This window comes from Aethalodelphis obliquidens, unplaced genomic scaffold (genome assembly GCF_003676395.1).
Source record: "Aethalodelphis obliquidens isolate GAN/ISIS:26980383/991018 unplaced genomic scaffold, ASM367639v1 scaffold43, whole genome shotgun sequence".
Taxonomy (NCBI): domain Eukaryota; kingdom Metazoa; phylum Chordata; class Mammalia; order Artiodactyla; family Delphinidae; genus Aethalodelphis; species Aethalodelphis obliquidens.
In genome coordinates, this window is record NW_020837987.1 from 5,667,000 (window position 1) to 5,803,578 (window position 136,579).

Here is a 136,579-nt window from a genome sequence, read left to right on the forward strand (position 1 = left end):
ACCGCCAGGTTGTGAGCAGGGGCCGCTGGGATTTCAGCTGCATTTTCCAGTGTGACCTCTTGGAGCCAGGAAAATGGCACAACTTTGTGGACAGAGCCCGGTCACACTGTGGAGGCAGATAGCCTTGGGTAGCTACAAGCAGGGCATCTCCCACCTGAGCCTCAGTGTCCTCCTCTGTAAGTGGGGTGCCCTTGTCTTTGGCACATAGGGTTGTTGGGGGGAAGGGGGGCTCAGTAAGGTTCTGAGAGCCTCTGAAGAGCCCAGCACAGGAAGAGGATTGCATCCACCTGTGGACACTTTAGGGGGCGGGGGAAGGACACGGCCAGGTGGGCTAGCTCTGACCCGAATCTTCCTCCTCCTTGACCTGGTGGCCTCAGGCATGAGTTTGACAGTGAGAGGATCCCTGAACTGTCTGGCCCCGCCTTCCTGCAGGACATCCACAGCGTGTCCTCCCTCTGCAAGCTCTACTTCCGAGAGCTGCCGAACCCCTTGCTCACATACCAGCTCTACGGGAAGTTCAGCGTGAGTGAGGGCGCTGGCAAGGTTGGAGGGTGCTGGGGGGCGTGCGGCCCCCCTCATTCATGCTCACACAATCTCAGGAAGCCATGTCAGTGCCTGGGGAGGAGGAACGCCTGGTGCGGGTCCACGACGTCATCCAGCAGCTGCCCCCGCCGCACTACAGGTAAACCAGGAGGGGCAGGGAAGGGCTGTGGTGGGCTCCCAAGGGAGTTGAGGCTCAGGCGTCCCCCTCCGCTTCCACCCCCAGGACCCTGGAGTACCTGCTGAGGCACTTGGCCCGCATGGCGAGACACAGTGCCAACACCAGCATGCATGCCCGCAACCTGGCCATTGTTTGGGCACCCAACCTGCTACGGTAAGCTGGCAGCTCACCAGCCTGCCCCCCAGCTCCCTCCCACAGGCTGGGCCTTGAGTCTCCCCCTCCCCCTCCCCCACCCCAGGAACCCACCCAGCTTTTGCTCTCTTGTTCATTTCGCGTATTTCTTAAGTGTTGGATGCCAGTATGCCAGCCCCTGTTCTCAGCACCGGGGACACAGTAGTGAGCAGGAACCTGTGCTCTGGGCTCACATTCTCATGCGGGAGATGACAGTGAACCATTACAAGAAAAACACAGAGCGCTGTCTGATGGTGATGAGTGGCAAGGAGAAAGGTTACAAAGTGGGGAAGGGAGATCTGCAGGGCCATGGCATTTGAAATGTTTAGACTGGCAGTGAAGGCTTCAGGAAAAAGTCTTCCATGGCCAGCAGCAGAGTAAGCCCCAGAGGATTTGATGGTGACCAAGACAGGCAAGTTCTCTGTTCTGGAGGAGTTCAGTTCTTCTTGGGAAACAGATAAGTAAATAAATAAAATAGATGGTACATGGTAGGTATAAGAACTACAGGAGAAAAAATAAAGACAGACCTGGAATATAGAGGTTTACAATTTTAAATGAAGTGGGTGGGGAAGACTCCATTGAGAAGGTAACATTTGAGTTCATACCTGCAGAAGGTGAGGGAAGGACCCATGTGGATATCTGAGGAAGAGCAAACTAGGCAGAGGGAATAGCAAGTGCAAAGGTCCTGGGGCTGGGTCAGGGCCTAGTGTTTTGGAGGAGCAGCAGAGGGGCCAGTGTGACTGGAGCTGAGTGAGTGAGGGAGGGGTTGAGGGGGAGGAGATGGTAAGGTCAGAGAGGTGATGGACCAGGTAGGGGAGGGACTTATGGGTTGTGGGTCATAGTGAGGACTTTGGCTTTTACCAGGAGTGAAATGCAGCCAGAAGAGGGCTCTGAGCCAGGAGGGCCCTGATCTGACTCAGGGGTTCACAGGCTCCCTCTGGCTGTGTGTGGGGAGCAGACTGTAGGGGCGGGATGGGAGCAGGGAGACCAGGGAGGAGGTTGTGTGATGGTCCAGGAGGGAGAGCGTGGAGGCTGGGCCAGGGTGGGGGTAGTGGAGGAGCAGAGTTTAGATTCTGGATAGACTTTGTGAGTGGAGCCAACAGGGTCTGCCGAGACTGGATGTGGGTGTGAGGGAAAGACGGGCCAAGGACAATTCTAGGGTGTTTGGCCTGAACCACTAGAAGAAGTACACTGACTGAAATGGGATAGGCAGGGAGGGAGCAGGTTTGGGGAAGGGTTGAGAATGCAGTTTTAGTTTGACAGGGTCAGAGACATTGAATGATAGGCATTGCTTCCAAGGCTCCCTACCTCGCCTGGCCAGAACCCACCAGCTGGGCTCGAGGCACCGGGCCACCCTCCCCGTCCTCCCATCCAGGTCCATGGAGCTGGAGTCAGTGGGGCTGGGGGGGGCAGCAGCCTTCCGGGAGGTGCGGGTGCAGTCGGTGGTGGTGGAATTCCTGCTCACCCACGTGGACGTCCTGTTCAGCGACACTTTCACCTCTGCTGGCCTTGACCCTGCAGGTATGCCCATCCACCCCCGATGTCCTGACTACTGCCCCCTCATTGTCCGGGCTGCAGCGGGAGGGCAGGTGGGCTCCCAGCCCCATCCCTATCCCACTGAAGCTGGACCTCCCTTCTGGCTCCTTGAGGACCCCGCCCCGGCCTCTCCCTCCCCTCCCCCCCCTTCTCATTTCAGCTCCTACGCTCAGGATCCCCACTTCTTGGCCCGGACATCGTTCTTCCTTCACCCCTTGTAGCTCCTGGGGGCGCTCGGGGCCTTGGGTCCACCTGGGAGGAGGTGGGAGGTCCCCAGACTTGACCCCGCCCCAGCCCCACCCAGACTCCCCGCCCTGCCCCGGACCCCAGCCCAGTCAGGATTCAGCACGTCGGAGGGCCCTCTGGCTCGAGGTAACTGAAGCCAGAGCCGCTGTCCTCGCTGGCTGCTGGGAGCTGCCTCCTCATCAGCTCGTTCTGCCTCACGCCTCCTCCTCACCTGCCTGCTGCCCACCCGTTCCCGCCTGATCCGCCCTGGCCCCCTGCCTTGCCAGCCCGGGTGGGCACGCTGCTGGGCCGGGGCTTGGGCTGTAGCGCTTGGCTTTGCCTGTGGCCTTGAATGGTCCCAGAGCTGACGGCTGCCCCCTTTCCCGACTTCCCAGGCCGCTGCCTCCTCCCCAGGCCCAAGTCCCTTGCGGGCAGCGGCCCCTCCACTCGCCTGCTGACGCTGGAGGAAGCCCAGGCTCGCACCCAGGGCCGGCTGGGGACGCCCACCGAGCCCACAACTTCCAAGGCCCCAGCTTCACCTGTGGAAAGGTGAGTGGGAGGCCTGGAAGGGGAGGGGCTCGCCGGGGGGCCCCAGCTCTCAGCCTGCCTCCTGTGTCTCACCCAAACTCCAGGAGGAAGGGGGAGAGAGGCGAGAAACAGCGGAAGCCTGGGGGTAGCAGCTGGAAGACCTTCTTTGCCCTGGGCCGGGGCCCCAGCATCCCCCGAAAGAAGCCTCTTCCCTGGCTAGGGGGCACCCGTGCCCGACCGCCACCTTCAGGTCAGAGGCCGGGCAGCTGGCGTGGTGGTCAGAGAGGCACTGTGTAGTGCCCCCCGTGACCCTTCTTCCTCTCCCTGCAGGCAGCCGACCTGACACTGTCACGCTGAGATCTACCAAGAGTGAGGAGTCTCTGTCATCGCAGGCCAGCGGGGCTGGTGAGCACAGGGCAGCGCTGCCTATGCCCAGGTGGAGCTGGGAGGGACTGGGGCCCTGAGCTGGCCTCCAAGTGGTGTTTTCAGATTTGGGGGTCTTGGGTTTTTTTCGTTTTTAATCTGGACCATAGGTACAATGAGTTGGATAAAGCTTCACCCTTGTTTCCTGATGCACTATGATCACTGGTCCATGCAGCGTCCTTTCAAAGTCTTCTATTCATCCCTTTTGAAAAAAAAATTAAATAGTGTAATGAACACCCATGAACCCACTGGCCAGAACTGAAAGAGCGCCACTATGTTACCTGCGAACTCTTCCCCCTCCCACCTGCTGCCTCCCCACCACAGGCATCCTCTAAATTTGATAGTCTTCATCCCTTTGCATTTACAGTTTTATCACATACAGGTGCAGGCGTCAATAACATACTGGGAAGTTCTAGTTGTTTTGAAACTTTAATTAAAGGGTACCATTAAAAGCGGTATCGCGCTATATGTGGATTCACTCACCACTACATTATAGGCTGCCGTCCGCGCTGCTGAGTAGAGCTCAGCCTCCTTCCTCTCCGTCACTCTCTAGTGTTCCATGTGGGTGTCCCCTTGGGAGTTGCTTGTCCATCCTCCTCCTGATGGATCTGGGGGCTCTGATGAGCTCGCCCAGGAGTGGAGGTGCATACTGTACGGTATGCTCACGTCCAACTGTACAAGACAAGGCCCAAGTATTTCCCAGACGTGGTCGCCCCACGCTGTACTCCCAGCCACTGTGTATGAGATCTTGCTGGTCTCATGCTCACAGCCAGTGGGGTCGTTAGACTTCATTCTTGCCTTTGGGTCTGGAAGGATTCTCTTCATGGACTTGCCATTTATTTCCTTCATCACCCATGAGTCTGAACAGCTCTCCCTGGATTCCCAGCCATTGTGACCCTGTCCAGGGACGTGCCTCTTCATGTTATTTCCCCAACTTACTGGGTGGTGTGTCCTGTTCTCACTGATGTATATGGGTATGTAAAGTTCTGATCCCTGACCCCTAACTGCGCCCCCCATACTGCCCTTCCAGGCCTCCAGAGGCTGCACAGGCTACGGCGACCCCACTCCAGCAGTGATGCTTTTCCTGTGGGCCCAGCACCTGCTGGCTCCTGCGAGAGCCTATCATCCTCCGAGTCCTCCGAGACCTCCGAGTCCTCCGAGACCTCCGAGTCCTCCGCAGCTGGGCTGGGGGCGCTCTCCGGTTCCCCCTCACACCGAGCCTCAGCCTGGCTAGATGATGGGGACGAGCTGGACTTCAGCCCACCCCGCTGCCTGGAGGGGCTCCGGGGGCTTGACTTTGATCCCCTTACCTTTCGATGCAGCAGCCCCACCCCAGGGGACCCTGCACCTCCCGCCAGCCCGGCACCCCCGGCCCCCGCCTCTGCCTTTCCACCCAGGGTGACCTCCCAGGCCCTCTCGCCCCGTGGACCCACCGGCCCTGCCTCACCCATTGCCCTGGACATCTCAGAGCCCCTGGCTGTATCGGTGCCACCCGCTGTCCTGGAGCTGCTGGGGGCTGGAGGAACACCTGCCTCGGCCACCCCAGCGCCAGCCCTCAGCCCCAGCCCAGGCCTGCGCCCCCATCTCATCCCCCTGCTGCTGCGTGGAGCTGAGGCCCAGCTGAGCGACACCTGCCAACAGGAGATCTGCAGCAAGCTGGCACTGCCTGGTCCCCGGGGAGCCCAAGGCCAGCATGGTGAGTACTGTCTAGCCCCCCTGATCCCGCACCCTCACAGCCCTGAGGCTGCGCCCAAGACCCTGCCGACTCCTCTTCCCACTCCTCTCCTAGGTGCTGGTATGGATTCACCGCTGCTGCCCCCACCCCTGTCCCTCCTTCGTCCTGGGGGGGCCCCGCCCCCGCCTCCCAAAAACCCAGCGCGCCTCATGGCCCTGGCCCTGGCTGAGCGGGCTCAGCAGGTGGCTCAGAGACAGAGTCAGCAGGAGCAGGGCAGCACCCCGTCTGCTCCCCACTCCCCTTTCCACGGCTCGCTGTCCCTGGAGGTGGGCAGTGAGCCCCCAGGGACCTCAGGGAGTGGGCCACCCCCCCCGCTCCCTAGCCCACCCAGGTGCCTGGGCTCCGGGACCCTCACCCTCCCTACCAAGACAACAAAGCGATGGGAGCCTGGTGAGGAGCCAGCGGCCCACGGGGACCTCAAGGAGGGGACCCAGGGGCCCTTCCCAGGTCAGTGCCCAGCTCAGGACAGGTGGGAGGTACAGGGATGTGCCAGAGATGGCAGCCCACTTCCTGTGTTCTGTCCCCCCACAGGTTCCTACCCCTGGCTTCTTCTCCTCAGCCCCCCGGGAGTGCCTACCATCCTTCCTCGGGGTCCCCAGGCCAGGCTTGTACCCCCTTGGCTCCCCATCCTTCCAGCCCAGCTCCCCAGCCCCAGTCTGGAGGAGCCCCCTGGGTCCCCCTGCACCACTGGACAGAGGAGAGAACCTGTACTATGAGATCGAGGCAGGCGAGGGGTCCCCTTACTCTGGTCCCACCCGGTCCTGGAGTCCCTTGCGTTCCATGCCCCCAGATAGGCTCAATGCCTCGTATGGCATGCTTGGCCAATCACCACCACTCCATAGGTCCCCCGACTTCCTGCTCAGTTACCCACCACCCCCCTCCTGCTTTCCCCACGACCACCTTGGCTACTCAGCCCCTCAGCACCCTGCCCGGCGCCCCACCCGACCTGAGCCCCTCTATGTCAACCTAGCCCTAGGGCCCAGGGGTCCCTCACCCGCCTCTTCCAGCTCCTCCTCCCCTCCGGCCCACCCCAGAAGCCGCTCTGATCCTGGTCCCCCAGCCCCCCGCCTCCCCCAGAAACAGCGGGCCCCCTGGGGCCACCATACCCCTCACAGGGTGCCTGGGCCCTGGGGCCCTCCAGACCCGCTCCCCTACAGGGCAGCCCCACCAGCCTATGGAAGGGGGGGCGAGCACCACCGAGGGTCCTTGTACAGGAATGGGGGGCAAGGAAGGGAGGGGGCTGGTCCCCCACCCCCCTACCCCACTCCCAGCTGGTCCTTCCACTCTGAGGGCCAGACCCGAAGCTACTGTTGAGCCAGAGCTGGGAGAGACCTTCCTCCTTTCTCTTCTCCCTCACTGATCTTGGTCCAACCTAATCCCTTGTTTTGTATTTTCTTGAGCTCCTGACCCCTACCCCAGGTTTCTAACTTTGTAACTTGCCTCTGATGTGGGTCCCTAACCTGTTATCATAGCTTACCTACCCTGGGCTGAAGGGCATGCCCATCACCCCACCACCCTCCATCCTGGGGGCTCTTGCACAAATCTGAGAGGGTTAGGCTGACTCCCTGTCCTCCCTTTCTCTCCAGGAGTTCCCAGCATGTCCTGTCCTGTGCACAGGGGGTGGGGGGACAGCTCCTGCCATCTCCCCCCACATACCCCACTAAACCATCTGACAAAATTAATGAATAAAAATGGTGAAAATGTGGCTGCTAGTGTCATGCTGGGACCAGGCTCAGTGAATAAAGAGGCAGTAACAGATGGGTTGCTTTCTCATTTTATCATTTCAGCAGGTGCTAAGTGGCGAGTCACTCCTGGGAGACTCTGAGGGGCAATATCTGCAGAGAAGGGGCCATGGGTGCCCTAACAGTTTGTGTCAGGAGTGGGATTGAGCCTGGGCCTGTCTTCAAGTTGGCATCCACCTTGTAGCTCTGCTATGATCTCCAGCAGATCCATCCTGGGGATGGGGGGCGGGGTTGGTGGCGGGCAGGTGAGGGTTATCTCAGGGATGAGGAAGGGGCCTGTGGCCTCCCACCAGTGCCCCATTTCTCACTTCTGCAGGCTGGAGAAGAGACTTCCTCCGATCAGCTCAGGGCTGGGCGCCTGCAGGAGTAAAAGACTAGAGCTGCCACCCGGTGGCCACGGAGCTCAGGATGGCCCTGGGAGGGTGGGGTGGGGCAGGGGCTGGGCTCAGGGTCCTCTGCTTCACCCGCCCTCGTGGCCTTCCCTGCCAGCAGTCTCCAGGGTGTGGGAAGCCTCCCTGTGGGTCAGTAGGCAGGGGGTGGGCTCACAGGGCTGGGGGTCAGCAGGGCAGCCCTGTGTGTGTGCCACCACGGCCCCTGCAGGGCTTGGATCTTGGCTGAGAACTTCCTCTCAAACTGCTCCTCAGAGCTCTGAGTCCCCAGCAGGGAGGCTGAGTCCTGAAGGCTGGAGTACAGGGCAGGGCCCTGGGGGAAGCAGGGTTGGTTGGGGGTCACAGGTCATCGAGTGGACAGTTGGGGGTCCCAGCGGGTCCCTGGTCAGAGGAGAGGCAGCCAGGGAAATTGGGGTTGGTGACAACTGGAGGGAGGGGTCACAGGTGAGCAAGTGGTTGGTGGCACAGGGCTCAGGGTATCCATACTGTTGATCTGGGCTCCAGGCAGCGGTCCAGGCTGACGCTGGCTGTGGGGCTGTGCCCTGGGCAGAGGCTAGGGCTGGGACTCGAGCTGCTGCCTAGAGTCAAGCTGCTGCCCGAGTCCCAGGCTGCACCCCTCTGGACTTTGCTGTGGCCCATGACCTGCAGAGAGCGACGGCAGAGAGCTGGCATGGTTGCCCAGGTGCCCCACAGCTCCCTTGGTCCTCCACATGCCTGTCCTGGCTCCTACCTGGGATGGGGAGGGGCCTGGGGACATCACAGGGGGCACAGGCCTGAGTGCAGTCTTGGCTCTGGGGGAACAGACCAGTTGGTTGGAATGGGGTGGGGTCACAGCTGACCTGTGCTTAGCACCTGCTACCATCCCCTCCTTGCCCTCTAACCTGGTGGAGACCCCTGGGGTGAAGGGCACAGTGTGGTCCAATCCATTGGGGAGCTCACCTCAGAGGCTGAGTCCTGTGGAGAGGAGGCTGGGTGTGGGACACGGGCCCTGCCTGAGGTTCCAGGGCTACCACCCACCCTGGCCGACCTGCCCTATACCTGAGCCATGGCCTTCCTCAGCAGGTATTGTGTACTCTGCAGGCTGCCCCAGTGGTCAGCAGGCCCTAGACCCAGCCCAGCCCGAACCAGGGCCTGGTAGGGGGCTGGCACCAGGGGGTCCAGAGCTGAGCTCTCACCGGCCTCCAGTTCAGCCTTCACCGGCCTCCAGTTCAGGCCCTTCTCTTCCAGCCCAGGGAAGCTCTCTTGTGAGGAAGCATGATTGGGGGACCCAAACGGGTGGGGGCCTCACTGGGGCAGGGAGCGGGGTCACTCGCTGACCAGTGAAGACCTCCTGGGCCAGGATGCAGAAGCTGTAGAGGTCTGAGGTGGCGGCAGGCGTGTTACCGCAGATGAGCTCAAGTGGCAACCACGGGTACAGTTCGGGAGGTGGGGGCAGCCCTGGGCCTGGGCCTGGGCCTCCCCACGGGTAGACCTGCTGTGGCCTGTGGAGGCCAAGGAACCTGGTGAGCCAGTGGCCGCCGGACAGGGATGCAGGAGCAGGCAAGTGAGGCAGGCGCTCACCTGGGCCGCAGCCAGAGTTGGTGCAGCGGGTGCCCGTGCTCCAGGCTGCCCACCTTGGCCAGGCCTGGCCGCATCAGCTGCACAGCATGGGAGCTGAGGCCTCCAGGAGCACGCCAGCGGGCCTGCAGGAACAGCAGGGCCTCCAGCACCTGCAGCGGCAGGTGGCCAGGCAGCAGGCCGGCACAGGGCAGGGGCCCCCTCTCTTGGTCCCAGCCACACGGGTTCGAAGGGAAGGCACAGCCCCGACGGGTCGGCTGAGGGGCTCAGTGCCGTCAGCAGCAACAGGCTGGGGTGGTGCAGGGCTCTGGGCAGGCAGAGAGCAGGCCACTCGTGAGGAGGCCCCAACCCACACGGGGCAGGGGGCTGCCCTCGGGCACAGATCACCACGCACCAGGGGCTGACGATCTGCCTCAGCCACCAGACGGAGGGGAAACCGAGACCCCGGGTCACACAGCCTGGCAGTGGTAGAACCAGCACCCTGTCTGTGGTATCCCTCCCTACGCCCGCCTCCTCTCAGAGCCCTACAAGACAGTGCACAGAACTGGGTACCCACTTGCCCGTGGGGAGGGGTCACACCAGTAGGAGGGCTTCATGCCAAGCGCTGGCCCAGAGGTGAAGACTGTAACCGCGGCCACTGCCACACTCCCTGCGCTTCTGTTTCCGAAACACTTGAGTCGGGAGGGCAGGCAGGAGACTGCTCTGCAGGACTGGGCTGGCCTGGCGGGAAGGCTGGGGTGACGTACCTGCAGTGCTGAAGGTCAGGCAACAGCACGTCAGGCTGGGCTCCAGGTGCCTTCAGCTGCCACACGGTCACGGTCACGGTCATGGTCACGGGGTGGCCCCTCCACAGGAGGCTGGAGAAACGGGGAGGGGGAGAGAGTGTGGGTCTGAGACAAGGGGGCTTTCCCTGTAAGGGGAGAGGAGAGCTGGGCTCTTCCCCGAGCTCTGCTGCACAGCCAGGCAGGCGTGTGGGAGGGGTCTCTCTCTCACTTGGCCATGAGGGTGTGGGAGCTGCTCTCATAGGTGCGGTCGGGCTCGCCCCGGGCTGGCAGCCGCTCCTCGGGGTCCACCTGTTACCAGCCCCAGTGGCCACAAGCTGCTCCGCTGGGGGTGGGGAGCGGGACCATGAGGCAGGAGGAGGACGGAGTGGTCCCCACTCCCTCCAACATCTCCCGCTTACCTGGCCGAACCCTACGGCTGGGATTTGGAGGCTTCTCCTGATCTGCTCCGGCCTCCGTGCCCTGGGGTAAAGGGCCGTCTGAGAGTAAGTCCAGGGTAGCTGGGAGCGGTGGGTGGGCAGGCTTCGGGATGTGGGCTGTTACCTGTCGGCCTGCATCAGCCGCACATCACCACACAGGCTCTGTCCAGAGCTGGCCTGCAACTGGCCCAGGGGTGCAGTGGGTGCCAACTCACTGCCATGCACCAGTGCTGATGTGTGGGCACGGCAGAGCTGTAACGGCTCCAGCACCCGGACAGGGGGTGGCCCGTGAAGTGAGGCAGGGTGGGGCGCCCGCCCTGACGCCCTCACCCCACCCCGGCCACGGCTCACCTCCCAGCTCTGCTTGGCACCGCCTTCTTCTGCCCACTCCCGAGGGGTGCGACCCTGCTGGTCATGCAGACACAGGTCACCCCCCGCCTGCAGCACGTGCAGCATCACCAGGCTGCGGCCCGAGAAGGCGCCCACATGCACAGGTGTGCTGCCATGCAGGCAGCGGCTGCAGCAGAACGATGAGAACAGTAATGGGTTAGGAAAGGGACGGAACAGGGACAGGAGGTGGCAGGGTGGGAGGACTGAGGGATAAAGGGGTCACTACGATCATGGGAGGTGGCTATCAAGATGGGGGGCTCACTTGGGAACACAGTGGAGTCTGAGAGGGTGAGAGGATAGCGGTGAGCATGGGAGGCAGTGGGAGAACGGGAATAGTCACTGGAGGATAAGAAGGGGTGAACTGAGAGAACAAGGTGGGGGCTGGTCACTGGGGATGGGAGGGTCATCAGGGGATGGAAGGGGGTCTGAGGGAGAGAGGCCTCTGGGGAAGACAGCCCTGGCTCTCAGGCTCCCTGGGACTCAGACTCAGGGCGCTGGGAGTGCGGGGCATCACCACCTGTCCACTCACTGGTTGGGGCTGGCACCAAAGGCCAGCAGGAGCTGCACGGCAGAGCTGTGGCCCAGCAGCGCCGCGAGGAAGAGCGCTGTCTGCCCAGCAGAGTTCTCACCATCTACCTGGACGACGGAGGGGCAGCAAGGTTGAGGATTACCCCTGCCCTTTACTCCGGGGGCAGAGGTCCTCTCCCAGTTCCCTGCCCCCACAGTCCCTCCTAGACTGGGTGATCCTTGACTCCAGGTTCCGTCTCTGTGTCCTGGAACACCCACCTTCCAGCTGCTGGGGACTCTGCCTCAGAATCCATCTCAACACAGTCCTCACCATTAAGTCCACAGAACTGGAACAAGGTGACATCTACCTGCTATGCCAATACCCATCCCCCATCCCAGAGGTGTCAAAATCACACCAAGGTACCCAGGGGCCAGGAGGAAGTGGACTTCATGGGCACTTGGGCTTATAGGAGCCTCGTGCACTGTCTAGGGCAGGCAGGCTCCACCCAGCTCTACTTCACTGTATGAATACGGGTCCCATGTGGTCAGCACCAAATTCAAGAAAAGCAAACTCTGGATTTTATCAGGAAATCTCTCAAGTTTATTTTTGAACACTGCATTTAAGAGCTGAATCCAGGTAGTAACCTCCTCTGGATTCATCCTCCATGCCCTTGCCAATCCCCTACTCACTGTCATCCTGCTCAGAGCCCCCCCCCAACCCTTCATCTCCACACCCATCATGTCCCAAGCCCTGTTTCTCTGCATCCATCATCCCTGAGTGCCTCTTCCTCCAGACTCTATCCCGTATACCCATGGTGTCTCTGTCCTTGCATTCCTATGTAACTGGCAGACACAGCTAATTAATCATGTACTTGGTCCAACCTAGCTTGGTCTCTGCCGCAAAGTCCCTCCAAATGTGGTCCTTCAGGAACCTCTGAATATCACATTTACTGCATCCTATTTTACTCAGTAGCCTACCATCTTTTGCAATGGCATCCTAACTGGTTTTCTGCATTTGTTTTGCCCTGCAGAGGGATCATCTTAAAACACAAATCATTTCACAATATAATCATTACGATAATCACTTCATTTCATGTATAACCTTATACAAGTTGTTCCAAAACAGAAAAATAGAAAAAGAGGGCAAGGCTCATTTTTATGAGGCTAGTACGACCTTAACTCCAAAACCAGATGAGAGTTTCCAGAATCAGAAATGAAGCTATATATCAATTCAACTTATGATCATATACGCAAAGTCCCTAAATAAAGTAAAAAGGGTAACCCAATCGATTTATTCCCAGAAAGCAAGGATGATTCAACAAAAGAAAATCTATCAACGTAACAAAACACATTCATGAACTAAAAGACAAAAATCACGTATAACTGCATCAGTAGAAAAAAGCACTTGATAAAATTCAATACCTACTTATGATTAGGGAGAAAAAAACCCACCGCAGAAAACTAAGAATAGATGGGAACTTCCTTACTTGATAAAAATTACAAACCAAAACCCAAACAGCAAGCATGGTACCTAGTGCAGAAACATAGGCTCTTCTCTTTAATATCAAGAACAAGGAAAGAGATGTCCATTGACAGCAAGGTTTGGGGGTTCTGGCCAGTACCTTATGACAGGAAAAAGAGATTGGAGTTTAAAGATGAAATAGCTGAGACCAAACTGTCACCGTCTGCAGATAACAAAAAAGGAAAAGAATCAACACACAATTACAACTATTAAGCAAGTTCAGAAAGTGGCTGGATACACAATCAACTTACAAAAATCAATGAAAAACAGAAACTAAATTTGATAGTGTTAATTTCCTGCCTGCAACTCCGATGGTTTCCAATCACACACAGAACAAAATCCAACAAAATTCACACCCCTCTTAAGGCCCTTTCCTGTCTGTACCTGCTGCCCCCTCAGCTTCAGTTCTCTCCCTGAGTCCCCTTGCTCCTTGCTGCTACTTACACCTACCCAGTGTGTTTTGACTTCAGGGCCTTTTCACTGGCTATTCCATCTTTCTGAAGTGCTCTTCCCCCAGCTGTCTGCATGACTGACTCGTACTGTGGGACCCAAGTATCACCCTATCCAAAAGGCCATCCCCTTTACCTCTCCTTTCCACGTCATTCTCATCACTCTCTTAAATTCTCATATTAGATTTCATTCACAATGGCCCAGGAGGTCACGTTTACCCATAAATCCCCATCTCAGACAACAGAGCCTTGGCACACGATAGGTGCCTGCTACACAATTGTTGACTGGCCAACTGAAGTTGCACCCTCCATTCTGCCCCTTGATCTTGTCCCCCCCAGGCAGTTCCAGCAGGAGCCAGGTGAGGCCCCAGCCTGGGCCCCTGGCCATAGCCAGGCGATGCAGACGGCCCACCTGGCCTCCTGGATCCCGGACAGAGCCCAGCTCCACGGGGAAGCGAGAACGCAGTGAGGTCATCTGTGGGCTCTGGACTCAGCTCCTGGCCAGGGATCAGCTAGCGGGTCTCATGAGGGCATGAGGAAGTGAAGGACTAGACCTCTGGGGGGCAATAAAGACAGAGCTGGCTGGGAGTCCAGGGGGGCAGACTGAGAAAAAAAGGCAATTCAGGAGGGGTCTGCTTTGGAGAGAGGCATTAGAATGAGAAGAGGGGTGGGCTCTGGGACAGCTACGGAACAGGTCAGGGGTCCAAGGGAGTCTGGGAGTGAAGAGGATCTATGGAAATCTGAGGGCTGGGCACTCCGTCTGGGAGAGAGGGTGTAAGGGCTACGGGGATAGGATTGGGGCCAGGGAAAGGAGTCTGGGGGCTTGGGAAGAGGGTCTGAAGACTACCTAGGGGCTGGAGGAAGAGGGGTCTGAGGGTTAGGACCTGAGAGGGGCTGGGGTCTACAGGCTGTGAGAGGGAGGCGTCCAAGGGAGGAGGACAGTCTGAGGGCAGGGTCTGCAGGCTTGAGGAGGGGTCTGAGGGTAGTGGCTGGGGTCTGTCACCTGGGAGGGGGTCTGTCACCTGGGAGAGGGTCTGAGGGTTGGGGGGCATGGGCTGAGGTTTAGGGAAGCGTCTGTGTGCTAGGATGGGGTCTATGGATTATGAGAAGGGACGGAGGGAAGGAAGGGGTCTGAGGACTGCATCTGTGCGCTGAGGGAAGGGAGTGCGTAATGAAGACAGGGTCTGATAAAGGGGTGGGTCTGAGGGCGCAGGAGGGGTGGGAAGGACGGGAGGAGTGTGAGGGAGGGGGACGTCTGAGGGCGGGGGTCTGTGGGCTGGCGAAGGGGCCTGGTGGACAGCTGAGGGCCCAGTCGCTGCAGCTTTGTACCTACCGTTGGGCTCCGAGAGCGATCCCCGTGTGGCTGCCACGTGACCCCGTGCACTAGTTCTGGCGATCTGAGCGGGAATCCTAGGCTCGTGCGCACCAGCTGTCTCTGGCCACCTGTGCGCTTGCGCAGTAGCCTCCGTCCCCTGAGAGCTGCTCCTGAGGCCCTGAGGTGCCCCGGTAGGAGAGACAGCAATGGCCACCCCAGAGCTACTGACTGCCCCCTAATGTTACCGCCTTCTTGTTTGGGCTGGCGGGCCCTTTATGATCCCTGCCCTTGGCTGTCTTTCCATGCTTTTCACCCACACCCATGGGCGGTTTCCTCCATCTCAGCCCCAGCCTCTCTTCTTTGCCCCACAATATCCTGATACTCTGCCTCTCTCTGGACGTCCCCTGGGGCCCTCACACCCACTGGGTCCCACGCTGGCCTCAGTATCTCCCCCAAACTGCATCTCCTCCCAGATCCCCATCTCAGAGTTGGACCCACTGTCCCCTCTTTAAGCCAGAGCCCCGGGCCTGGCCCTGAATGTCTCCCTCAAATCCAGCCTATCAGCTCCACGGCCCTTCCGCTCAGCCTCCTGATTGCTCTTTCCACCAGCCCCCTCCTCCCTTCCCCACACCCTGCCCTGCTCTACCCACCTGCCAGGATTCCCTACCCCAGCTTCCCCTGGGCTCTCAGGCGGAAAGCTCGAGGTCCACGCGCCGTGCTGCAGCCCAGGGACTCTCACTAAAGCCCAACCTGACTCTGTCCCTCCCCTGCTTCAAAGCCTCCTTACTCCCCAGTGCCCTTGGGACAGAGTCGATACCCTGCAGTGTGGCACCAAAGACTGCATCTTCTGGCCCCCCAGCCTCCATCCTTGTCCCCCGACTCCGCAGTCTGTTTATGCACATGCCCTTGTCCTGGAATGCCCTTCTCAGTATTTACTTGGTTATTCTCATGAATTCTCTGGGACGCCCTCTTGATCACCAGGTGTGTCTCCTCTGGCCTCCTACAGCCTCCAGGCTTTTCCCAACGTTGCCCTGATACTCTGCTTGGGCTCCCCTCATCACAGCCCTGACCACCCTGGGCTGTCGCTGTCTGAAGGTGGGTCTGTCTACCCCTACTGGACTAAGAGCTCTGTGAGGCCAGGCCTGGGGTTGTGTTTGGTCACTGTTGTGTCCCTAACACTGTTCACCTGGAAGCCTAGCTCAGAAGGAGATTCAGTAAATGCTTATTAAATGAGAGAGTGGCTTGCTTCTTCTCTCTGTCCCTCCGTGTACCTGTGGCCTTAGCCCAGCCTCTAGATTTCAGTGCCTCCGTGTCTGCTCTTCATCTGTGCTCCTCACCTGTGCGTCCACTGGAGTAAAGAAAATTCCCGCGTGAGCCACTAGCTGGCTGAGTAGAGCTGACCCCAGGCCCATCGCAGGATCGTCTGCCTCAGGGTTGGTGGGGGGGCTCGTTAGTCTTTGATCAATGCCCTTGCTGTGCTCTAGGGTCATCTAAGGATCTCTCTTGAGCGACAGAGCCCCCTGAGCTTGGGCTGGCTGAGGCCGAGATGAGCCCTTCCCCAAGGAGGCGGCTTCCGTACACGGCAGCAGCTCAGGACCTTTATTGACCATATGAGCCCTGGGGGTGCTAATGGGGTACCCTCAGGCCCCGCCCCAGCAGCCTCCGCCGAAGTTCTTGACTGAGCAGTTCCTGTTCCCTGCGGGCACCCCGCAGTACGCTTTGGTTCTCCTGGGCCCTCCGGATCAGGTAGGGGATCACTTCCTCCAGGGAGCCATAGGGGATGGACTTGTACACAGCATAGCCCGCCTGCCCTGGAGGGAGAGTAGTTGCAGGGTGTGGGCTGGTGTTTGGGGGAGAGGCTCCCCCAGGCCCCATCTGGAACAGAGATTTCCATTTCTGAGAACATGGCAGACTAGGTGGGTTGGACAAAATCTCCCACTGAAAAAACTAAAAATCCTGGGGTAAACATTAAAAAAAAAATCTTCTCAAAGTTATGAAAATGCTTAATCCAAGAATTAAGAGAAAGTGAGAATCCAGAGAAGGAAGGGTTACACAAGAAGCATTTCTATCCTGAAGGCAAAATTGGGCTGCTACTTAATGACTTCAAAGCTCAGGGGGTACAGAAATGGAGGCCCAAAGCCTGACCACGGTAAGAGTTATAAAGGAGAACTTCCCCAGATTAAGTTGGAATCCAAAAATCTAGACCCTCAAAGTAAGAGATAACAAGAAGTCAAACCTCCCACCCTCCCTCACTCCCGGGGAATGGCCTTGACCATGAGCAGAGCAAGGAAAAAACTAGAGAAATCCATCTCTGATAGGTTGTGGCCATGGGTTAGTCCCCTAAAATATTTGCAGCCTCAATTTGCATCCCTGGGATATCTCAAAAAAAACCCCTCAAGCTGTGAAGTTAGGGTACACTGACTTTGTACCCCTCAGCACCTGGCAGAAGAAAACATAAATCTTCTGGTCTCAGGCCCTGGTGAACAACACAGTAAAGAAAACAAAGCACACAGGTGACAAGATACCACGATGAAGAACCAACAGACCGCAGACACAGAGACACAGGCCCGCAAGGCCTTCAGCTATGGGACAGATCTATCTGGAAGGGTCTGGCGCTCGGACCGGCTGCAGGCTCTGGATGGGAGCCTGGCCAGGCATTGTCTGGGAATGGAAGATGGGATCTGTTTGGGAGGGAATGAGGCCTGGGGCTGACTGGGTGGGATGTGGGAGTGGGGCTGGGAGGGACAGATCATTCACGTACCCAGTGCCAGGGAGACATGGTCACACATCCCCAGAAGTTGTCCAAAACAGACAGGCCCATCCAGAGGAATGCCCAGCTCCCACATGCTACAGAAAAGGCCACATCATCAATCCAGACAGTGGCTGGATCCAGAGCTGAAAGTCAGCCATGATGCGCTCACATGGCTGTGCTAGTTATTCAAATGTTGAAGTACTTCCAAACTCACTGATAAATAACCACTGCCCTGGGCCCCCTGAAGGATCCCCAGTGAGTCCCCACTTCTTCCCTGGAGCCCTGGGACCTCCCCATGCCCCAGCAAATAAGGGGCAATGCCTTGTTCAGCTGGGGCCTATGGGACCTGCAGGTGTAGCAGGAGTTAAATATTTTGCATATCCTCCCCAGATCCCCTTTGAACCTACTGGCCCACACTGTCCCTCCCCTTGTTCCACATCCACCACCCTTTGGGTACCTATTTCCCAGTCCCCTACTTCATACCGCTTGGTTGCCTGGTGAACAGAGTCCTCATTGTGGGAAGCCACCATGAGGGGGCACATGGGGCCACGATGGGACACCTGGGTCAGCATCAGCTCCAGACAGCGGCTGTAACTGAAGGGAGATAAAGGCCTGGCATATGACACCTGGTAAGTGAGAGTTAGGCCCCAGGGACTGGGGATTTCTGTCCTTGGGAGGTGGGGTGCCTAAGGGCAAGGACCCTGAAGTCGGGAAGTACCTGCATCCCACCTGCCTCCCCTGCGAAAGACATCCCCTCTCTGAGGCTTTTTCCTCTTTAACAACCCACGTTCACCTAACAGTGTTGTTGTGAGGATGGAGTGAGATGAGGGTGGACATAAAGCCTCTGGCACAATGGCACTCTCACAGCAAAGGGCCACATCACACAAGATGACATTTATCCAAGGTCATTCACTGCAGCAGTGTCTACAGAGCAGGGTTAGTAACAACCCAAATGTCTGTAAGTGGGGGACCGGCTAAATGAACACCCAGAGGAGAGTGGAGTGCCCCTGCGGGGGCAGGGAGACCCCGTGATTACATGGTGATGGGAGCGGATGTGAGCTGTGTCGGTGTGTTCATTTTCATATCATTTTGATTTTTGAATCATGTGAATGTATTATTTATTCAAAATCTCTATTAAAACATTAACGGTACTGTGCTGGAGAAGATGTGGAGAAATTGGAACCCTCCCACCGTGCTGGTGTGAGTCTAAAATGCTGCAGCCACTTTGGAAAACCATCTGGTAGTTCCTCAAAAAGTTAAACATGGAGTGACCATATGACCCAGCGATTCCAGTCCTAGAGAACTCAACTTTTTTTTTTTTTTTTTTTTGCGGTACGCGGGCCTCTCACTATTGTAGCCTCTCCGGTTGCGGAGCTCAGGCTCAGCGGCCATGGCTCACAGGCCCAGCCGCTCCGCGGCATGTGGGATCTTCCCAGACTGGGGCACGAACCCGTGTCCCCTGCATCGGCAGGCGGACTCCCAACCACTGCGCCACCAGGGAAGCCCTGGGGTTTCTCTTTGAGGTGATGAAAACGTTCTGGAATTAGATAGTGGTGATGGCTGCACAATCTTATGAACATACTAAAGGCCACTGAATTGTGCACTTTAAAATAGCAAATTTTACGATATGTGAATTATATCTCAGTAAAAAAAACCAAAAATGGTGCCAAATGATTAAGCCTATGGGACACAAATGTGCCTAGGAAGCTTCATGAGCTTGGATGCAAGCTTAGCCTTCGTGGCTTGGCAACTTGCTCTGGAAGCTTGGTGAGTACTTGCAATTCTACAGACCTCTCCTTAGTCCACTGTGAAATGGAATTGGGCTTTGAAAACTCCATGAAGACAGGGCCTGGTGGCCACCTTGGTTGCCACTGCAACCAGGGTGCAACACAGTTCCTGATCTAAATCAGGTGGTCAGGGGCTTCCCTGTTGGCACAGTGGTTAAGAATCTGCCTGCCGGTGCGGGGGACAGGGGTTCGAGCCCTGGTCCGGGAAGATCCCACATGCCGTGGAGCAACTAAGCCCATGCACCACAACTACTGAGCCTGAGTTCTAGGGCCCATGAGCCACAACTACTGAGCCTGCGTGCCATAACTACTGAAGCCCGTGCGCCTAGAGCCCGTGCTCCACAACAAGAGAAGCCACCGCAATGAGAAGCCCACACACAGCAACGAAGAGTAGCCCCCACTTGCTGCAACTAGAGAAAGCCTGAGCACAGCAACAAAGACCCAACACAGCCAAAAATAAATAAATAAATAAATAAATTTAAAAGAAAAATAAAGTGGTCAGCAAGTATGTATTGAAAGATAAATTCTGTTTTTTTTTTTTTTTTTGGCTGCGGCCTCTCGGCTCACATGATCTTAGTTCCCCAACCAGGGATTGAACCTGGGCCCCTAACAGTGAAAGCCCAGAATCCTAACCACTGGACTGCCAGGGAATTCCCTGAAAGAATAAATTCTTTCTTCCCAGGGTCATGGGATGGTGACCCAAGGAACTCACAATGATTTGAGGTGAGTAAAAATGTGGGTTCCAGAGCCAGTCTGCCAAAAATCTTGGCCCTGTCACTCACTAGCTGTGCGACCGTGGGTAAGTGATTCCATTTCTCTGTGCCTCGATTTCATCCTCTGTGAAATGGGGATGATAATAATAGTATCTACCGCTTGGGTTGTTTATTCATTCTTTCAACAGATCTGTACCAAGCACCCACCACATAGCAGGCGCAATTTTAAGCACTGGGGGTTCAGCAGTGAACACATCAGAATGCCCTGCCCTCCTGGGCCCACGCTCCCGTGGGTGAGACGAATAATGAGCAACCGAATGTGAAACCTCAACTGCTGATAAGTGCCGGAAGAAAAATAAATCGAAGAAGTGAGTGGGTGCGGAAAGTTCTAGTTTTTGATAGGAAGGTCCCCTGAGAAGGTGCCAACAAATAAAGATCTAAGGAGGTGAGGGATTGAGCCACACCACTGTCTGGAGGGAGAAGGTTCTGGGCAGCGGGAACAGGAAGTGCAAAGGCCCTGGGGGTCATCAAGGAGGCCAGTGTGGCTGGAGTGAAGTGAGCGAGGGGACAGGATTGCAGGCCGCTGCAAGGATCTGGGGTTATCAAGGGTACACTGGGTGCCATGGGGGGATTTTGAACTGAGGAGGGACAAGATTTGAGGCAGTTTCCCTCTGGCTGCACGTGGGGACCGAATGGGGAGGGGGGATAGAGAAGGGAGCAGGAAGCCCAAGGAGGAGGCTGCTCTTCAGGTGGGAAGTGACGGTGTCCTGGACTGGGGAGAGGGAGTGTTGTGTGGACCCACACAGGACACTCAGCACCCTGGGGAGTGAGCGCTAATGAAAGGTTAGATACTAATATTATTTGTCTCAGAGGCCAGCCTGCCCCAGTCCCACCTCTGACTGGTAGCCTTGTAGTCAGGCTGAGTGGGATCTTCGGTACCCTGGAGCCGGGCCACCTCTCTCTCCTTGTCCAGATATGCCCCTCGTACCAGCTTCACCCCGAAGGCCAGGCCAGCCCTGTCTGCGGCCTCAGCATCCCGCCTCAGCTGCTCGTAGGTGTCCTGGCAGAGCACAGGGGCAGCTTCGGGTCAAGGTGCTGGGACCCCGGCCTGCGGTCCCCTCCCCCGGGCCCCCCCCCCGCCCGCCCCAAGTGCACCACACACCTTCAGATAGGCCTGGTAAGTGTTCCACACCCAGGGCCCGCCTTCCCTGGGGCCGTTCCAGCGAGTGGCCAGAGCGGCCACCAGCAGAGAGAGAGCAGGGTTCAGGGAGGTGTACTCAGCGTCCACCAGGAGCCTCACATGCTGGGCCCGGGCGTGCTGAGGGCGAGAGAGACTGTGGTCGGGCCCCCAGGAGTGACCAGCAAGCAGGTGCAGTGGAGCCAGACCGCGGCCGCAGGTGTTACCTGTACCACCCGGTGCAAACGGCTCAAGGAGGCCTGGAGATGCCGGGTTTGCTCGACATTGAGGCAGGAGACCTGGAGGTCCTGTGGGGGGTGGGGGGTGGCAAGAGCAGTTCAGGGCTACTGGACCCTTCCAGAGCCTAAGTCTTCTCTCCCCCACCAGCAGGAAGGGAAAAACAGTTTAGAAATTGTTCGAAATCTGAAAAGTAGCTGGATCACATTGATATTATTTATTGAGGGATAATACAATGGTTGAGAGCTCAGAATCTGAGTTTGAATCCTGGCTCCGCCACTTACTGTGTGGCCTTGAACAAATCATATAACCTCTGTGGGCCTCAATGTTCTCCTCTGTAAAATGGGGGTGATAATAATAACTACCTCATGGAGTCGCTGTGTGGATAAAAATGGGTTAATATATGAGCTGTGCCTGGACATAAACAGGACAGGACAGTGCCAGAATATGATGAGCGCTCAATACCTGTTATGATAATAGGTGGCTTCAGACGCCAGCTTATGTATTTAATCTTTACAATGATCCTAGCAGGCAGATGTTATTCCAAGCTCCATTTTCCAGTGGGAGAGTGACGTGACTTGGAATTAGCATCTAGAAAGTGCTTGGAACAGTAGCTAGCTCAGAATAAGAGCCATAAGTGTTACCTCGCATTCGTCTCTTGGGACCTCAGTTTCCTCATCGAACTTTGAAGGCCTCATTGCAGCTCACAAGTCTCGCCTGGTCTGACCCCTCTGCTCTCACCTCCTCCCACCCTCCTCCTGGCTTACTGCCTTCCAGCCTCACGGGCCTCCCTGCTAGTCTTTGAACATGCCAGGTACCTTCCCACCTCAGAGCCTTTGCTCTGGCTGTTCCTTCCGCCTGGAACACTTTTCGCCCAGATGTCCACTTACTTCACTCCAACCTCTCCGCAGGGTCTTTATTTCAACGCCACCTTCTCTATGAGGTTTTCTCTGGTTTGAACTCCCTTCCTGGGGCTTTCCCTTCCCCTTCCTCAGCCTTATTTTTCCCTACAATGGCTGTCTATACTTGTAACATATCGGCTTTGTTTTTTGTTTTAGTATAATTAAACATTTATTACATTTTTTCACACACTTATGGATAGAGTGAAGAGAGGGCAGTGTTTCTCTGTGTCTGTCTCTGCGCCACACTCCCCATCTCAATCCAAGATCATTTGATTGTAAGGGAACAATAAACAGAAACCTTTCAAAAGAGCTCAAGTGAAAAGGCGGTTTACTAATATGGGGAAGCTCTCAGAGCCCAACTTCTTTTTTTTTTTTTTTGCGGTATGTGGGCTTCTCACTGTTGTGGCCTCTCCCGTTGCGGAGCACAGGCTCCAGACACGCAGGCTCAGCGGCCATGGCTCACGGGCCCAGCCGCTCCACGGCATGTGGGATCTTCCTGGACCGGGGCGCGAACCCGTGTCGCCTGCATCGGCAGGAGGACTCTCAACCACTGCACCACCAGGGAAGCCCTCGGAGCCCAATTTCAAAAGCACCTACTTTATCTGCATTCATAAATTTGATCCCCTAAAACAATTAAGTAAATATTATTCCCAATTTCCAGATTAGGAAACTGAGACCCCGAGGGGTACTAGAACCTAAACTTGAAAAAGAATGATTTTCCTGGCTCGGTGCGCTTCCCACCCCCCCACCACCACCCCCACTCCCCCCGCCTCGGCACGAGGCCCTGCAAGCCCCAACTTGGCTTTGGTTTTAACAATTGAGAGTCTCTTGCGCCTCCCAGACTAGCAAGTAATTACCTCGAGGGCAGAGATTTTGTTTATCTTGGTCATCATCCCCACCCCTGGCACAGCACCTGGAATGTGGTAGATGTTCAACAAACGTTTAGGGAATTGTTACATTTGTAATGTGGAAATAATAACTATCCCTAGTTCAGGGTCCTCTTATGGGGATTCGAGGGTGAATGTGACCTGCTGGTGACTCAGGGAGTCCAGCTGGGTTCAAAGAAACTGGGAAGTTAAAGGAAGAGGAACAGGTGGAATTTAGGGCTCCAGTATGGTCAACAGGATGGGTATGGATACCATCCTGGGGGAGAAGACTCTCCAGGAGAAAGGAAGGGTGAGGGGCACCTGCGGAGCTCTTCTCCCCAGTCAGAGAATTGTCTCCCAATGGGGCATCCTCCCAGGAGAGTTCTGGGGTGTGAGCAGCTGGTGGAGCCGCCGCCCTCACAGAGGGCCGACAGGGCGCCACATGCAATTTCAGGTCCTCATTTACCCTTCACCACCCTCTGAAGTAGGGACTATTGTCATCCCCATTTTACAGAGGGGGAAACAGAGGTGAAGGCATAGAGAGTTGAAGTCATTCGTCTAAAATCACACAGCTTGGGACTTCCAAGCTGTGTCTGGTGGAGAATGGTTAAGAATCCGCCTTCCAATGCAGGGGACACGGGTCCAAGCCCTGGTCCGGGAAGATCCCACATGCCACGGAGCAACTAAGCCCATGCGCCACAACTACTGAGTCTGCACTCTAGAGCCTGTGAGCCACAACTACCGAGCCCGTGTGCCACAACTACTGAAGCCTGCATGCCTAGAGCCTGTGCTCCGTAACAAGAGAAGCCACAGCAATAAGAAGCCCACGCACCTCAACGAAGAGTAGCCCCCGCTTGCCGCAACTAGAGAAAGCCCGCACGCAGCAACGAAGACCCAACGCAGCCAAAAATATAAATAAATAAATAAACTTATAAAATCACACAGCTTGACCTGGGATTTAAACCTCAGCATCTTCAGGCAGAGAGTAAATGCTTCCCTTGAACACATATAAACCACTTAGGACAGTGCACGTTGTGAGTGGTAAGTTCTCCACCATTAATTTTCTGTTTCAGACTCACTTGCTCCATTCATTTACTCATTTATTTAACATATGTTTATCACATCTTGTCTAGGTGCCATGGCCTGGGATATGGCCGTGAACAGGACAGTTATGAATCGTGCTGTGGAGCCAGTGGCTGTGAAGACCAAGGATGGGTGGGGCCTGGGATCGGGATGGGGGTGGTAGGACTGCTCTGAGATGGGGACAGGAGGAAGGGGCAGGTTTGGGGAGACACAGGCCAGTGTGGGACCCAGTTGGTGTGAGGGGTCTGGGGGATGTCCAGGCGGAGGTTCCAGAGGGACTCAGAGGAAAGGCTGGGGCTGGAGACAGAAGGCAGCCATCATGAGCGCAGAGCAGGGAAACAGGCTGTAGGGGTGGGTGCGAAGGCCCCTTGGAGGGGAATAAGGACTGAGAGGGGAGTGAGCCGGGACCTCGCCCTGGGGAACCTCCATATTTAAGAGTCAGGCAGGGTAAAACCCAACGAAGATTGAGAATGACCTGGCAGAGGTGGAAAGGGAACACCAGGTCTGATGGTGTTGGGGAAGCCAAGGGAAGCTAGTGACACAGAGGGATGAGGGCCCCTCTGTCATCGTGCAGATGCCAGCCTGGCAGGGGCTTTAGTCTTTAAAAACACCCTGGGAAGAAATTACTATCACTGCCCTCACATGAGTAAACTAAGTTCATGAAGAGGTGAAATTCGGTACACTCCAGAGCTGATCCTTTGAAGCACTAAGTCCTGCTTCTATGTGTTCTGTGACACATATTAAAAATTATGAATTAAAAAGAGAAACCTCAGCAGGTCCCAGACAGCATGATTTGGGGTGATGGAGCCTCAGAAACCACCCGGGTGTCCATCCCAGGAGAGGTAAACCATGCGGCCAGAAGCAGCCATTAAAAACAATGGATTAGGGACTTCCCTGGTGGTCCAGTGGTTGGGACTCCACACTCCCAGTGCAGGGGGCCCAGGTTCGATCCTTGGTCAGGGAACTAGATCCCACATGCTGTAACTAAGAGTCCACATGCTACAACTAAAAGATCTCGCACGCGGCAACGAGGATCCCGCGTGCCACAACTAGGACCCAGAGCAGCCAAACAAATAAATACATATTTTAAAAAATGGATCAGATGTACACAGAGATGCTTGGAGGGATCTTAAAATCAGAGTGCTCAGTGAAAAAAGTAAGAAACAGAATGCCATAGATAACATAATGTTACTTGTGTGCGTTTAAAACTATACCCTCCACCCCCCACCCAGCCCCACTGATGGAGAAGGGCACAAGGGAACTTCCTGCAGTGATGGAAAGGTTCTATACCTTGATAGGGATTTGAATTGCTCAGGTGTGTATCTGTCAAAGCTCATCATCAAAGGGTACATTTACAATGTGTGCATTTCATTGTATGTAAATTTTACCTGAAAAGAAATAAATACAGAACTCTAATTAGTGATGTGCGTTCTGAAGCATTTGGGGGAGAAGTGTGCTGATGTCTGCAACTTACTTTGAAATGCATCAAAAAAAATGTGGATTGATGGATGGATAGAGGAATGGATAGAAGGATAGATACGATTTAAAGCAAGTATAAGCCCAGTGGCATGGACATACATACACGACCAAGTGTAAAACCGATAGCTAGTGGGAAGCAGCCGCATAGCACAGGGAGATCAGCTCGGTGCTCTGTGACCACCTAGAGGGGTGGGATAGGGAGGGTGGGAGGGAGGGAGACGCAAGAGGGAGGAGATATGGGGATATATGTATATGTATAGCTGATTCACTTTGTTATAAAGCAGAAACTAACACTCCATTGTAAAGCAATTATACTCCAATAAAGATGTTTAAAAATAAATAAAGCAAATATAGTTCAATGTTAACGGCAGCAGGGATATGGGTGTTCACTGTAAAATTCTTTCAACTTTTCTGTATGTTTGAAAATTTTCATAATAAAATGTTGGAAAAATATGCCCCCAAAGAGCATATACTTGGCAAAACAAAATCACAGTAACAAAGAGATACATGCTGCTGATGGCAGGGAAGGTAGAAATAAGATATGGAAATAAAGAATAAATGAAAGAGGGACTTCCCTGGTGGCGCAGTGGTTAAGACTCTGTGCTCCCAACGCAGGGGGCCCAGGTTCGATCCCTGCTCAGGGAACTAGATCCCACATGCATGCCGCAACTAAGGGGCCTGCCGGCTACAATTAAGAGCACACGTGCCACAACTAAGGAGCCCACCTGACACGACTAAAACCCGGCGCAACCAAATAAGTAAATGAATAAAGTAAATATTTTTCAAAAGTTACAGTTAATTAAAAAAAAAGAATAAGTGAAAGAACAAATGAGTGAATGAATGAACCAAAACCCATCGGTCTAATCATAGCTTCCAGCTAGTTAGCACACACTAGCATAGCTGAGTCGATTGATAAAATATTGATTACTTTCTTCTAGTTGGTAAAGAGCTGCTGTCTCAGTGTCTCCTCTGAGAGCTCCCAGCCCCCAGGCCCCTCCCCTAGAGTCCCCAGGTGACCCCTATTCCATTTATTCCAGCCATGCCCCAGGTCTGTAGCCACACTTATTCTGACCATTCTAAGCCTGGCAAGTAGAGGTCGTTAAACATTTCGAACCTGCCTCTGGCGGGTGCCTGCTCCCTCCAAGTCCAGGGGGCTCTGCTTCCCCCACATTCCCCACCAACCATTCAATCTCCCCCAGCCTGAGCTCCTTACCCGCCCAGAGTCCATGGCTTCAGCCAGTCTTTCAGGGCTCAGCTCCAAGGACCCCCCTGGCCTTCGGACGCGTGAGGTTAGCTCCTTCTGGAATGGGGTGGTAGATGGGGTAGCGAGGGGGACCTGGGGGGCGCCCACCCTCTCCCCTCCCACCCTGCCAGTCCCTTACACAGAGCCGAGTGCTCATCAGCGCCGTAATCTTCAGCTGCATGAGGATGTTTCCAGTCGGGCCGGGGCTCTCCAGGAGGCCTCGTGACAGGTCCACACATCGAAGCATAGCGCTGAGGTTCCCCTCATACCAGGCCTCGCTGCCCAGCCAGCAGGCGTCAGGGTTTGGAGCCCACTAACCCCCTTCTTGCAAGCCTCCCGGCCACCCTGGTCCCAGGCCCCCTACTCACCCAGTCTTGACAGCTGAGTCTGGCTCCTCCTCAGTGGGCACCGCCAGCAGGGGCCGGAGGCCTAGGCTCTGCAGCTGTTGGACACAGGCCCTCACCTCCTCTGTGGTCTCACCAGCCACAAACTGCCCGTAGATGGATGCTCGGAGAAGCGCGCCCGAGAGCTGGGACCCCAGGAGTCGCTGAGACCAGGCTTGGAGCTGGGGTGACAGGGAGCAAGGGCTCAGAGCCTGGCCCTGGGGAGCCCCTGGGCCAGTCCCCACGGTCACTGCTCACCGCCAGGCCGTGGGTGACCAGAGGGGGCCAGGCACACAGCCGTAGCACCAGCAAAGCCCGGGTCAGTTCTCCTGTGCCCTTGAGGTGGAAGGCCCCACCATCAAAGCGCAGGGGCTTCCAGCCCCCAGCGGAGGGCCCCGCTTGGGAGCAGAGCACACGACAGGTCCAGAGCATCAGGAATCCTTCGCCACTTCCACACCAGGTCAGGGGGCTTTGGAGGCCGCTGGTCCACCTAGTGCCCCTTGCCCGGCCAGGGGCAGTGACTGATTAACCAGACAGTAACCAGGGAAAGGTAAATCTTTAGGATCACAGGCTCCTTGAGGGGCAGTTAATTATTAACTTACGGGGACATAGTTCAGAATAATGGGGACAGGAAAGGAAACCCCCCAAAACAGCCCCCAACGACCCTCAGAATAACAGCTCACAATTATTAGGTGCCCATCACATGCCAGTGGGTGTTAAGTGAGAATGTGGGCTCTGGGAGCAAGGCAGTGTGGCTTTGTGGCCTTGGGAAAGTCCATTAACCTCTCTTGTTGCAATTGCTTCATCTTAAAATGGGAGAGAGGGTAGTGCTACTGAATAAATTTGAAAATGCACATAACCTTTTACCTATCTGTTCCATATTAAGTATGTATCTTAGAGAACTTGAACATGGGCATCAGGAAACATGTACAGGAAGAAATGTTCCCAGCAGCATTGTTTGTAATAGTCCCAAATGGGAATTTCCATCAACAGGAGAATGGATAAATACATTGTGGTATAGTCATACAACAGAATACTACAGAGCAGTGAAAAGAGCATAAACTACTGATACGCACAACCACATGGATAAATCTCACACACGTGGTGTGTGAAAGACACCAGACACCAAACAGCCAGACAGGACATGCTGTCTTATTCTATTCAAAAAACTCAAAAGCAGGGATAATGAAATGGCAATATAGTATGGGGGATACATACATGGGTGGTCAAACTACAAAGAAACGCAAGCAAGGAAATTATTATCACAAAAGTCAGAAAGGTGGTTACCTCAAGGGATTAGAGGAGTTGTAACTGGGTAGGGGCTCATGGGGACTTCTATGTCCTTTTTATCTTAACCTGATGAGGATTCACAGTTGTTCACATTATACGTATTTTTTAAAGCTATACATTTATATTTTACACTCCTGAATGTACAGTACATTTCACAATAAAATAAACATAAGAAATGAATCATAGTGTCAGCCTCACGGAGTTGTTACGAGGATCCAGTGAGCTCGTGGACGCACACAGCCTGGTGTACAGTATGTGCTCAATACATACTGGCTGTGATCATTAAGTTTTGTGTACGTACAACCCCATTGGTGTCTATGCCCCTGAAGAGGTATATGACATTAATCACCCCTGTGTTTAGGGATCCCCAAAACCGCCTCAGGCTCACCGATTCGCTGGAGGGACTCAACTCAGAAAAACTGGTTTACTCGTGGTTACGATTTATTACAGTGAAAGGATACAGATTAAAAATACCAAAGGGAAGAAGCTATGGGACATAGGAGACATACGACCTGGAGATACCAAGACAAGACATAGGTCCTGGAGACACCAAAGCAAGCTTCTCATTGTCCTTTCCCAGCGGAGCCCAGGGAATGGTGCTCAATTCTCCCAGCAACAAAACACGAAAACACACATGGAGTGCCACAGCCAGGGACATTCACATGAGCCATGGTGTCCAGACTTTTTATTGGGGGTCAGTCACATGGGCATGGCCTACCTCCCACATGACTGACCTTAGTCTCCAGCCCCTCCAGGGGTCAAGTTTATACTGCACAGCCCAAGGACCCCAGGTAAACAAAGATACTCCTAACAAGCAGGATATTCTAAGGGATTAGAGGTTACCTCTCAGGAGTTGGACAAAATTAATCCTTTAATGCACAACCTCCCATTCACAGATAGTAAAAGTGGAGCTCAGAGAGGTAAAGATGTCTGAAGTCACACAGCCAGTGGCCAAGTGTGGATTTAATGTCCTTGTCCCCTAAACCCCAGGAATAATCTCATCAGTAGTTAACTTTGAGGTCTGTCCTAAAAGAGAAGATAAATCACTCTAAAATAATGATGTTCCAGCCTGGTAATATATATAAAAAAAAATCACCAAGTACACAAGAAAGTAAGCCACCGTGAGTGAGGTTTAGCAGAAGCAACTGCTCCAGTTAACAACTGTTGCAAAATAAACTACCCCTAATATTGGTAGCTTTTAAAAATAGCGATAATTTATTTTGCTTACAATTTCTCAATTTGGGCAGGGCTCAGTTCCGTTGTTTGTTTCTGTTCCATGTAGTATGAGCAGGGTTGGCTCAACTTGGGGCTGGAGGATGCACTTTCAAGATACTGTACTCACGTGCCTGACAACTTGGTGCTGGCTGTTGGCTGGAGATTCGGTCAGGTCTGTGGGCTGGGGGCCTCAGTTCCTCTCCACAGGATGCTTCGATTTCTTTGCAGCATGGTGGTGGAGTTCTTAGAGTGAGCATCCTAAAGGAATCAGGGAGGAGTTGTACTGCCTTTTATGACCTAGCTTTGGAAATCACAATGTCACTTCTGCCATAGTCATAAACTTGCCCTGTGTCAAGTCATATTGTAAAGAGCAAATCTTGTTTTGGCCATCTTTGGAAAAATACAATATAACACAACAACAAACAAAAGATTCAGACCTGCAAGAATTTCAGATATTGGAATTGTCAAAATCAGACTACAGACTAGCCCTTTGTAAAATTTTTGAAGAAATAAAATATACAATCACAAATGTAAGCAAGCAACAAGAGAGTATCAGGAATGAAAAAAGTGGATTTGAAAAATAAAAGATGAAACTTTTAGAGATTAAAAATATAACAAATATAATTCCCACAATAAAAATTAAAACAGTGGATTAGACATAGTTGAAGACAGAACTTTTGAACTGAAAGATTTATCAGAGGAAATTACATAGCACAAAGAGACAAAGAGATGGATATATGAAAGAGAGATTAAGATACATCAAATATCTAATAAAAGACAAAAAGCAGAAAATAGAACGGAGGAACAGCAATCTTTGAAGAAATGATGGCTGAGAATTTTTCCAGAACTGATGAAAAACATGAATCCACAGTTCCAAGAAGCAAGTATATCCTAAACAAGATAAATAAAAATAAATTCATGCCTAAATACATCAAAGCGAAATTGCACAACATTGAAGACAACCATTCTTATTGAATAGAATGGGTGGGCATACCAGGTCGAGATCACAGACGATTTAAAGACAAGGAGGTAAAGCATTTCTTCTTAACTACCTGAAACACAGAACTAGGATTGGTAGAAAGTGAAGTTGAAAATGACAGTGCGGTGGGGGGCAGAGGCTAGGTGGGGAACCTTGAGCTCCTGGCAGAACTGGCAGAACACAGCAAGCTGCTCAACTGTAGCTAGGGAAGGTTCTTGAATGAAGTTCCCAGATGGTCCTTCTGTGGGTGACCACCCACTTCCTGCTGAGCGTAAAAGGGGCTTTAATATTAGCTCAGAGGCAGGGCAGTGTTCTAAGGGGGAGAACAACTGCGGGGGTCAGAGTCCTCTCGTTGGTTCTGACTGGGTCACCTGATGACCCGTAAGCCAATCACTGGGCTTTAGAAAATAAGACACTCTGGTTGGTCAGTTCCCAGGGCTATCCCTATTCGTGGAGCCCCAGGTAGAGTGGGCTACATACGAAGCACAAAGCATATCTGAAGTAGGAGACCAGGCAACGATGCTTCCCAAGAGGAGACTGCAGGTCACCAGGAAAAGGGTGAATGAACTCTGGATGACAGAACAACTGAGCTCATGAGTAATTCTGATGGTTCCGGAAGAGAATACATAACAAGAACTTAGAAAAGGGGTTGGCGTGTGGAAACAGCTAATAAATGCTGTCTGTCCGTTGTTGCATTTCAGCTATTCAGTGGCTTCGTATCACCCATAGGATAAAGTACGAACGCCATAAGATGACCTTCGTGATATATCTTTGCCCATCTCGCCAGCCTCAATTCCTACCTCTCCCTGCCTTGACAGTTATTCTCCAGCGACAATTTTAAGAAAATCCCTCCGCACGCTGTGCTCCTGCGGTCTCCTATGTCTTGATGCCCTGCACAGCTACTTAGCCTTTAATATTGGGGCTCAGTGACCACTTAACATGCAAAAGACACTCCCACCACCACCACCAAGTTATTATCTCCAGCACAGACCCGTCCCCTGAGCTCCCAATACACAACAAATCTGGTAGATTGGTTCTTCCCAAAAGGGGCGGTACCGCCCCCTGGTGGGAGTTTTGGAAATTTGCGCAAACGTTTTTGGTTGCCGCGTTGACGGAGGGCGCTACAGACATTTTTTTTTTTAACATCTTTATGGGAGTATAATTGCTTTACAATGGTGTGTTAGTTTCTGCTTTATAACAAAGTGAATCAGTTATACATATACATATGTTTCCATATCTCTTCCCTCTTGCGTCTCCCTCCCTCCCACCCTCCAGACATTTAAGAGGCCAGCGTCAAGGCATGCTGCTGGATATTGCGTCCGCGTCCTGAACGACTTGAAAACATCGTTAAAGGCATTCATATGGGTAAAAAGATAAGTTTATAATTATCTTAAATTAATATAAATACGCATGCATGAAAAATTTTGGTATCGTTTAAAATATACGAACTTTTTTTCTGAAATGAAACTATACAGTAAATAGAGTGACAATTATAATTTATTTGTTCAGAACGGTACCAAGCGTTATTAACCATATCAGAAAATTATAATTCCAACCATAATGCCAGCTATGAGATATAATGTAAAAAATTTAATGATATATAACACACACAAAGAAATGTACCCATATCACAAGTATTGTGTGATAAATTTTCAAAAAATGACAACACCTGTGTAACTAGCACCCAGGTCAAGGAGCAACATTATCAGTCTCGTAAAAACCCTCCTTGTGTCCCTTTCCAATCACTGTCTCCCTCTCCCCCAAAGGTAACCACTCTTGCCACAAATCAGTTTTGACTGTTTTTAACTTTAAAGAGATGAAATCATACAGTATGTTCTCTTTGGGGTCCGACTTTTAATTCAACACTGTCCATGTTGTTGCTCTAGATAGTCTTCATTTCCCTTATGATCTCCTTTTCTTAACCCAGCTTGAGCCAATCCGATTTGATCTGTCTGAAATTTGGAATAAAGACACTACATTTCAGAGTCAGGCAAGGGTGTGGTGCTCTAGAACTGGGGCAGTCAATTCCTGGACAAGCAATAATTATGGACAAAGAGGGAAGCTAGGTATCTACAAGGAGAGAATGGAGGAAATCTGCTGAGGGATGTAGACAAAAGATGATGGGACCAATGAAAGATAAAAAGAACTGGATAGGGCTTCCCTGGTGGCGCAGTGGTTGGGAGTCCGCCTGCCAATGCAGGGGACACGGGTTCGTGCCCCGGTCCGGGAGGATCCCACATGCCGCGGAGCGGCTGGGCCCGTGAGCCATGGCCGCTGGGCCTGCGCGTCCGGAGCCTGCGCGTCCGGAGCCTGTGCTCCGCAGCGGGAGAGGCCTCAGCGGTGAGAGGCCCGCATACCACAAAAAAAAAAAAAAAAAGAACTGGATAGATTTGCACAACCCATGAGACCCAGTTGTACTTCCGATTCTTTTCTTCTATGACATTGTCATGCACCTTTACAATGCACTTTTTAAAATCAACTTTTATTTTGATGTGATATCAGGCCTCCAGAAAAATTCTAAGAAGGATACAAAGCATTTCAATACAGTTCACCCTCATTCCCCAAATGTCAACATTTTACCTTTGTTTTATCCTTTTCTATCTCTCTGTATAAACACACATTATTTTTCTCAGTTGTTTGAGAGTAAATTGAAGACACGATAACCTTTTACCCTAAACGATTAAGTGCACGTTTCCTAAGAACAAGGCATTCTCTTACCCAACCATAGTGTAATAGAATTAACATTGACACAATATTGTTATCTAATCTACAATTCTTACTCAGTTTTGTCAGTTGTCCCCATAATACCCTTTATGGAAAATATGTGTTGCCCTCAGTTGCCATGTCTCTTTAGTCTCCTTTAAGCTGGAACAATTCAGTCTTCTTTTGTGTTGTATGACCCTGACATATATGAAGATTACAGGACAGCTGTTTTGTGGAATATCCTTCAATTTCAATATGTCTCCCTCATGATTAGATTCAGGTTATGCACTTTAGTCAGGAATACCATTGACATACTGTTGTACCTTCAATATTTCATATCAGCAGGCCCATGATGTCAATTTCTTACATGCCTGGTAATGTTAACTTTGATCATTTGGTAATTACTATTTTTCCCTTAGTAAGTAATAAAGTAAATGCCTTTTAGCTCTACTAATTTGAGTGAGTTTCTTCCCCTTGGAAATTATTCATTTCTGTATCAGTTTACTAAAGACCCCATTCAAACTGGCTTAAGGGAGAGGGTAATTTATGGTTGCAACTAACTAACTGAAGACGCCATTCAGATTTACCTAAGGGAAAAGGGGAATGTATAGTCCAGGAATGGCTCTGACTTTGGGTATAGCTGGATCCAGGGGCTTAGCATAATTAGGAACTTGTCTTATTCAATGATATCTATATAAATTAAGAGGGACTCGATTCTGGGCAGACAGAAGCAATAGATGTCTGTTACATTGATTCAGACAGTAGCAAAGAGGAAGTAAAAAGTGCGTGAAGAGACCCAACCACAGCCTGGGGGTTCCTTTGGTGAGCCTTACCCAAGTGGTTTATGTGGTTCTGAGCAACCCAGGACCTGGATTATCCACATATTTTGTTCCCTGGCCATAATGATTGGTTCAGGGATGGACGTAAGACCCAAGCTGGGCTGACGAAAGACAGCCCCAAGAGCTTCCAGAACTATTGGCAAAAGATGTACTCTGGCTCCTGAGCTTCTGGAATGCCAGCCTAGAATGGCAAGTGCTCATCTTTGTCCCCAAATGAAGGCTCTACCTGAGAATGAAGTCAACACAGAGAACAGCAAAGCCAAGAGATACAGAGAGATAGACCCCTCATAGTTTTGTTTCAATAAATTCACCTTTTCTCCTTAGCCAAAGTGGAAACAGAATGTTGTACGTTTCTCCTCCTTCTCCTCCTCCTCTTCCTCCTTCTTCTCCTCCTTCTCCTCCTCCTCCTCCTCCTTCTTCTTCTCCTCCTCCTCCTCATTCTCCTCCTCCTCCTCCTTCTCCTCCTCCTCCTCCTCCTCCTCCTCCTTCTCCTTCTTCTCCTCCTTCTCCACCTCCTCCTCCTCCTCCTCCTTCTTCTTCTCCTCTCTCTTTTTTTTTGGGGTGGGTGGGTGGGTGTGGGCCACCCGGCTTGGCTTGTGGGATCTTAGTTCTCTGACTAGGGATTGAACCTGCGCCCTCAGCAGTGAAAGCGCAGAGTCCTAACCACTGGGCAGCCAGGGAATACCCTGTAGTTTTCTTCTTTGAACAGGAAAAATATACAATTAGAAAAAGTCTATTCTTAGGAATGGAGTATTTTTTTAATTAAAGGGAAATCAGTTGGACTCCAATGTATTTGTGTATTCAAGTGCTGTGGTATAAAAACTTATTTTAGCCTATGCTGATAAAAAATAATATGTGGACAAACATTTGTGGGTTTTTAAAAAATATTTATTTATTTGGCTGTGCCAGGTCTTAGTTGCGGCACGTGGGATCTTCGTTGCGGCATGCGAACTCTTAGTTGTGGCCTGTGGGATCTAGTTCCCTGACCAGGGATCGAACCCAGGCCCCCTGCATTGGGAGCACAGAGTCTTAGCCACTGGACCACCAGGGAAGTCCCTGGACAAACATTTGAACTAAACAGTTTTGACAATATGATTAATAAAATAGAACTGGGGGCCTAAAGAAAGATTATTCCTAACTATACTCTGTTCTCCATGGAAATAGACAGCTTCTCAGTTATCTTTTCCTGCTTTTCAATACAAAAAAAATAAGACTAATAAGAACCTGCTGTATAAAAAAATAAATAAAATTAAAAAATATAAGAATTCTCTTGCTGGGCTGCTTTATTATAGTGCCTTTTTAAAATAAATTTATTTGTTTTATTATTTATTTATTATTTTTGGTTGTGTTGGGTCTTTGTTGCTGCGTGCGGGCTTCTCATTGCGGTGGCTTCTCTTGTTGTGGAGCACGGGCTCTAGGTGTGTGGGCTTCAGTAGTTGTGGCTCGCGGGCTCTAGAGCGCAGGCTCAGTAGTTGTGGCACACGGGCTTAGTTGCTCCGCGGCATGTGGGATCTTCCTGGACCAGGACTTGAACCCATGTCTCCTGCACTGGGGGGCGGATTCTCAACCACTGCGCCACCAGGGAAGCCCCTATGGTGCCTGTTTTTAAAGTCACTTTTGTTGAGGTGTAATTTATGTACCGTAAAATGCAACCATCTTAAGTGTAGAGTTCAGTGAGTTTTGACAAATCTATACATTCATATAACTACCACCACAATCATCATAAAGAACATTTCTATCACCCCCTCAAAAATTTCCTCATACTCTTTTTTAGTCAGTTCCTTCCCATGGCCCCAGGCAACCACTAATCTGGCTCTGTCACTGTAGATTAGCTTTGCCTGTTCTAGAATTTCTATAAGCGAAATCACATAGCATGTATAATTTTGTGTCCAGCTTGTCTCAATAAAGGCTGTTTATTTTCTATAGAGTCTATTTATGTTTACATGTGTGTCATAGTTTATACATTGTGTTGTAGATAACTATGGAAAAGCATAAATCAAGCTATTTCAGATGTAGTTGAACTCAAAATGAACTGAGTTTTTAACATGTCTTTTCCCACTTCTGAAATGTTTACTTTAAAAAGCATAAAGACCCTCAGACTACCTTTTCATTATTGAGATGTCTTTTACAATTCACTGTGTCCCTATGGAGAACTCTAAATCCAACCCCAGGAGGAGGCTTGTTTATACTTTGACACCAGCTTGAACCATCTTCTGTCACTTACACACACCCCTCCACTTCCCTTTCTGAAAAAGTCCAGTCCCTTTGTGTCCAATGGAGATCACTTAACAAGCTCAGCCTAGGCTGGAATAAAAAGGACAGTTGGGATATTATGTCTTGCAGGTGTAGGAAAAGGGTGTTGAGAAGTCTCTCACACCAGCTGTCCCCTCAGCTCAAAGGGTAGAGCATCAGGTTCCATAGGGTCCAAATCTCCTGCCACCTGATCATAGATTCCTCTGGTATCTTCATACCTGTCTTCAGGCCAGTAGAGGTCACAGGAGCCCTGACAAGCAAAGGTGAAGTTAGAACCATAGAGAGATGCTCTGTGTGTCATCATTGCAGCTCTGGGGGATACAACCTCCTGCTCTACTTCATAGAAAAAAATGTTTTAGCTTCTAATTATGGGGGAAATTCCAACATAAACAAAGAGGAGAGTGATTATTATGTACCCCCGTGAGCCCATCACTTAGTTTCAACAATATCAACCTTTGGTCAATCTTTATTTATCTATATCTCTATCTTCTCATCCCCCACCCCACCCCCGACTGGATTATTTTTAAGCAAGTCCAAGATATCTTGTGATTTACTGTCAAAAAAGTAATTTAAATGTCAGACATGTGAAACTTTTAGTTAGCCCACGATATCAGATATGGGAATTGTGGAATGTGAGTCTTGATTCTGTCAGTCTTATGAAGGTCCAAGACATTCCCTCATCAAAATAGAAGAGATAAAAGACGATGTAGGGTGGTCGCTACTGGAGTTGTGCTGTCCCTAGATTTGGGAGAAAATGGTTCTTTTTGATCAGCAAACTTTAGAGCAGACTTGCCCACGGGCCAAATATGGCCCACTGTATTTTTTCATTGCCTAAGAATAGTTTTACATTTTTTAATTGCTGGGAAAATATCAAAAAAAGAATGATACTTGTGACATGTGAAAATTACATTAATTTCAGTGCCCCAAAATGAAGTTTTATTGGAACTTAGCCACAATTGTTTGTTTATCTATTGTCTGTTGCTGTTTTTATGGCAGAGTGAGTCGTTTCTAGAAAGACACTATATCCTGCAAAGCCCCAAATATTTACTATCTGGCCCTTTTCAGAAAGTGTGCAGACTGCATCTGTGCTTCGGAGGGCTCGTGTGGTTCAGCACCATGGACAGCATCGCGCACTTTATTTCCACCTTTGTGGGGAGAACAGTTCCCCGTCTGGACAAAGTTGCAGAGGGAAATCTTTGGCCCACTGTAGCCAGAGCATTCGTCAAGGCCACACAGAAAGTAGGGGTTCTGCCCCACCTCCCTTACTGTGAGGCAGTAGGTGGGGCTTAGTTTGTGGCCAAGGTCCCTGTCGGCTGCTTTTGCCTGCCCAGCCACAACCTTCATTTCCCTCTGTGCTCTCCATCCCTCTTCCACTCTCAGCCCAGTGGATTGAATGGGGCTGGCCCCTACTCCCTGATGCCATGGGTGGGCACTGATTCAGACTTGTCCAATTAGCATATTCTACTCCCCACTTCAGTGGTTCAGCAATGAGTATGAGCAAAACTAAACCGATAAGCGTCTGCGTTGGGGCTTTGGAGCTACCGAAAAAGAGGCATTCCCTTTATTTGAAGGTTTCCAATCTAATAGGATACAAACCTGAATTTGTTAGGGACATCTTTAGAGAGGAAATTCTGGGTGGGCCTGAAGACATTTCTATCCCTTGACTTTTCCATTGAGTAGGCCAAAAACTTATTTCTCTATATCTCTCTGCTTAACCAGTATAGTGGAGATGGCTAATTAGCCAACCAAATACATACCTTCCTCCTTCCACAGTAACAGAATTGTAGTAGGGGATATAGCTGCCAGATAGGCTGCATTTCTCGGACTCCTTTGCAGCTAGGTGTGACCATGTCCATATTCTCACCAGTGGAATGAAAGCAGAATGCTTTTATGGGCCTGTATAATGGTCCTTTTATGGGCCTGTAAAATGCTTTTATGGGCCCGTTTCTGGGCCTGTACCATGAGTCAGGGTTGTGCCTCTCCCATGCTCTCTTTTTCCCTTTCCCACCAGTTGAAACCCACAGGGAACTGTCCCATCCATGTAAACTTGGTCAACTTACTAGAGGACAGCAGAGGAACACAAAAGAAAGAACTTGGGTTCCAGAATAATTACATGCAGCAGGGCCACTCACCTCTGACTGCTATGTGAGAAAGAAATAGACTATCTCGTTTAGGCCACTGGATTATGGCCAAGGCCTCTTTGCTACAGCAGCTGGCTTACCCTAATTAATACAAGCAGTAGGAGGTGGGTTTCTAGCACTGGCCAAGAAATATTTCTGCTGATACAAATCTCCTCACCATTGGTACTTCATCATAGAGGGGTCCCCAGGCCCCAGACGGGGCGTACAGTCTTTCCAGCTCATCATACACGTGCCCAGGAAAAGCCATATTCTCCTCCTTAAGACCTGTGACATCTGGAAGGGAGAGATGATCAGGACACCAGGTCCAGATGTCAGGGTTACTTATTGGTGGGGGGGTTCCACTGTGTTCACCACTCACCTCGGGGATAAGACACCTCCTCCAGCGTGGGGGGAAGCTGGGGGCTGAAGTCCCTCATGGAGTGGTAATATGGCTCTACATCTGTTGTGCTAACCTGTCAATGCCCCCCGCAAAAAAAAAACAGATAAAGTCTTTTCCATCCTTTGACTCCATCATTCCTGGAAAGGGCAATGATTAACGTGAAGCTAACAGTGGAATTTTAGTCACTGTCAATTCCCTGTCAGGGGAGTGTCAGGACCACCCCCACTCACCATGGAGCTTCGAGTGTCACGGTCTCCAGTCCACTGGCTCTCCTCGTATTCATTCCTGACTCGGTCTTCCTCCGACCTTCCAGGATGGAGGCATGGGGGCAGCTGGGTGTTGACCCTCTGACAGCTGTCTCCCTCAAACCTCCTCCCCAGAGGCTTCCTTACAGAAAAATATACCCACTTACCCTGCCTCTGTCTTCTCTGAGATGCCTGAGGGAAGTAGGGGAAAAAAGGGTCAGAAACATGCTCCTTGAGCCCACTTGGCCCTGGGATACCTTCAATATGCAGCCAACCCAGGGCTCCCATCACCCTTGGGCCTCCGTCCCGGCAGGGGAAAGGTCCCTCCTCACCCTCAGCAAGACGCTTCAGTCTCCGCTGCCAGAGGAATCCCCCGACACAGGAGGCATTAGAAAGCAGCAGAAGACCCCCAACAGCAAACAGCACAGGCAGCAGGGGCAGCTTTGAGGGTCCTGTGAGGACAATTGGTTTTAGACTTCAATTGGGGTTCTCTGGAAAAGCCTGTCCCTGACCAAGCAAAGTCCTCCTCCTAGGTCAGGAAAGCAGATGGGCAGGGGTTTCCACGTCCACTCCTTTTGCCACCCCAGGGAAGGTGGCTCCTTTCTCAAATCAGGCCATTAGCAGTGGGTCCTACCTTTGCCCAAGCCACTTGTATGGACTCAAGCAGGAACTTCAGCTCTTTAGCTGGGCATTCAAGACCTTCTATGATCTGGCCTCTTTCCATGTCCCCACTCTTGTTCACCAACTACTGACCCTCCAGCCACACAAAACTAACAGCTGGCTGTTTCCAGAATCACTGAGACAAACCCACACTTCTAAGCTTTCGAATAGTCAAGTGTCTGTCTTTAAATGTCCTTTCATCTCAAGCAAACTTCTCTTCTCCCTTCAAACTCCATCTTGAATGACTTCCTCTTTGCACAAACTTCCATCCCAGACAATATCAGAATCCTCTGCTATATCCCTGAGGACAGGACTAAGTCCCTCTCAGCAGACATCTGCTTAGCACTCATTTCCCCAACTTCTGCTAACAGGACTCATTTTCCTTTGACGGTGGTTCTCCCTGCTCTCCTCAGTCTGGATGGCTCCCCAGGACTCCGTGGAGGACACGTGGCCTGACCTGGCCAATAAGAGCACCCATCCCTCTTCCCACGGTGATCAGTTCAGAGACTGGCATTTAACCTAAGGTGGATTTTTGCAAGAACATCTAGGACACTCTTCTGCTAGCTGCTAAGAAGTGAAATAAAAGCTGAAGGTGTGGGAGGATTTCTTTGCCTTCTTAAGAGACGAATCTGAGAAGGAAGTCATCCGAGTTGAAGGCAAAGTTGAGAGAGTGAGGAACTGATCCTTGGTGAAAATTTTGAGCACCTGAATCCAGGCACACTAAGAGGTTTCAACTTCATGAGCCAAGCCATTCTTTCTATTGTCAACGACAGCTGAATTTCTGTCACTTGCAACCTTCTCAGACTCTAAAGGGGATTATTTGCAAAATGATCATAATGGTCTCCCTATATGCGTACCCTTGAGATTTTCCCTTCCACACTGACTCTGGATTGAGCCATGTCACTTGCTTCAGCCCATGAGACAGAATCAGAAGCTTGAAGAGTGCCTGTAAGTTGGAACTTGCCCTCTCCTGCTGCTCTTGGGATTCCAGTGACCACCTCCATGGGAACAAGGCAAGGAGATGCATGCGGCCCACTTACCTCCATTGTCCCAACCAAGAGCCAGATCGTCAGACGTGCGAGGAGGGGCCCCTCTAGACCAACCAGTCCCAGCAGAGCTGCTACATGACTACAGCCCAGACCAGAACTGTTCAGCCACTCATAGAGTCACAAGAAATAATGTTTGTTGCTGTAAGTGTGCATATTTGGAGTGGTTTGTTACGCGGCAAAAGCCAGCTGACACAGGCTCTGCACAGGGCATGGAATCAGCTAGTTTTTCATTTTGCTTTGTTTTTCAGAATTAAACTGAATTAGGAAGAGAGAAAATTTATCACATCCAGGTAAGAGGAAGAGCTAAGGATATGAGTGAGGGCCTACAGGGCAGAGCTAAGTCTTAAAGGGCTGTGGCCACAAGGAAGAGGAGGTGGGGTTAGAGACCAGAACGTTTTTTCCGGGAGAGAGAGGGTGTTTGGGGATTGAAGACTTGCCTGCGGGCTGCTCTGTGGGCCGCTGGTAGTCAGGTTCTCCAGAAGGTTGGTCTAGACCTGGGAGGTGAATATAGAGAGTGCAAATTAACACCATTAATCTGAGACTAGCCTTAAATATTTCTCAGCCTCCTATTAAGCTTTGCAACCCATTTTGAGACTCATGGGAACTAATTTATGACTTCTTAGGAATATTTCAAAGAGAACTGGAAACTGCTGATGATAATGACAATACTATTAATAGCCATTCTAACGCTAATGCTAATAATAGTAATGCTAATAATAAAAATAATAATAATAAATTATTGATGAGTGCTTTATGGTGTGGAAGGTTCTTTTAACCTGAATTGTCAATTTTGGGGGTTAATCAAAAAAGATGCTGGGTTCTCAGGATGCCTTAATAGAGGTATAAGTTCTAGAGCAAGGGAGGTAAGTATAGTACTACTTTATGCTTTAGTGCTTAAAGGGAAAACTGGAATGGAGGTGGGGGGAAGGGGAGGGAAGATTGTAGGGATGGGAAAGAGTCCTTACTTCCATGAGGAAAAAGGCTGCTCTGTCAGGAAGGGAAAGACAGAGAAAGGGAGCTTTCATGGGGCAAAGTAAACAGAAGGTGAGCAGGGGGCATTTCGTGAAATTAGCATCTACACAGCACTTACTTTGTACAGGGGCCTGTTCTAAGAGTTTTAGATGTATTTTATTTAATCCTCACAACTGTCTAAGATAGACCTTATTTTCAGAAGCTGAGATACAGAGGCTGGAGATACACCTTATCTTTAGAGCCTGAGGCTCAAAGATTATACTGAGTCTTAAGTGACTTGCCTAAGGTCTCACATCTAAGAAGTTGCAGAGCTGGGACTTGAACCCAGGTTTGTCTGAACCAGGCTCTGTGTGATTAGCCACTACACTGTAGTGTCTACCAGAGTCAAAATGTTCTCAGTCATATAAGAATTTATCCGTGTCATCAAGTTGCTGAGTTTATTGACATAAAACTCTTTGTAATACTTCCTAATGTCCTTTAATGTCTGTAGGGTCAGTGGTAATGTCCCCCTTTTCATTCCTGATCCTGGGTAAGTGGTGTCTTCTCTCTTTTTTGCCTTGATTAGCTTTATAAACATCATTGATCTTTTCAACAAATCAGCTTTTGGTTTCATTGATTTTTCTTTATTGTCTTTTGATTTTCTAGTTCGTCAGTTTCTGCTCTTTATTATTTCCTTCCTTCTGTCTACTTTGGATTTGGATTTAATTTGTCTTTGTTTTTCTAGTTTCTTAAGATGGAAACTTAGAGAGACAGTTTGAAGTCTTTTTAAAAACAATCTAATATGAGCACTTAATGCTATAAATTTCTTGCTAAGCACTGCTTTAGCTGCACCCCACAATTTTCATGTTTTCATTTTAATTCGATTCAAATTCTCTTATAATTTCCCTTGTGTCATCAATCACATTCCAACAGCAGAGTCTAGTGGCAAAAACTAGTCTTTGGAGTTCATCTGCCTGAGTTTAAATCTGAGTTGAACTACTTCTCTGTAGTTCCTTTCACCTGTGTGAACTTTGACAGTCTGTTTAACCTCTCTGGGTCTCAGTTTCTCCATCTGCAAAAAGGGAATAATAGTACTGACTTCACTATACCACCCTATAAGTTCTCTGAGGAATTTTGCAACCTGCCCAAGAATGTCCCTTCCCACCTGGAGTGGTGACTGAGATCTGGGACCCTTTGTCAGCTATTCCACTGTCGCCCAGGGCATTGCTGGCCAGCAACCAGAGCCTGTATCGTGTAGAAGGCTGCAGCCCAGTCAGTGTGAAGGTGGTGGCCTGGGGTGGTAGGACATTCATGTAGAGGAACCCTGGAGTCCCCAGAGCCTCATACCTGCATGAAAGGGAGGGCAGTCATTCAGGGAGGTGCCCCAGTCCTATTGGCTACCACCCCTTCCTGCCATGACAGGGACCCACCTGACTTGGAAACTTTGTGGCAAGCCCCCATCAAAGCCAGGCTTCCACTCCAGCCCCACCGAGTATGGGGTCATGCTCACGACCTTCAATCCCAATGGCGGATCAGGGCGGCCTTTGAGGTGAGGGATGGGGGACATAGTCAGAGGATACAGAAGGATTCTGAAAGATTCCTTCCAGATTCCTTAAGCATGATTTTAAATATACAGTTGATTCTCATTATTCATGGTGGTCTTGTTCTCTAAAATCACTGTGAACCCTCAGCGAGCAAATACCAAACCATTGCTTCTAGGGGAAATGCAGGCTTAGATTCCCACGAGCCTCTAGTCACATTTTCATCAACCAATTAATACATGATCTTGTATTATGCATGTTTCTGCTTAAAGACATCTTATTTAATATATCTTGTTGATTCATTACCATTGAACTCACAGCCAGTGGTGCTATAACTCACACCTGAACGAAGCTTATCCAACACAAGTATTTTCTCCAAATGGCACACCACAGACTTCTTGAGCTTAGGAACACCAGACAGCACTTTAGTGCTGTGCTTGGGGGCCATTTTATTTAGCAAAATCACTAACAAAAAGGACGAAGGTGCAAACTATGAGAGCTGTGAGAAAGCAGAGTGTTGTCTTGCTCCACCGCAGCTGAGAATGTACTCATTGGGTGACTCAAAGTTTTCACCCGCTCTGTACAGTCCCCTGAATGTCTGAGAGAGCAGCATGAGTATTGATTTGAGGGTTTTGAATAAATTTTAGCAGGCAGACGTGCAAATACAGCCTCCACAAATAAGGAGGATTGACTGTATAATATATGTTTCTTGTAGTGGATTTTTGTGCCTATCTCATATCCATTCGCCTCATTTCTTCTGGTTACAGAACCCTGAATATCCATTGGAGAACCACTCGCCCACGCTCTCAGGCCACGTGCTTCTGATGGAAGTGACTCCACTCCTTGTAGGATGGACATGTGACTAGGTCTAGCCAACAGGAGCAACAATCAGATCAGCTTGTCTTCCCCTCACCACCTGATTGGATCAGGGATGGGCTGGGAGCCAAGCGGAACCAATGGATCTTAATTCTAGTACTTTCACACCACTGTTAGGAAGGCTTACTTTACTGTAAAGCTTCTCATAGTGGTTGTTAGATGTCTAACAGACATCTCACAATAAGGCCAACACAGAGATAAGCGGTCCTGAGAGGTGGGGAGTTCTTGATGACGGCTGAACCTAGATCCAGCAACTCCCGAAAATCTACTTTTCAGTTACTTGGGCCAATAAGAACACCCCTCCATTTTTTCCTTTGTTGTGGGTTTCCCTAAAAATCCAGTCTCCATTGGGATTTCGGGGCAGGCAAAAACTCCATCCTCGTTCCTAAACACTTCTCAGGTTTCAGGAACACTGCCATTCTGAGAGCAACCAGAGACTTGGGGATTGACCTAGGGGAGCACCCTCCCAACACCCTCAGAGCCCCCTCCCACCATACTGATGCTGACGAGTTGAATATCGGTGTGGTCCGAGCCGAGGGGGTTGGTGGCTGTGCACGTGAAGAGGGCATAATCCTGGGCTGCGGACACGTTGGCAATGGTCAGGAGGCTGCTGTGGACACCACTCTGGTGGTATGTGTGCTCTGTGTACCTGGAGAGGAGGTGTGGCAGGGACTCAGGGAGGGTGATTGGGGCTGGGGGATCACAGTTAGGGCTGGACTGTTACCTGGCTGGGCCTGGGCTCACCTGGGATCCTGGAGATCCAGAGGGACCCCATTTTTGGTCCAAGTGAAGACGATATTGGGGACACCTCGGGCACGACAGTGGAGGGTGGCAGAACTAGTGCTGTCTCCAGCTGCAGCCACTTTAGTTAGAGGAGAGGGATGCTCCACGTGGGGGGCAACTAGAGGGGTTGGAGGTCAACATGAGGTGTATGGAAGGACATGATATGTGGACTTAGTGGCAGGCGTTGAAGTTAGGGCTTTGGTTGTTACTCACATCTAACAACAAGACGGACCAGCCCTCTGGCTGGAGGTGCCACCCCATTGTCCACAATGCACTGGTAAGCACCAGCCTGGGTCAACTTGGCATGGTGAATCCGAAGACGCCCTGTGGACCCCTTTGATATCTTCTCCATGTCATCCAGGCTCTGGTCCTCCTCCTCTTCTCCCTGGAGGCACAAGACTCAGGAGATGGTCCCCAAGTCTGGCCCCAGCTCCATTATCCTCCAAACTGGGTCCCCTCTGTAGCCTCATTCTCCCAGCCACAATCACCCTTTCCAGCAAAGAAAAAATTTCTGCTGTCATCCACCCATGCACCCATCCATCCATTTATCCAACCATTCATGCATGGATCCATCCATTCATCCATCAATCCATCCAACCACTCACCCAACCATTTATTCAACCATTCATGCTTGGAAACATCTACCCACCCATCCATCCATCCATGTATTTAACCATCCTATCCATCAACCTCCCATTCCATCCATTCATCCATTCACCCATTCATTCATCCAACCATCTGTCTTCCTTCTACCTGTCCATTCACCCTTCCATCTCTCAACCCATCCCCCCCATCTATTTCCTCATAGACACACACACCAATAAATACATGCATCTCTTCATCAATGCATCTAGCTACCTATTTATCTATCTCTCCATCTCTCCATTGACTTGTGCGCTCACCCATCCGTCCATCCATCCATTTACCCATTATCCTTCCACAGACATCTTTTCCACTGATGGTGTATCTATCCATCCATCTACTCTCTAGTCTAATCTACTCATTTCTCTCATTCAATCATCTAGCTGCCCATTTATTGATCCATTTATCCAGTCATTCACTTGTTCATTTGTCCATCTGTTCTTCCATCCAGTCATTCATCCATCCACCTATTCATCCACCCATCTACCTATCCATCCATATATCCACCCACCTGCCCACCCACTCACCTGGTTATCTATTTACTCATCCACCCATCCATCTGCCATTCAACAGTTATTTCTTGGAGCATGCCCAGACAAGTACATAGTTATAGAAGGTCATGTAGACGTGACCCCTCCTCCCAAGGAACTCACAGTCAAGAAATCACATCCCCCCAGGCCCCTCCATTTACCAAAGGTTTGATCCTCACCAGCCTCTCCCAGTTGAACATCTCAGGAAGGATGGGATTGGCATCAACAGTGCAGACTATGTCCACAGAGCCCCCAATATTCACTTCAGTGGGATCTTGGAGAGCTCGGATGATGGGAGCATCTAGGGAAGGGAGGAGCTTGGGGAAGGCACTTGGGCCCAGACAGGCCATGGTGGAAGAGGGCCCCAGGTGGGTGAGGCGTCTTAGAGGTGCCCGAGAAAGTCATGGGTGGGATAAAGTCTGCCTTTAGAGTAAAGTTCTCAAGGTTAACGAGGTTGTCCCCACCCTCTACTATACGACCGTAGTGACAAGAGTAGGTGTGGTGGACTTCCAGAATTGTGTGGCAGTGGGGCTTCCACAGTGGGCTTGGCTTCCTGATGGGAGTAGGTGGGCAGAGATTCTACATAGGGTCTCCCTAGTGGGCAGATTTCCCGAAGTGGACGTGGCTCCATCACAGTGGGGGCTCCCAGAGTGGGAGGCTTCCAGGATGGGTGAAAATCCCTGGGTGGGTGGGGCTTCCACAATGAGGAGACTCCACAGTGGGCAAGATTCCCTGGGTGGGTGTGGTTTCCATGGTGGGCGGGGCTCCCAAAGCTCCCTAGTTGCCTAGGGTGACGAGGGGGCTCACAGTGTACGTCCAGCCTCACGAGAGCTTCAGCGGTGCCCTCTGAGTTCTGGCAGTGCAGCTGGTAGAGGCCATCGTCAGCGCGGGTCACGTTCCATAGCTGCAGAGCTCCACCAGACAGGATACGATGCCGGGGGCCGCCAGCTGGGGGAAGTAAAGGTTGAGGGGCTTGCCAGACCCTCCCGTCCCGGAGTCCCGGAGACCTGCGCTCCTCTTCATTCCCCTTCCCTGTACCTGGGCTGAGGCGGTAGCCGCGGAAGGTCCAGTTGAAGGCCTCCGGGGCGGGGTTGGCAGACACGGACACGGGTAGCAGTGCCTCGCCCTGCTCCACCGCGGTCACCATAAGCACCTGCTCACCCAGGAACTCTGGAGGGTCTGCGGAGGAGGCGCCGCTGGGAGTCAAGATTGTTAAGGTTCGGATCCGGGGAGGATTTGAGATCAGGTGCAGGCATGAAATGTTAAAGTCGAGATCATGACTAGATTTTAAGGTTGTGGACAAGGTAGCAATTAAGTTCAGAGCTGAGATGGGGGTTAGGTTCAGGAGAAGCCAGAGTCAGCTTTAAGGATGGAAAGAGCGTTCGGGATGGGGGTGATGGTCAGGGGTAAGGATAGAGGACAAAAGGCAGGATGGGGGTTGGGCAGGATAGGAGCTGGTGCAGGGTCGGGTGTGAGGATAAAGGTCAGGAAAGTTTCAAAGTTTAGGATGGAAGTCAAAGACAGTATCAAGATGAAGACCCACGTAGTATAGGGTCAGGAGGGAATCAAGAGGGATGCCACGCCTGCGTACATACACAGCACGTTGAGGCGGTAGAACGCGCTCACGGTTTCCCGTAGCTCGGTGCTGTGGGCACGGCAGGTCACGCGGTGACCGTGGTCGCGGGATGACATTCTCAGAAGGACGCTCCTAGCGGCAGCGGAGCCTTTGAATGGAGCACTCCGGGGCGTGGCGGCCACACCCTCCAGCCTGTGGACCGGGCAGGGAGTAGGACCAGAGCCAGAGTCTGGGTACTGCGCAGGGTACTGGACAGAACGGCAAGTAGGGCGGGGGCGGGATTCTGACTGTCAAGGAGCGTGGCCAGAACCAGGGAGCGATGGGGCCACTCGCACTCTCACCTCTCCCCCTCCTTGTCCCACGACAAGTTGACCGGAGGGTTGCTGCTAACGCTGACGCACGTCAAGTTTAAGGCATCCCCGGGGCGCAGCGCCGACGCGTTGGCCAGGATCGTCATGTTAGTTGGGGGGACTTCGAGAACCGGTGGGAGGAGCGAGGCTCAGAGGTGAGGAGGGGGCCCGGCCTGCTTCCGCCCGGCAGTGACCCTGGCCCCGCCCAGCCCCGAGCGCGCCGGGGCTCTGCGGCATCCACCCCTCCCCCAGCCGCCCCCCATCCCCAAGCCACCAGCCACGGCTCCGGCTCAGTTCCCCGCCGCGGCCCAGCCCTCGCCCCCAGCCCGGCCGTGCGCCCCCTCACACTGCACCACAAGCTGCGTGGACGCGCTGAGCTGGCCGGCTTTGCACGTGAACTTGGCCTGGTTGTCCGACGGACCGGTGATCAGTACCAGTTCTCGGGAGAAGGTGCTCCCGGACTTCTCCAGACTTCCCAGCTGCACCCGCCGTGGCTCCTGCGGTGGCCGCGGCTCGGTCACTGTGCGCGAGTCCTGAGGGCCGAGAATGACTGGGGGACCGCGGGTAGCCCTGCCATTCCCCGCGAGACGCCCCACTGGGTTGGCTGCCAGCCCAGATAAAGCTTTTGTGTGATGAGGAAAAGGCGCCCCCTTCCGTGGGCACCAGCTAGGGTAGAGGAATGGGGACTGGAACTGAGCACATCCTACCGGAATCTCTCCCGCCGACTGGGCCCCCGGAGCCCCGAGATTTTGCTGTCTGATTCCGCCTCCAGTCCCACGCCTCACCACCCCCGCCCCCCCACCTCTGCTCTCTGGATGCCCTCGGCCGACCCTCAGCCCCACTCCTCAAAATTCATTCCAGCTATGTTTACCAGACACCCTACACCAGGAAACTCCCTTGGAATTCCCAAACCTTTCCCAGAATTCCTTCACTTTTGCCTATCCTTAGTTCTTTTGCTTAAACTCCCCACCTTCCTCAAAGATTTCCTTTGATCTTTCCCTTAATTCCATTGGCTGGTTGCAAATTTCTGAATCCTTCCCCAATATTCTCTTATTATCCTAATCTTCTACTAGAATCCTTTGTATTGTCCCAATTCGTGGTATTTCTCCAAAACTCCATCCAATTAAATGGAATTCAATTTCGTTCCTATAATGCCTAGTCTTTCCCCCAGAATTTCCACTAGATTCCTAATTTCCCAAGAGTCTCCCAGAATTCTGCCAGAATTTTAAAATTTTAATGGAATTTCATTTTATTACCCCCAAGTCCCAAGAATTCAATTTAATATTAATGGATTTTTCAAATGTGCTGGAGAATTACTAGTCTTTCTCCCCAAATGTCTAGGCTTTGCCCACCATTGTCTTTGTTTCTGGAATTCTTAGTCGTTCCCTAAAATTCCTGCCATTTCACCTGAATTCCAAGATTTCACCAGAATTTCCTTTAATTTTAATGAAATTAATTGCCTTTTCTCTAGAATTCCCAATCTGGATCCAGAATTCTTTCTTTTATTCTAGAATTCTCACTGTTTTCCCAGAATTTCCTCACTTTTTCTAAGGTCGCATTTAATTCTCATGGCGTTTGTCTTTTCCAATTCCCTGCCGAAACTCAAAATCTCCAGTATTTTTCAAGAAATTCAGGTTTCCCAAGATTTCCCAAGAGGAGGAGAGAAGGGGCTTCATCTTTCCCCCACATTCCCGGCCACCCCACAACCCTTGCTTGGCACCAACCTTGTACCAGGTGAGGGAAGGGTCTGGATTGCCTCCAATGGCCAAACATACCAGCCTCACCCGGGTCCCAGCCCGGAGACGCTGCCCCTCTGGGGGGCCCTCAATCCATAGCTTCTGGGCAGGATCTGTGGGGAGAGCCAGGAAGAGTGGATTTTCTCTCCCGGCTGGGGCCTGAGGGTGGGGGTCGCTAAGGCATGGGGCACCCCCGGGTGACGGTGGAGCCTCACATTTCACATTCAGGGCGAGTGACTTCTTGAAGGTCTCCTTGGTGAAGGCCTCACTAAAGGCCTCACATGTGAGGGTCAGACCATTGTCCTCCCGTCGCGCCAGGAATGTCAGGTTAGACATGGAGATGTGGCCACCATGCAGGCCCTGGCAGGGAGCAAGCTTCAGACTGGGGGAGTAGGGCACCCCCATCCATGGTACCAGTGACTTGGGTCCACCCCAGACCCCAGCAGGGACACATGAATCATCTCCACCCTCTCCTCTGTTAGACCCAGGAGGCCCTGGGCCCCAGTCCATGCTTGCTCCCCAGGCACCAAAGCATCCAAGCTGCCAGACCCCTCCTCTCCCAGATCCAGGAGTTGTGTCCTCTGCTCCCTCCTCCCTCAGACCCAGGAGCCCGGCCCCCGCCTCACATCCATGACCGTCTCCTCTGTGGACAGCAGCTGCCGCCAGCCCAGCCACCATCGCAGTAGGACCCTTGGGCGACTGGACTTGGTGATGCAGGAGAGTGTCACGTTCTTGTTCTCAGACTGGGATGCAGATCCCAGGATGGTAATGGCACTGGGGGGAACTGCAGGGATGACGGACAGAGAGACACTGAGCTGGGCTGCACGGCTCACAGATGAGCCCAGACAGAGAGGAGACTGGGGACAGACGATGAGGTTTTTGGCATCAGACAGGCATGATCTGGGGGCACAGACAGATGGTTCTCTGGGGCACAGACTGACAGATGGGCAGCTGGCACCAGGACTCACAGGTGACCTGCAGCGTGACCCCGCGTTCCTGGATCCCTGTAGATACGCTGTTGTAGGCCTCGCAGCTGAGCCTTGCCCCATGGTCTTCCGGCCGCACGATCATCACTAACATACTGCGGGCCACTGCCTGAGTGTGCTCTGTGCCCCAGGCTGTGGACACTGGCTGGCCGTTCTGGAGACAGGGACAGGCCTGGCCAGCTCAGGGCCGGCTCCTGGCCCTCGCCCCTTCCCCCATCTCCAGACCTGCCTCTGCCCTCACCTTCAGCCACTGCAGTGTGGCTAGCGGATTTCCCCCTCGGGCCATGCACAGCAGCTCCAAGTTCTGCCCTGCCCTCGCGTGCCCCTCGTCCAGGCCTGGCCACTCAATGACAGGGGGTCCTGGGGGGACTGGGGAACAGCAGTCACGGGTCTGGGGACCCCATGCATTCCTTCCAGGCCCCACAACCTGCCTCTGAACCCCTATGTTTCCCCCTTGAGAGTCTGAGCCTTCCATAATCCCTGTGCTCCCCGGGCCCCCCAATTCCAGCTCCCCATTCTTAGTGCCAACAGTTGACTCAGTTCCCCACTTACACAGAACATTCATGGTGATCGAAGCCTTGATAGGGGTGTCCAAAGCTGGGCTGGACCCCTCACAGACCAGTAACTGCCCGTTATCTGAGCTCTGGGGTGTCACCCTGGGGTGGGAAGTTGGGGTTCTAAAGTCAGAGTCATCATCTGAAATTTGGGCAGTCAAGGTGAAGAGGTGGGCATGCCAGCTCCCCACACCTGGCCTAAATCTCTATGATGATTTCCTTTAGGATTTAGATAGAGTTCCATGAAAGAGATTTCAGGGTCAACAGCGAGAACTGGGGTCGCAGAGGCCCACACCTGGCCAAAACCTTTGTACTTGATCCTCTGGAACTGGGATTCCATGAAGAAGTTTTAGAGTGTCAGGGTGAAGAATTGGGTCCCGGATGTTCCTACCTGACCCAAGTTTCCACGCTTGAATCCCTAGGATATGGGGTTTTCATGGAGAAATTTGGGGATCCATCTGCAGGGAGGGCACCCCAATTTCCATACCTGGCTGTGGCCTCTGTGGTGAAGAGTTTCTCCTGGGATCCCTCATTCACATTAGCAGAGATGTCAGAAATTGTTTGTCCACCTTAGGGTAACAAGAAGGCTGAAGGGGTACCAGGTTTCCCCCAAGGTAGATCCTGGGGAGCATGGCCTGGAATTCCTCAGGGTGGACATACAACCCCTCCCTCCTGGTTCCGGAGGAAAAACACTATATCCATTCCCTCCACACATTCTAGCCTCCCTGAATCCTGGAGTCCTCACTCAGGGCTGAGTCCTGGCCTGGGCCTCTCCCCTCCTCTCCTTTTTTTTTTTTTGGCTACGCCACCTGGCTTGCAGGGACCTTAGTTCCCTAACCAGAGATCAAAGCCGTGCCCCCTGCAGTGGAAGTGCGGAGTCCTAACCACTGGACCGCCAGGGAAGGCCCTCTCCCCTCCCCTCCTTGCTGGGTTGTATTACCCACCCCCATCACCTCAGCTTCTCGTTACTGCACCAGAAGGACACCCGTATCTCTATCTGGAGCCTCGGCCTCTCCCCTGAGTCCCGGCCTAGCAGTCCTGTGAACTCCTTGGTACCTTTCCTGGATGTCCCCTCCCATCCACTGGGTCCCACAGTGGCCTCAGCATCTCCCCAGGCCTGTTCCTGCATCCCATCTCAGGAGAACCCTGGGCAGGGACACATCCCCTCCCCACTCCAGGGGCTTCCCGCTGCCCCCATCAGTTCACCCACACTCACTCAGGAGGAAGGTGATGTCAGGTGCTGGCTTTGCATCCCCAGACACACAGCTGACCAAGTACTCCTGCCCAGCTACCCACGTGACCGTGCTCCCTGCCTCGGGGGTCAGCTGAAGCACTTTGGGGGGCACTGGTGAGAAAGGGTCTGGGATAAGCCAGAGGATATGAGGATTTGGGCTTCGTGTCTCATTGCTCAGGAAATGAGTTCTGCACCCTGGGTCTAAGGAAGGGGGTGGTGGGGAACTGGGGTCTTGGACTCCTGGACCCTGGAGCTGGCAAGGGTGGAAGTCCAGACTCATGGGTCCTGGAGGTCTCTCACCCGTACCCAGGATGGAGAGGATCACTCTGGGCGACACGAGCTCAGGACCTGTTTCTGAGCGGCTGACCTGGCACTCATACCCTGCGTCGTCGCTGAGGTCACATGCTTCAATGTGCAGGTGGAATTCACCTGCAGGGAGGACCCCAGATCAGGGCCGCGGTTAGCCTCTGCTGGTGGCTCAGAATCTCAGGCTCTTGTCTCTTACCTTTCGTAGGGTCCCCTTGCAGGCGATACCGCGGGAAACTGGGGATCCTAGGATCAGGGCCTAGGAGCAGCCCATCTTTGGCCCATTGGACTGTGCTGCCAGGGGCGCTGACCCCACACCACAGCTCAGCGGCAGCCCCCTCCACCACCGTCAAGTTTTCAGGCAGAGCCCAGAAGCCTCGCGGGGCTGAGGCAGGGACTGGCACCTGGGCCAGACCTGGGGACACAGAGGTATCAGTAGGAGAGGGCGGAGGGTCTGCCTGGAGAATGTGGGTGGAAAATAAGGGCCACCTGGCTCTGGTCACCGGCCAGGATCCCACTCACCTGTCATCAGCAGCCCCAAGAGGAGCAGCGGTGTCCAGATGGGGAGCCTCAGAGCCAGCCCAGGTCCTCTGCCTGTGGCTCCCACAGGGACCACTGCCCGCCTCCTGCGTCTGCCTCTGTCTTTCTCTGGGTTTTCCATGTCTCCGTCTCTTACTTTTCTCTTTGTTTCTCTTTTTCTTCTTCTGCTTCTCTGTTTTTCTCTCCTCCCAGGAGTCAGTCTCCCCTCCCCCACACTGTCTTTCTCTCTCCCTCTTCCTGCCCTAAGTCCCCTCTGATCTCCTTCCTGTATTCTCTCTATCGTGCTCTCCTGGTCTAAAGTTTCCTCTCTTTCTCTCTCTCTCTCTCTCTCAGTCTCTATCTCCTTCCCCGAAGTCAGTGTCTATTTCTCTTTCTTCTCCTGTGCCACTCCCACCCCTGGTCTCCTCTCACCACTCATAGCCCCTCAGGGAGGACCCACTGCTGAGTCGCGCAGGCCCTGGGAGCCCAGGAGAGCGAGGATGCGGTCAATGGCAGAGCTGGGTCCAGTTCTCAGTCGAATCTCGTCCTCACACTGTTACCTCCCCCAGGCACCCTCCTGCGTCTCCAGCTTCAGGCCTCTGCCCAAGAAGCTCCTTCCGGCACAGCTGGAGCAAGAAATCCCCTGTCAGCACATGCCAGGCACATTCCTCGGTGCCTCCCCAGCCCCCATGACCCCAAGGGCCTGGCTTGGGCCAGGGGTAAAGGAGGAGCAGTTCAGACCCAGGAGGTCCCAGCTCAGTATGGGGAGCTGAGAGCTGGACCCAGCGTGGGGGTAAGACTCTTCGGCTCTTCCTACCCTGGTACCTGACCTTCAAATCCCTTCCTTCTTTGAGTAGACATCCCCCTCTCAGTGACGTCAGGGGTCTCTGCTGAGGAGTGTGCAACAGTGTGTGAGAGGGACTGGGAGAGTGCCGATATCTGTGTGCACACATATGTGTGAAGTGCTTGTGAGTGTGTGAGCATGCGTGTGAGCCTGGGGAAGGTGAGAGTGAGCTGTGATCTGTGGAAGTTTGTGCAGTGTGTGAGTGTGTAAATGTCTAAGGTGTTAGGTATGCCTGGCAATCTGAGTGGGTAGGAGTGACAGGTAGGGTCCGAGGCCACAAGCACTGAGCCCAGTGTGGGAACACTTTGGCAAGGGCCTTGTGAGTTCTAGTTCACGTAGCTTCCCTCTATCTCTTTCTGTCTCTTCTTGCCTTCTGGGTGTCTGTCTCTCTCCCTCCCTCAAGCCACGTCGATTTATTTTCCTATCTTTCTCCATCGCTTTGAGACTCTCCCTCTCTGACTCAGTGTCTTTCTCCCCCTCTCTCTCTCCATTAGGTGGTTACACGTCAGCCAGTCTTTAACTCTGTCACTGTCTGTGCCTGTATGTTTCTCTGTTTTTCGCTTTCTGTCTCTGTTCTCATCTCTATCTCTCCCCCACCCCATACTCTGTCTCTCACGCACACCAGGAGCTCAATAAATATTTGTTCTCAGTCAGCCTTTGACTGTGTGTCTTTCTCTCATTTGTTTCTTCATCTCTGAGTCCTCCTGATGGTTCACATCTTTGGATTTTATAACCATATGCTGCTTGGCCTGCCCTCCCCACTCCAGTGTGTGCATACACACCCACATGGGATAAGCTGCTTCTGCCTGCTTATCTCCTGCAGGAATTGGAACTGCTCGTTTTCTCTCTCTCTCCCCCACTATGACCCCCATCTGGTCCTCATCCAGAAACAAGATGAGGCATCTGGCCTAAGTCCCCACATCTCCATCCTTGATGCTCCCTCTAATCTCTCTTCGTGCCTCCCATTCCTGACTCCTTGCCCTCCTCCCACATTCCCTCTCCCGACGCCCCCACGCCTCCTGGGGAATGGGCTGGATGCAGCGCCGTCACCAGATGGTGTCCCTCGGGGCCAGGGCATAGAGCTGTCCATTGCTGGGACCTTTAATTAGCACAAACCTTCCACCCTCCACCTTGGATGTTTTCCTTCTCTGGATATTCCTGGGACCTCAGGCTCTCCATCTTTCCATGCTTGTGGCCCCAGAGAGCCAGGAAGGGGAAGTGATGTCAGGTGTCTGGAAAAACAGCCTTACTACCTGACTTCCACCCCAAGACTCAGGAGTCCTGGACCCAAGCCCATCCTGTTTCAAAATCCAGGGGCTGGATCCCCAAAACAAAAGCCAAGAGTTCTAGAAGTCTGGGCCCCCAGGATCTACCCTCTCAGACTCAGGAGTCGAGGCCCCTTCTTCCCAAGGACCTGGGAGTTCAGGCCTCCAATCCTTCCCACCCCCACCCCCCATGCACACACAGGACTTAGGGCAGATGTTCACTGTCTGTTGATTTTCAAATCCTTCTGGTCCTGAGTGGGGGTGGGAGAGAGATTGGTGGTTAAATCCACTGACTCTAAGATTTAAGGCCAGATTTTCTGACCCCAGGTCATCCTTTCCCAACTACACTCTGCTGCAGGCAGGGGACCTAGTTGAGTCCCCAACTCCTCAGAAACTTGGCGTTCAGGACATTAGCTTCTCAGTCCTCAGAGGTCTGAACCCCTAGTCTTAGAATCCTGGGGATCCATGCCCCTGCTATTCAGGGACACAAGAATCTGAGCTCAGGAACAACGGAGTGTGGAGCCCCAGTCCCTACAGGCTCAAGAATGTCAGACCCCCAGTCCCCGCTCTGTCGGCTCAGGGTCCCTCCCACCTGCTCGGCCAGCTGCGCAGCGCACCGCGGGCCGGCAGCGTGGGAACGCCCCAGCTGGGCGGCATGTAGCCGTCAGGACAAGCTGCGTGGTTCCCAGCCTCCCCGCCTGAGTCAGCCCGGACACCGCCGCCTCCCAGCCGTCGCCCGGCAACCACGGCCGAGTGGGGCGAGGGGGTGGTCCCGGACCGCAGGGTTCTGGGAAAGGAGGGGCTGGGGGCCTGGATTCCTGGATCTTAGGACGTGCTATGGTTTGCAGCGGTAGCAAGGCAGGCAGAGGGATATTTTGAGAAGGGGTTTTGAGGTGGGGAGAGCTGAACCTCTCCTTCTCGGAGGGTCCCAGCTGCCCCCCAGGCAAACACGGTGCCCTCTTCCTGACCCACCAGGCCAGAGGAGCCCCGGGCCCCGCTTCTCCGGGGCGCGGAAACTAGCGAGTCCCCAGGGGTTCCCATTTATAGCTCCGTTTCCACTCAGCGCGGTCCCTCCAGGACCGGGCTGAGCAAGTTTCTTCCACTCCCTCCCCTCCCTCCTCCTCACCCCCAGCCATCCCCCAACCCCGGCAGGGTGCAGGTGTCCAACCCAGCCGGTACCCCCTCCTTCAACCCAGGTGTTCCAGCTCCCAGACTGAAAGGGCGCTGGGGTGTCCTCCCGCTGGGGGAACCCGGCCCTGCATGCCCCCATTCATCCGCTTCTGGGCCGCGGGAGTTTCTCAGCGGGAAGAGGGCGGGTCTCCCAGAAGGCGGGCCGGGGCGGGGCGAGGGGGATCAGGCCCTCCAGGGTCTCTCCGAGACCGAGCGCGCGGAACTGGCCTGCGTTTCAGAGCCGCGGAGCCTGCGGCGGAGCAGGCTAGGAGAGCTCCGGGCCAGAGACAGGGGGTGCTGCTAGCCTGGAGAGAAGAGTTGGGAGCGAAGGGGACTCCAGGCTAGAGTGGTGGGAGGTGTGCTGCCGAGGAAGGAGCTGACAGGGAAGCCAGTGCAACAGCAAGTCTGCTGGATCTTGGGGGACACACACTCAGGATGCTGGTCCCCGCACTCCTTGTCCTTCTCTTCTGCCTCAGAGGGCGTGCAGGTACCGCGAGGGGCAGGGGCAGATAAATACAAGAGAGGGTTGTTTGCCAGTTGTCGCTTTACTGTGGTAAGTGCAGCTGAGGGTTCAGACTCCTAGATCTGAGGGACCCTGGGCTTCTGGATCTGAGGGCAGAGGGGATTGGGGACTGAACTCCCTCCTGAGTGAGGGAACTCTTGAATGTGCTAAGCTCTGCTCCTCTGCCCCATTCTCCTAGGTCTGTCACCCCACTTCCTGCAACAGCCAGAAGACCTGGTAGTACTGCTGGGGGACGAGGCCCGTCTGCCCTGTGCCCTGGGCGCATACTGGGGGCTGGTTCAGTGGACTAAGGATGGGCTGGCTCTAGGGGGCGAAAGAGACCTGCCAGGTGAGGCTGTTCTATCTATTCAGGGAGGAGCTGACTCCAGGGTGAGGGTGTTGGGCTTGGGCTATGACTGAAGTTTCTATTTTGACGTTTTCAAGTTTGGGAGATGAATGGGCTCAAGGAAACATTTGGGAGTTCAGAATTTTCAGCTCCTTCTTTGGAGGTGACCCATAGGGTTTGGGAATTTTAATTTTTATTGTAAAATATTGCATAAGTGCAGAAAGGCTCATAAAACATAAATGGAAGATTTGCCAAATAATTCTAAAATAGACAGCCATGTAACGACTACCCAGGTCCATTGCCAGCTCCCCAGAAGCCCTCCTTGTTCCCTTCCCCTGTCATAGCCCACTCCCTCCCCACCCAGGAGGTAGTATCTCATCTGACTTTTATGACAATTGTTTTCTTGCTTTTTTTTTTTCTGAATTTGTCACACACACACACACCCCACCCCCACCCCCCGCAAGTTTGCAGCGACTCTGGATTGGGAGAGGATTAGTGTCTCTCTGGCCCAGCACCCACTTTTGGTAGTGTCTTTCTGGTGTGGGATGTCTGGGGATGGAGGCCTGGGGCCAAGAACTCAGAACCATGGTGTGACTGCCTTTTCCCTGACTCCAGGGTGGTCCCGGTACTGGATATCAGGGAATGCAGCCAGTGGCCAGCACGACCTCCACATTAGGCCCGTAGAGATAGAGGATCAAGCATCCTACGAATGTCAAGCTACACAAGCAGGCCTCCGCTCTCGACGAGCCCAACTGCATGTGCTGGGTGAGGACCCAGCCCACTTGTCCCTGGGGAGCCCAGGGGGACGGCCAGTGCTAGCTGGGAATATGAGAGTCCGGGGAGAACGGAGGAGTGGTCGGTCGGAGCTGGGAAGATCAGGGTCTCTGGGCCCAGGATCCAGCTCTGACCTCAGATCCACCCTACAGTGCCTCCGGAACCCCCCCAGGTGCTGGGTGGCCCCTTTGTGTCTCTGGTTGCTGGGGTTCCTGCGAATGTGACCTGTCGGAGCCGCGGGGATGCCCGCCCCACCCCTGAGCTGCTGTGGTTCCGAGATGGGGTCCGGCTAGATGGGGCCACCTTCCGCCAGGTCAGGTCCTAGTCTCTGTGCTTCCCTTGCTCATTCAGGGAAATTTGGGGGTCCACTCAGACCACAGGCTCTTCCAGAGGAGGCATGGGAGGGCAGGGATTCAAGGCTTGGGATCCTTGGTACGTACTTAAGTATAAGGGCTCTAGGGCTAGACTACCTAGGTTCAGATCCTGGCTCAGCCACTCGTTAGTTGATCTTCACCTTTCCATTCCTCAGTTTACTTATCTGTACAACGGAGTTAATAGTAGTATGCACCTCTAGGATAGCTGTGAGGATTAAATAAATATTTATAAATGCCTAGAAGAGCGCCTGACCTAAAGTAAGTACTACCTAAGGGTAGATGAAATCATCATTATTATTCATACTCTACAGACCCTGTTGAAGGAAGGAACCACTGGGTCAGTGGAGAGCATCTTATCTTTGACCCCTTCCAGCCACGATGATGGAGCCATCTTGGTTTGCCGGGCTCGGAGCCAGGCCCTGCCTGCGGGGAAGGACACAGCTATCACACTGAGCCTGCAGTGTGAGTGCAGTTGGACACTGGGCCTTGAGCCTGAGGTCCTTGGGGAAAGAGGCAGCTGGGGCCTGGACTTCAGGGTATGAGAAAGGAGAGGGCTGTGGACCTCAGGTCCCTGGAGGAATTGGGTACTGGAAGCCTAGACTCCTAGCTGAAAGGGAAGAGGGGACTGGGGACTCAGATTCCTGGGGTGGAGGACCTGAGAATTGGACCACTAGGTCATCAATGGAGGTGTTGCATGTCCTTGCCCACCACTGACCATTGACTCACTTCTACAGACCCCCCAGTGGTGACTCTGTCTGCAGAACAACAGACAGTGCAGGAGGGAGAGAAGGTCACTTTCCTATGCCAGGCCACAGCCCAGCCTCCTGTCACTGGCTATAGGTGAGGACACAGATCATTTCTCCCCAGCCGGGAGAACAGTCTTGGGGAGGGCTGGGGCTAGGACGTGAGTAGGTGTGCTTCGGGAGCAAGGACAACACAGCCCACCACCTTCGCAGGTGGGCAAAGGGGGGCTCCCCTGTGCTTGGGGCCCGCGGGCCAATGTTGGAGGTAGTGGCGGACGCTTCGTTCCTGACTGCACCGGTGTCCTGCGAGGTCAGCAACGCAGTGGGTAGCGCCAACCGCAGCACAGCGCTGGATGTGCGATGTGAGCAGGGGCGGGGCCATGGGTGTGGCCAAAGTGGGGTGAGAGAAATGGGACTGGGGCTACGGTGAGGCGCGGCTCTGACGGACTGCGGGAGGTGGTGGGGCCCGAAGTAGGATTTAGGCGGGATTTGGCTGTGCTGGATCAGTACCAAAGTGGAGTAGGGGCGGGGCGCGAGCGGGGCTGGGGCTTGTGAGCCGGACGTACGAGCTGATTTGTGAACCGGGGGCTTAAACCCAATGGCCCTTGGGAGTGTCGTTTCGGAGTGGCTAATCCCAAGTCAGAAGTTGCATCCCTCCCTGGTCATGTGACCCCTCCTCTGTCTCCTCCAGTCGGGCCGATTCTGCAGGCAAAGCCGAAACCCTTATCCGTGGACGTAGGGGAAGACGCCTCCTTCAGCTGTGTCTGGCGCGGGAATCCTCTTCCACGGGTAACCTGGACCCGCCGCGGGGACGCGCAGGTGAGGCCAGACCTGGGGCTTGTGGCCATGGCTAGCAGTAGATGGGGCTTTCTCCCATGGTCATGTCCCTGACGCCCCTTCCCTATCCCAGGTGCTGGCCTCCGGGCCCACGCTGCGTCTTCTCGCGGTGGGGCCGGAGGATGCAGGCGACTACGTGTGCAGAGCCGGGCCGGGGCTCTCGGGCCTGCGGGGTGGCGCTGCGGAAGCTAGGTTGACTGTGAACGGTGAGAAAGCGGTGCTTCCTAGTGGACCTGGCATGTCCTGGGATAAGAAGTGGGCAGAGGGGGCGAGGGCTAATGGGAGTGGGCGTGGCCTCGAGAAGGGGAGCTTAACTGACGGCTGGGGCCCTTGGATTGAAGCGGGACCTAGGGAAGGCAAGCCTCAGAGGGGTTCGAAGTTTGTTAAGAGGCTTGGCCTAGTTGGTCGGGGTTAGTGGGGAGTGCCCAGGCCTGGCCTCGCCTGCTTGAGAACGGGACTTGGGTGGGCGGGGCCTCTCCTCTGATTGGTCCACAATCTCCAAACCAGCTCCCCCAGTGGTGACCGCCCTGCACTCTGCGCCCGCCTTCCTGAGGGGCCCCGCCCGCCTCCAGTGTCTAGTCTTCGCCTCCCCCGCCCCAGAAGCCGTGGTAAGGAAAGTTCCCACTCTCGTGACCCTTCCAGCGGTGATCCCAGACCTCCTAGCCGGACCCCCAAAACTGCTGGGATGATCTGTGACTTTCCCGACGCCTTGACCTCCTCTTCCCGCCCTCCTTCGTCTCCTCAGTGACCCTCCTCTTCTGTGCCCCCAGGTCTGGTCTTGGGATGAGGGCTTCCTGACGGCGGGGTCGAGGGGTCGGTTCCTGGTGGAGACATTCCCAGCCCCAGAGGGCCGCGGGGGACAGGGTCCAGGCCTGATCTCTGTGCTGCACATTTCGGGGACCCAGGAGTCCGACTTTAGCCGGGGCTTCAACTGCACTGCCCGGAACCGGTTGGGCGAAGGAGGCACCCAGGTCAGCCTGGGACGTAGAGGTGAGACCCTGGGCCCGAAGACCCCAAATCTGAATATTTCAAGCCCCCAAAATGCCACAACCCCCAAACAGAGGACCCTCAAGTGCAGAGACCCCCAAACCTTGGGAGCCTCAAAACTATGAGTCCATTGAATCCTGAGATCCCCAAACAATAATTTCCCTCAAATACGGAATCCTAAACTAAGAGACCCCTCACACTTAGGGGCTCCAAAGAAGGCAACCTCCAAATATAGGCAAAGTAAAAATACCCTCAAAGTCTAAGACTCTCTAAAGCCAGGGAGTTTAAACTTGTGAAACCTCAAGTTCATGAGTCCTTAAACCCAAGGGACTCCAAGCTAGGGGACTGCAAAACTTGGAATCCCCAAACTTGGTGACCTTTGAACCCAGAGATTCCCTACAAAAGCCCCAAGCCCTGTTCCCCAGTTCCTGCTCAGCATCCTCAGGAACCCCCTCTTCTTCCCACAGACTTGCTGCCCGCTGTGCGGATTGTGGCTGGAGTGGCCGCTGTGGCCATGACTCTCCTTATGGCCGGCACTGGGGTGGCCCTCTGCTGCTGGTGCCACGGCAAGGGTCAGTACCTGAGCCCCACCGCAGGCCCATATACAGGCCCTGCCCACTGACTGGCCTGGCCTTGGGACCTGGTCCCAGTCCTGCCTCTCTAGACCCTCACTGGCCTTGGCTTACATCCAGGACCTGATTCCCTGCTCAAGCTCTAACTCCGTCTCCTCAGGGTCACACACCCCTTACTCTCCTAGGCCAGAGTTCTCTCCCAGTCTCCCGACCTGATTTGCCCCAGTCCTCTCTCTTCCTGCGCACTGGTCTCCACAGACCGTGATCCAGCCCCATCGTTTACCTCTGCCCCCACCCCCAATGTCCCTGGCCTCAGCCTCTTTCTCCAAGCAAAAGAATCTGGTGCGAATCCCAGGGAGCAGCAACGGCTCCAGTTCGAGGGGTCCCGAGGAGGAGACAGGCAGCAGCAAGGACCAGGTAGGATGCCAGGGTCCCCAGACCTGATGGTACCTCAAGACCCAAATAGTAACCCAGTCCCAGTTGTGATCCCAGTCGCAACTGGGCGCCCCAAACTCAAAAAGAGCCGTAGTCCCAACAGGGATCCCCAGATCCAAATATCCCCCAAATCCAAATACACCCCTGACCCAACTATTCCCTAGACTCAATATGTCCCTAAGGCTCCTTGTTGTCCTGAGCCCAGACCCCAGCTCTCAGGTGCCCTTGGTCCCTCCTGCCTGGCCTCAGATGTTCAGCTGAGGGTCTCTGGGGTCTGGCACTGGGGCCAGAGGATCCTCTACACTCCCTTTCACTAAGCACCCTACCCCAGGGCCCCATCGTGCACACAGACCACAGCGACCTGGCTCTGGATGAGGAGGGAGCTCTGGAGACCAAGGTGAGTGTTGGGAAAAGAGGGGCTCCCTTCACTGTATCTCCAACTCTCTCTCCACTTCTTTCTTTTTATTTTTTTATTTTTGGCTGTGTTGGGTCTTCGTTGTTGCGCGCGGGCTTCCTCTAGTTGTGGCGAGTAGGGGCTACTCTTCCTCGCGGCACGTGGGCTTCTCATTGCAGTGACTTCTCTTGTTGCAGAGCATGGGCTCTAGGCGTGCTGGCTTCAGTAGTTGTGGCATGCGGGCTCAGTAGTTGTGGCTCTAGAGCACAGGATCAGTAGTTGTGGCACACGGGCTTAGTTGCTCCGTGGTATGTGGGATCTTCCCAGAACAGGGCTCGAACCCATGTCCGCTGCATTGGCAGGTGGATTCTTAACCACTGCACCACCAGAGAAGTCCCTCTCTCCAATCCTGTTCCCTCCTTTTTCATTCTGTTGCCCCCAGAGCTGGCACCTAACCCCCTCCACCCACTTCTTGCTGCCTCCTGGGCTGTCTCACCCAACTCCAGTCTCAGTTTGTTTATCTGCTGACTATGCCCACATATCAGCCCCAGCCTTGGCCTCCATCTTGAGCCCCAGATCAAGGTTCAGTCTGCTTGTGCTTTCCCCAACACAGTCATGTTTCAGGCCTCCTAGATGCCTCTCCCTGGTTGCTTCACCCAGGCCCCTTCTACCTACCAGGTTCCACACTGGCCTCACATTTCCCCAAACTTGTACATCCTTTAGGGTCCCATCTCTATTAGGCCCCACTGACCCCAGTCCCCAATCCAGAGCCCTTCTCTCTCTTCTCTGTACCTAGTACATGCTATTCTCTTGGCCCGAAACACTCCTACCTTTCTTCACATACCTACCTAATTCTCTCCATCATTCCTCTGGTCTCAACTCAAACATTTCTGGTTCCAGAAAGCTCATGCTTCCCTCCTCGTAGCCCTGATCATTCTGTCTGTGTTTCACCTGTCATAGCCATGACTACTGTGAGCTAGGCTTCCCCATCTCAGTCTGAAGATCCCCCCATAGCTGTCCCAGTCACTCCCTGAACTTCCTCCATCACAACCCTGACCTTCCTGGCTCTATCTAGTGATTCCTCATTTCTCCTTTGGCCTGGATCTCCATGAGGACAGGGCTAGGTCTATCCTAGTGAGAGATGTCTAGGCATGCAGCACAGGGCATGACTCAGAATCAAAGCCTCAAGGCTGTTGGGCAAATGAATGAATGAATGTCTTGATCTCCATTTCTCTCTCTTGTTCCCTCTGCATCTCCTTCCACACCGCCACCGCTCAGCAGGCCTATATCCTTCTGTCTCTGTCTTTCTCTGCCCATCTCCTCTGTCCCTTCATCTCTTGTCACTGTTTTTCTGTGTCGCTTTGTTCTTCTACCAGTCCATATGTCTCTGGGTCTCTGACTGCTCCTGTTTCTATCTTTTCGTCGCCCCCTAGGTCTGGCTCTATCTCAGTGTGTCTCTCCATCAGTGACCCTCACCCCGCTGTACCCTTACATACCTTACCAAGTCCCATTTTGTCCCCTCAGGACCCAACCAATGGTTACTACAAGGTCCGAGGAGTCAGTGTGAGCCTGAGCCTTGGAGAAGCCCCTGGAGGAGGTCTCTTCCTACCACCCTCCTCCCCTCTTGGACCTCCAGGGACCCCTACCTTCTATGATTTCAAAACACATGTGGGCATTGTCCCCCCCTGCAGGTTATACAGAGCCAAGGCAGGTTATCTCACCACACCCCATCCTCGAGCTTTTACCAGCTACATCAAACCCACATCCTTTGGACCCCCAGATCTGGCCCCCAGCACTCCCCCCTTCCCATATGCTGCCTTCCCCACCCCCAGCCACCCACGTCTCCAGACTCATGTGTGACATCTCTCCAACTGAAGAGTCCTGGGATCTTCAACTTGCCATAATGGATTGTCCTGATTTCTGAGGAACCAGAACAAGTTGGCGACCTTACTCTTCCAACATTGAACATTGAGGGGAGGGAAAGATCGTTACAATTGTCTGGGTCATTGATATACAGTCAGCTCAGCCAAAGGGGATGCCCCAAGTGGGAGCAAGAAGGCCACTGTGCCTACCTCTTCCCCTGTGTAAAAGAGATGCAAGATGGCACATGGACCCTTTGCAGAGGGATGGGGGGGGGCAGGGGGTGATGGGAGTTAGGGGCAGAGAAGGAAGTTGTTTCCCAACACTGAAAGAAGATATTTCAAGATGACCACCTGCATTGAGAAGAAAGGCAACATAAGGCAGATTAAGATGGAGGACCTGTCCTGGCTCTCCCCAAGGGGCACTTTGCTTCACCCATGGAATTGCAGCCAGAATGGCCATTCACCCCCTGGGAATCCAAGATGGTCACTATCTTGATTTTTTCTACCTTCCTTAAAGGCCCTGGAAGAACTGGACCCAAGGAGTAAGGATAGGGTGAGAGCTGTTGTGGGGTTGGGGGGGGTGAGGGGGTGGTGTTGGAATCTGAGAATGAGCATATTTATGTTTAATAAAAAAAGTTGCGAAGTGAATATCTTAGAGATTCTCCTGGCATTATTACTGTCTATCAAAGAAGGGGTCCATCGAAGCTGCCCCAAGGCCCTTCTTCTTACCCTAGACTATGAAGTGGCTGTAGAAAAAACCGTGAGCCACCCCCCAGCCCTTTGCTACCCATTGAGCACTCTAGGCTCTTTTAAGATACATCTACACAAACATACATGCACAGATGCACACATATGACAGGACTGCCCCAGTCAGCTTGGGGAAGACAATTCACTGCATTTTGAGGAGACAAAGAAGTGAGCCCTGAAGGGGAGGGGGCGAAGGAGAGGCTAGGGGTGGGAAAATAGAAATGCCCTGATCCTTACAGCAAGGATGGGGGTCAACTCTTATCTTGAGGTGCTGGCTACCTGACTCAGCTCATCCTTAAAGAAAGGGTCTGGGGGCTTTGGTTCATGAATCCTTGATCTAGGAGTTAAAGGTCTTGATGACTGGGGTTCCTGGGAAGCAGAGCAGAAGGCCTGGACTCGTGCATCTTAGGGAGAAAGGGCTGAGGGCTTGGTCTCTAGTCCTGAGAGAGAAGGTACCTGGGACCCAGACTCCTGGATCTGAGGGAGAAGGGGACTGGGTCTCAAGTGCTGTGTTCTTTTTTTTTTTGCGGTACGCGGGCCTCTCACTGTTGTGGCCTCTCCCACGGCTCACGGGCCCAGCCGCTTCGCAGCATGTGGGATCTTGCCGGACCGGGGCACGAACCCGTGTCCCCTGCAACGGCAGGCGGACTCTCAACCACTGCGCCACCAGGGAAGCCCAAGTGCTATGTTCTTGATTGGGGAAACTCTGGAGCCCTGTATTCCTGGGACCTCAAGAGACGATTTGGGGGTGGGGGCCGCTCTCCAATGCTTGCGTCCCTAGAGGAGAAGCGAGATGATTTGTGACTATCTGGATCCGAGGGAGGGAAACACTGGTGGTGAGAGTCTTGAGGGAGAACTCAAAATCCCCAACCAGGAAACCCGTGACCCAGACTCCTGGCTAGGCGCTTGCATGGGGTGGGACGCCTAGAATCTCAAGGCGGCGGGGGCCTGGCGCAGGTTCCCACCCGGGGTTTCCAAGCTTCTCCGCTGTGCGCAGAGCTGCCACGCTATTGTCCTGGCCAGGAAGGCGGGGCCAGCGCGGGGCGGGGCTGGCGGCGCCGGCGCAGCCTGGGGGCGGCGGGAAGAGGAGGCGGCGGCGGCCGTGGCGCTGGGAGCTCCTGTCACCGCTGGGGCCGGGCCGGGCCGGGCGGAAGTGCTGGGGACGTGAGGGCGCGAGGGCCGGGACATGGGACCCGCCATCCCCGCCGCTCGCGGTCTGGGCCCGCTGCCGCTGTTGCTGCCACTATTGCTGCTGCTTCTGCGCGCGCAGCTCGCCGTCGGGAGCCTGGCCGGTGGGAGTCCCAGCGCTGCTGAGGTGAGGCCCGGCCGGGTCCAAGGGGATGGGGGAAGGGGCGGGACCGGGCCTCTGGACCCCGATGCGGGCAGGTCCAGAGCAGAAAGCGCAGTCTTTCCAGCTAGGTGGCCGGGCCCCCCGGCGCCGCTAACTGCACTAGGCATTCAGAAAACCGTAAGTCCAGGCCCCATCTCCTTCATCATCTGTCGTCCCAGTCCCCTCCAGCCCTCAGCGTAGGAAATGGCTTTTCCAGAGCCCCTGGTCCCAGAAGTCCAGCCCCCCCAGACCCTCTCGACCTAGGTGACTCAGCCCCAGACCCTTCCCACCTGAACAGGACCCACCAGGCAGCAAGGCACCTACAGCCAGGAATCTCGGCCCCCTGCATCCTCTGGACCTATATGAGGCCTCCCGCAAGGCTCCTAGGACCCAGAAGTCTAGGCCTCCAGCCACCGCCCCCCAACCCAGGATGTAGCTCTCCATCCCTCAAGGACTTGGTGTCCAGGCCTGCAGGGCCCTGAAACCAGGCCTTGTGGTCTTTGCACCCGAGAATGCGAGCATGAGCTAGGGATGGAGGGAGGAGGGGCCAGAACGCCTGGGTTCTGACCTCCTCCCCCGCCATTCACGTTTAACCCTTTCAGCTCTAGTGCGGCTGAGCTGGGGTGAGGGCGGAGCCTGTCTCCGCGGCAACAAGGCCGCGAGAATCCCGGGGGACCCGGGTCGCCATAGCAACGGCAGAGCTGGGGCGCCCCCGCCCTGTGGGAGCTGTTTCCCGGGGAACCGACCGTCTATGGAGGCGGTGCGCGGTGCTTGGTGGAGGGGGCTGGTGCTGGGGGTGTGAATATCTGGGTTCTAGGGAGCAAAGGACCAGGGGAGTCACATGCCCGCGTCCCCCGTGCCCTCGCTGACCCCTCCGTCCCCGCCCCCAGGCCCCAGGGTCTGCTCAGGTGGCTGGACTATGCGGGCGCCCAACCCTTCACCGGGACCTGCGTACCGGCCGCTGGGAACCAGACCCACAGCTCTCACGACGCTGTCTCCGGGACCCGCAACGCGTGCTGGAGTACTGCAGACAGGTAGGCGGGACCTACTGAGAGGGGCGTGGCCAGCAAGAAAGGGGATCCAGCTTGGGGCCGGGTCGCGCGTGAGAAGCTAGTCGTGCAAAGACAAGGTCCAGGGAGATGAGGGATCCAAGAAGGCATGGGAAACTAGGGGACGTGGCCAACAAAGAGGCGAAGTTAGGATAGGACAGGACCTGTTTCTGAGAAACTAGGTCAGGAAAGGGGAAGAACCGTGCAAAGACGGCCCGCTGAGGAAAGTGTCCAGTGAAGAGACAGAGTTTAGCAATAATGTGGTGGACTCCTTAAAGAGCAGGTGTAGGTGGACGTGACCAAAGGAGACGCGGGGCTAAGACAAAAAGACCTTTGGACCGGCGTGCCTGGGAACGGGGTGGAACCCAATGGGAGAGTGGAAAGCTAGGAGGCGTGGCTATGAAAGCAGGTCTAACACAAAGAAAGGATACTTTACTGAGAGGCCAGAGAGAGAGCCGAGGCTTAACGAAGGGAGGAATCTATGGGGAGATAAACCTGATAGGGGGAAGGGGCAGAGGCGACTACAAGAGAGGTGGGCTTAGAGGGATTGAGTTTTTGGGCAATGGAGGGACCTTCGTAAAGAAACTGGACAGGCAAAGGGGCGGAGCCTAAGGATGGCGTGGCTTAAGGGAGAGGTACTAGGGGGCGTGGCCAACGGGCTTGAGGGGCTTAGATATCTAAGACCTGTTCTACAGAGAAGCGGGGCCTAGGGAGGAGAGGTCCTTATGAATACTAGAGAATTGAAAAGGGACATGGCCAGTGCAGAAGCGCAGGCGGGGCCGTGGGTTGATCACCCCCACCCGGTGCCCCCAGATGTACCCGGAGCTGCAGATTGCACGTGTGGAACAGGCGACACAGGCCATCCCCATGGAACAATGGTGCGGGGATGCCCGAAGTGGCCGCTGTGCCCACCCCCACCACCAGGTTGTGCCTTTCCGCTGCCTGGGTGAGTCACAGGCTGGGGGAGGGGAACGGAAGGAGGCGGGGTGGGGGTGGGGGTGGTGGAGGGGCGTCTCCGAGGGGTGAGATTCTGGCCCTGGTTTCAGGTTCACATTAGGGAGATGGATGCCTGGGTCCAGAGTGGGACAGAAAAGCCTATGAGGATAAGACATCTGGATTCTGAGGAGGGTAGGGCTAGTGGCTGCGGCAGTGTCTCACATCGATGACTCCCATTTGCCAGAGGGTGAATTTGTGAGTGAGGCCCTGCTGGTGCCTGAAGGCTGCCGGTTCCTGCACCAGGAGCGCATGGACCAGTGCGAGAGTTCAACCCGGAGGCGTCAGGAGGCACAGGAGGTCAGGACCCAGCCCACTCATTCTCACCGCCCCCCAGAACCCAGGGATCCAGTCCTCTAACACCCTCCTCCTCCAGAACCCAAGAGTCTGGGCCTCAGCCTTCTCTTCCCAATGGGACAGAACCAGGAATCCAGGCTCCCAGCCCCATCAGCCCCCAAGACCCAGGCATCCAGGCTACCCCCTACCTTCTGTTACCCCACAGTCCTGGCATCTGGGCCCACTCTTCCCACAGGCCTGCAGCTCCCAGGGCCTCATCCTGCATGGCTCGGGCATGCTTTTGCCCTGTGGCGCGGATCGGTTCCGAGGTGTGGAGTATGTGTGCTGCCCCCCTCCAGTGACCCCCAACCCGTCTGGGACAGCAGTTGGGTGAGTGGGAGGGAAGCCTCCATGCCCAACCCAAGGCTCCTGAGGCAGGAGATGGAAGCCTGGGGGCCTGGGCCCAGGTTCTCATTGCCTTGGGTCTTCTGCTCCCTCAGGGATCCTTCCACTCGGTCATGGCCCCCCGGGGGCAGAGTTGAGGGGGGTGAGGATGAGGAAGAGGAGGAATCCTTCCTACAGCCAGTAGATGATTACTTTGTGGAGCCCCCACGGGCTGAGGAGGAAGAAGAGGAGGAAAGAGTCCCACCCTCAAGCTCCCATCCCCCTGCAGGGGTCAGCAAAGGTGAGGCAGGCTCGGAATCCCCAGTCCCCTCCACCCTTGGGGGAGGATGATTTAAGGGAGCCTTGGTATAGGGGCCTCTTTGGGAGGGACCTGTGGGGGAGAAGCCCTGTTGGGGGAAATGGGAGGGATGGGAATGGCTTTGAATAAAGTAGAGCTGGAAGGGGCAGCCTGTGAGGGATGCAAAGGGGGAGGGTGGTTTGGGGGTGCCCAGAAGTGGAGGAGTCATTTGGCAGGTCTGAAGGATTATTGGGGGGAAAGCTTAGAGGATAGTGTAATGGATTCCTAAGCTTTACAAGAACAGGCCCAGTTCAGAACCACATTTCGCACGAGGCCAGGCAGCAGCTATGGCTGAAGTGAACACATGAGGGTCTCCAGTGCGCTCTAGGAAATGCAGTTCTCTGGGAAGGGAAGGAGACCTGGAGCTGGGCTTCTGGCTGACTCCCTGGTTCCTGGCCTTGCAGTGACTCCCACCCCGAGGCCCACGGATGGTGTGGACGTGTACTTTGGCATGCCTGGAGAAATCAGCGAGCACGAGGGGTTCCTGCGGGCCAAGATGGATCTGGAAGAGCGCAGGATGCGTCAGATTAACGAGGTGATGGTGCCGGGGGCCCCAGGACCCCCCATAACGCAGAGCTCCCTAAATACCAGGAAATTCCACAGGGACACATTCAGACTATCTCTAAAGAGTCCCCAAGTCCCCATTAACCCCCAGTCCTCAACACCACCCCTAAGATGACCAGGGATCTCTGACCCACCTAGAATCCCACTGAGATGCCACCAGATTCTATGGAAACTCTGATGCATGGTACTCTTCCACTTTAAATTCTTTCTGAATCCTCTCGGGAATCCAAGAGGCAGAGGGACTTAAGGGATCTGTAGACTCTGAAGAAGGATGGGGGTGGGGGAGATGCAGTGGGTAGAGCAGGGTGGATTCTAGGATCCTGAAGCGCCCCTTGTCCCCAGGTGATGCGTGAATGGGCCATGGCGGACAACCAGTCCAAGAACCTGCCTAAAGCCGACAGACAGGCCCTGAATGAGGTAGGACAGCCTCCAGGGTGTCCTGCTCAGGCCTGTCCACTCCCTGGGGCACACTGGCTTTGTCTGGCCTCATCCAGTTTCACCCCTTCCTACTTGCGCGGGCCTCTCCGGGCCCCACCCTTACACTCGGCTCAGCCCCTCTTGGCCTACATCCAACCTGACTTTGCTTCCCTCCTCTTCCCACTGGCCGTGTTTTGCCCTGTCTTAACTTGATCCTAGCCTCTGAGGGCTGGCTCTGGAGGCCTCTCCCAAGCTGGGCCCCTGCAGACACAGCCCGGTCCTTCTCAGCCTCTCTGTGATGCTCGGCCCTGCTCCCTGACTCTGATCCTGCCCCTGTAATCTCCCTTTTACTCAATCCCTCTGCAGTAGTCCCAGCCTCATGACTCTCTGACCCGCCTCTCTCAGCCTCACTTTAGTACAGCCCTACCCTGTGTAGACCCCACTTTGGCTGTGCCCCATTACTTGACTCTTGCTCCTACCCAGCTCAGTCTTATTTAGTTACAGCCTGTCTCCAGTGGGTCCTGCCCAGGCCTGAGCCCTACCTTTCCTACAATACTTGGCTCCTTTCATCTCGACACAGGCCAGCTCTGTGCCTAGATTGTTCCCACCCATGTAGTGAACACCTTCAGCGGGGCTCCCAGCAGGCCTAGCCCTGCCCCCACTCCACCTGGCCCTGAAGCCCCAGCTCCACCAGTCAGTCTCCTGTCATCTAGTCCCACCCCAGGTTGACTCTGCCCAGGCCTAGATCCACTGCACGCCTCCCTCTCCCCCGCCACTTGACCCTATAGCCCTACCCTTCCAGACTGCATTTGACCCGGGTTTCACCCCACTACACCTCTCCTGGCCCTGTGCCCACCCCCTCGCCAGCACTTCCAGTCCATTCTGCAGACCCTGGAAGAGCAGGTGTCTGGTGAGCGACAGCGCCTGGTGGAGACCCATGCCACCCGAGTCACTGCCCTTATCAACGACCAGCGCCGGGCTGCCTTGGAAGGTTTCCTGGCGGCACTGCAGGAGGATCCGCCTCAGGTGCGGGAGCCGTGGGGGCAGAGGGCAGGGGGTGGAAAGGGCTGGGGCAGGCCTGGGCAGCCTTCATCGCTTCCACAGCCAGAGCGCGTCCTGCTGGCCCTGCGGCGCTACCTGCGAGCAGAACGGAAGGAGCAAAGGCACACGCTGAGGCACTACCAGCACGTGGCTGCCGTGGACCCCGAGAAGGCCCAGCAGACGCGCCTCCAGGTGCTCAGGTTCTTCCAGCTCCCAAATTCTCAGCTAGCCCTCAGACCCCGGCCTCTGGGACCCCATCCCTCTAACTCTTCTCTTGCCCCTCATACCCTCTTTCTATCCCTTGGACCTCCTTCCTATCCCTGGAACCTCCCCCTTCTGTGCTTGGGACCCACTCCAGTCCCTCAGATCCTTACTTCTTGACCCTGGAATGCTGCCTCCCCGACCCCTGTGCCTTTGATCCCTTTCTTGAACTCCCACTCTCTGTCCCTCGACCCCACTTCTTGTCCCTTGGATTCTTCCTTTCCTAGAATCCCCCTCCTGTGCCTTGAACCCTGTTCCTGCCCCTCAACTCTCCTTTTTCCCTAACCCAACTTGTTCTCCCTGGAACCCTTGCTCTGTGCCCTCAGATCCTAATTCCTGTTTCTTGGATGTCCTCTTCCTGTCCCAGAATACTCCATTCTATGCTCTTGAACTCCAAGTCTTGCCCTTGAACCACATCATTTCTATATGACCTTCCAATTCTTCCTTCTTCAGAACCTCCTCAAGCCTCACTTCCTATTCCTCAGACCCTACTCTCTGCCCCTCCTACCCACTTACCATCTTCTATACCATATTCCTTGTACCCTATACTTACCTTGTCTCCTGTGCCCCACCTTTCCTAGCAGCTACTCCTTTTCCTTCTTCCTTACTTTCTTTCCCAAGACTCTCACAGCCTGTCTTCTGTACATCTTTTCCTTTTCATTGTATTCCACTTCTCCTTCTCCAGTTTCCTTCCTCCCATGGCCAAGTTCCTGTCCTTGTACCCTACTTCCTGTCCATTGTATGTGCTAATTTTGCTTGGACCCTCTTGACCTTCCTCCTTCACCCTGCCTCCGTTTCCCCATCTCTAGCCTGCCCTGCTCAGTTCATCCCTCGTACTCACTCCCCCACAGGTGCAGACTCACCTTCAAGTAATCGAGGAAAGGATGAATCAGAGCCTGGGGCTGCTTGACCAGAACCCCCGCCTGGCTCAGGAGCTGCGGCCCCAGATCCGTGAGTGCCCAGTCCCGACCCCCAGCCTTTGACTCCCCTGCCATTTCAGCTATCTATTCCTGTGGAACAAACTGCAAAACTTAGTGGCTTAAATCAACCACTTTCTTTTCTTTTCTTTCTTTCTTTCTTTCTTTTTTTTTTTTTGAGTTTGGAAAACCAAGGTTTATTCCAGTCTTTCTTTAAATTTAAATGGTCCACAGTCCTTCAAGGACCTTCATTAGCATCACTTGAAAAGTTTGTTAAAAATGCAAGTTTAGGGACCTCACTCCACACCTATTGAATCAGAATCTTTTGAGACATGGATGGAAAATTTGCATTTAACAACTTCTTTGAGTAATTCAAATGCACACTGAGGACAGGAAATCTTCATCTTCTGGTCATAGGACAGCATGTACCAGGTATCACAGCTGTATTAAATCGACCATTGTCATTGCTCATGATTCTGCCGTCTGCTCTGGGCTCTGCTGGGTGCTTCTTCTGCCGGTCTTGTCAGTGGTCAAGCATGTCACTACATTTGGCTAGCAGGTCAGCTAAGGGCTGGGACTCTGGCACAAATGAGCCTCTCTCCCCCTCTGTGTAGGCTCAGGGCCTCTCTTCTCCATGGAGCCCCTCCACGTGGTCTGTCCAACAAGGGAGCTGGACTTCCTACATGGTGGTTCAGGCTCCCCATACCGTGCAAGTGGAAACTGCCAGGTCTTCTTAAGACTCGGGCCCACCTTCTGTAGGTTAAAGCAAGTCACAAACCCAGTCCAGATTCAAGCTGCAGGGCCTTCACAAGAGCATGAATACCAGAAAGTGTAACCCCCAGATCTACTGCGACTTCCTCCTGGATGTCCCATGCCAAACGCTAATTCTCCTGCTCTTTAAGGAGGCTGTTCTCTTGAACTTCAACCTCCATCCTCCAACACTCAGCTCCACTTCCCCAGGTCACACGTATGGCTCCCCGCTCCGATCGCTCTATCGTTAGGATGCCATCCATTCACCCGTTTTTGTTTTGTGGATCCCTGTGCTCACAACCTCACCACCTTTCTGCATGTTCCCCTCAGAGGAGCTCCTCCACTCTGAGCACCTGGGCCCCAGTGAATTGGAAGTCCCTGCCCCGGGGGGCAGCAGTGAGGACAAGGGTGGGCTGCAGCCCCTGGATTCCAAGGATGGTGAGTTAACCCAAATCTACATAATCCCAGACTTTGGGGTACAGGTCCCCAACCTCAATTCTAATCCCCTAAAATCTGGGGGTGTCTTAGCCACCACAGTGAGTGGAAGAGGGTGGGAAGGAATGTCTGAGGTTGTAGAGGCCTCTGTAGGATCCTCGGCCCCTGGGAGGGGGCTTCCCCGCACCATCTTTGGTGATGCTCTCCTCTCTTCACTGTTGCACCTGTCTTGCCTCCTCTGACTGCCAGCAGACACCCCCGTGGCCCTTCCAAAAGGTGAGTATCTCACAGAGTAGCCCCCAGCCACCAAATCCCTCTGAGTCCTTGAGCCCAGAATGGAAGAGGGCCCGTACACGGGGAACCCCAGGCCTCCTGGGGTGGAGTCTGGTGCCCCTTCTGACCCCCTCTTCAGGCGGGGGTAGCACCATTCTGGACTCTCAGGAATGAGATAGGATTTGGGGGGTAGGGTCCACAGAACAAGATGTGGCATCCTCTGAGAAAGAGAAGATGTCCCCCCTGGAGCAGTATGAACGAAAGGTAAGTTGGTCGGACCCACGGGCATCGGAGGGAGGATGGGCCAGGGGGCCTGGACTCCTAGGTCTGAAGGAGGAGGGTGCTAGGGGTTTGGGTTCCTTGGCCTCAGAGGAAAGAAGGGACTGAGGACATGGACTTCAGGGTCCTAGGGAAGAAGAGGGCTGGGGGATGCCCTCTCGGGGCCCAGGGGAGGGGGAGGCAGGGGCCCAGACTTCTGGGTCCCTGACACCTCCTGCTCCCCCAGGTGAATGTGTCTGTTCCAAGGGGTTTTCCTTTCCACTCATCGGAGATTCAGAGAGATGAGCTGGTAAGAGGAGGAATATTGTGGGTACTTAGGGGAAGAGGTCAGAGGTCAGTGGCTAGGCTGTGACTCCCAAAGCCACACAGGGCCCTGGTGAGCCTCCAAGATGACCCCGGCCCCATCTCCTCTCCCTGCAGGCACCAGCTGGAACAGGCATGTCCCGAGAGGCTGTGTCTGGTCTGCTGATCATGGGAGCGGGTGGTGGCTCCCTGATCATCCTCTCCATGCTGCTCTTGCGCAGGAAGAAACCCTACGGGGCTATCAGCCATGGAGTGGTGGAGGTGAGAGGCAAAGAGACCTGGAATGGGGAGGACTTCCAGAGCCTGGGAGTAGAGTGGCTGTGAGGTCTGCGGTCAGGCCCCTGTGGCCCACTCTGCCTCCCCTGCCCCTGTTGCAGGTGGACCCCATGCTGACCCTGGAGGAGCAGCAGCTGCGTGAACTGCAGCGTCACGGCTATGAGAACCCCACCTACCGCTTCCTGGAGGAACGACCCTGAACCAGCCCCCTTCACCCCTTTGGCTGAGCCCAGACCTTCCCTCTTCCTGGAGCCCCAGAACCCCAGCTCCCAGCCTGGGAGAGGGGTCTTGAAAAAGTTCATTTCACACCCTTTGTGAGGGGGCTGGAAATTCTTATTTCCCCTGTCCAATTCCAAATTTAATCCCTAAGAAATCCCCAGGTATTCCCAGCTGCCTCCCTGCTTGGGACCTCCTCACTTTAATTTATTTTGTACATTTATGTATTGTTCCTTAGGGTGGCCACCAGTTGGTCCCACTGTCTGTTGTTCCCTGGAATTCACCCTCCCACGTGTCCCCCACTAATATCCCAATAAAGTCCTCTTCCCCACCAGGCCATCCTCCGTCTCTGTGGGGGAATCAGGGTGTAATCAGCTCTGGACATTGGTGTGCAAGCCCGCCCAGACCTCCTTCACCTCTTTAAACTGTTGGAGAGATCTTTAAATCTGGGCGGGGCCTTGGGAAGGGGCGGGGTCCAGAGATCTAGGCTAGGCTCCCACCCAGGAGCTTTCCGTGGTACTGAATGGGCAGCCACTTCTAAGCCTGTATCAGCTGGGTTCCAGGGTGGACTCCAAGGAGGCTGGGCTCTAGCAAGTTTCCCCTGCCTCCCGCTCACCCTCATACACAGTCACATACAACATCCACCCCCAACCTATGAACTTGATGAGGGACAGGGAATCTTGAACTGCTCTTCCTATTCTTTTTTTTTTTTTTTTTTTTTGCGGTATGCGGGCCTCTCACTGTTGTGGCCTCTCCCATTGCGGAGCACAGGCTCCGGACGCGCAGGCCCAGCAGCCATGGCTCATGGGCCCAGCTGCTCCAGGGCATGTGGAATCTTCCCGGATCGGGCCACGAACCCGTGTCCCCTGCATCAGCAGGCGGACTCTCAACCACTGCGCCACCAGGGAAGCCCATTCTTGAATCTTAAGCCCTTCTGGGGGAGGTGATAAGAATCCCCTTGGAGTGTGGAAATCCAACCATGTGTCCCAGAGAGGGTTATGTGATGTCTGCAAGTGCATCGCATTTTGTGGCATGTCAGAGTTGTCCCTCTACATATACTGTTACCTGTCTCAAGAGGGTTGTTATGAGGATTAAAAGGAGTGCTATTTGTTGGGACATTAGAATTGTGCCTGGCATTTCGCAAGTACTTGTTGAATAAATTCTAAAATGACATGGCAGCAAACATTCATACGGCCCCCTGTGCCAGGAACTGCTCCAAGGCTTTCACGCACTGGCACACTTAATCGTTATTTCTACCCCATGAAGTAGGTACTATGCCTATTCTCATTTATAGATTAGGAAATGGAGGCAAAGAGAAGTTATGTCACATTCCCAAGGTCACCATCCAGGAAGGGATGAAGCTAGGAATCCAACCCAGGAAACCTGGCTCCAGTGCCCATACTCTAGGCCGTTTTGCTACCCTCCTGCCTAATAATTCATGGCTGTCCCATATGGCGTTTGGGTTGCTCACTGCAAAATTTTAAGTGATACCATTCATCTCCTAGACATTGTAGATTTGCATTTTTACCACAACTTCCCAGCAGATAGCAGTAGTGTGCCATGTTCTAATATCAGGAGAGCACAATTTTCTGACAGATGGCTAAGGGAGGGAGCACGTATTTTTAAATCTTCCAACGGACCGATGAGCTCACAGTGATGAGCTCTACATAATATATACATGAATTACAGGTCATGTATATTAAATACAGACGTGGTAGGTATTGGGAGGAAGATGCCTACATGATGCAAGTTGGATACAATGCCACAGCTTTATTAAGAACCCAGTTTGCAACATCATTCTGATACCGGCTTTACCATCAGGTATACTCAGACCATTCTAGTAGAAATCTATAACTAGCACCACAAGCAGGGGAAGAACTGCCTTTGTATTTTCACAGCCAAGGGTGGTTAACAGGCTAACAATAGGTAAGGAGCTCCAAGCAGGTGGGATAGGAAATGAAAGGCCATTTTGCTCAATACGCTCAGTGCATGATTCCCTAATAATATTTGCATTTTAATGGCAATACTTAGAGTAATTAGTTCAAAAACACTGTTTTTATTGAAATTCCAGCAGGAAAAATAACTTTACTATTGCTCATTTGATGCTCTTGTGCCCCTAAACCACTCTTCTTTTCCCACTGAATACGATTTAATTCTTCTTTTAGTAAAGCAAAGTTTCCTAGAGACTTGTTATCACGTTAGTGGTGTGTGTGTGTGTGTGTGTGCGCGCGCTGATACATGTCGGGAAACACATCTTATATGTCAACAGAATCTAAGATGCCATCAAAAATAAGAAATACCGGGCTTCCCTGGTGGCACAGTGGTTGAGAGTCCACCTGCCGATGCAGGGAACACGGGTTCATGCCCCGGTCCAGGAAGATCCCACATGCCGCGGAGCGGCTGGGCTCGTGAACCATGGCCGGTGAGCCTGCGCATCCGGAGCCTGTGCTCCGCAACGGGAGAGGCCACAGCAGTGAGAGGCCCGCGTACCGCAAAAAAAAAAAAAAAGAAGAAGAAATACCATTATTTTATGTACCACAAGGAAAACTACGCAGACATTAAACTATGCCACCTGATTGTAAGATGAATTCCAATTAAGTTCTTCCTAGAATTAATGAAATACAACATACTATTATGAATTTTCCGTGGGTCAGCTGCCCCTATGTGAGTACACACAGAAGAGCACACTCATGCTGGTCCGAGGCAGCTGACGTGGGAGACTTGTGCTGGCACCACCAGTAACTCCACCTCCCAATATTCTTGTTCTAGTGCAGTACCTTCCTCCCCACTGATTCTGGGCTTGGCCACATGGCTGACTTTGACCAATGGGGTATCAGCAGGCACGATGCAAGCAGGGGCTTTTTCTCTTGGAATATTCCCTCTTGGAGCTCCTGCGTGAGGAGATCCTCCTACCCTCCTGGAGGGACCACAGGGAGAGGGATGCTCGGCTCACTCTAGAAGTTCCAGCCATCTCAGCTGAGCTATCAGACACGTGAGTGCTGTTGTCTAGGCCAATCGGGCCTCCAGCTGACTGCAGCCACGTGTGAGACCAAAGCAAGATAGCAGAACTGCCCAGCTCAGCCCAGCCCAGATCGCAGAATCATGAACAAAATAAGTGGTGCTGGACTTCCCTGGTGGTGCAGTGGTTAAGAATCCGCCTGCCAATGCAGGGGACACGGGTTTGAGCCCTGGTCCAGGAAGATCCCACAGGCCGCGAAGCAACTAAGCCCATGCGCCACAACTACTGAGCTTGCGCTCTAGAGCCCACGAGCCACAACTACTGAAGCCCGGGTGCCACAACTACGAAAGCTTGCATGCCTAGAGCCTGTGCTCCGCAACAAAGAGAAGCCACCGCAAAGAAGCCCGCGCACCACAATGAAGAGTAGCCCCCACTCGCCACAACTAGAGAAGGACTGCGCTCAGCAACGAAGACCCTATGCAGCCAAAGATAAACAAAATAAATTTAGCAAAAAACAAAAGTGGTGGTTGTTTTAAGCCTTAAGTTTTGGGGTAGAGACACTGGCCTATGCCCTGAAGTGTGCTTGGTTTGTTGTCCGTGAGAGGCTCCAAGCAGTGGGGGCTACCGTGCGTCAGAGGGCTTTCTGGAGTGACGAGACTGGGACGGAGGACAGAGCAGAGGCTGTGGGACAGAGGTACAAGGGGGCATTGTGGAGGTCTTCCGTCTTTCGTTTGGGTTTCTCCGGAAGCAGAGGCTTAGGCAAGGATTTGAGGACAGGATTACCTGCAAGGAGTGGAGAACCTTGATAGGGGAGCAGGAAGGGACCCAGAAAAGGGGAAGCTGCCGAGAGAGGGTACGTTCTCAAGCCAGAGCCATGGTGGAGAGCCGGAGTTTCGTTCCACTGGGAGCTTGGAGAGCCCGTGCGGAACACACACTTCCCAGTTATCCCCACGGAGGCAGGGGACCTGGAGTATTTACATACCGTCTCCCTTCAGCCAGTCACTGGTTGAGAGCTGCTGGGGTGGGAAGAGGCACGATCCTCCTGGCATGGAAGTCTTGCCACACTCATATCCAGGGCAAAGCGGGCACCAGTGGTCTGAGAATGCCCACAGGCAGAGTCACGTGCCGGCCCTGGCAGTTAGACCACCAGGTGTGGACAGGGTGAGGGGGACAGGATATGGACTTGGCACCCGCCATGTCTGCTACAACCCCCCACCCAGACACATCCACCCAAACACGGCTCCTCAGCCGCTTCCCTGCACAATGATTAGAGATTAGACAGTAACGGTTCTAGCCCAAACTGAGTTTAATCAAGAGTTTCAGATAGGGGAGGGATTCACTAGAAATACTGAGGTCTGGGTCAGGGGCCTGGTTGTGTTCTGACTTAAAGCAGTAGGACCTAGGGGACTATGATCGAGAGTCCTTCCTATGTCTCAGGGTTAAGGACCTGAAGGGGGTGGGTCCTGGGGAGGTCAGGGGTCATCTTAGGAGCTCTACTAGGATGGTACTGGAAGCTCTTTTGGCGTACCCCAAGTACCATATAGGGGAGTTACATCTGGACCCCAAAAGATCCTGGTGGGGAAAGGGTTGGGGGTCCAGTGTGTTTCACAGAAACAATCAAGGGGCCTCGATTTCACAGAAATCATCAAGGGGGCTCCTTGTGGGTGGAGGAAGGGTATCACACCACCCCAAATATTGGGGACTGTTTACCCACCAACAGCCATTTTGGGGTTTTAATGTAAGACCCCAATGGCAGGACATTATGCACATACATTATCACGGATTTGCAACATTAGCATACGCTGGCTGTCCCACAGGACGGTGGGGACTGGAAAATCAGTCCAGGTTCTGGGTTTGAGTCCTAAGAGGACAGGCCTGGGGGTGCCACACGGCTCCTCTTCAGTAGCTGCCGGAGCTGTGGACAAGACAAGACGGGGGAGAAGCTCGAGAGGTTGCAAGGAGAACAGGCACACCCTGTTGGGGTGTGAAGTTGGGGGTCAGAGAGAAGTGAGTAGGGTCAGTTGGGTTTGAAGGTCAGAGGTTCTGAGTCAAGATGCGGGGCTGGGGGTGAAGGCTCGTTCACACAATGAATCAAGGCTCCTGAGCAAAGGTGTTGCTGGCTGGGCGTTCCCACCTTGGGATTAGCATTGAGGACTGGGAGTCAAAGGGGGAGAAGCAAGGGGCCAGAGTCACATTTGGGGGTCAGAAGTCCCACTCTGAGGTCAGGACTAAAAGTCAGGGGGCTGGAGGTCATGCTTGGGGATCAGAGGTCACACCTTGAGGTCAGGATACAGGGTTGAAAGTAGAGGTCAGGAGGAGTCACCATTATCAGGCAAGGGAGCAAACACTGAGGTCCAGTGTCTTTTTTTTTTTTTTTTTTTGGCCGTGCCACATGGCATGTGAGATCTTAAGTTCCCCAACCGGGGATGGAACCCATGCCCACCACAGTGGAAGCGTGGAGTCTTAACCGCTGGACCGCCAGGGAAGTCCCTCAAGGTCACATTTTGAAGTCAGGGTTGGATAAGGGTCAAGGTCACCTTCTGAGATTACAAGTCACCCTCTACAGTCAGGAATGTTGGGGTCAGGGGTGCACCCTGCAGTCAGGGCGGGCTCAGTGCTCACCCCCTCAGGGCCCAGCCCGGGCCGTAGCAGGTGGACAGGCTGCTCGTTCTCCAGGTTGCGCAATGTTGGATCCGCCCCAGCTGCCAGCAGGCGCCGCACAATGGCCTCCTGGGCCGGCCCAGGGGGCAGGGCGGCCGCCATGTGGAGGGCTGTGTTCCCATGGGCCTGGGGACGGTGAGGGGGGGCCTGCTGAAGACGCAGGCTCAGCTGGCCTGGGCCCTCGACGGCGCACTTCATATTCCGTCACACCCAGGTCCCACATGTCCCTCCTCACATCCCCCAGAAGCCCCCTCCAGGGCCACATTCCACACACCCCTCTAGGCCCTACATGTGCCCCGTCCACGTCCCACACAGCAGCCCCTCCCCAGACACAGCCCATGGGACTCCCAACATCCCACTGCCCGCTCTCTGCCACGTCTCACCCAATCTGCACATTCCAGCCTAGGCCCCTACCTTCATGTTGACAAAGGCCCGCAGGTCTCCCCGTGGCAGCGCCAGCAGCAGCTGAACCAGGGTCGGGTTGGCAGCCTGCACAGCCAAGTGCAGAACTGTCTTGTTGCTCTTGATCTCCTGTGAGGAGGGGAACGACAGAGGTCAGGCCAGTCCTCACACCCAAGCCTCCACCCATGGAACCCAAGAGCCTTTAGACACCCTGTCTCTCTTTTTCAAGCACCCAGGAGTGCGTTATACAGTTGTACGTGCTGTGCACTCTACAGGAATACCAGATTTAAGGGGGTGCCGTTCAGATCACACACATCACCGAACGGTACATTTATTAAGACAATTTTCCAGCCCAAGTATCTTTGAGAAAAAGATTTCTTTTCTATTCCTCCAAAGGAGCTCTCTGGACTAGCAGCTGCCCTGGCCAGCCCACATTCTATTAAACACAGTAAAATGCGCCCACATCCCACATGGACTGTATTTTATCTATAAAGATGGGAACTGAGCAGCATTAATCAGTGGCCTATCTAAGCCTGTACCTACTTCCATACTGAACTGTTCTCTCTTTTCTTTTTTTTTTTTTTTTTTTTTTGCGGTACATGGGCCTCTCACTGTTGTGGCCTCTCCCGTTGCGGGGCACAGGCTCCGGACACGCAGGCTCAGCGGCCATGGCTCACAGGCCCAGCCGCTCCGCGGCACATGGGATCCTCCCGGACCGGGGCACGAACCCATGTCCCCTGCATCGGCAGGCGGACCCTCAACCACTGCGCCACCAGGGAAGCCCCTCTCTTCATATTTTGAAGCAAGTAAGGACATTTTCCACAATGAAACTTTACTATGTGCCTTTAAAGAATTTGTAATGATAATAAACATTAAAAATTGTGTGTTTAGACATAGAAAATAAACTTATGGTTACCAAAGGGGAAAGGGATGGGGGAGGATAAATTAGGAGTTTGGGATTAGCAGATACAAACTACTACATGTAAAACAGATAAACAACAAGGTCTTACTGTATAGCACAGGGAACTAGATTCAATATCCTGTAATAATCCATAATGGAAAAGAATATGAAAAAGAATATGTGTATATGTGTACAACTGAATCACTCTGCTGTACACCAGAAACTAACACAACACTGTAAATCAACTATTCTGCAATTTTAAAAAGAATTCTGGGTTTATATAGGGCAAAACAACCTAGCTGGCTCTATCAAAAAAATTATGAAGAGAAAACTCTAAAGGAGGGGAACCTCTAAATTAAGAGCTTAAAAGGACGTATCACTGCAATGTGTGGGCTTTATTTGAATCCTAGTTTTTTTTCGTTTTTTTTTTTAAATGAAAAAAATAAATGTATGTCACTTTAGAGCCAAATAAAAATTTGAACACAGGATATTGATATTATGAGACTGTTAATTTTTTTAAAGGTGGAATAAAGGTACTGAGGTTAACAAGAGTTCTTGTCTTCTAAAGACAAATATTTATGGGTAAAACTATAAGCTTGGATTTGCTTAAAAATAATACAGGAGAAGTGGATGGGAAAGGACTGGCTATGAGTTGCTGGTTATTTATGTTGGCTACATGGAGTTCATTATACTATTTTCTGTACTTTATCTATGTTCAAAGTTCTTGAACTAAAATGTAAAAATCCAAAACAATGAGTAGATGTTTAATTCTCTCAGCCAGCCTTTGAAGGAGCCACTGTCAGGAAGGAGGAGACTATACGTATTCACAGCTGGATTCTGGGGTCAGGCCACCTAGGCTCAAATCCCCTCTCTGACACTCACAAGGCAAAGTCCTTGAGCCTCAGTTTCCTTATCAGTGAAAGAGAGAAAGTAATAATAGTATACACATCAAAGTGCGTTTGTGAGGATTCAATTAGCTAATCCATGAAACAGTGTTTGATGAATAGTAAGTGCTTGGTAAATACAAGTTAAGATCAGTAATATTATTCCCAGTTGACAACTGGCGCACAGAGAAGTGAAGTCACGTGTTCAAGGTCACACAGCTGGGAAGAGGCAAGTCAGAATTTGTTTCGAGCCCCTGGATATCCAGGCGCCCCCATCCCGTGTGCCCTCCTGGAGGCCAGCTGCCCACTGCCCAGCTCACCTGGCTGGTATGATCAGCACCCATGTGCAGCAACATCTTGACGCAAGCCAGCCTGTCTTGGGCCTGGGTACTCAGTACTGGGGGATATAGGTCGGGGGGGTGCATAGCAACGTTGAGGGCCAGGATGGCTGTGTGGAGAGGGGTGAGGCCTGCAGAGTAGAGACAGTGAAGACTCTACATCTGGAGCACCGACCCCACCCAGCCCCACCAGCCCCACCCACCCTGCCCACCACCCAACTTACCCTCGAAGTCTCTGGCTTCGATGTCAACTCGAACCCCTGAGTTAATCACAGCCTGGGAGGAGGAGGAGGTAGAGAGCTGGATTAGGGTCTCCCCAGGCCTCCTAGCCCTGAAAGCCAGGATCTAGGCAATCAGTCCATCCCATTCATCCCACCTGCCAGGTGAACATACCGAGAGAACTCTTGGGAGCCCATATGTAGCGGCCACGTGTAAGACAGAGCGCCCTTGATGGTCAGTGGCGTTGGGTTCCGCTCCCAGGTTCAGTAGATCCTCCACAATCAGGGGCTGGTTGGCAGCAGCAGCCACCAGAAGAGGGGTCTGCAGGAGTCAGGAAAGGTCAGTCTGGGCCCCCAGCCCCCTCCCCTCTGAAAACCAGGAATCCAGGCCTCCAGACCCTCTGCCCTCAGATCCAGGAGTCCAGGCCCTCAGCCCTCACCTTGCCCTTATGCTCACGAATGTCCAGATGTCTGTACGCTTGGAGCATCTCAGCTGCGGCGTATGCGGCCCAGCGCAACCCTCGAGCCGCAAACAGGTGCAGGAGCCTGAGGATAGGTGGAAGGAAGCAATGAGCACAGCACCCCAGCTGAGCAGGAGAGCCTGCAGACTCCATTCCCCTATACTCACGTGTCTCCCTCCTCATCCTGGGCCAGCAGCTTTTGTGGCCCCAAAGCCAGCATGTGAGCACGGGCAGCGTCCAGGGATGGTCCGTTGACCACAGGAGGCAACTGTGGGGGTCCTGAAGGGAGTCCAGAACCTCTCCAGGATCCTGCCTGTGGCAGGGGAGGTTCTGCATAGGGTCGAGTATCCAGGGGGTCCTGAAGGGTACAGGTGATGGGGAGAGCCAGTCAGCTGAGAATTCCCTCTTTCTACCACACACACATACACATACAGAGTGCCAGGCAGAGTGGCTGGGCGTCCCATCTGCGCCAAGTGACCTTGGACCTTTGGGCCTCAGTTTTGCCCATCTGAGGAATGGGATCCTAATCCAACCCCAGACATCTCAGAATGCTGCATAAGGGCAACTGGGAATCTTAGGAGCCCTTCAGCACCCACTTCCCATTCTGTATCTCACCTCCATCCCCAGGGGAAATGAACACGGCCGCCCTGGGTCCGAGTGTGAGTAGAAGTCAGGAGTCAGGAAACCTTCAGCAGCAGAAGCAGGGTAAGAGTAGGGCCTGTCCGTGTAGGCAGCATGCGTGTTGGGGTCCCAGTCTGGAAAGCCCATGGGGGGCGCCAGGCTGCCAAGTCCAGAACCCACAGTCTCCTGGTGTGCTGGGAAGTGAGTATGGCCTGCATGTGAGAGGAGGAGCAGAGGCAGGCCCGGTTACCAGAGTTAGGGAAGTCACAGCCCAGACAGGACCTGTGTGAGGGCCTGGAGTCCCCAAGGTACTGAAAGCTAGTACTTCTGGGGCACCAAGGGGCTGGAAGCTTGGACTTATGGGACCTAAATGCCTGGGACACTGAGGGGTTGAGGGCCTAGATTCCAGGCTGGGAGCCTGGGCCCCTGAAGGACTATGTGCATAGACTACTGGGCTCCAGAGAATCTGGCTCTACTCTGCGGGTCTCAGCAAGAATGAGGGTCTAACTCCTAAGTTCCTGAAAGTTCTAAGAGTTGGGATGTTTGAGTCCCTGAGGAAAGCTGGGGCTAGGAGCTGAGGGAACCAGGTGAGTTTCCAGACTTACCAGCTTCACCCTCATTCACAGGTGGGGTCAGGGGCTGGGCCAGGGGAGCCAGGAACTGTCCCTGTAGAGGCATAAGCAAAGAGAAACAAGGGTGAATTTACCTGGCAGATTCCTCAGCATCCATTCCCCACCCACAGGGCATCTAAGTCAGGACTACGTCTCTCATCAGCCCCGAGGGCCCAGCAAGGCAGCAAGTCCTTGCCCAACAGGACATGGCCTCGCGGGAGTTGTAGTTTACAGCGCTTCCTGGGCCTCACCTGTAGCCCACCAGCGTCAGGCTGCTGCTGGCGGCGCCTTTGTTCTTCTAGGAGCTTCTTCACCGTCTGTGATGGGCAGTGGCTGCGCTCATTCCGGCTCACTGCGGGGTGAGGAGGGAGGGAAGTTATCAGGGGTCCTTACGTCACCCAAGTGCGCCGGGGAGTGGATCTGAGCGCCCTCTTCGCCCTCCCGCGCGGAAAAACTGGCACACTGATGCCGCCTGAGAACTCCAAAGCCAATCTAAGATTTCGGGTGCGGCGCCGCCTCCGCGGTTTCCTTCCTTTTGCTCCGCACTTTCCCCTCTGACCCAACTTTCCACCAGCGTCGTGGAAACTGAGGAAGGAGGTGGAGGGCGCCCTCTGCAGCCCCCCTCCCTCTGCCTAACACTTCCGTGAAAAATCCCACCCCACCCCCAGATCTCCCAGTTCTGAGGGATTCGGGGCGTCGCCGGGCATCACTCCCCAGAGACGCACATCCAGGTTCCCAATATCTCTCTGCCCTAGAAGCTGCCCTGATACTTTTTCCTCGGGATACCAGGCATCCGAGTCCCCAGCCCCTCTCCCTGAGGAGCCACGAAGTCACTAGCCCCCTAGCTCATTAGGAATCCAAAGGTTCAGACCTCGCCCCCCTCTTCAGACCCAGAAGTCCAAGCCCCACCTCACGGGAGTCTGGGAGACTCGCATACCCTTCCTTAGGACCCAGGAGTCCGGGCCCTCAGCCTACTCCCCTCTAGGACCTGGTAATCCCAGTTTCCAGACTCCTTGTTCGCACGACGCAAGAAGGCCGGGCCCTCAGCCCTCACCCTTCCGAGCCCCGCTCGAGCATAGGAAGGGTTAAGCGCCGGAGGGCGGACTCGGAAACCGCCCAGACGCGACGCACTGACGTCACGTCGCTCACGCAAGGGAATCTTCCATCTCCTTCTTCCTCTCCGCCCGGCGACCCAGGTGTCCCGCTCCGAGACGCGATGCGTGGCCAAGCGTGGCGCTCGTGGAATCCCCGCACAAGGGAAATTCCTGCTCAGCCCGGGGACCCGGGCCGGTTGGCGACTCGGGAAATCCCAGGGTGGGGCAGGGTCACGGCCAGAGTGCATTCCTGCGGCCAAGCTCCGGACCTTGCCCACCCAGACCTTGGCTGATTTCAAACAACGCCCCCAAGGACTCGATCCAGCCTCTTTTAATACAGCATGGAGTCCGGGTCCCCAGTCCCCTCCTCCCAGGACCCAGGCAGGAGTCGGGGCTCCCAGCGCTTTCACCCCCGGGACCTAGGATTCAGGATCAACAGTCCTTTACTCCACCCCACGCTCCCACCGCCCCGGGACTCAAGAGTCCAGAATCCCAGCCGCTCCGGGATCACGACCCAGGAGTCTGGACCCTCCGCCCCCTCCAAACACCGGGTACCCTCACTCTCAGCTTGAGGCTTCACCCCTCACTCTTTTTTTTTTTTTTTTTTTTTTGCGGTACGCGGGCCTCTCACTGTTGTGGCCTCTCCCGTTGCGGAGCACAGGCTCCGGACGCGCAGGCTCAGCGGCCATGGCTCACGGGCCCAGCCGCTCCGCGGCATGTGGGATCTTCCCGTACCGGGAAGAATCCGTGTCCCCTGCATCGGCAGGCGGACTCTCAATCACTGCGCCACCAGGGAAGCCCACACCCCTCACTCTTGATGCTCCAGCTCCGTCCCTCAGAGCCTCAAGAGTCCGTCCCCCAGCCCCTCTCTTAGGGGCCGAGCGTGCCTCACCTTCCCGCCCCTCCATTACCTCGGGGATTCCGTTGTGCGGATTGTGGGGCCCCAGGGCCCCGGCCTCGGCGCTGCGCCAGCCTCGCTGTTTCCCCGCGGAGCCGCCGCCGGGTCCCCGATCTTGGGTCGGGTCCCCCCGCGACTTTTTAAACTGAGGTTCTGGCACCGCCCAGTCGTGGGGCGGGCCCCGCCCACAAGCCCGGGAGTCCCCGCGTTGCGCTCGAGCAAACTTGGTGTCTAAATGGGCGGGGCTGACTTTAAGAGCCCGATTCCTAAGTCTCCCCGGAAACAGTGATTGGGAACCCCGTGTTTGGTCTGAGGGAGAAGGGGCCTGAGGTAGCGGACCCCTGAAAGAGGAGGGAACTGGGGACCTGGACTTTTGTCCAGTGGGGTGTTGGAGGCCTTGACTCCCAGGCCCTGGGCTGGCCGAGGGGCGGGGGGACGCTGCCAGTATTATTGGGTCCTGAGAGAGAAGGGGGCTGGGGTTCTGAACTCCCTGGTCTCGAGGGAAGAAAGGTCTGTAGGTAAGAGTGATATAGGTGAACTCAAATTTACCCCCTTCCACACATCACCTTTCTCAGAGGCCAGTTCTCATTATTCATTCATCAGTAAAAATAATTACTGCAAGGGAGGTACTTTGCTGGGTGCTGTGGTATAGCTGTGAACTAAGCAGGCAGGAATTCCCAACCCTCAAGCCAACTGACATTCCAGTGGGAGGCTCATTCTCAGTTCCCATCTTGGTGACCATGTAAATCATATTTCTCCCCTGCCCTCAAGACTCTATGCTCTCCTGGTTCTCCTCCCTCACTTGCTGCTCCTTCCGTTTTACTGGCTGTTTCCTCCTCTTCACCCATTCTTCGTGTTGGGAGGAGGTGTTGCTCCTCTGTCTGTACTCACTTCCTTGATGATCTCATCCAGTCTCATGGCTTTAAATACCATCCATAAGCCAGCAATCCCCAAATTTACATCTCCAGACCAGACTTACCGCCTGAACTCAAAGAGGCAGCTGTGGTCATTCAGCTTCTCCACAGGGTGATCTATCAGGCATTTCCAACCCAGTTTGCCCAAACCTTGGCACTCTCCCCCCTAAGCCTGCTTCCCCTCTTTCTCCATCCTGTCAAAGGATGCTCTGTCTTCTCAGTTGCTTAGGCCAGAAGCTTTGGTCATCCTGGACCCCTCTCTCTCATGCACACTCATATCCACTCCATCAGCAAGTTTTGTTGGCTCTATCTTCAAAATCTTTCCAGGATCTCCCCAGTGCCCACACCCTGGTCCACCTGTCATGTCCCACCTGTACGATCACAGCAGCCTCCCTGATCTCTCTGACCCTCCCCCTAGTTTGTCCCTAAAGGCTGTCAGAGAGATCCATCACCTCTCCCCCTCCCACACACACACAGGAAGCAGGTGGCCTTGCCACCAGCAGAGTGACATCCGCTATTGCTGCCTCTCTACTCCCCATTGTTCCTCAGGACTTCTCTGGACCAAAGCCCTTTGACAGACCTCTTCCAGCCCCCAGCCCACCATGGTTCCTGCAGGCAACATCCCGTTCCTGCTTTTGCTCCCAGGTGAAGCCAGTGGTTATGGGGGGTGTTAGGCAGAGCTTTGTGAAAGGAGTGGCTTGGGGTGGCATCAGAAGGGAGGGTTGCTGAGGATGGGTCCTTCTCCCAGTGCCCTTGCCCTTCCAGAGAGAGACTTCTGGGCCTGGTTCTTTGGGGAGGGAAGCTGAGTTTGGATGGCTGCTGTTCGTCCCCTTCTCACCGCTGGGTGAGATTTCCCGTGAGGTGAGATTTCTGACTTCCTGTCTCCCTCCGTGTCTCTGGGTGCTTCCCTCCCATTTGGCCCCTCTTTCTTATTTGACCTCTCCCGAGTGGAGGCTACTTCTCAGGACATCACCTTTCCCTGCACCCTGTTTTGAGAACCACCTCTCCCCACTGATCTACCTTCCCTCTCCTTCCTCAGTGGCTGCAGCTCAGACGACCCCAGGTGAGAAATCAACACCCTGTCCCCTTTGCAGCACCGCTTCAGGTCCTACTTCCATCCCTAAAGTGTGGCCTGTGGGTCCTGGATCTCACCTCACATCCCCGAATCAGAGCCCCCCAGAGGATCTGCAGCCCTCTCTACGTCCCCATCTCACCATCCTCATCACCAAACTGAAGGCCCAGGGACTCGGCCGTCCGCCAGCCTGTCTTCAGGAGTACTTACTATGCCCAGAGTACAGTCCTGGGAGCCCTGGGACACCCCCCAGCCTCTCTCTGGATCTCCCTCTCCCCTTTCATTCCCCAGGGAATCTGGGACACCCACCTCCAAAGGGACTTCCTCTGACCCATATGCCCAAAGCCCAGGCCCAAGTGTCTGGAACCCCCCTCAGCTGCCTTCTATCTTGGCTCCCACCCCTTCAGGTTCCTGTTCTGGATGTGGGCCCCTCTCCCTGCCACTCCTGGCAGGCCTCGTGGCTGCAGATGCGGTCGTGTCACTGCTAATCGTGGTGGTGTTGTTTGTGTGTGTGCGCCCACGCAGCAGGCCCACCCAAGGTGAGGGCAGGGACAGAGCTGGGCCTGAAGAGGCATGGTGTCCCTAGGGAGGGGGTCCCCAGGGCGGGTGCCCCCGGGCAAGCCCTTGAGGTTCTGGGGAAACCCTGGGGGCGGTGCTTAGGGGAACTCCTGAGGAAACCCCTGAGGCAGGGGGTCCCCAAGGAAGTGGAGATGTGGGTGGAAGGTGGGTGGTCAGGCCTCGTGCTTTCTCTCCCCCACCCCCAGAAGATGGCAAAATCTGCATCAACATGCCTGGCAGGGGCTGACTCCCCAGTAACTGCGACATAGGACTTCTGACCCTGTCATCCTGGATTGTGTGTGGCGGCACAGGAAATCCAGCCCTCTTCTGGGCTGGAATAAAGCAATTGAAATACTTCTTGTTCTAATTCTTTCTCAGACAACCCAGGTTCCCCAAAGGCTCCCTCTCATTTAGCTGTTTCTGGGTCCTTGGTCCACCTAGAACCCCGCATATCCCCATCCCGTCAGCCCAGGGATCTGGAATAACTCAACATTGTTTGCGTGCTCCATGTTTATTTGGGGGCAGTAGTGGGGAGAGGTCTGATGTCTCATTGTGGACACTCTGTGGATCCGTATCTTGGTGGGAGTAGGACTAGAGTGCTGGGCAGGCATCAGGAATGACTGGATCCAGGCATCAGGTTGCTGACTGCCCTGGTCTGGGCTCATTTTTAATACGGCCTCTGTGTGTTGAGGCTGCTGTAGACATCTGTCCTCTGGCCTTGGAGCTCCTAAAGGGATGGACAGGGTGTGGACCATCAGTGAAGGGGGTCCACCAAATAAACTGAAAATAAAATCGAGCCTTCTCCCAGTGGCCTGCAAGGCCCCTGGCAGCTTCTTCAACCTTGTAGCCATGAAAGAGATCTGGACTTTATTCAAGTGCCTTCAATGTTCCCCCTTCTCCTCTGCCTCATTGTTATGCCCTAGCCGAGGGGCCTTTGTGTGTGCTGTTCACTCTGCCTGAAACATTGGTCCCCTAGATATTCCCATGGGTAGTTCCTTCTCACCCTTCAAGTCTCAGCTCACGTCACTTTTTCATAGAAGCATTTCTTGATTTCCCCATCTATAGTTTCTTCCTCACACACTCGAGTCACTGTCACATCAATCTACTTTATTTCCTTCACGTTGCCTCCCCAAATGATCTTATTTGTTAATCTGCTTCAAGTCTGTCTCCCCAGGACTTCCCTGGTGGCGCAGTGGTTAGGAATCCGCCTGCCAATGCAGGGGACATGGGTTCGAGCCCTGGTCCAGGAAGATACCACATGCCACGGAGCAACTAAGCCCATGAGCCACAACTACTGAGTCTGTGCTCTAGAGCCCGCGAGCCACAACTACTGAGCCCACGTGCCACAACTACTGAAGCCTGCACGCCTAGAGCCCGTGCTCTGCAACAAGAGAAGCCACCGCAATGAGAAATCCGCGCACCGCAAAAAAGAGTAGCCCCCGCTCGCCGCAACTAGAGAAAGCCTGCGCGCAGCAACAAAGACCCAACGCAGCCAAAGATAAAAATTAATTAATTAATTAAAAAAAAAAAGTCTGTCTCCCCAACTAGGATGTAAGCTCTGCTGCTGTGTCTCCAGCATCTAGCATATATCGGCCCTCAACAAATTCCACCAAAGGAATGAATAAACTGGGGCTTTGCCCTAAAATTTCACTGTCCCCCACCTCCCCCAGTAACTGGAAAGCCCCTTCAGTCCTCTGGACCTCACAGAGCCAAACTTGAGATTCTTATACTTTACAAAGAGACTTTTTATCCACAAGTGAGGCAAAGCAAAGTTGGATGCAGACAAGTAAAACAGATTTCACAGAGCAGGGTTCACGATGGGGATGGGGTGAGGTTCTATGGCCCCAAGGTGCAGGCCTCAGATAGAATCCCTGAAATCATACACAAATGCCCAGTCTGGAGTTCATCTTTCTGGAGAGGGTCTGTTTGGCTTCCATTAGATTCTCAGAGGAGGTCATGACCCCCTAAAGGGTTAAGAATGGCATGGACAGGAGGTGGGAGATGGAAAGATGACATTTGCATTATGGTTCTTAAGGGTTTCAAGGATACTTGCACTGCCTCTAGATTATATGCACAATTTTGCATCTTTTGTGTGGATTTTTCTGAAGAGTCTCTGGCTTTCGTCAGTTTCTCAAAGGCTGCAGGGTCCCTCCCCCACAAATTCAGAGCTCCTCTCTTAAGAGTTACCAAACTAGGGTTGAATTATATCCTCTGCCCTTATGAGGACTTCTCTGAGAAATCAGCCTGTCCTGGGCTGGGCTTTTGGAGAACGATTGAGAGCCTGCCTTCTGGCTGAGACAAACTACCCCTGTATTTCCCCTGCACGCATTTTAAGCTGAGCAGAAGGTGGTGATGGATCATTGAAAGCAGTTTTGGATGTTTTGTCTTCAAGCGTTTGAGGAGCTGCTGAGAAAGTGGGCTTTAGGGCCTAGGTTCTGCAGGGGCTGGGGGAGGGGTATTTGGGACAAGACACCCTCAGGGCAGGAGTGAGGTGTGAGAAAGAAAAGCTGGTTTCCTCACCTGATAAGGCGACTCTGTCTCAGTGATGTGCTGTTTCCGGGTCACTGCTTGGGGGTGGGGAACAGCAGAGTTCAGAGACAGACGGGGTGAGAATCGGGACCATTTGGTTGCAAAAGCCGCCCCTCCATCACCTCCTTTTGGGTGGACGTGACTTGGGAGCTCACCCCTCCCTGCCAGGGAAGTCCTCAGAGGGTCCCAGGCCATCCCCGGCCAGCTCCACTCACCCTCCGTGGGCCCTCGCCCCCGAGGGACCAGCCGACCCAGGGAGTACACGGCCAGGGCGATGAGGAGGGTGAGCACCAGGTCCCCCAGCACGATCCCCGCCAGCATGCCGGGGCTCACCGAGGAGCAGCTGCAGTCTGGGAACGTAAGTGGCACAGGAGTCAGAGACCAGTGGGAGCTGGGAATTGGGAGGTGGTGTCAGTCATCAGGGGGTGGTGTGGAGAGACTGGGGAAGGGACAGAGGTTGGGTGGTCTTTGGGAGGTAGGGAGGGGGATCGCAAGGTCTAGGCCTACCTGCGTGGGCCTGAACGAGGCTGAGACCTGAGGAGAGAAAAAGAAGGTAAACTGAGACACATGACTATGACTGGGGGTTGGGCAGAGAAGCTGCGTAGGGTGGGTCCTAACAGGCAGCAGGCACGGGTGGAGAGCCACGTCTGATGGGACCTGCGGGCCGGCATCACGGCCACCGGACTGTGTTACTTCTACATCGACGTGTCCTGTTGCAACACCCTCAGAATCCCCTCCCTCTGCTTCTCCCAGAGGCCAGATCTTGTGGGGCACAGGGTCTGGGAGAGACCCATAGGGTTTTGGGCCCCAGGGATCTGCTCCGGTATCATCCCCCACCCTTTGGTTCTCTCTTTCCGCCCTGTTCCCTTTCCTGCCCAGAACTGAGCCCAGGAGCTGCCGAAGCCCCCAACTCACCACCCACAGTCAGGAGAGACAGGAGCCTGTTGGAAGGTCCAAGGCCCCCCATGATGCAGGCGACGCTGCTGGACACCACAGTCCAAGGCGGGTGGGATGTGACGTAGTGTCCAACCAAGGAAAGGAGGAAGTCTGAGGTGGGTGGTGGCAGGAGGGAGGAGGGGACGATGGGGGAGGAGGAACGGAGACGGATACCACCAGAGAGTCAGGCCCAGACACCCCAGAGGGCCATGCTGCAGTCCCCAGTGGCTGGAACGAAGGGCAAAAGATACATGTGTCAACTCGACCTCCATCCCTAGGCAGGGGTCAGACATCATTATAACAGGAGGGTCTGTGGCTGACTGTGCTTGAAGCTATCTCTGCCTCTTCCTGGCTGGACAATCTTGAACAAGTCACTCAACCTCTCTGGGCCTCAGTTTCCTCATCTGTAAAATGAGGAGTAAAATAGTACCTACTTTATACTATTGTTGTGGGGAATCAAATGAATTAATATTTCTAGAACAGGGTCTGACCCTTGTCAGCTTTTTATAAGAACCAGTTATAATTACTTGACAATCAGAACCGTGTGATGTTCATAGGATATTAAAAGAGAGCCATCAGGATACGGGTACTAACGACGTGCAGGCACCCCGTCCCAAGTGTTCATGCATTTAACCCCCAAGAACACTCTTCTGAGGGAGATGCTCTGATCCCCATTTTACAGAAAGATAAAGACACTTGCCCAAGGTGACACAGAACATAAAGGCAGAAATGGAACCCAGGACCCAAAGACAAATATTTGACCCTTAGAAAGAAAAAAGAACCAAGATGGAGGATAGGGAAGGAGAAAGTAGCGGGAAGGCAGAGAAAGAGGGAGAGGAATAGGCAGTGACACAGATGCACACAGCACAGATGCAGGACTGGGGCTTTGGGGTGAGGCAGGTGGGGGAAATGTGGTAACACTGGGCCAGGTTAGGCTGCTCCCACCAAATGAGGAAGTGGCTGGAAGCGAGCACTGAGGGAGGCCACCCAGGAGGTGACAAGGACTTCTAGCCCCAGCAAGAGATGAGCTGGGGCTGGGGAAGGAGGAACCTGAGGTTAGGGCCAGCAGCAGGAAGCCCCCCTCCCCTGTCCAGGCGGAACACCCACAGCTCCCCAGGGGGCCGGGCTCAGGAGAAAAAAGGGGAAACTGGATGCTGGTCATGGGACAGACGCTGAGTGGCCTGTTGCGGGGGCGTAGTATTCGAGTCTGGAAGAGGGCCAGGGCCGAGTCCCAGGCAGCACTGGCTGCTAACATCGCCGCTGCCCAGGCCTGGCCGAGTTCCGCCGCAGAAGAATCAACACCCCACCATCACCACCACCACCACCAGGTCTGGAGGGAGTAGGTCCTGCAGGCCCTACTGGCACACCAGGCATCTCAAGGTGGCTGAAGCCCAGCAAGCCGGGGGGCGGGGGGGGGGGGGGGGGGGGGGCAGTCAGAGACCAGAGGAAGCTCTGAGCCGGGAGGGCTTTGATATGACTCGGGTGTTCCCAGGGCTCCCTCTGGCTGGGGGTGGGGAGCAGACTGTGGGGGGCAGGGGCAGGAGCTGGGGGCCAGGCTGCTGCAATGATCCAGTTTCTCGTGAGGATTTTGTGAGGTCTGTTAGAATCAGGCTTCCTGGCACCCTGTATATGCTCGATGAATGTTAATCTTTATCAACATCATTGCTGATACTGTTATTAGTACTTCAAGTCTTCAGTTCTGGGCTCGCCTTGAGAAAAATCCTCCCTCTGCCTCTCAGCCTCAGCCTCCTGATCTGATTCTTCCAACTGCAGCCAGGCCCAGGCTGTCCCCAGTCTACCAGCCCCACACCCAGGCAGCGCCTAGTCAGAACAGATGTGGCCACAGGGCTGGATCAGAGTCCTGGGGCTCCCCTTTGGTGATGAGATGTGGGGAAGTCGGAGGTGTCCCAAGGGAGCCAACTGGGGTGGTGGTAGATATTTGTGGGACGTGGGATAGAGGCTCTTTACCAACCCAAAGTGAAGTATTTCAATATTTTAGCGACAGGTACAACTTTACTGGTGCAGACCCCAATACGCCGGCCTGGGCTGGTCTCCACTCCCTGGTCTCCATTCCACCGGGAAAAGGAACGGGCTGAGATGGAGGGCAGCATCCTCCTCCCAGAGCCAGACTCCAGGAAGCAGAGTTGCCCCCCTGGCCACCAGATCTGTAAGTGTCTCAGTCTCTCCTGGCAGCAGCGCAAAAGTTGGGGAAGGTCAAAGCTGACTTTCCCAGAAGGCAGGCTGTGTGCTGAGTCTGTGACAAGCTTGCCTCTGTGGGAGCTACAGTCCCTCCCCACTCTCCCTGCTTCCACTTTTGCCCCCTACAGTCCATCTTCCCCACACCAGCCAGAGGAAGCTTTCTGAAAAGTGAGACAAATAACCCACTTTTTTAAATGGCCGAAAGATTGGAACAGACACGTCACAAAACAAGAGATGTGACTGGCCGAATAACATGTGAAAAAACACTCAACATCATGTCATTAGGGAGATACAAACTAAAACCACAATGAAATACACACCTACTAAAATGACAAAAAAAAATTTTTTTAAGTATTTATTTGACTTCACCCGGTCTCAGCTGTGGCATGCAGGATCTAGGTCCCTGATCAGGGATCAAACCTGGGCCGCCTGCCTTGGGAGTGTGGAGTCCCAAACACTGGACCACCAGGGAAGTCCCTAGAATGACAATAATTAAAAACACGGACCCTACCAAGTGTCAGCAAAGACGTGGAGCAATTGGAAATGTAAAATAGAACCTTGGAAAAGAGTTTGATAGTTTCTTATAAATTTAAATAGTCACCTACGCATAGATCCAGCAATTCTGCAAAAGAAGGCATTTACCCGAGAGAAATAAAAACATATGTTCATATAAAGACCTGCCCATCTCTGTGTCCTCCCCTCGGGCCTCTTTTCACCTCACTTCCCCTACTCAAGTTACACTGGTCTTCTTGCTGTTTCTTGAATAAGTCAAGCTCATTCTCACCTCAGGGCCTTTGTACCTGCTGTTCCCCCTGTCTGTGATGCTTTTCCTGAAGTCTTTGAATAATTGACCCTTTCTCATCCTCCAGGTGTCAACCCAAATGCTACACCCTCACAGAGGCCTCTCCTGGTCACTACTGCTCAAGTCACCTCCTACCAATTTCATTTTCTTCCTGTATTTGTCATGCCTGAAATTCTCTGACTTACGTATTCCTATTTCTACGGTCCGCCACTTCCTCTAGAATGGAAACTCCATAAGAAGAGAAATCTTTCTGTCTTGTTCACCGTTGTGTCGCCAGCACACATAGCAGATGCTCAATAAATATTCTTTGGCTCTTGGCCCTAATGACCACCAGTGGTAACAGGTTGCATTAAACATGGCTCCTCGGGCTTCCCTGGTGGCACAGTGGTTGAGAGTCCGCCTGCCAATGCAGGGGACACAGGTTCGTGCCCCGGTCCGGGAGGATCCCACATGCCGCGGAGTGGCTGGGCCCGTGAGCCATGGCCACTGGGCCTGCGTGTCCGGAGCCTGTGCTCCGCAACGGGAGAGGCCACAACAGTGAGAGGCCCACGTACCGCAAAAAAAAAAGACTGGGCCTTCCCTGGTAGCCCAGTGGGTAGGACTCCGTGCCATGCTCCCAGTGCAGGGTCCCGGGTTCGATCCCTGGTCAGCGAACTAGATCCCACATGCATGCTGCAACTAAGAAGTCCACGTGCTGCAACTAAGACCCAGCACAGCCAACATAAATAAATAAATATTAAAAAAACCAAAAAAGATCAAAAACCCAACTACCACTTCTGAGGTGTCAGGAGCAAAAGCAGGATACTGCACGTGGTCCCTGCACACAGCACCACCAAGTGGGTTGGCCAACCGCCTAAGCCAACCCTCCGGCCCGGACCCATGAACCGACCCCTACCCTCACCCAATTTAAGTTACCAGCTCACTCCCCTTCAGGAAGCAAGCAAGGGGAACTGTTACTTGTTTTTGCTCCTTCGTGCTGCAGCACGAGTCCCAGTAGAGCCTTGAATTTCTCATCTGCCTGAATTTCTCATCTGGCCTCTTATCAATTTCTATTGATTAAGGAGTCCAAGAACCCTGGTTGGTTAGATAGATAGATAGATAGATAGATAGGGATATATAATATAGATATAGATATATATCCTGGGAAAGGGCAAAGATTGGCTCAACACAAATAATCTGCCCACCTCAAAACTGGGGTGAGGGGCGAAATCTGTAAGAAAATGGCAGGATACATGAGGACACTGAAATGGAGCAGGAGGGAGGAACAGTCCCTAGAAGCAGCGTGGAGGGGATGCTGTTGGTGTCTCACCCATATTCCCTCAGCATTTACCATTTCCAAGCACACAACCTGGCTTCTGAGTGCCTGCACTGTGGCTATCTTCTTGAGGGCTCTTTCTGGCTGTTGCAACCCACTCCGCCCAAGCTGGAAAGGGCCAGGGAGTTAACGCTCCTGGGAGCAGCTCTCTACCAATAACTGACGGGAGTTGGTAGATAAATACCCCAGCTCCCTCAAGACTTGGATGAACAACTCTAGACTGTCCTACAGTCTTCCAGGATTCCCCAGCAAGATTAAGCTCCAATTGCTCTAGATAACACACCCTTCATTGGCTCATCCTTCCCTGTCTCCCTTCCCCACTCCCTGTTGGTGTTCTCTGAACTTCAGGTAAATGGCTTGCACTTGAATCCTCTTTCAGCGTCAGCTTCTGGGGGAACCTACACTAAGACAAAGGGAGTTTAATTTCCAGAAGGAAAGAGGGGCACCGGGTCATCAGTACAATGGATGCCCATGACATCTCTTATCCCTACCCCTTTCTCAAAAGACTTGCTGCTTCCACATTTGAAAGTAGGAATTATCCATGCCCACCCCCTGGCACCAGTTATTAAACCAACGTTACACTTGACCCAAACATAGCAGTCAGGGTTCTTCGTTACATACCATAGAAACCAAGGCAACAGAAAAGGAGGTGTGTTCAATGATGTTAAGGAAACCGCTGAATCTCTAGGAGGGCCAGAGAAGCACTCCCGGGGCTACACAAATCCTAATGCCCACACAGAATTTTCTGCTAAGACTTCTGATGTTCACATCAGAATCGATTTTACAGGTTGCCTCCTTCTCACTCTCTTTCAAATCGAATCATGATGTGAGTACCAAAATACTTGCAGATGAAATATGATGTTTGGGATTTGCTACATAACAAGACAGAAGAGGGGAATGAGTGGTAAAGGATGGGCCATGGTTGGCCGGTTGTTGGGAGTAGATAGATTATTGAGGACTCCTCATACTTTTCTGTCTACTTTTCTGTCTTTTCAAAATTTTCCAAATTAAAAAAACAATTTTCAAACATGGGTGCATTTGGTTGGCAGAGTATGGAAAACATGCCCACACCACAGCTGCAAGAAAGGGTGGGAAAGTGGTCTCTGATTTCTAGACTGGGGAGGCCAAATTCATAAGGTAGGAAATTCCCAAAATGTAGAGCTGATGTTCAGAAAGCCCTGGACCTCTGGATAGAAAGCATGAGAATTGTCCAAAATACCAGGGGAACCAATCCATCTGGCCTGCCTTACCCTTCCTAGATAAGATAATAGTTTGATTCTTTGGTCAAAATAAAATGGAAAACCACAATGAGATACCACTACACATCTATTAGAATGGCAAACAACAACAACAACACTGACAATATCTAGAGCTGCCAAAGAGGTGAACAACTAGAACTCTCATACACTGCCGATGGGAGTGCAAAATAGTACAGACCCTTTAGAAAACAGTTCGGCTGTTTCTTAGAAGGTTAAACATATTCTTACCATATGACCCAACAATCTCATTCCTAGGTGGTTTTTTGTTTTGTTTTGTTATGTTTGTGGCTGCACTGGGTCTTCTTGCTGTGCGCGGGCTTTCTCTAGTTGTGGTGAATGGGGGCTACTCTTTGTTGCAGTGCGCTGGCTTCTCATTGCGGTGGTTTCTCTTGTTACAGAGCATGGGCTCTAGGTGCGCGGGCTTCAGTAGCTGTAGCAAGTAGGCTCAGTAGTTGTGGCTCACGGGCTCTAGAGTGCAGGCTCAGCTCAGCGCACGGGCTTAGTTGCTCCATGGCATGTGGGATCTTCCCGGACCAGGGCTCGAACCCGTGTCCCCTGCGTTGGCAGGCAGATTCTTAACCACTGCACTACCAGGGAAGCCCTCATTCCTAGGTTTTTACCCCAGAGAACTGAAAACTTAAGTGCACATAAAAACCAGTATGCTATATGAATAGTGGCTTTCGTCATAATTGCCCAAAACTAGAAACAACCCAAGTGTTCGTCAACAGATGAATGGATAAACAAACTGTGATACTTCCATACAACGGAATACTATTCGGCAATTAAAGGGAATAAGCTACTAATACACACAACAGCACAGACAAATCTGAAATGCATCATGTTAAGTGAAAGAAGCCGGACTCAAAAGTCTACATACACGATTCCATTCATATGACATTCTGGAAAAGGTAAACTATAGGGACAGAAATCAGATCAGTGCCTGCCAAGGGCTGGAAGTAGAGGGAGAGGTTGACCACAAAGGGAAATCCGGGAGTGATAGAATTCTATATTTTCATCGTGGTGACAATTACATGGCTGTATGCATTCTTCAAACCCATAGAAAAATACACTAAAAAGGGTGATTTTTACTCTATGTAAATTCTAGCTGAATAAAAAAAATTGTTTTTGTTTTTAATGAAATGACAGCTGTAAGCACCAAAGAAACTGGTAAAGAGGTTTCACAATCTCTTTATTTCCTATCAGTTATTTCCTATCAGTGGATGACTACCCAGATGTTTCCCACTCTGGCGTAAGGGAAAGTGCCAGCAAGCACTGTTTGGCTAGAAGGTGAGTGAGCCTGAATTCTAGTGATCAGCAAACATTGTTTTCTCCCCTTCTTCTATTGAAATAGCATTTGGAATTGGGCATCTGGTCCCCTGGCCAAGACTATGTTTCTCAGTCTCTTTGGAGCCAGGTGAGGCCTTGTAACTGTCTTCTGGCCCATGGAATGTGGGAAGAAACAAAATGGGCAACTTCTGTCTTTTTGTTTGTTTGTTTTGTTTTCAGTTTGTTTTTTGGCCACGTTGTGTGGCATTCGAGATCTTAGTTCTCCAACCAGGAATTGAACCCGTGCCCCTTGCATTGGGAGCACGGAATCTTAACCACTGGACCGCCAGGGAAGTGGCCCGGTTGTGTTTCTGAAGGCAAAAGTGTGCCCTGCCCGTCTCTGCCCTTCCTCTTGGCTGGAGTGTGGCCCTGACACTGGCAGTGGGCACCCATCTTAGACCACAATGGCCAAGTTTTATTCATAAAATGAAGGCCTTTTAAATATAATTAAAGCAATACTTGATAGATTTATCAACTGTGTTTTACCTGTATCATAAACGCAGTCATTACCAATGAATTAGAACTCTGCAAGCTGATCTGAAGGGATTTTAACTGAGAAAAGCAAGATGCAGAGAACTGAATCTAGTGCGATTCCAAACAATGACCAAAAAGAATCCCTTATAAATATATGTATACATGTTTGCATATTTGAGTGATGGTGGAGTAAACTATGTAAGGATACACCTGGGCCGCTAACGCTGGTAATACCAGTGACCTGAATCAGGATAGGAGATGGGGGAGGGTAATCACAAAACAGGGTTGAAAGGAAAGGAACTGGGACATCCCTCGTGACCCAGAGGTTAAGACTTCGCCTTCCAACGCAGTGGGTGCGCGTTCGATCCCTCATCAGGGAGCTAAGATCTCACATGCCTCGTGGCCAAAAAACCAAAACATAAAACAGAAGCAATATTGTAACAAATTTAATAAAGACTTTAAAAATGGTCCACATCAAAAAAAAATCTAAAAAAAAAGTGAAGGAACTGTATGAGAACAATGTGGGTATAACATGATGCCATTTACATAAAATGATATAAGTAAAATTGTGTATATCTGCATAGAAAGAAGTATGAATGTGTAGTCAAATGAATGCCAACTGTGGTATCTCTGGGCAGTGGGATTTAGATTATTTATTTTTTAAAATTAATTTATTTGTTTTTATTTTTGGCTGTGTTGGGTCTTTGTTGCTGTGCATGGGCTTTCTCTAGTTGCGGCGAGTGGGGGCTACTCTTTGTTGCAGTGCGCGGGCTTCTTATTGCTGTGGCTTCTCTTGTTGTGGAGTGTGGGCTCTAGGCATGCGGGCTCGGTAGTTGTGGCTCACAGGTTCTAGAACGCAGAATCAGTAGTTGTGGCGCACGGGCTTAGTTGCTCTGCGGCATGTGGGATCTTCCCGAACCAGGGCTCGAACCCATGTCCCCTGCATTGGTAGGTGGATTCTTAACCACTGCGCCACCAGGGAAGCCCTATATTTTCTTACTTTTAAAAATTTGATTTTTTTTATGGGGAGTATTTTTAATCTATGTAATTGGGGGAAAAAGATATTTCAATATCAGAAAACACAACAAACAAATAAATTAGATTTTGCAGAAGAAAAAAATACAGGACTTCTTCTGCCAGGAGTGGTGTTCTAAAGAAATCAGAAACCACCCTCCATTGGAGAACAGATAAAAATGCAGGATGAAGTCTATGGGAAAAAAATTTACTAAAAGCAGCAAAGCACTAGTAAGAGGCTAAGGAAACAGTACTGAAAACTCAGAATAAAACAAGAGAGGAGTTCAAAACTCAAATGCCTTTGGGCCAAATGCCTTCATTTGTCCCAAAGGCATTTTCCAACTCAGAAGACAGTCTGAGAGTAGAGGAGCAAAAGTAAAGGCCCGGATCCACCCAGACTGGAGAGTCTGAACCTCAGCTCTTCATTTTAAGCTGAGACCTGAAGGCCATCACACTCAAGGTAAGAATGAGCCCGGAGTCACCTAACTTTCATGTGAACTTACAGTTTATCCTTATACCCCCTTCACTATGCTATAGCTACACGAATTTTCAAGAAAACAAAACACAAGTTTGAAGTTTTTATCAGGAAACTGGAAATTATAAAAAGTGAGAGAGGTTTTTTTTTTCGGTATTCGAATACAAAAAAGAGAAATACAAAAGATAGGATGAAAGAGAATTTCTAACTTATTTCATTGTAGTCATAGAAGAATGGGGTAGAGGCAATATTTGAATAGATCATGACCAAGTTAGAATTATAGTAAGAAAGCAAGATTGGTTGAATATTAGAAAATCAATGTAAACCAGCACATTAACAGGTTAAGGGGGGAAGCATATGATTACCTCAACAGATGCCAAAAGTTTTTGATGAAATTCAACATTCTTTCAGAAAACTAGGAATAGAAGTGAATTTAAATATTTGATGAATAACTATATATAAAATAGACAACTAATAAGGACCTACTGTATAGCACAGGGAACTCTACTCAGTACTCTGTAATGACCTATATGAGAAAAGAATCTAAAACAGAGTGGATACACAAATATGTATAACTGATTTACTTGGCTGTACACCTGAAACTAATAGAGCATTTTAAATAAAATATACTCCAATAAAAAAGTTTTATAAAAATTTGATGAATAGCACTACCAAAACCGACAGCTAGCATCACTTATGGTTAAGTATTAAAACATTTAATGGTTAAATATTAAAAGTTTTCCTTCTGGGACTTCCCTGGTTGTCCAGTGGTTAAGACTTTGCCTTCCAATGAAGGGTGTGTGTGTTTGATCCCTGGTCAGGGAGCTAAGACCCCATATGCCTCAGGACCGAGAAACCAAAACATAAAACAGAAGCCACATTGTAACAAATTCAATAAAGACTTAAAAAATGGTCCACATCAAAAAAAAATCTAAAAAAAAATGTTTTCCTTCTAAGTTTGGAATAAGACAAAGAAAGATGCCTATTGTCATCACTTCTGTTCAATTTTGTCCTGGAGACCTTAACTCTGAAGTAAAGCAGGAAAATAAATAAAAGGTTATTGCCACCATTATTAATAGATTATATGATTCTGGCTAAAGAAAATTCAGAAGACTCTATAGACTAATTTATTAGAATTCATAACAGAATTTAGTGAGGTAACTGGATATAAAATCAACCTACAAAAATCAATTTTATTGCTATATACCAGCCATAAACCAAACAAAGGTGGAAAAAAGTAACACTTTACATTAGCATAAATGGCCAAGTAGCTAGTAATAAATCTAACAAACTATATGAAAAGCCTGTACAGGGAAACTCTGTAAAAGACTTTTAAAAATCTAGATAAATGGTTTGATATACCATGTTATTGGATTTGGATAGCAGTTTCCCCTGAATTTACCTATATATTCAATCCATTCATAATCTAGACTCTAAAAGCTTTTTTCTGTGGAACTTGCAGATGGATCCTAAATTTTACACTGAAATACAAAGAACCAATTATAACAAAGATACTCTTAGACAAGAACAAGATGAGAGGTCTCTCACCCTACCTGATATCAAGACTTATTGTAAAGCTGCTGAAGGAGTGAGTGGAAGTGGTTTAACCACTTTGGAAACAGTATGGCATTGTTTTTCCCAGTGACTCAGAACTTCTGCCCCTCTACCTGTATCCTGGGGAGACTAGTGGATGGACACCAGGAAGCCTGTGTAAACCTCTTCACAGCTGCGCTATTTGCAAAGCCCTTCAGGGGAACCAACACATACGCCCATCACAGGAGAATGGGTACGTATATTGTAGCCCATTCACACAATAATGATAATAATTATCCTGGATCCATAGAATAAACACAGTAGGTACTAATACTTGCTACAACATGGATTTATCTCACAAACAGAATGTTAAGTGAAAGAAAAAAAAGCCATATACAAAAGAGTACATGCAATATGGTCCTCATTTGCATAAAGTTTAAAAATAGTCCAGATTAGACTACAGTGTTTAGGAAGCACAGGTAGGGGGAAAAACTATTAAGAAAAGCAAGGAAGGGATTCTATCAAATCAAAATGGTGGTAACCTGTCAGAGAAGAGGAAGCTTTACGAATAAAAAAGGACAAAACATTTTCTAGACTGCACTGATGACCTCTTTTTTTTCTGTGGCGGTAGATGGTCGAGTGTTCACTCCATGATTCACTATGCCGTGCATTTGCTTTTTGTTTGGGGGTTTTGTGGGCTCTTTCGATAGGTGTTCTATATGTCACAATAAATAAAATTTAAAAGATCTAATAATGTTTGCTCGTTGTGAAAATTTTGAAAAACACAGCAAAATACAAAAAGAAAAAGAAACTTCACCTACATCTGAGAGACAACCTCATTACAATATTTTGTTATATTTCCATCCTGTCATTTTACTGGGTATATTTTTATATATTTCTGACCATATCATATATGCAAATTTGCATTCTGCCCATTTTTGCAACCAACTTGTATTAACCTGAAACAAGCAGCTATATTCCCTATGACTGCTCATTCATGACGTGACCTCACTGTTACCCTCGCTATTTGCCCTGGGAAGAAACCAAAGAGATGACCCTCAGAATAAATTAGACACCAAAGCTAAGATTTTATTTCTCTGTCCACCTATGCTTAGAAAGAGTGGTGGGCTGAGTCTCCATTTCCCTTTTCCCCTTCCCACTGCCTGGAGCATGGATGTGGTGGGAGCCACCTTGGACCACTCAGGCCGGGACGCTCCCCTAGGGATGGGAGAGCCATAGGTCAAAGCAGCCTGCATCTCGGATGCCATAAAGCCTCCATACTGACACCATGAAGCCCTGGACTGCTTATGCTTGGTCTACTGGTGAGAGAGAGTTAAAGTTCTCCTTTGTTTAAGCTATAGTTATATTGAGTTCTGTTACGGATTCATGTCCTACCTAACATAGACCCTACCTAAATGCTCATTATATGTGAGCATTTTCTCATGTTCCCAAAATCTCCTTAGAAGTATCAGTCTTGGGACTTCCCTGGTGGCGCAGTGGTTAAGAATCCACCTGCCAATGCAGGGGACACGGGTTCGAGCCCTGGTCTGGGAAGATCCCACATGCCACAGAGCAACTAAGCCTGTGCACCACACAACTGGACCTGTACTTTAGGGTCCACGAGCCACAACTACTGAGCCCGTGTGCCACAACTAATGAATCCCGCACTCCTAGAACCCATAATCTGCAATAAGAGAAGCCACTGCAATGAGAAGCCTGCGCACCGCAACGAAGAGTAGCCCCTGCTCACCGCAGCTAGAGAAATCCCACGGGCAGCAATGAAGGCCCAATGCAGCCAAAAATAAATAAATTAATTAATTAAAATTTTTAAAGTCTCTTAAAAAAAAAGAAGTATCATTCTTAATTGGTTCATAATATTGTGTCCTGTGAAGTTACTGAATTTTTCATTCACTCATGCATTCATCCATTTATTCCATCACATATTTGTTGAGTGCTTACTGGGCCCCTGGATGGGTGATGGGTATGCAACGGTGAATAAAACTGCCTTCCTGCAGCTTACATCCTAGTGGAAGAAGACAGGTGATACACAAGAAAACAAATAAATAAACAAGATAACCCTTCTCTGTGTTCAGATACAGCATGTTCCCAAATGTGTAGCAGAGACTAATTGCTCACTAAAACTGCCCCCTTTGCCCCTTTGCACACAGCTGGACCACATTTCCCATCCTCCCTTATAATCAGGTATGTGAGCCAATGAGCAAGTGGGCAGATGCTGTCTGACTTCCAGGTGTGATCCCCCAAACCTCCCACTTAGGATCCTCACCTCTTTTAACATTCACCAATGGAGAGGACTAAGTGCAGGTGCAGGGAAGCTAAAGGAGCCCAGAGGTGCCAGGTGGGAGGAGCCTGGGTCCCTAAGTGGCTCTGAGGAGCAGAGCTACCCCACCTGCTGTATCACACAACCCTGTGAAAGAAGATAAGTTGCATCAAGCCACTGAGATTTGGGGATTCTTTGGTTACAATTGCTAGTAATTTACCTTGCCTTATACACATGAAGAAAGGGCTCTAGGGCTTCCCTGGTGGCGCAGTGGTTGAGAGTCCGCCTGCCAATGCAGGGGACACGGGTTCGTGCCCCGGTCCGGGAAGATCCCACATACCGCAGAGCGGCTGGGCCCGTCTGAGCCATGGCCGCTGAGCCTGCGCGTCCGGAGCCTGTGCTCTGCAACGGGAGAGGCCACAACAGTGAGAGGCCCGCGTAGCACAAAAAAAAAAAAAAGAAAAGAAAGGGCTCTGGTCAACTGCAAAAATGGCTCCAATTTTTCACCCCTCCCTGGCTCCTTATCCTTTGCCGTCTGACTTCACAGCATCTTCCATCAAAGGGTGGAGTCTATTACCCCACCCCTTGAATCTGAGTAGGTCTTGGGCCGTGAGGTGGCCAATAGAATGAGAGAGAAGAAATGGCATGATAGTTGCCAACAACTGCTAAAGAACTGAAAATGAAGTCAGAAATAAGTAAATACATTCAGGAAAAAAATGCCTAGGAGGTACCCTCATACAGTTATCATGGACTCTAGCATGTTGACGAAAATTCCTGCAGCTCACCTAACTTCTTTCAAGCCAGCATTTCCCACATTTATTTTATCAAGGAGTCTTTATTCTCAAATACCAATTAACATCCCATGGATCTTTGTCAAATGCTAGTAGGACACAGTCAAATTATTTCCAATTAGTTTTTGTTCGTTTCGCTATTATTTTTTAAATGGTGTTATAAAAATCCTTGTAGTGAAATCTTTTCCACTTGCTGGATCCTTTCCAGGGGCTAAGTTCCTAGCAGAGTAAATGGTGAATTAACAGATATGCACATTCTCAGGCTTTGGACTCAGGCTGCCCAATCCTTCTCTGGGTCACTCCCATTCACATCCCAATCATAGTGAATGTGAACAGGGTCTTCCATTTCCCTGAACTCTCCTCACCAAAGGGAACCACATTTCAAACATCCTTGCTGATTTGACAGACAAAGGGATGCATCTCAGTATTTCAAGTGGCAAGTTATTTGAATATTACTGGGGATAAACTTGCCTTTCATCTTTTTTGGCTATTTGTATTTCTTCTTTGAATTGTCTTTTCATATTAATTACTCATCTTTCTTTTGGGTATTGGCTTTTCCTGTTAATTCCACATTAATTTATTATTATCTTTATTACATTAACCACTTTTCTATCATACCTGTTGCAAATATTTTTCTCTACTATTTATTTAACTTCAATTTTAGTCATGCCCTTTTTTTTTTTTTTTTTTTTTTTTTTTTTTGTGTTTTGCGGTCCTCTCACTGTTGTGGCCTCTCCTGTTGCGGAGCACAGGCTCCGGACGCGCAGGCTCAGCGGCCATGGCTCACGGGCCCAGCCGCTCCACGGCATGTGGGATCTTCCCGGACCGGGGCACGAACCCATGTCCCCTGCCTCAGCAGGCGGACTCTCAACCACTGCGCCACCAGGGAAGCCCTTAAATTTTTATTTATTTATTTATTTTTGGCTGTGCAGCACGGCATACGGGATCTTAGTTCCCCAACCAGGGATCACCAGGGATCGAACCCATGACCGCTGCAGTGGAAACACGGAGTCTTAACCACCGGACTGCCAGGGAAGTTCCTGTGATTTATTCTCTTAAAGTTCAGAAAGTCTTTTCCAACCCAGAGGTTATTAAATATTTATTTCATCTTCAAGATTTTTTTTTCAAGATTTTTATTGTGTAATTTTCTTCCCACATTTTCCTCTAGTCCATCTGGAATTTATTTTCATTTATCATGCAAGATGAGGCTCCAAATTGATATTTTCCCCCAAATGGCTGAGACATAAACCCAGCTGGTATGACATTATGTTTCTGTTCTATAATACATTCTTGCTTTCTTTACTCTGTCTTTGGCCAATCATTCTGGTACATTACCCAGGATGATTGCTCTTACACTGAAATCACACTTTATATTATATGAATTCCATGATTTTGCCTGTCTTTTCACCAGTGTATCCACAGCACCTAGAACAGAGCTTGGCACATGGCAGGATCTCAATAAATATCTGGTGAAAGAATAAATTAGTGAATGAATCAGTGAATGAGTGAGCAAATAAATGAATGCATACAATATGCCAGCCCTGATCTGGGCAGTGAGTGTACAGAGGAATAGGAAATAGTTTACTCAGTGTGTATCAGGTAGCCATTGCTGCATAACAAAATTCCCTACAACTAATGGCTTAAAACAGCAACCATGTTATTATTTGTTCACTGTCCTGTGTTTCAAGATTTTGAATAGATGCAGAGATGGTTTGTCTCTGTTCCACATGATGTCAGCTCTGGTTAGAACATCCAAGAAAGAAAAGAACATTCATTTGCGTGTCTGGTGCTTTGGAAAAAGTTCAAATGGCTAAGGGATAACTAGAACAGCTGAACTGGGGTCATGTATGAGGGGCACCAATTCTCGCTGTTACCTGGCTTCCTTAGGTCTCCACATGGCCTTTCCATGTGGTCTCCCCAACAAGGAGCTCAGAGCTCCTGAATACACAGAAGCAAAAACTGACAATCTTAAGGCTTAGCCAGGAACTGGCTGGGGGTGACTTCTGTCATATTCTATTGGTTAAAGCAAGTCACATGTCCAAGGCAGATTCAAGGGGAGAGGATTATATGAGTGTGAATAGGGAGGTATATCTCTTTGGGAATTTCAGCATAACTGACTTCCACAATCCATTAAACGGCTGCTTATTAGCCATTCACAAGGGTCAGGCAGAAAGCAGGTGCAATGGCAGGCCACACAGACACAGGCTCCTGAAATGCAGTGAATGTAGGGGCCCAAGCCATTGCTGGGCCCTGAGGCAGGTACCTCTCCCAGTCTGAGAAAGGAAGTGGCTTCCGATGGAGGTAACCCCAGACATGTGTATTAAAAATGAGAGCACAATCAGTTAAATGGAAGAGCATGTACTAAGGTTCGCAGGCGAGAAACCACTTAGAGATTGTCTTGGTGAATCCCTAAAGTCCAGAGGCAGAGAGATGAGGTTGGGGCCAAATCAGGGTCTGTATAATGTGGAAAGATGGGAGCCCTGAATGCCACTGTAAGAAAGTTAGCATTCATCTTGAAGAATAGTGATTCCCAATCAGCAACTGGGTATCAGAATTACCTGAGTTTAAGAGGGCAGACAGCAGAAGCAAGAAGAACTACAGTTTTGCAGCCCGTGGAAGGAAAACCACATTCACAGAAAGATAGACAAAATGAAAAGACAGAGGACTTTTTACCAGATGAAGGAACAAGGTAAAACCCCAGAAAAACAACTAAATAAAGTGGAGATAGGCAACCTTCCAGAAAAAGAATTCAGAATAATGATAGTGAAGATGATCAAGGACCTCAGAAAAAGAATGGAGGCAAAGATCAAGAAGATGCAAGAAATGTTTAACAAAGACCTAGAAGAATTAAAGAACAAACACCTAGAAGAATTAAAGAGCAAACAAACAGAGATGAACAATACAATAACTGAAATGAAAAATACATTAGAAGGAATCAATAGCAGAATAACTGAGGCAGAAGAACAGATAAGTGACCTGGAAGACAGAATGGTGGAATTCACTGCCATGGAACAGAATAAAAAAAAAAGAATGAAAAGAAATGAAGACAGCCTAAGAGACCTCTGGGACAACATTAAATGCAACAACATTCACATTATAGGGGTCCCAGAAGGAGAAGAGAGAGAGAAAGGACCTGAGAAAATATGTGAAGAGATTATAGTTGAAAACTTCCCTAACATGGGAAAGGAAATAGCCACCCAAGTCCAGGAAGCACAGAGAGTCCCAGGCAGGATAAACCCAAGGAGAAACACCCCGAGACACACAGTAATCAAATTGACAAAAATTAAAGACAAAGAAAAATTATTGAAAGCAACAGGGGAAAAACAACAAATAACATACAAGGGAACTCCCACAAGTTAACAGCTGATTTCTCAGCAGAAACTCTACAAGCCAGAAGGGAGTGGCATGATATATTTAAAGTGATGAAAGGGAAGAACCTACAACCAAGATTACTTTACCCGGTAAGGACCTCATTCAGATTTGATGGAGAAATCAAAAGCTTTACAGACAAGCAAAAGCTAAGAGAATTCAGCACCACCAAACCAGCTCTACAACAAATGCTAAAGGAACTTCTCTAAGTGGGAAACACAAGAGAAGAAAAGGACCTACAAAAACAAACCCATAACAATTAAAAATTGGTAATAGGAACATATGTATTGATGATTACCTTAAACGTGAATGGATTAAATGCTCCAACCAAAAGACACAGGCTCACTGAATGGATACAAAAACAAGACCCATATATATTCTGTCTACAAGAGACCCCCTTCAGACCTAGGGACACATACAGACTGAAAGTGAAGGGATGGAAAAAGATATTCCATGCAAATGGACATCAAAAGACAGCTGGAGTAGCAATACTCATAACAGATAAAATAGACTTTAAAATAAAGAATGTTACAAGAGACAAGGAAGGACACTACATAATGATCAAGGGATCAATCCAAGGAGAAAATATAACAATTATAAATATATATGCACCCAACATAAGAGCACCTCAATACATAAGGCAACTGCTAACAGCTATAAAAGAGGAAATCGACAGTAGCACAATAATAGTGGAGGACTTTAACACCTCACTTACACCAATGGACAGATCATCCAGACAGAAAATTAAAAAGGAAACACAAGCTTTAAATGACAAAATAAACCAGATAGATTTAATTGACATTTATAGGACATTCCATCCAAAAACAGCAGGTTACACTTTCTTCTCAAGTGCGCATGGAACATTCTCCAGGATAGATCACATCTTGGGTCACAAATCAAGCCTCGGTAAATTTAAGAAAATGGAAATCATATCAAGCATCTTTTCCAACCACAACACTATGAGATTAGAAATCAATTACAGGGAAAAAATGTAAAAAACACAAACACATGGAGGCTAAACAATATGTTACTAAATAACCAAGAGATCACTGAAGAAATCAAAGAGGAAATCAAAAAATACCTAGAGACAAATTACAATGAAAACACGACAATCCAAAACCTATGGGATGCAGGAAAAGCAGTTCTAAGAGGGAACTTTATAGCAATACAAGCCTACCTCAAGAAACAAGAAAAATCTCAAATAAATAATCTAACCTTACACCTAAAGGAACTAGAGAAAGAAGAACAAACAAAACCCAAAGTTAGTTGAAGGAAAGAAATCATAAAGATCAGAGCAGAAATAAATGAAATAGAAACAAAGAAAACAATAGCAAAGATCAATAAAACTAAAAGCTGGTTCTTTGAAAAGATAAACAAAATTGATAAACCATTAACCAGACTCATCAAGAAAAAGAGGGAGAGGACTCAAATTAATAAAATTAGAAATGAAAAAGGAGAAGTTACAATGACACTGCAGAAATACAAAGCATCCTAAGGGACTACTACAAGCAACTCTATGCCAATAAAATGGACAACCTGGAAGAAATGGACAAATTCTTAGAAAGGTATAATCTTCCAAGACTGAAGCAGGAAGAAATAGAAAATATGAACAGACCAATCACAAGTAATGAAATTGAAACTGTGATTAAAAGTCTTCCAACAAACAAAAGTCCAGGACCAGATGGCTTCACAGATGAATTCTATCAAACATTTAGAGAAGAGCTAACACCCATCCTTCTCAAATTCTTCCCAAAAATTGCAGAGGAAGGAACACTCCCAAACTCATTCTATGAGGCCACCATCACCCTGATACCAAAACCAGACAAAGATACTACAAAAAAAAAAGAAAATTACAGACCAATATCAGATGCAAAAATCCTCAACAAAATACTAGCAAACAGAATCCAACAACACATTAAAAGGATCATACACCATGATTAAGTGGGATTTATTCCAGGGATGCAAGGATTCTTCAATATATGCAAATCAATCAATGTGATACACCATATTAACAAACTGAAAATAAAAACCATATGATCATCTCAATAGATGCAGAAAAAGCTTTTGACAAAATTCAACACGTATTTATGATAAAAACTCTCCAGAAAGTGGGCACAGAAGGAACCTACCTCAACATAATAAAGGCCATATACGAGAAACCCACAGCAAACATCATTCTCAATGGTGAAAAAATGAAAGCATTTCCTTTAAGATCAGGAACAAGACAAGGATGTCCACTCTCACCACTATTATTCAACATAGTTTTGGAAGTCCTAGCCACGGCAATCAGAGAAGAAAAAGAAATAAAAGGAATACAAATTGGAAAAGAAGAAGTAAAACTGTCACTGTTTGCAGATGACATGATACTATACATAGAGAATCCTAAAGATACCACCAGAAAACTACTAGAGCTAATCAATGAATCTGGTAAAGTTGCAGGATACAAAATTAATGCACAGAAATCTCTTACATTCCTATACACTAACAATGAAAGATCAGAAAGAGAAATTAAGGAAACAATCCCATTCACTATTGCAACAAAAAGAATAAAATACCTAGGAATAAACCTACCTAAGGAGGTAAAAGACCTGTACTCAGAAAACTGTAAGACACTGATGAAAGAAATCAAAGTTGACACAAACAGGTGGAGAAATATACCATGTTCTTGGATCAGAAGAATCAATATTGTGAAAATGACTATACTACCCAAAACAATCTACAGATTCAATGCAATCCCTATCAAATTACCATTGGCATTTTTTACAGAACTAGAACAAAAAATCTTAAAATTTGTATGGAGACACAAAAGACCCCAAATAGCCAAAGTAGTCTTGAGGGAAAAAAATGGAGCTGGAGGAATCAGACTCCCTGACTTCAGACTATACTACCAATCTACAGTAATCAAGACAATATGGTACTGGCACAAAACAGAAATATAGGTCAATGGAACAGGATAGAAAGCCCAGAGATACCATGCATAGAAACTCATACCCCTATGGTCAACTAATCTATGACAAGGGAGGCAAGGATATACAATGTAGAAAAGACAGTCTCTTCAATAAGTGGTGCTGGGAAAACTGGACAGCTACATGTAAAAGAATGAAATTAGAACACTCCCTAACACCATACACAAAAATAAACTCAAAATTGATTAGAGACCTAAATGTAAGGCCGGACACTATAAAACTCTTAGAGGAAAATATAGGAAGAACGCTCTGACATAAATCACAGCAAGATTTTTTTTGATCCACCTCCTAGAGTAATGGAAATAAAAACAAAAATAAACAAATGGGACCTAATGAAACTAAAAAGCTTTTGCAAAGCAAAGGAAACTATAATCAAGACAAAAAGACAACCCTCAGAATGGGAGAAAATATTTGCAAAGAAATCAACAGACAAAGGATTAATCTCCAAAATATATAAAGAGCTCATGCAGCTCAATATTAAAAAAACAAGCAACCCAATCCAAAAATGGGTAGAAGACCTAAATAGACATTTCTCCAAAGAAGACATACAGATGGCCAAGAAGCACACGAAAAGCTGCTCAACATCACTAATTATTAGAGAAATGCAAATCAAAACTACAATGAGGTACCACCTCACACCAGTTAGAATGGGCATCATCAGAAAATCTACAAACAACAAATGCTGGAGAGGGTGTGGAGAAAAGGGAGCCCTCTTGCACTGTTGGTGGGAATGTAAATTGAGACAGCCCCTATGGAGGTGTCTTAAAAAACTAAAAATAGAATTACCATATGACCCAGCAATCCCACTACTGGGCATATACCCAGAGAAAACCATAATTCAAAAGGCACATGCACCCCAATGTTCATTGCAGTAGCCAGGTCATGGAAGCAACCTAAATGTCCATCGACAGACGAATGGATAAAGATGTGGTACATATATACAATGGAATATTACTCAGACATGAAAAGGAACAAAACTGGGTCATCTGTAGAGATGTGGATGGATCTAGAGACTGTCATACAGAGTGAGGTAAGTCAGAAAGAGAAAAACAAATATTGTATATTAACGCATATATGTGGAACCTAGAAAAATGGTACAGATGAACCGGTTTTCAGGGCAGAAATAGAGACCCAGATGTAGAGAACAAATGTATGGACACCAAGGAAAGTGGCGGGGGGGTGGTGGTGTGATGAATTGGGAGATCGGGATTGACATATCTACACTAATATGTATAAAATAGATAACTAATAAGAAAAAAAGAGAATTACCTGAGTTTAGATATTTTGAAGTGTCTACATAATATCTGGGAGGAGGGATGTCCAGTTGATAACCATTCTATACATCAAGAGAGGGTCTGGGCTGCAAACAGGGCTTGGAATCGTAGCCGTGTAGTTAGTCATCAAAGCCACCAGACTATAACAGAGAAGTTCATCTCAGGAGAATGTCTAGAGTCAAGACAGAAAAGGACTCCTATCAGTGCCTCAAATAACATTCTTTGTAGCAAGTTCCTCACATCAAAAGGTGGGATCTATGTAGCTTCATCTTGAATCTGGGTGGGTTTGTGACTGCAGAAGTGATGCTGTGGGATTTTTGAGGCCAAGTCATAAAAACAAACAAACAAACATACAGTTTCTGCCTGGATCTTTTGGAACACATGCTCTGGAAGAAGCCGGCCACCATGTAAGGTCACCATGCTGGAGTAGCCACGTGTAGTTGCTCTGGTCAACAGCCCACCGAGCTCTCAACCGACAGCCAGCAACATTGCCAGCAGTGTGAGTGAGCCACCTTGGACATCAGCCCCTAGAGTTCTCAAACGACCCCACCCCAGTCAACATCGGACTCCAGCCACAGCACAGACACCACACGAGAACAGCCCCACTGAGGTCTTTGTGAATTTCTTTTTTATTTTATTTTATTTTATTGATTTTTGGCTGCATTGGGTCTTCGTTGCTGTGTGCCGGCTTTCTCTAGTTGTGGCGAGCAGGGGCTACTCTTCGTTGCAGTGCACGGGTTTGTCATTGCAGTGACTTCTCTCGATGCGGAGCACAGGCTCTAGGCGCGTGGGCTCAGCAGTTGTGGCTCACAGGCTCTAGAGCGCAGGCTCGGTAGTTGTGGTGCATGGGCTCAGTTGCTCCGCAGCATGTAGGATCTTCCCGGACCAGGGCTCGAACCCTTGTCCCCTGCATTGGCAAGCGGATTCTTAACAGCTGCACCACCAGGGAAGTCCCTTTTTGAATTTCTGATCCATGAAGTTGGAAGAAAAAGAAAATGGTTGTTTTAAGCTGCTTAATTTGGGGATAATTTGTTATGCAGCAATAGATAACAAACATTGGAGTTGCAAACAACCCTAACCCTAATCCTACTGCAGCCAGACACGTAATGCAAATCAGTGAGCGAGGCCTGGCGTGGGACAACCAAGTGGGATCCCTGGTGCATGGAGGGCAACCCACGTTGTGCTGCTCTGGGCTGTATTTGCCCCGATCTCTTCCTTGCCCTCCCCTTTCTGCCTGCATCCCAGGCCACAGTTCCATCTCGCCTTCATCTGGATTCACCTGGGGTTCCGCCAGTGGAAAGCAGTGGCAGGAGCCTGGAGGGTAGGAGGAAGAGGCCAGAGCAATTCTCCCCTTCCACAGTAACTCCTCCCTCTCTCCCTGTTGTTGTGCCCCCTCCACAGTCCAGCCAGCCAGACAATCCCACTGGGGTTCCAGCTTCTATCAGGTGACTTTGGGCTCTGGTGACACCACCTCCTCCCTTTGTTCTTCCAGCCTGGAGCAGTGGTGGCTTCCCACTGCTGTTAATTTCCGATGGCTTCACTGGCTCTTGTTTGGCCCCTCAGCACCTCCATCTGCTGCATAACCACCCCGATGTGTTAACGTCCCTCTGTTCTTTGTTTTCTGTATCCTCAGCAAGCTCTCACAGGTATAGCAGCTCCAGCCTACTGGTCCCAAGTTGGAAAGTAGGCTCTGTGTTGTCAGATATCCCAATGTGGCAGAAGCCAGAAATCAGGATTGTCATGGGGAACGTTTTGAGATTTCAAACACCATGGATGCCAACGGTCCTCTGATTTCAGAGTAGGTGGAGGAAGCTAGAGAGACTGAGGAGGAGCAGCTGTAGAAGTTCACATGCTGGGTCAGTGAAAAGACCTTTTTTAAGCACCTACTGTGTGCAGGCACTGTGGGAGGAGCTGAGGACAAAGTGGTGGGCTAGAGAGATGAGTTCCTGCCCCCGTGTGCAAGCATGATAAGACAAATGAAGAAGAACAGTGTGTGGTACGTGCCATGCTGAGAATGAAAGGTGGGTGACATTGTGTGAACATGGGTGCAGGGAGCCGGGCTTTAATGACACACGGCAGCATGGAGATGAGGACATCTAAGCTGAGGCCCGAAGGAAAAGAGAGAGCCAGTCCTACAAAGAACCGTGTTCTCAGAAGAGGGAATGGCCATCACCAAGTCCCCGAGGCAAGAAAGAGCTGGGAGTGTGAGCAACAGCGAGAAAGGCGGCAAGGCTGGGGCAGAAAAAGCGAAGGGCGAGCTGGGGGATGATGTGAAGGTGGGGAGGCTGCAGGGGCCACAGGAAGGAGTTTGGATTTTATTCTAAATGCAATAAGAAGTCACTGGAAGGTTTTAAGCAGGGAAGTAATGTGATCTGATTTATGTTTTTGGAGGAGCCCCAGAGCTGTGTGTGAGAACTACAAGTAGGGTACAAGATTAGATGCCAGGAAACCAGTTTGTAAGCAATTGCAGTGGTCCAGGTAGGACCGAATGATGCTCAGACCACTGTGCTAACAGTGAAGGGGTGAGAAGTAGGTGGGTTTGGGAGGGTACTGTGTCACAGAAACTGGGAGGGGAGTTTTCAGACAGGAATGGTCTGGAGGACTCGGTAAAATGCAGACTGCTGGGTCCCATCCCCAGAGACTCTGGTTCAGTAGGTCCAGGGCGACAGAGCATTTGCATTTCTAACAAGTTGTCATGTGATGCTGATGCTAACGCTAACGCCACTGGTCCAGAGATCACACTTGAAAACCACTGGTCTAGAACAACACTTTCTACTAGAAATGTAATGTGAATCACATAGGTGATTTTAAAATTTCTAGTAGCCACACTTAAAAAGTAAACAGGTGAAAGTACTTTTAATAGAATAGCTCTCTCGTGTACTTTATTATTAATATATCCCAAAACTATCGTTTCAACATGTTATCAATATTTTTTAAATTCTTGAGATATTTTACATTCTTCTTTTTGTACTGTCTTTGAAATCGCAGTGTGTATTTTATACTTACAGCACACATCTCAATTAGAACTAGTTAACCTCTCAAAAGCCACTTGTGTGGCTAGTGGCTACCCTACTGGACAGCATAGGACAGGTTCATTATTACAGGACCAGTGAGTTGAGGATGGAGAATTGCCTCTTGAGCTTAGCAACAAGGAAGAGGTTTAGCAATAGGCGCCAACATTTGTGAAATAGAGGGAGAGAGATGGAGGGGAGATCATGGAGACACTTCCTTCCTGAGGTTTGGCTGCGGTTTCATAATGGATGGATCAGGCCGACAACACTCAAACCCAACACTGAATATTAACATCACACAAAAAAAGAAACATCCAGGCAGTATTATGTGCCTCCTGATGGAAGGACTTGTCATCACCCACGAAGCATACTTACCCCTAAACTGAATCTGAATCCGACCCAGCCTCTAGATTTACCAGTTTGCAGGGCATACAGGGGACCGAAGAACATATTAAAGGACACCAAGAAGTGCAACCAGACTGTGAGATAGATGGGAGTGAGGGGGAACTGTCATTGAATAAGACTTAAAGAGGTACCAACAAAATGCAATGCACTATCCTGTTTGGATTCTGATTTGAACAAGCTAACAGTTAGGAGACATTTATAAGATGATCAGGGAAATTTGGTGATGGGTTGGATATTGGATAATATTATGGAATTATTCGTTTTTTAGGTGATAAAGGTGTTTTTTTTTAAAGAACCTTGTATTTTAGAGATACATACAGAAGTATTTATGGATGAAATCATATGATGTCTGGCATTTGCTTTAAACAAATTCAGCCAGGGAGGGAAGCAGAAAAAATAAAACAAGACTGGTCATATGTTGATAACTGTTGGATGGGTAGCTGGAAGATCATCGTACTATTCTATTTTTGTGCATGGTTGAACGTTACTATAGTAAGGTGGTTTTTTTAAAAAGGGGGTGTGGCTATAAAAGGAAATGAGAGAAAAGAAGGATTTTTTTTTTTCCTCTTAAGACTGGAGCACTGGGACTTCCCTGGTGGCGCAGTGGTCAGGAATCCGCCTGCCAATGCAGGGAACACGGGTTTGAGCCCTGGTCTGGGAAGACCCCACACGCCGCTGAGCAACTAAGCCCACGAGCCACAACTACTGAAGCCCGTGTGCCTAGAGCCCGTGCTCCCCAACAAGAGAAGCCACTGCAATGAGAAGCCCACGCACCGCAACGAAGAGTAGCCCCCGCTCGCCACAACTAGAGAAAGCCTGCAAAGACCCAACGCAGCCAAAAATAAATAAATACATAAATTAAAAAAAAAAAAAGACTGTAGCGCCAAGGAAATACTAGGGACAGTGGAGATGCAGGAGAGAGCCTCACGGCTGGTGAGCTGGTTCCAGGACACACACAGTGTGGGGCGAGGGGGTGGAGCGGGGGGGGCGGGGATCCCGTTCTTCCTTGAGTAATGGACTGCATACCCTCCACCGCTGCTTCAACTTCAGCTCCGCGTCTGTGGCTCCAGGGCCACCCACCAGCTAAGGTCCAGCGGGCGATACCGGCCACCCACGCCTGCGCAGCAATCCCTCCTTCCCGCGCGGGCCTCAGTCCCTACACCCCATAATCCCCCGCGCCGCTCTGGAGGCGCGTCCTCTGTCGGGGCGAGACCTCCGCTTCCAAGATTTGAGCAAGGTGAGGCAGAGGGTGTCGCGTGGCCTTCCGGGAAACGCAGTTCGCATGCTGACCCAAGCCACCGCTTAACCTGCCCTCAAGCCTACGCGCCCCACAATGCGCCGCGCGCGCAGCTGCTGAACGGTGTGTTGCTGCCCCCAAGTGGCGATTGAGCGGTTACGCCCTGGCCTGGGAAGGGTGCTGAAAGGGATAGGGGCGAAGGCGGGACTGGGGACTCCCTGGTCCCTGGGAAGCTCTGGGAAACCTTTCCAGAGGATGAGGCCCTCAGACCTGGGCCAAGGAAGGTGGTGAAGAGATTGCAGGTAGGGCCAGCTATGAGAATTACATGAAATCAGAACAATAACTGTTGGCTGCATATTATCATTATTATTACAGCTAGTACTTAGCGAGTAAGCACTTAGATGCCAGGCCCTGCTCCCAGCGCTTTACTTGTATTAACTCATTTAATTCTCCCAAAAGACATTTGATTTACTATCAGCCCCCTCTTTACAGGAATGGAATTTAAACCCAGGCTGTCAGGCTTCAGAGTCTGAGAGTCTTCAGAGTCTTCTTCACTATGAATTTAACACCCCCTGATCATTCTATTAAATTATCCCAAGATTGTAATTAGCACAGGAATCAACTCTAGATGGCCATTAGCAACGTGGATCTCTTTGAGTTGATGGTTATCAGCATGTGTTCCTGCCCAAGTTTATGATTTAGCCCTTCTCCAGGACAGAGTTTGCAATCAACATAGATTTATAATTAGCACATGAATCAGAACATGGGATCAGAATTCTGATTAGGGATCAGATTTCACAGGGATCCGATTTCTGATTAGCACTTGAATCAGCAGTGGTTTGTGTTAGGAACTGGAATCATAGGTTTCTGATTAGCACACGGGTCTGCACACAGGGATTATGTTCACACCTAGAAAGCTCTATCCCCTTTTGGTCCAGGTGACCCCCTCAAATGTTGCCCCCATCCCTTCCCTGAACCCCACCCCAACCGTCACCAACAGACAGACAGACTTGGTGGTTTCCTTGCCCCTCCCCTCTCTCCCATCTTGTTCATAATGAAATATCACAGCGACAAGCACAGGTTCAGAAATCATCTGTTCTCTTTCTGCCCTGTGAGGAGACACAATTCCAAAGCCTGGACTGTGTCTCATTCATGGGCATGTTCCCAGCATCGGGCCTGACACACAGTAAGGGCTCAATAAATGCTTAGAGAAAGAGTGTCGGACTCTCACCATTATCCTTCTGCAGTGACCTAAAGGTTTATCAAATCAAGTCAGATTCTCTTTGCCCTCAAAGGAGTCAAATTTGTGGTCACCCACCCCAAAGGCAGGGAACCAGGGTAGATGGGTGGGTGGGTGGTCAGGGTGGGGCTGGGAACTTCTCCCTGGAGCAGGACTCCATGTAGTGGATGGAAGGAGATCCCATAGCCTCTTTCTGCTGCTTCCCCTGAGGTTGTGGATCTGGTGGTGGTTGATGTTGGCTCCATTATAATCCACACTCTCCTTGCATAATTGTGACTGAGAGGGAGATGCCCAGCCTAGAAATATGTTCTCAGCCCCCCTTGCATCTCACCAATAAGATATGAGCAGAAGGGAAATCTGTAGAATGTCTCTTCTGGGCCAAGTTTTTTTAAGAAGCTGCTGAAACTTCTCCACTCTGTCTCCTCCCATTTGCCAGGTAGAAGCAGATAATTCTGAGCCCTAGGAAACAATGGAGGTGCAAGATTAACAAATCTGGCATGTGAATCAGCAGATGGAGGATAGCTGCCAACCACGCAGGACACCTGTGGCAAGAAATAAACTATTGTATTAAGTCACTGAGAATCAGGAGGTTACTTGTTACAGCAGCTGGCATTACATTCACTAACACACTGATCCTTCCTTTCTGGCCCCAGATATCAGTAAAGCTTGAGCCCTCCTTGTCATTCTGTAAAATGAGCCTCTAATCCCCAACTGTGGCATTCAGGCTTTCACAGAGCAGGTCTATACAGTGGCCCAAAGTCTCTTATGTTTGCTAGTTAAAAGTTTTTGGCATATTTCCCTCCATTCTTTGCACAAATGTAAACCTTTCCCCATGTTCTTATGGAAGTGTTCTTCCATGTTGATAGCTGGAAGTCATTAAAGCAGACCTTGAAAGTTGCATTCTGTCTTCCACGTAGTTCAGCAGAACCTCATGTAGAGGGTCTCCTGGTTGCTGTGTAGAAGTCAGTGCTTGTTTGGGACCCATCAATCTGATTTAGGGTGGTTAGAATGCGTGTACGGGGTGTGGGTGGAGAGGATGTACTCATCTCCTTGCCCCACTCTTTTGACCCCTCCACATGGGGGTGCACCTTCAGACATGATCTTTAAAGTGAGTCCCTAGTTCTCAGCTCTGATTCACGTGCTAATTACAAAGCCGAGCTAATTTCAATGAACCCCATTGACTGGACTTGGGTTGTACAAGGAGTTGGTAGGTACTAGTTGAGGATAAGGAGATACCACCTCCATCCCTTCTTGCGCTAACAACCCCCTGACTTGGAAGGGGCCTAAGTTTATTTATAAAGCGACCCCTTTTTGGCAGACAGACTGAATCCACTGGTTTGAATGTGTGTGTGCACACGTGCATGTGCATGTGTATGCCCATCCCATGGAGGTGTCTGATGTGACTCTCTGAATATGTTTCTGTGCATATGTGTGGGAGTGTGGCTCACACATGTGTACAAGAGAGAATCTGTGTGCAGAGTGTGTTTCTGCACATGTGACCTCTCACATGTCTGAGTGTGAGTCTGTGTGTGTGTTCTGGAAGTGTGTCTAAGTATTCACTTTTGTATGCCCCTGTATTTGAACATGAGTCCAGGTGATATAAGGTCCATGTGCCTGCTGTATCCATGTGTGTTCTGGTGAGCCTCTGAGTATGTGATGTGCATGTGTGAGTATGGATGTGTATTTTGGGGCAGATTCTGTGTGTGGATATGAGCAGTTCCCTTCCCCCCAAGTCTCCCTCAGCTCTCAGGCAATTTAACGTCATTCTTCCTGCTGTGGCTGTTTCCACTGCTTCTGTCCCCTTCTCCAGATGTTACAATTATGTAAATGCAGCAATTAAGCGGAGTCCCCCAAACGAGCATCCCACCAGGATCCCCTTCCAGGAGCCAATGAGAGATTACAGCACATGCAGACACATACACGGGGCTATTCAGGCACCACAGGGACCACCCCCCCCAGACTGCACATGCTGTGGCATGAGGGCACACAAACGGCATAGGGGGTCCCTTTGCCCACCTGCTTCATTCGTACTTATCCTTAAGATCTCAGTATAAAGACCCCCTCCTCCGGGAAGCCCTCCTGACTCCGGGGGTGGGGGAGTTCGGGGGAGAAGGGTTGGACTCTGCCTCTGGGGCCCACACCCTCTGTTTCCCCCATGAGAGCCCTGACCACTGTGGCCTGTGCTTTGTCATCAGAGCCCTTATTATTTTGCCCTGTGCTTCCCCTAGCACACTTTGACCACTATGGCCTGGACTTCTGTCATGACAGTCCCAATCTTTCTAGCCCAAGCTTCTCCCATCCCCACCCTGACCACGCCAGGCTGTCTAGAGATGTGTCTTACTCCCTTTTAGAATGTGAGCTCAGTGAAGCAGGACCTGACGCTGTCTTGGTCACACTTTTACTGCAGTGTCATCTAGCACACAACCATGCCCAGAAATCCAAAGTAAATGTTGAACTAGCATCTTGGCCTCTGCCTTTCTTTGTTGCCAAATCTCTCTTTATGTCTCTAAACATGTTAGTTTCTTTGGCACACATTTGGGGTGCTGCATGCCCTCAATTCACAAGGTTTTGGCATAGGTGTGGTGGACAGTACCACACACATTGCAGATGTTCCTGGTTTAGCCCAGTGGTTCTCAAAGTGTGGTCCCTGGACCAGCAGCATTACCATCACCTGGGAAGGTAGACACGCAAATCAGAAACTCTGGGAATGGGGCCTGGAGATCGATGGTTAACAAGTCCTCCAGTGATCCTGATGCAGCTAAAATGTGAGGACCTTGGGTCTAGTTCATGCAAGTCATCCCTCTGCTTTTCCACCTCAGATCTCAGATGGCTCTCAGTACCACCCCCTCTCACCAAGGGAGAGTCATCACCAAAGGGGGCAAGATTCTGTGGACAAATGCCCCAGCCTCTCTGAACTTTGCAGCAGGGAAGGAAGGGAAGGAACGACAATTCTGATGTGTTCTACAGGGTTCCTTAATGTTCCCCAGCAGAACTGAGCCCCAGTTGCCCGAAGAGGTAACCCATTCCTCGTCTGCACCTTCTATTAACTTTGTTCCTCCTCTGCCTCACTCTTCCCCCTCCCTCCCTTGCCTATTTCCTGGGGCCATACAACAAATCAGCCAGATCCTCTGAATTCTAATCCCAGTCTGTTTGGGATTGTCTCCAAGTATTTTCCTCTATCTCCCCCACCTCCACCACTTCTGCAGCGTCTCTGAAATTTCTCACCATCTTTCTGAGCTTCTGAGAAACCGTATCTGCTGTGCTGGGCCGGGAGCACTGATGAACTTTGCTAATGATTGGGAAAGGTGGACCCTAGAGCTGAGTTAATTTTAGCTGCAATTTTTCAATACACACAAGTGGAAGGAGCCAAAAGTCTGTTCTGAAACCTTCAGCAGAGCTAGGGATGCCAGGGTGGATGTGCATTCATGCCCCTGCCCCCAACAAGGTTACTTTACTCCTCTGCTCAGTGGGGGGTTCCCGGGGGTGGTTTTTGATCACGTCCCCCCAGGGTAGGGCCATGACCACAAGCCAAGGCTATGCCCCCTTCGGACGAGGGTTTGCAAGAGATTAAGTCCCCCACGCTGCTATAACCAATAGCAACGTTCCCAGGCGAGGCTTGTAGACCACGGCCCACATTCCTCTTCCTGCAACACCATCTGCCAGGAAACATGTGGAACCCACCCCCCTATCCTCTCCTCCACTATCCTCCACAAGCATCAGCACAGGAAGACACCACTCCTGGTGAGTCATGTGTTAGTACAATTCTAGTAGGATATTCTGTGGGGCAGTGGACCTGAGTTGGGGAGAGGGGAAGGCAGTGGACATACTTTTCTGGGTCACCCCAGCCAACCCCCTGCCTCTCTCCCAATTCCTAATTTCTCCTTCCTCCATGGGATATCTGGCCAGTGTATCTTGAGGTCTAGCTCTACATCCAGAGGGCACAGGGCACAGGAGCCAAGTTTTCCCCTTGCAGCCAGGGCAAGGAGTCTTAGGAAGGAGCAGAGTCTCCCCTCTGGCCTGAAAGATCAGGCTTGTTGCTGGGCAGGGTTCAAGAAAGGAAACTCCACCTGAGGGACGGACATCCCAGAGAGGTGGTGCTGGGGCACAGGGACAGAAGGATACAGGCTTCTGTGGGGGCCGGGGGCTCTGGGGTGGAGAACCACATTCAAGGCTGTGAATGAGACCTGGACACACACATATATACACGTACCCATCCTCATAGCTGAGTTGCCCCAGGTCAGTCTGTCTCTGTCTCTGTCTCTCTCCCATTTCTCTGTCTCTCTGACTTTATCTCGATCTCTAACTTGTGCTGTCTTTTGTCTCTCTTTTTCTTTCTGGGTCTGTCACTGTCTCTGTATTTCCATCTCTCCTTGAATATGTGTGTCCCTTCCTATCTCTCTGTCTCTCTATCTGCCTCTCTCTCATTCTACTCCTCTCTGTCCCTCAATCTAAGCCTGCCTTTTTATCTGTCTTTCGCTATCTCTGTGTGTCTCTCTGTCTCAGTCTCTGTGTCTCTCTCTATCTCTCTGACTGTCTCTTTATCCAAGGATTCTCCCTCCGAAGCAAAGCCAGAACGACTCCGTGAGAGGTGAGGCCAGGGGCGCGCCTTTGAGGGAGGGGACCTGCCTACACCTTTAAGTGCGGGCGCGCGCGGGGCCTGCGCCTTTAAGCACGGGCGCGCGCACGGCCCTGGGTTCCCGGCGAGGAGGCCGCGGGAGCGCCCGGACCCGGCCCGCCTGCCCCGCACCTGCCCGGACCCCGCCCCGGCCCCGGCGGGGGAGGGGTCTCTGAGCGCGGCCCCTCCCCCCTGCGCCCCGGCCTGTGCTGCGGTGCCCCCACCCCGCGTGTCCGTGTCTGTCCAGGCCTCGCCCCACCCCGGCCCCCGGGGCTGCCTGGCCGCCCCCCCGCCCCCACCGCAGCCGCCCCCCTCCCTCTGGGCCAGCCCCCGCCGCAGCCCGGGAAGCAAGTCGGGACGCCGCCACCCCAGATCCAGGACCCGCACCCCGAAATCTGGGGCCTGCACCCCGAGATTGGCTCCAGAGATCTGGAAGCCCAAGCCTGGGAGCCTGATTTGGGGCTGGGACCCCAAGACCTGGAGCCTGAACATCAATATCTGGGGCTGAAATCTCAACATCAGTCCCTGGGACCCCAAGATTTGGAGCCTGAACCCCAAGAATTGGAATATGGACCCCAAGATTTGGAGCCTGAACCTCAAGATTTGGCATCTGAAACCCCAGATCTGGAGCTGAACTCTTGAGTTCTGCGCCTGGGACCTTGAAATCTGGGACTGGATTCTCATTTCTATACAGTGGAACCCCCTATTTGGGACCCCAACCCTGAGACTTTAGGCCTCAGATCCCAAGATCTGAACCCTGGCATTCCAAAGGGCCTAAACCTGAGTTTGGGCCTGAAGTCCTTGCTGCAAACCCGAATACTGAAATTTGGGGCAAATCTTGACTCAGAGCCCCAGTATCTGAACCCAGCACCCCAGTATTGGATCCCAAGACTGGGCTTGGGACTCAGAGCTTAAACTCTCCATTTGACTGTTGAGCATCCCAGGACTGGAGCTGGGAGACCATGACTCCAAGCAACCCAAACTGGGGCCTGGGTCTCTAAAACTGGACCCTTAGGGGCCCAGTGTTTGGAGATCTAGGACCCAAAGTGTCCAGGTCTATCAAAGTATCAAGACTCCGTGGCCACAAATCTGAGCTGAGACACAACAGACGGTCCCTCTGCAGAGGCCTTGGGGACGGGGAAGGAATGACCAGGCACCCCCTCCAGACCCCTGACCCCCTTGGAGCTTGAGGACTCTGCTCCCTGGGGTTGCTTCCAGCTCAGGTAAGACTACTGGGAGACCCCACGGTGGGGAGGGACTTGGGAGGAACTTTGTGACTGGGGGTGGAGGTAAGGATTACCAGGTTCCCCTGGGCACCTTTGGAGTTTCCCCAGGAAACAGATATCCCCTCACAAGGGTCTGCCTCCAGCTCCTGCTCTGCTTCAAACACTCTCTGGACGTTTGGCCAGCCCTGCCTCTCTCTAACCTCCTCTTCCCCAGTTGATGGCATCTCCAGGTCTGTGACCCACTCACCACCACCCCCTCCCCCCCCCCCGCCGGCTCTCCAGCGTCTTCCTACCATCTGTCTTATTTGATCATCTCCAGCTGCCTCTCCTGTCCACCATTCCGCTCTCCAGTCTCCTTTCTCTGCCTCTCCTCTCACTGACCGTCTCTATTCACCTGTCCTCTCTCTGATCATCTTTGACACTTCTGTCCACTGTTCTTCTCTCTGGCTACCTCTGGCCACCACTCCTCTCAGTGACCATCTCTGTCTGCCACTTCTGTCTTTGATCATCATCTTTAACCCCCCTGTCCACAGCTTCTCTCTCCAGCCACCTCTGTCTACTGTTTCACTCAATGACCACCTTTGACATCGCTGTCCAAGGTACCGCTCTCTAATCATCTTTCAGCAGCTCTCGTGACCGTGTCTACCCCTGACCCTAAGCCTTGACCTGTGACTGTCTCTGACCATCTTTGACCTCTTTTTCTACCACTCTTCTCTCCAGCCGCTTCCATCCATCTCTCCTCTCTGACTTCCTTTATCCGCCTTTCCTCTCTCGGACCATCTTTCACCATCTCTCTTGCCCTCCACCCACTCCTGACTCCAGCTGCCAGTCTGTGACCATCCTGGCCTTTATTGACCACCTCTCTTCTCTCTGTCTCTCTTGCTCATTGGTGTTCTCTGATCATTTCTAACGTCTCTGGTTGCCTTTCCTCTCTCTGATGACTTCTCCCCACACCCATCATCCTAACCAGCTGTCCCATGTCCAGCTGTCTCTGACATGTCTGTCCTCTCCTCCTCTCTCTGACTGCCTCTCTGCCTTTTGACCATTTTGGACCATCTTTGACCATCTCTCCTGGATCTGACCACCCCTGGCCACTTCCCCTCTCTGTCCACTTCTGATCTTCTTGACCATCTCTAACCACCTCTCTTCTCTGGTCACGTCTGGCTACTTCTAGTCATTCCCACTACCCTGACCAACTCTTGTCTCTTTGGCCATCTCTGAGTATCTCTCTGACCACGTCTAAAGCTCTCTGGCTTACCTTCTACCCACCCTGACTACTGATCCTGTTCTCTGACTGTCGCTAACTGTTTCTAATCACCTCCCTTCCCTCTGACCATCTTTGCACATTTCTGCTCCCTGGGTTCCCCCGGGAAACATCTCTCTGAGTCTTTGACCGTCACCTCTGGCTTTTGATCTGTCTGACCAGTCCTCTCTCTGACCATCTTTGACCAAGTCTTCTGCTCTGTGACCTTCTCTTCTGGTCTCAGACCACCCCCACCCCCCTTTGCCCCCCCCCCCCCCCTTCTGGCCTCAGCCCGCCCTAACTCCCCCCTTCTTCCCTGCAGGCCGCCCCTGCCCGCGATGGCCGTCCTCCCTCTGCTCCTCTGCCTGCTGCCGCTGGCCCCCGCCTCGTCTCCACCCCAGCCAGCCACACCCAGCCCGTGTCCCCGCCGCTGCCGCTGCCAGACACAGTCCCTGCCCCTAAGCGTGCTGTGCCCGGGGGCAGGCCTTCTGTTCGTTCCACCTTCGCTGGACCGCCGGGCGGCCGAGCTGCGCCTGGCGGACAACTTCATCGCGACCGTGCGGCGCCGTGACCTGGCCAACATGACGGGCCTGCTGCACCTGAGCTTGTCACGCAACACCATCCGCCACGTGGCCGCCGGCGCCTTCGCTGACCTTCGCGCCCTGCGCGCTCTGCACCTGGACGGCAACCGGCTGACCTCGCTGGGTGAGGGGCAGCTGCGCGGCCTGGTCAACTTACGCCACCTCATCCTGAGCAACAACCAGCTGGCAGCGCTGGCGGCTGGGGCCCTGGACGACTGCGCTGAGACACTCGAGGACCTCGACCTCTCCTACAACAACCTCGAACAGCTGCCCTGGGAGGCGTTGGGCCGCCTGGGCAACGTCAACACGCTGGGCCTCGACCACAACCTACTGGCTTCCGTGCCCGCCGGCGCCTTTTCCCGCCTGCACAAGCTGGCACGGCTGGACATGACCTCCAACCGCCTAACCACCATCCCACCCGACCCACTCTTCTCCCGCCTGCCGCTGCTGGCCAGGCCCCGCGGCTCCCCCGCGTCCGCCCTGGTGCTGGCCTTCGGCGGGAACCCCCTGCACTGCAACTGCGAGCTGGTGTGGCTCCGGCGGCTGGCGCGGGAGGACGACCTCGAGGCCTGCGCCTCCCCACCGGCCCTGGGTGGCCGCTACTTCTGGGCTGTGGGTGAGGAGGAGTTTGTGTGCGAGCCCCCCGTGGTGACACACCGTTCGCCACCCCTGGCCGTGCCTGCCGGTCGGCCAGCCGCCCTGCGCTGCCGGGCAGTGGGCGACCCCGAGCCCCGTGTGCGCTGGGTGTCACCCCAGGGCCGGCTGCTGGGCAACTCGAGCCGAGCTCGCGCCTTCCCTAACGGGACGCTGGAGCTGCTGGTCACCGAGCCGGGCGATGGCGGCATCTTTACCTGCATCGCGGCCAATGCAGCTGGCGAGGCCACGGCTGCTGTGGAGCTGACCGTGGGCCCCCCGCCGCCCCCCCAGCTAGCCAACAGCACAAGCTGCGACCCCCCGCGGGACGGGGATCCTGATGCCCTCACCCCGCCCTCTGCTGCCTCGGTCTCTGCCTCCTCCAAGGCGGCTGACGCAGGGCCCCCTACCGACCGTGGCGTCCAGGTGACTGAGCATGGGGCCACAGCTGCTCTAGTCCAGTGGCCAGATCAGCGGCCTATCCCAGGCATCCGTATGTACCAAATCCAGTACAACAGCTCAGCCGACGACATCCTCGTCTACAGGTGCAGGGTCCAGGCGGCGGGCAGGTTGGGTGGGGGAGCGAGGTGGAGGGAGGGCTGGAGGAACACCTACTGATACCCCAGGTTGCAGCACTGGAAATGAGGCTGCAAGGTTACAAAGGCAATCAGACAGCAGAGGTAAAAGAAATCAGGCAGAGAGGGTAAAAGAAATCTGGCAACAGTGGTAAAAAAGAAAGAAGGCAGCAAGAATAAATACTAATCAGGCCAGAAGAGTAAAAAGATAATTGGGGGTGAGGGGCAAAGTTGAGGGGATACAAACCAACTTAAGTAGTAAAGAGAAGCCGGGTATTTCCAGATGACAGGGCTAGACTCAAACCAGTCTGCAGGAAGAAAAAGAGATCAAGCGGGAGAGTACACGGATCATGGGAAAAATGCAGTGAGGCAGCCTGGCTGCAAAGGAACTCAGACCAGAGGCTAAAAGGAAAACGGGGGAGGACGTTACATAGAGATTAGGCTTTGCGTTTGTGCGGTGCGACTTGCTCCATGTGTTTGGAGTTCCAACGTGGTGGCATCTCAACTTTTGGTTTTCTAAATCAAATTAAACCTAGTTCAAGCTCCACCTCTGGGTGAACAGGAATGTTCAGTCGACCACTGCTGGGGGCTCCCTTCTCCCTTCTCTTGTTGCAAACACAAAACTTGGGGTTTACATACTCCAAGAGGCGGGTTACATAACTTCTGCCCCCAAGCCGGAGAGCACATGGAACATCTGCTGTGGCCACATGTGGTCACTAGTGGGCTCTCATCCAGATGTGCTGACACATCTCGCCCAAGTCCAGGCTTGCATGGATGCCTGTGGATGGCTCCCTGTTCTCACTGCCAGGCTGGGCCAAGGGTACAGTCCCTGACACCTGGCTGCAGAGGACTGGGCCTCCCAAGGCCTGGGGTCTTCACCTTGTAAACCCAGTACCTGGGTTCCCTGTGCCTCCCCAGAAGCCCAAACCTCAAAAGATAGTCACTTGATTTCCTTTTCAGTCCCGGAAATCCAACGAGCTTTTTCCACTCCCTTTCGTAGACAGTGGTACTCAGTAGATTCCATGGAAGGCCCACCCCTGAAAATCACACAAGTCCTATCTACCTTGCCTGTCAGGGGACGGGACAAATGCTCTCCGAGATCATCACCCTCCTAGAGATAATCATGGAGTTCCCTCATTAAAGCAGTTTAAGAATAAAACAGATTATAAAACAAGTTAAATCTGCAACAGGGCGCCACGCTACAAAAGGAAATATAGTGGAATTGGGTACTAAGGGTAAAAGGGAATGGGAAAAATAAGGATAAATAGAAACCAGGCTAGAGAGATAAAAGAGAATCGGGACAGAAGTGGAAAGAAATAAGGCAACAGGGAGAAAAAGAACTCAGCAGTGATGACTGAGGCACATCAGTTTAATGAAAATGGAGCCAGATGACAGGACTCACTGGAAAGCAGGCTGTGGGTATGGTAATAATAACACAGCAGCGGCAGCGGGGCTTGGGGGACATTCATTGGCAGGTTAGAAGGAAATCGGGCATCAGCAGTATGGGGGGATCGGGTGGTTAGATTAGAGAGAATTCTAGGTTTAACACTAGAGGAAGGTCAGGCAGCTGGAAAAGGGAAACCAGGCACCTGCTGGAGGAAAGTCAGAGGAGCAGAGGGAAATTAGGTGAAGGTCTAGAGGGAGACTGGGAGGTGGGATTAGAGGGAAATTGGATGGGCGTGGGGGGGGTGTGGCTAGAAGGAAATGGGCATCCAGTTAGAGGGATACCAGACAGCATTAAAACAAAACTGGGTGCTGAGTTGGAGAGATGTCTGGCAGTAGGGCTGGAGGGAACTCGGTGGTGGGCTGGCGGAAAATGGGGTAGTAAACTGGAGAGACTCGGGCAGTGAGCTAGGGGAGAGTAGGGTGGGGGGACCAGCGTGAAGTCAGGCAGGAGAGTGGAGAAAAACTGGGCAGCAGAGCTAGAGGGAACTTGGAGGTTGGTGGGAAATTGGGGGGCAGTGCAGGATGGGAACCAGGCAGTGGGGTATAAAATGAAACCCCACATGGGGGGCAGTGGGGCTAGCGGGAAGCTGGGCAGCAGCGCAGAGGGGAAGCGGGCAGCGGCACTAGAGGGAATTTGGGTGTTAAGGCCACAGGGAGATCACATGGGTATTCGAGCAGTGGGAAAATGAGAGGGTGGGCTCGGGTGAAACAGGCTAACAGAACGGGGGGATATTGGGCAGCTGACGGGTATCAGACCAAAGGGAATTCCGGTAGTGGTTACAGGGAATTCAGGGGCTAGGGTGAAATGAGACAGTGGCCTGGGGGGAAATCCTCCAGCTCGGAGGGTTGGGGCAGAGTGCAGGGTGGGTACTGGGCAGCCGGAGGCCTGACTCCCACCTGTCTGTCCCTCCAGGATGATCCCAGCCGACAGCAGCTCCTTCCTGTTGACGGACCTGGCATCAGGCCGCACCTACGATCTGTGTGTGCTAGCCGTGTACGAGGACGGCGCCACGGGGCTGACAGCCACACGGCCTGTGGGCTGCCACCGCTTCTCCACTGAGCCAGCGCTGCGGCCCTGCGGGGCCCCGCACGCACCCTTCCTGGGCGGCACTATGATCATCGCACTGGGTGGTGTTATCGTGGCCTCGGTACTGGTCTTCATCTTCGTGCTGCTCATGCGCTACAAGGTGCACGGTGGCCAACCCCCGGGCAAGACCAAGGCACCTGCGCCTGTCAGCAGCGTTTGCTCCCAGACCAATGGCGCCCTGGGCCCCACGCTGGCCCCGCCGGCTCCTGAGCCGGCCGCACCCAGGGCCCACACCGTGGTCCAGCTGGACTGTGAGCCCTGGGGGCCCAGCCATGAACCCACGGGACCCTAGCTTCGCGCCCACCTCTATGGCCCTTCTGGCTCCAGGGATAGCAGGACCCAGACACCCTGTGGGACCTGGCTTCAGACTCACCAAATTGCTCACGGTTTTTAAAACTCTGATGGGGAGGGTGTCGCGGGCACCGGGACACAACAAGAAAGTCCTATTTTTCTAAGCTTGGGCCTGGGCCCTTGCCCTTGTCTCTGTCTGTTGGGGCTGGGGGATCGTTCAGGGGTCTGGAGCTGGGATGCCCCCTCTGGGGAGAGAACCACCCCCCAGTTCTGTCTGAAGTCCCTGGATGAGGCTAAGGATGGTTATCCCTTTAACCAACAGACAGTCCTTGAGTGTCCTCTCTGGGCCTGCCCTGTGCTGGGTGATGCTGCAATGCCTCAGGCAGCCCCCAGCCCTGCCCCTCAGACAGTGAGAGCTCAGAGCGAGCAGAGCCGTGGTGAGGAGGGAAGCCTAGGAGACTGCAGGAGCCCAGAAAAGGGGCCTGTCTCAGCCCAGGGTGTGGTCAGGGAGGGCTTCATGAAGGAGACGTGATCTGAGAATGACGTCTGAAGGAGATAAATGGGCAAAGAGCAGTGGGAAAGGTGTTCCAGGCAGAGGGACAGCCCAAGCAAGGGCTTAGGGAGTGCCAGGCACTGGGGGTGCCGTGGTAGAAGTGAGGCAGGAAGGGTGGGCAGGGTTCAGGACCTCCAGGCTGAGGAGCTCAGACTCCAACCTGATAGTACTGGGGAGCCACGGAGGAGTCTATGCAAGGGAGGGAGAGGGTCAGGTTTGGGCTTTAGGAAGATCCTTCTAGCCATTATGAGGAGGGTGGACCAGGGGAGAAGACTGAGGTTGGGAGCCTGGGGGAAACCAGGGCAGGGACCTGGGTGGGTGAGGACAAGGCTGGACCAGAGCCGGCCTGGGGGAGGGCACTAGGGGGTGGGTGAGAGAGACATTCAAGAAGCTGAGTGGATGGGTTATGGAGCTGAAGGGCTGTGGGGGAGAGAAGTGTCCAGGGTAAGGCCCAGGGCTCTGGCCAGGGGAGAGACAGTGGAGCTGCCCTGATACAGGACCGGGGAGGAGGGGCAGGTTTGGGGAAGATGCTGAGGCCAGTGTGGGACTTGGTGGATACGGAAGGCAGCTGTGCTCACCACCGTACCACCAGTGCCTCTGGGACTTGGTGGATATGGGGGGGCCCAGAGGATCGGCATGCCACCAAGGTGTGGCAGTCAGGAGGCCTTAGGACCCCTGGTCTAAGACTGGAACTGGGGACAGAAATGAAGGCTCTGTCAGCTGTGATGGGGAACTGAGGCCACCAAATTCTCCATATTTAAGGGGCAGGCAAATAAAACCCTAGACTAAAAAACAAAGACTAACTAGGAGCAGTAGGTGAAGGGATGGATTGAAGCAAACCAGGCAAGTCAGACCCAAGTGACTCTTGTGTTTAATGATATCAAGGCTGCGGTGACCTCAGCGAGAGCAGTGTTAGGGGATCAGCTGGGCGGTTGCCACATCCAGCTGACCTGAGAGGAGGAGGGAAGAAACTGTAGACAGGGAGCGTAGACCCTGTGATTCTCGGGGTCTAGGGCCTGGTTCAGGTTGATCAGGGCCTTTCTGCCCCACGTCTCTCCAGGGCTGGTCGTCACTCAGTCTAGGTCTGCTCTAGGCTCCCCCACTCAGACACCAGGCCTGGAGGTTTGCAGGACTAAACCCTGGGCCTCGGAAATGTTGAACCTCACTGGAGAGCCAGGAATGGGATGGGCAGTAAGAGGATAGCGCTCCCTGACTTCAGCCCACCTGTCGTGGTCCAGAGGCAGAGATGTGGAGGGAACTCGGGTCCTGTCGTTCTTCTCTGAAGTGATGTGTGAAGCATGGTGAAGGGAGCCCAAGACTGGCTGGGCCGTTCTCGTGATCTGGCTCGCTTGACTTGTCCTCGTGGGATAACATCCTAGATTCTGGCGAAGTTTCTAGATGGGTGTAGGCCTTGGAAATGATCCTACGTCGGCCAAGGGAACAACCTAAGTGCCAGGGACCTGATCTGACTCCTGAGTCCTCCAGCAGCATCCGGAGTCCTCCTTCTTCTTCTTGTTTGTTACCCTCGGTGGCTGAGGTCAGGTGAAGCCATCAGGGAGAGCGAGGTGTCTTGGGGAAAAGGGCCCAGGGGCTGGGAGGATGGGATGGATTCCTAGCGCCAAGCTACAAAATACCAGTTTCTGCCATGAGGGGGAGCCAGAGTGCGCCATCCCTCAACCCTCCTTTTAAAATCTGAACAATTTATTGTGTGCCCACTGTGTGCAACGTGCTAGGGATTCAATACCGAACAAATACAGGCCTGTCCTGCCCTCCCATATCTCACCATTTGGTGGGGGAAACAAGGGTCAAATTAACAAGTGTAAACACGTATGGTGACAAGACAGGTCAGGCAGGAGAGAGCCTTGGAACTGTGAGACCCTATAACCAGGGGACTTGACCCAGGAAGAAAGGTTGAAGGAGGCTTCCTGGAGGAAGTAACGCCTCTGCTGAGATGCTCAGGTTGGAGTTAACTACACAGTGGGTGGAAAGGACATTCCATACAAATGGAACAGCACTGCAGGAGGCCAGGGGGCTGGAGTGGGGTGAGGATAAAGGGAATGATGCCGTGTGGAGGCTGGAGAGCCAGAAGGGGGCAGGTGACGCAGGACCCTGTAGGTGGCTTGGAGGAGCCTGGGTTTTATTCTCAGTGGCACGAGAAGCCTTTGGAGGGTTTTGAGCAGTGAGGAGAGTAGTGCTCCCTGATCTCAAGGAAGCTGGCAGTTCTGTTTGCATGTTCAGGACAAAGGTGAAGCACAGAGACCAGGGAAGGGGCTACAGTGATGGTCCAGGCCGAAAAGTGGCCGGACGAGTTTGGGACCTGAAGTGGATGGATTCAGAGCTTTGAAACTACCTCACCAGAGGCCTCCATCCCCTACACAGAAGGGGACAGAGTGGACCACTGTCCAGCTACCCTGTTCTCAGGCTAGATTGCAGAGACTGGGAAGAAGAGTTGTAGAGCCTAGGTCTCTGATATCCGAGGACCCATTCCTTAGAAGGGGGAGCTGACTTCCCTGTAGTGCAGGAATTAAGGACTTTTCTAGGTTCAAGTGCTAGGACTGAGGCCATGGCTGGTCGGGGGGAATGTGGACACAGGAAATGCAGGCCCAGAAGGCGGACACACACCCAGCAGTAGCTTATTACACATTCAGAAGTCGGAGGTGGGAGGAGGCCCATGGGGGCAGGCTGGTCCCTCTAACGTGGTCCCCTTCTGCCTCCTGCACAGGATGCCTGGACCATCCCCCACCCCCAGGCAGAAACAATACAACTGTGGACAAATGGTGACGTGTCTGGAATTTAAAGTTAAAATGTAGCTTGTCCAGCATTGCCTGACTGAGTCCACCGGTTTCCTGAGCTCAGAGAGTGCTACTCTTTCCACTCTCCATCCTCCATCTGGCTTTGAGGATGCCCTGCACATTTTTGAGGCCAGCTTTCCTGGGGCCAAAGCTCCAGGCTATTGGAGCATTTTCTTGAAGACACTGTAGTCCTGATACCAGGACTCTCCCCTGTCTGGGTCCTACCAGATCCAACCCATGTGTCTGGGTGTGGCTAATCCCCCACAGGCCCTGAGTGTCTGGACATACCTGTGATCCCTTGAGACGCCTCAGCTAATGCCAAGCCTTCACAGCTCTTTACCTGGGCACATATGTGGGAGAATCAGACAAAGGGTCCTCAGAAAGGGGATGTTTCTTTTCTAGGTTGAACTTGGGCATGGCTCCAGCCTTTGCTTCCTCCCTGATCATGCCTCACAAAAGCAAGGTTAAGTATCAAAGCTCAGTGTTGCCCTGACCTGTGCAGAGTGATGCTGGGAACACAGTGGTGACCAACATAGCCCCAGATCCTGCCCTTATAGAGTTCAAGTCTGGTGGAGGAAGTAAACACTCACCAAACAGTGGCAGCTCAGAGTGGTCAGGGCTGGGATGCGGGAAGCACAGGCAAAAATGATTAGGGCCTGTTTAAGCCCAAGGGCCTCTGGGAGCCCAGAAGGGGCTCCTAACTGAGCCTGGAATGGGAGGTGGGGAGAATGCAAAATTTCCTGAAGGCAGGGCCGGCTTCATGGCAGCGTGCCCTGTGTAGTCGCCCAGTGCCCTGTGTTTAAAAGGACGCTGTGCTAGGCTGATGCCCTGCTGTCACCATCATGAAATTCTTGACGATTTTTGAACAAGGGACTCCACATTTTCACTTTGCACTGGGCCCTGCACACTTGAAGGATATACAAAGAGAGCCGGGAGAAGAGAGGGACTTCCAAAGAGAGAGAACATCGTATGCAAAAGATAGGAAGGGAAGAGAGAGGATTGTGCGTTGGAGAGCTGGCCAAAGTTCTGTGTAGCTGGAGCACAGAGTGCGAGAAGGGGGGACGGTGACAGGCGAGCTTAAGAAGTGGGCGGACGCCTGCTGCCAGGCTTACGAACTGCGACTCCACGCCAGGGGCACTGGAGCCATGGGAGGGGCAGGATCTGGTTT

At 52.0% G+C, this 136,579-nt stretch overlaps 9 protein-coding genes and 2 long non-coding RNA genes across 20 annotated transcripts in view; 6 read left to right on the forward strand and 5 right to left on the reverse strand.

Annotated features, from left to right (window-relative positions):
- The window catches only part of ARHGAP33 (Rho GTPase activating protein 33), a 12,168-nt gene extending 5,072 nt beyond the window's left edge, over positions 1-7,096 (forward strand). The window contains 11 exon segments of the mRNA XM_027078863.1: positions 378-522; positions 600-682; positions 767-874; positions 2,268-2,413; positions 3,049-3,202; positions 3,286-3,431; positions 3,512-3,586; positions 4,635-5,300; positions 5,394-5,644; positions 5,646-5,786; positions 5,871-7,096. Of these exon segments, the coding sequence (XP_026934664.1) occupies positions 378-522; positions 600-682; positions 767-874; positions 2,268-2,413; positions 3,049-3,202; positions 3,286-3,431; positions 3,512-3,586; positions 4,635-5,300; positions 5,394-5,644; positions 5,646-5,786; positions 5,871-6,653 (2,698 nt within the window). The 3' untranslated portion in view covers positions 6,654-7,096.
- Positions 7,097-15,920: 8,824 nt separating this feature from the next.
- On the reverse strand, positions 15,921-27,913 carry PRODH2 (proline dehydrogenase 2). Its single transcript, XM_027079955.1, is given in 11 exon segments — positions 15,921-16,222; positions 17,173-17,258; positions 17,647-17,757; positions 20,557-20,723; positions 20,826-20,981; positions 21,068-21,148; positions 26,621-26,707; positions 26,790-26,928; positions 27,019-27,215; positions 27,292-27,554; positions 27,817-27,913. Coding segments are annotated over 11 exon segments (1,569 nt in total). The 3' UTR covers positions 15,921-16,037.
- Positions 27,914-36,160: 8,247 nt separating this feature from the next.
- Positions 36,161-53,512, reverse strand: NPHS1 (NPHS1 adhesion molecule, nephrin). Its single transcript, XM_027079967.1, has 29 exons — positions 53,374-53,512; positions 53,051-53,266; positions 52,852-52,974; positions 52,528-52,656; positions 51,799-51,880; positions 51,310-51,413; positions 50,999-51,126; positions 50,740-50,911; positions 50,398-50,555; positions 49,987-50,131; positions 49,760-49,884; positions 48,382-48,568; positions 48,027-48,156; positions 47,705-47,877; positions 47,148-47,288; positions 46,917-47,057; positions 46,289-46,410; positions 45,151-45,322; positions 44,899-45,055; positions 44,652-44,803; positions 43,168-43,279; positions 42,903-43,084; positions 41,224-41,280; positions 39,410-39,529; positions 39,245-39,269; positions 39,063-39,138; positions 38,812-38,905; positions 38,611-38,726; positions 36,161-36,562 (listed from the first exon to the last, which is right to left on the reverse strand). The coding sequence occupies exons 1-29, from the start codon at positions 53,510-53,512 to the stop codon at positions 36,431-36,433; spliced, it is 3,810 nt and encodes a 1,269-aa protein (XP_026935768.1). The 3' UTR covers positions 36,161-36,430.
- An 840-nt stretch (positions 53,513-54,352) lies between these two features.
- Positions 54,353-65,128, forward strand: KIRREL2 (kirre like nephrin family adhesion molecule 2). Its single transcript, XM_027079978.1, has 18 exons — positions 54,353-54,373; positions 56,060-56,136; positions 57,084-57,136; positions 57,351-57,500; positions 58,113-58,262; positions 58,424-58,584; positions 58,957-59,107; positions 59,380-59,485; positions 59,602-59,750; positions 60,080-60,207; positions 60,299-60,431; positions 60,733-60,833; positions 60,996-61,215; positions 61,680-61,782; positions 62,093-62,201; positions 62,551-62,616; positions 64,138-64,176; positions 64,446-65,128. Exons 1-18 carry the CDS (start codon positions 54,353-54,355, stop codon positions 64,515-64,517), a joined length of 1,989 nt encoding a protein of 662 aa, XP_026935779.1. The 3' UTR covers positions 64,518-65,128.
- A 1,086-nt stretch (positions 65,129-66,214) lies between these two features.
- On the forward strand, positions 66,215-75,681 carry APLP1 (amyloid beta precursor like protein 1). Of its 7 annotated transcripts, XM_027078905.1 has the most exons (18): positions 66,424-66,537; positions 67,155-67,312; positions 67,443-67,586; positions 68,415-68,547; positions 68,782-68,894; positions 69,127-69,260; positions 69,371-69,555; positions 70,017-70,147; positions 70,519-70,593; positions 71,461-71,619; positions 71,698-71,826; positions 72,747-72,846; positions 73,893-74,000; positions 74,247-74,273; positions 74,464-74,534; positions 74,776-74,838; positions 74,970-75,113; positions 75,230-75,680. In XM_027078905.1, exons 2-18 carry the CDS (start codon positions 67,304-67,306, stop codon positions 75,326-75,328), a joined length of 1,824 nt encoding a protein of 607 aa, XP_026934706.1. In that variant the 5' UTR covers positions 66,424-66,537; positions 67,155-67,303; the 3' UTR covers positions 75,329-75,680. The 7 variants fall into 7 exon arrangements, with proteins under 7 accessions (XP_026934700.1, XP_026934701.1, XP_026934703.1 ...); XM_027078899.1 differs by lacking the exon at positions 67,155-67,312 and having other exon boundaries at positions 66,215-66,537; positions 75,230-75,681; XM_027078900.1 differs by lacking the exon at positions 67,155-67,312 and having other exon boundaries at positions 66,215-66,537; positions 74,250-74,273; positions 75,230-75,681.
- A 3,913-nt stretch (positions 75,682-79,594) lies between these two features.
- Positions 79,595-85,449, reverse strand: NFKBID (NFKB inhibitor delta). Its single transcript, XM_027079020.1, has 10 exons — positions 85,395-85,449; positions 84,784-85,001; positions 84,336-84,526; positions 84,148-84,253; positions 83,883-84,029; positions 83,714-83,765; positions 83,472-83,620; positions 81,379-81,495; positions 80,926-81,090; positions 79,595-80,218 (listed from the first exon to the last, which is right to left on the reverse strand). Exons 2-10 carry the CDS (start codon positions 84,934-84,936, stop codon positions 80,165-80,167), a joined length of 1,134 nt encoding a protein of 377 aa, XP_026934821.1. The 5' UTR covers positions 84,937-85,001; positions 85,395-85,449; the 3' UTR covers positions 79,595-80,164.
- A 1,962-nt stretch (positions 85,450-87,411) lies between these two features.
- Positions 87,412-90,547, forward strand: HCST (hematopoietic cell signal transducer). The gene is made up of 4 exons (XM_027079096.1): positions 87,412-88,951; positions 89,346-89,369; positions 89,786-89,917; positions 90,143-90,547. The coding sequence occupies exons 1-4, from the start codon at positions 88,909-88,911 to the stop codon at positions 90,181-90,183; spliced, it is 240 nt and encodes a 79-aa protein (XP_026934897.1). The 5' UTR covers positions 87,412-88,908; the 3' UTR covers positions 90,184-90,547.
- TYROBP (transmembrane immune signaling adaptor TYROBP) lies at positions 90,437-93,607 on the reverse strand. Of its 2 annotated transcripts, none has more exons than XM_027079089.1 (5): positions 93,381-93,607; positions 92,973-92,999; positions 92,681-92,815; positions 92,457-92,500; positions 90,437-90,663 (listed from the first exon to the last, which is right to left on the reverse strand). In XM_027079089.1, the coding sequence occupies exons 1-5, from the start codon at positions 93,430-93,432 to the stop codon at positions 90,604-90,606; spliced, it is 318 nt and encodes a 105-aa protein (XP_026934890.1). In that variant the 5' UTR covers positions 93,433-93,607; the 3' UTR covers positions 90,437-90,603. The 2 variants fall into 2 exon arrangements, with proteins under 2 accessions (XP_026934890.1, XP_026934889.1); XM_027079088.1 differs by having other exon boundaries at positions 92,457-92,503; positions 93,381-93,606.
- A 28-nt stretch (positions 93,608-93,635) lies between these two features.
- On the forward strand, positions 93,636-109,003 carry LOC113605619 (uncharacterized). Of its 2 annotated transcripts, none has more exons than XR_003427282.1 (3): positions 93,636-94,781; positions 95,401-95,568; positions 107,800-109,003. It is a non-coding gene; the product is annotated as an uncharacterized LOC113605619 (long non-coding RNA). The 2 variants fall into 2 exon arrangements; XR_003427283.1 differs by lacking the exon at positions 107,800-109,003 and adding an exon at positions 100,180-101,515.
- LOC113605614 (uncharacterized) lies at positions 95,185-119,064 on the reverse strand. Of its 2 annotated transcripts, XR_003427275.1 has the most exons (4): positions 118,919-119,064; positions 114,472-114,648; positions 109,004-109,005; positions 95,185-95,196 (listed from the first exon to the last, which is right to left on the reverse strand). It is a non-coding gene; the product is annotated as an uncharacterized LOC113605614 (long non-coding RNA). The 2 variants fall into 2 exon arrangements; XR_003427274.1 differs by lacking the exons at positions 95,185-95,196; positions 109,004-109,005 and adding an exon at positions 106,431-106,478 and having other exon boundaries at positions 118,919-119,063.
- Positions 119,065-125,121: 6,057 nt separating this feature from the next.
- LRFN3 (leucine rich repeat and fibronectin type III domain containing 3) lies at positions 125,122-132,238 on the forward strand. The gene is made up of 3 exons (XM_027078933.1): positions 125,122-126,207; positions 127,776-129,212; positions 131,602-132,238. Exons 2-3 carry the CDS (start codon positions 127,792-127,794, stop codon positions 132,065-132,067), a joined length of 1,887 nt encoding a protein of 628 aa, XP_026934734.1. The 5' UTR covers positions 125,122-126,207; positions 127,776-127,791; the 3' UTR covers positions 132,068-132,238.
- The last annotated feature ends 4,341 nt before the right edge of the window (positions 132,239-136,579 follow it).

What these genes read in the sequence shown, in the direction of transcription:
- KIRREL2 (XM_027079978.1), top strand. Translation starts at nt 54,353, where the DNA reads ATGCGTGTGAGCCTGGGGAAG. An exon ending in AGCTAGGTTGACTGTGAACG is followed by an intron (nt 60,432 to 60,732) that starts GTGAGAAAGCGG and finishes TCTCCAAACCAG; the next exon opens with CTCCCCCAGTGGTGACCGCC. An exon ending in GGTCAGCCTGGGACGTAGAG is followed by an intron (nt 61,216 to 61,679) that starts GTGAGACCCTGG and finishes TTCTTCCCACAG; the next exon opens with ACTTGCTGCCCGCTGTGCGG.
- NPHS1 (XM_027079967.1), bottom strand. Translation starts at nt 53,512, where the DNA reads ATGGAAAACCCAGAGAAAGACAGAGGCAGACGCAGGAGGCGGGCAGTG. An exon ending in GCCCACAGAGCAGCCCGCAG is followed by an intron (nt 39,530 to 41,223) that starts GCAAGTCTTCAA and finishes TTGTCCTCACAG; the next exon opens with GACCCTCAAAGCTGCCCCTG. An exon ending in GTGACACTCGAAGCTCCATG is followed by an intron (nt 38,906 to 39,062) that starts GTGAGTGGGGGT and finishes GGGCATTGACAG; the next exon opens with GTTAGCACAACAGATGTAGA.
- HCST (XM_027079096.1), top strand. Translation starts at nt 88,909, where the DNA reads ATGGTTCCTGCAGGCAACATCCCGTTCCTGCTTTTGCTCCCAG. An exon ending in GTTCCTGCTTTTGCTCCCAG is followed by an intron (nt 88,952 to 89,345) that starts GTGAAGCCAGTG and finishes CTCCTTCCTCAG; the next exon opens with TGGCTGCAGCTCAGACGACC. An exon ending in TGCAGCTCAGACGACCCCAG is followed by an intron (nt 89,370 to 89,785) that starts GTGAGAAATCAA and finishes CCACCCCTTCAG; the next exon opens with GTTCCTGTTCTGGATGTGGG.
- LRFN3 (XM_027078933.1), top strand. Translation starts at nt 127,792, where the DNA reads ATGGCCGTCCTCCCTCTGCTCCTCTGCCTGCTGCCGCTGGCCCCCGCC. An exon ending in GACGACATCCTCGTCTACAG is followed by an intron (nt 129,213 to 131,601) that starts GTGCAGGGTCCA and finishes CTGTCCCTCCAG; the next exon opens with GATGATCCCAGCCGACAGCA.
- NFKBID (XM_027079020.1), bottom strand. Translation starts at nt 84,936, where the DNA reads ATGGGCTTTCCAGACTGGGACCCCAACACGCATGCTGCCTACACGGAC. An exon ending in GGCTCCCAAGAGTTCTCTCG is followed by an intron (nt 83,766 to 83,882) that starts GTATGTTCACCT and finishes TCCTCCTCCCAG; the next exon opens with GCTGTGATTAACTCAGGGGT. An exon ending in CGAAGCCAGAGACTTCGAGG is followed by an intron (nt 83,621 to 83,713) that starts GTAAGTTGGGTG and finishes TCTACTCTGCAG; the next exon opens with GCCTCACCCCTCTCCACACA.
- APLP1 (XM_027078899.1), top strand. Translation starts at nt 66,409, where the DNA reads ATGGGACCCGCCATCCCCGCCGCTCGCGGTCTGGGCCCGCTGCCGCTG. An exon ending in CCCAGCAGACGCGCCTCCAG is followed by an intron (nt 71,827 to 72,746) that starts GTGCTCAGGTTC and finishes ACTCCCCCACAG; the next exon opens with GTGCAGACTCACCTTCAAGT. An exon ending in TCAGCCATGGAGTGGTGGAG is followed by an intron (nt 75,114 to 75,229) that starts GTGAGAGGCAAA and finishes CCCCTGTTGCAG; the next exon opens with GTGGACCCCATGCTGACCCT.
- TYROBP (XM_027079088.1), bottom strand. Translation starts at nt 93,432, where the DNA reads ATGGGGGGCCTTGGACCTTCCAACAGGCTCCTGTCTCTCCTGACTGTG. An exon ending in CCTCGTTCAGGCCCACGCAG is followed by an intron (nt 92,816 to 92,972) that starts GTAGGCCTAGAC and finishes TTACGTTCCCAG; the next exon opens with ACTGCAGCTGCTCCTCGGTG. An exon ending in AGACAGAGTCGCCTTATCAG is followed by an intron (nt 90,664 to 92,456) that starts GTGAGGAAACCA and finishes CCATCCCTTTAG; the next exon opens with GAGCTCCAAGGCCAGAGGAC.